The following is a 121896-nucleotide window of genomic DNA, read 5'->3' as shown; positions in this document are numbered from 1 at the left end:
ACAGTAAACACTCGCTTTGTCGAATTCGTTTGGACCTCGGGAAATACTTCGAGATAACGATAATTCGATATAACAAAAATACAAATAATGTCTTACTAAACCAAACACATTCGAAAATAAGATCCACATAACCGGAACATCGAGATTCAAGAGTTCGACATAATGAGTTTCGACTGTTGAAATATTCTTTCTGATATATGTACATGGTCTTAGTTCATTATTTAACCTTTTTTATTTGATATACAAATATAATCAACAAAATTACACCGATAGTAAAAATACATTTTACTTTCACTGCACTCTTGGTGGAACAACTTTAAATGAAACGGAAGTTAACCGACAGTACTTTATGAGGTTACGCATTTGGTTGTACTAATTTTGTATTGTTTGATACATTCACTACATTTTGGGTGAAACACCTTAAACGGTAACGAGAGTTAACCGTCCGTTCTTGAGGTTTCGCCATACAAGCATTTAGTTGTACTTTCTTCGACTTATTTGATACAATCACTGTGTTTTTGGCGGGAAACCTTAACATGTAACGTTGACGTTAAACTGTCTCAGTCAAACACGTAGGAGTTAATGCCAGCTTTATAATATCGAGCTATTATTAAAATACACATACAGTAAACACTCGCTTTGTCGAATTCGGACCTCGGGAAAAACTTCGAGATAACGACCATTCGATTTAACGAAAATACAAATCATGTCTTACTAAACCAAACACATTCGAAAATAAGATCCACATAACCAGAACATCGAGATTCAAGAGTTCGACATAACGAGTTTCGACTGTTGATGTATTCTTTCTGATATATGTTCATGGTCTTAGTTCATTAGTTAACCTTTTTTATTTGATATACAAATATAATCAACAGAAATACACCGATAGTAAAAATACATTTTACTTCCGATTCGATTCAAATATCAATACGGGTTGGAGTCCGATTTTGAAACAATAATAATAACAACATAAAACTCATTAACTGCATTACATATGTTATTTATTTCGCCTTTTGTACAACAATAATACATTTTTAATATCGAACGTTTAACTCTCTTATTAAATCCATTCTGTCATTAATAACTTCCTTGACAAATAGTTTCTTTAATGTCATATTTTCTTAATATTGGATGTCAGCGTTTGCGGCATTTTTGCAGGGCTCGGACAAAACTGACACCCTGTATCACATATACAATATTCGGCGCTTCCTTAAGCTGTCATTCCTTCAAATATTGCATATAATGTACATGCCAATACAACAAAGCAAATATATACAAGAGTCGAAGACATCTATAATGTAGTTTTGTTATATAATGAGTTATATCAGAAACGTTGTTTTCTTCACTAGCTTGATATGAAGGTTGCACTCAACACGGTTATTGTGGAAGCAATCACTATATATCAACTATTACATTTCACAGTAATAGTCTGTAAAATATGTAACCGTTTCAGTCGCACTCCTTCACTATAAATAGCCTGTTAGTCTCCTGATATGCCAGTTGGCTGCATTATTTCTAGGAATATTTTAAACGGATTGGATGTAATAATCTAACGCTTCGAGCGGATCGCCTTCCATCTCCGAGCAGTGCCCCAGCAAGTTGGCAGCCGTCTCAGGATGATGCATTTTCCTTAATTTGTCTTGATTTATTAAACAGTTTTTTAAATTGTTGTGTGCTAGTAACTGTCTAGTACGAAGACGCAGTTTCCTGTTCGTGAGATACTGTAGGTAGAAGAGGAATGGTTGAGAGTCTACTGCGGCAAAATCCATCCAGGATCTTTCCTTCCTATTTCTATGTTGAGCATCGTCATTCACAGCCCTGTTCATTTCATACAAAAGAAATGGTGGCACGCAGAAAACTTCTGAATCTGTAAACGTCACGCAAAGGGTAACTTTACGTATTACTGTATCATAGTTCCAATCATCTGTTGTACTTCCAATGAGAAGATCGTCGGTTTTATATAATCCCCTTCCACACTGACATAGGGCATGCACATTATCGCCGTATCTACGTTCAACGTCATTCAGCACGTCTGCCGCTCTATGTGGATCTCCCCTGCAGTAAAACATTGACGCCAGTTTCAGTCTAATGGACGCCACGTCGGTGTCAAGAGAACGTTTATAGAGATGAAATATTTCTGGTGTGAGTTGAAGTTCATGTTTTATGTAAAAAGACGAAGCAATGGATGCAAATAAAGAGTAAATGTGCGGTTTAAACAGTGCATGTGCCTGTCGCTCATAGCGAGATAATCTATAGATAATAATACCATCCTCATGTATATAAAATGCAGTTAATAATCGTCGATACGTTGCAGGATCCGTCAATTCCTTTTCGAACAGTAGAATAAACACACCAACTTTTCTTATTAAATCGTATGTTAAAACAGTATTTATTGTCTTGAAAATTGTTGATCGAGGTTCAAACATTCCAGTTGTAGGGTTTTGGATCCTTTGTCCTATGCCATCAATCTTCAAGTCGTGTAGTATCGTTAAATTGCTTTCCAAAAACTCTTTTATATTTTCGAGTAATACCAGTTGGTAGCGGCGAGTGATTTTTCCGTCGAAAAGGTTCGATTCAGGAATGATATAGTGTGGCAAATAACCCCTTATCAAGAACATTTTCAGTGTTTGCAAACAATAACCTATACATTCGATTAGCCGATCTTCTCTCCACTCCGCTGGCGATACTCTCTCCAGTGTAAAGAACATAACAGTCTTGCAGTGAAACGAAGTTAATTTACTTTTATGACTTAAATAGTGTTCCATAATGTGTTTCTTGATCATTTTCAAGACGACGTAGCATTTTAACTGCACTATTGTAAAGTTAAAAACAAGAATGCGTTCGATTTGGCTCGGTGAAATTCGCCACTCAATATTATTGTTCAAACTCTCGAAATGTCCATCAGGAATAAGAAAACAAGAGCATTCACTTGCAGCTTGCATCATTTCCGGTGTTGGCCAATGTCCACGTCTGGGTCGGTGAAACCATCGGTAAACTTCTGGTGGGACAAATTTACATTTGTAAGCTGGAACAATGTCAAACATTTCACTGAAACTAACTGAAGGACCACAACATATAAGGTCATCTCCAAAATGTTGTTTGGCATTTTTTATCCACATTTTATTACTTATAAACACCCGTCGATCTACATGCGGTATGCAATTTATCAGTTTCTGTCCGATATATCTGTAAGGTTCGGGAGATTCTGGCTTGATAAATTGAAGCCAATAGTGTTGTGGCGGAGTTGTCTCCTCTTTCACCATCAGGAGGTTCTGTCTCCCTGCCCCAGTCTGCCCAGTCTGACATGATGTTGGTGCTATGTTTGCATACAAGCAAATCAATGTCTGAATTCATCCCCGGGGTTGTAGATCCCTCTGACTGGCTACCGAAATGAAAATACGTAATATTTGTACCATCTAATATGTCATATAGACACCCTACCGCCTCTCTCAGCAGGAATGTTTCTCGCCTTTTCTTAACAACCCGGCGGTTAACGCCAATGTCGTCCAGAGCTCGTGACAGACGAAAGGACATCCAGGCGTTATGGTCAGATTCCCCGTCCATCTAAAACACACAATTGGAAATAAGATGCCTTTACTAAAAATGATTTGTAAATGAACATAATTATTAGTCAAATGTTCGTACAATGATATGGTGTTAGTTTTACGCACGGTTGTATACGGTATGGTGTCAGTAGTATGTACACTTACGTAGATTCCCCAGAAGAAAATACACTGTATGCCTACTAGAGCAATTACTTTTCTAAAGCGCTAAATAGTATTTTCTAAGGTAATAAAATAGAGTCGAACTCGGTATGTCGAACTTTGTTATCTCGATGTTCTGGATGTGTCGAACTTATTTTCGAATATGTTTGATTGATTAAGACCTGTTTTGTATTTCGGTTTTATCGGACATTGTTTGCTGAAATATTACCCGTGGTCCAAACAACTTCGACATAACGAGTTTCGACTGTAGCGGTGAAGGATGTTGCTATTATACGAGTAACTTGGCTAAATACCAATCGTTATGCGCGAGTTATTGCCTTATTTCACAAGGGTAAATTCCTATACGCTATACGCGAAGTAAAATGAATATAAATTAATTGTGAAGATAATTATTTTCATGTACACAGGACAACACAAACATCTAACATGCGACTTACCGTTAATGTTCTGATCCAATCACAACTCAAGTGCACAGACAATGAGAATTAAATATTAAGATTCAACAGTTTATATCTCAAAATAAGAGAACATACCTATTACTTCGGAGAAATTAATGAATGCAAATTAAAGATCTTATTTCCGTAATAAGCGAAATAAAGGGTTTACACAATTAGCTGACGTACATATTTTCCTAGAAGCGTCCTTTACATAAGAGCTTCAGAGAAAAACGGCAGTGAATCAGAAACAATACTTTAAACAGTTACGAAACAATGTAAACATTTCCGGCCACAAGTGATAAAGTGATACACTTAACTAGCTGTTGTACTCTATGACGGCTCCCGTCAATGATCGCTCGAAATTGAAACAGAAATGGCTACAGTCTTATCTAGCTTATGACACAAAGTGTGTACTTTCTCCGATGACTTTTAAAGAGATTAGACACCAGCAGCCAATTTTATAAACAATGGTAAATAATTACCTCGGTATGTAAAACCACCGGTAAATTCCGTGGTAATATTACCATGGCGGTAAATACGTTGTATAAAAGAAATTACCAAGGCGGTAAATTTACCAGAGTAAATTTTACAAAAATATCCCATAATGCAATAGAGTGACGTCATTTTCCCCGCACAGCTGTCAGTTTGGAGGTATCTTTTTTATATAAAAATAATCTAAAAGGCAGTTTTAATGGCAAAATTCATTTAATCGGTCCAACAAGTTACATGATAAATATTCAACAAAACAGAACAAAGTATTTATAAGCTACTCCCGTGGCTGATCAATAAAATACATGCAACACTTGAAGGGGTAGGTTTATTCTGAATTCAGGGGTGTTTCTCTTTACTTCATACAAAACGGTCAACGAATACCGCAGGAAAATGCGAACATTATTGAAATGATATGCAATTCATAATGACACAATATATATCTGAATAATTTAAAAACAGAAATTAAACGACAATAAATTATACTTGCTTACACAAAAAACAAAAAAGAAATTGAATGAAATTTAATGGCATCATCCGTTTTTCTCACGCTGACACCTTAGGAATTTATAGTCAGTTTCAACTTGTCAAAGAAATGATGCACTGAGTTTCTTAGAATTGATTCTCATCAAAGTGATCAATAATTCATATATCTTTCAACTAATATGTACCATTGTTTCAGTATTCCCTGTATTTGTCAATTAAAGCTGGGGGTCCATTGTAATATTTTAAACTGAATTATTGCTGAAGTTGAGAATATATGTAAGCAAACACCACTGATTCTTTTTGTGTCAATACAGACACATATTATAAGTGTACTTGATTTTTTCTATATCCTCTATGTGAAATGTCATTTCTTGAAGAATTCCATTTATTAAATGGTGCATCCAACCATTTTGCAAATTCATACGATTATTAAACTACATGCGACATTTATATACCATATCAGTTATGTTTATTATTAATGACCAAATGATCTTGAATCTTTTTCTTTGATCTTGTTTGTTACATATATATATATTTTTATAATTATATTCCTACCCCTAATTAGGCTTGCAGTATCCTCAACTTGGCACTAAAAGTGCAATCATGTATAATTAACATAATGAATTTTGTTTTAGTGTCTGCTTATTTATTTCATCATTGTTTCTGTTTAAAATAGAATGAAACATGATCTCTTCAGTTATTGTCAGCACTATTTAATAATATTTTTAACTATTTAAAAACTAAGCTGTCCCATTGTTGATGTCAAATTTAAGTGTTAGAAGTACTTACTGATATAGTCACCATATTTCCATTTTACAGGAGCATAAAGTCAATATCCAAGGAGTGTAACATTTATTTTCTATTTTCATTAAACAATAAATGGTCTTAAATTCAAAATCAAAGTCAATTCTTATGTAATAACCAATAACCAGAATCAGCAATGTCAAACAGCATGAAATACACTAGCGGCCCCATGAAGTTCATTTTGTGATGTTTTCTTGACGGCATATTTGTCATATAACCTCCACTGGCAGCAATCTAAAGTTAATTAAAATTATTTTGTAATCATTAAAATTATATGTTGTAGGTGAAAATCAGCTTCATATCTTAAATTGATGATTAATGAATTTTGGGCGGTGATATGGAAATATGCTGGGGGTGGGTGAGGGCATTCCCAAGAGGCCAATGTTTCTATAAATTTGAAAGGTAAGTTAACAAGAGCGTTGGTAAGAGATGATGGCTTCCACAATAAACAAACCAGTTATTAATATTTTGCTTTCACTCAAATGACAGTAAACTGTCAATTTACAGAAGAAAAAAAATCTTATTATTACCTCACTGCTCTTGGTGTCTTCATCATGTGCCTGTTATATGTTCTAACATCACACTGGTTCTGCTGGCTTTCGCTGATGAAAAGCCTAAATTGATTATTTATATTCATAATCACAATTATGAAATGGTTGGGTACAATTGAACGTAAACGTGTAAAACAAAGAACTATATATGTAACAGTATAATTTATATACATTTTATCAAACTCAAAAAATCAAATTTGGGTATGTTCTCATACCACAGCTGTTGTTTTTATCAAATAAACAGTAAACTTTTATATTATCAAGGCACTCTACAGTATTTAGTTAGCAATCACTCCATTGTGTGCCTCTATATAAAAGAAAACTGTAGAAATAGACTATAGACTGAGGTATTTTTCATAGAAAATGACGTCATAGCTGTCATTTATTGTTCAATGTTTACAGGCGGTTCAATTTGATTGTAAATATTAATGTGCAAAATACTCAAAATATGTGCAAAGTGGGATACATTTCAACAAAGTAAGGTCGAGACCTGCAATCAAGTGTTGGTTTCCAACTTTTGCATTGAACTATGAAAGATTTTGAAAATATATTAACGCGAAACAAGGTAAATACATTCTTAAACTTCAGATTTCTTTTGTCACTGTTTTTGTACATGAAATTTGTCCGTGGGAATATTTTTAATGCATTAATTTGTTCACACAGTGATAATTGGCGATTTCTTACCTCTGTATTCCTGTCTTCTATTGATATGGATGTAATGGAACAGTTTTTTATTCACGAAGTTTCAATTTGTCTTTAAAATCGACAAAATGAGTTGTGAATCGAGCGTTTGATTATGTCGGGTCGGCCATCTTGATCAATTTACCCACCTCTTGGAGGAGGGCTTAAAGCGAATGAACGGCTTTTGACCTGGTACGATTTGTTAGTATAGTCATGTAATTGTAAGACAAATTAACATTATTATTATTATTACTATACAATGAATGAATGAATGAATGAATGAATGAATGAATGAATGAATGAATGAATGAATGAATGAATGAATGAATGAATGAATGAATGAATGAATGAATGAATGAATGAATGAATGAATGAATGAATGAATGAATGAATGAATGAATGAATGAATGAATGAATGAATGAATGAATGAATGAATGAATGAATGAATGAATGAATGAATGAATGAATGAATGAATGAATGAATGAATGAATGAATGAATGAATGAATGAATGAATGAATGAAAGAAAGAAAGAAAAAATGAATGAATGAATGAATGAATGAATGAATGAATGAATGAATGAATGAATGAATGAATGAATGAATGAATGAATGAATGAATGAATGAATGAATGAATAAATGAATGAAAGAATGAATGAATGAATGAACGAATGAATGAATGAATGAATGAATGAATGAATGAATGAATGAATGAATGAATGAATGAATGAATGAATGAATGAATTGATGTGCAAACATATACTAATGAATGAATGAAAAAATGTGCAAGCATATACTATCTTTAGATATGTGAGTGAATGAATGAATGAATGAATGAATGAATGAATGAATGAATGAATGAATGAATGAATGAATGAATGAATGAATGAATGAATGAATGAATGAATGAATGAATGAATGAATGAATGAATGAATGAATGAATGAATGAATGAATGAATGAATGAATGAATGAATGAATGAATGAATGAATGAATGAACGAATGAACGAATGAATGAGAGCTTAGATATTTAGTTTGTAGCAATGACTTGTGATCCTCTACGAGGTTTGTTTATATTTTGCCGCTTGGCTCAAAACTGGTCACATCCATGAGGTCACTAGTTTTCTAGACTCATATAGAAAAATATTCTTGTCCAAAACCTTTAGGTTTAGAGTTTAATAAAAAAATAATTCATTACATTGACTAATGGTCCTGTTCCAAGTTTGCTTATTTTATTTTATGGGGTTATAACTGACCACATCATCAGGGACATTTGTTCAACAAAGTCCAATATATTGAAAATATAGAAAAAGATCTTTCTTAATTTTGATAGGCGTACATCGTAGATATTTGTAATGTAGCTATTGGTATGACTAGTGGTCTTGTATAAACAAGAATTGAGCAATATTCTTGTTCAAAATCTTGAGGTCGAGGGCTTAAATATATTGTGTTAGTAGTAGTGTTTGAAAATCTGACCCCATTTGCTATCGATAATCGAATCGAATTGGACCAAGCATTTCGATTTACTATCGGACAATAATCGAAAATGCATAATATAAGAAAGGCATACATTGTTTATACATAGTATCATCATCATTATCAATTAAATGGTTAAACTTGGAATCAGAACGGGTGATGCTATAGTCATGCTTTTTGCGCTAGTCTTTAATAACTTAACGAAAATACATTACAATACAACATATAATTAATAATTGCACATCAATTTCAAAATGATGCTCACCGCGTCAAGTAAGTTATTTTAGCATTTTATCCATGTAAAAGCATATTAAACATTTGTGAACTAGCCTAACATTCAAAAACCTGTTATATTGAACATTTCTTTAGAATATCTTAATTTCATAAAACTTTCACAAAAAAGTAGATTAGTTAATTACAAACAATACCAAAAACGGTTTCAAAAACAGAAAGCATCGAGCCAGGATCCCCGGTATTTGCAGGTGAGACCAGCCCCACTCCACTTTAGAGACAGGTTATTAAAGAAGGTTTTATGAAATATATAAACAATTAAAAACAATTTGTAATTTTGGGAGGGTTTGAAAGTTTTTATGCACAAGTGTTTACATTCACCACATTTCATTCGGAGCTCCTCGGCCGTTTTTTATCGCAAACAAGCTCGGATGTATGCCGGTTCATCAGTAGAAGTAGTCCGTAAATTTTTGAATTATATCATTAATTGAATGTAGTGTTTTAGCTTGTATTTATTTATCTAAGTTTAAATTGATAATTGCCAATAAAGTGTATACTTGCAAACATAATTAAGATTTCCAAGAGTAAAGTTATTAAGTTAAACTGCTAATTTAAATTACTACGCAATCTATGAAGTATATAAACCGTCCATATACATCCGAGGTTGTTTCGATAAAAATGGCCGAGAGCTTCCGAATGACCGCATTTGTGTAAGAGAGTGACATCCCTTTTTAACACGAATTCAACGAGAATTTACCGGTAATAAAAATTTACATTTATTCGAATTTTGCCACAAGGCAAAAAAATACGTAGTTACCGGAAGTAACAATAGCGACATCTATTTTAAACAATCACTATCGATTGTCGCCGACATAGCAATGTCAGCGACGATTTATCGATTTAACTCGATAATCGATTCATCACTAGTTAGTAGCATATACTAATGGTACTTGCTTCTATTGAGCCTAAATGCTCAAAATCTGACCGCGACCTAGAGGTCACTTGTTTTACATTGACATAAATAGGAAAATAAATTGCAAACATCTTCTTGGCCAAAACCTTTAAGTTGAAACGCAGATACTTGGTTTAAAGCAATGACCTTTGGTCCTCTACCGAGTTTGCTTCTATTGTACCCATGGGGTCATTACTGAGTACAAAATGATCAGGGAGCTTTTGCCATAGGTGGGTTGCCTGGGATCCTTTTTCCATTGTCAACAATTGGTTTGTTCACACTATTTGGGTCACAGACTGTAGACCAATGCTTCTGAAAATTGATTAAAATATTGTTTTAAATTTTCAAAAAAGCCTTGTTTACGAATAATGTTTTTATTGTATCGATTCTTTCATTTCTTTGTGATACATGTTCAGAATTATTGTCTTGATGAACTTCAATGAAGTTCAATAAGGGTCATCTTCGGTCAAAAACTGAGTGACAAGGTCAAAACTAAGAAAAACCCTTCTTGAGTATTTGAGGCTTCTTAATTTATTAAGTAACTTGTACCTGTAGCAACTTATTTGCACATACGTTTAATTCAGCCAAATTGGCAACGACTCCGTTGAGCAATACAGGGCCATTATGACTCCCTTGTTTATGATTTTCTGATGGTTTAACATTTAACAAACTATCAACTGTCAGTCGAGCTTCTACAAACAAATATTTTTAAAGATGACTTTATTTGACTCATTTTTTTGTAACAAATAATATTGATTAATTGTATTTGGGATTTTTATGGTGTATATTTTAACGAACTGTGTAGTGAAAGTGTAGACACAAAGAGAAAGTTCTTAATTAAAACAATCAGAAGCATTTTTTGTAATAAATGAATTGTCACGAGACTGTTAGTTTTTGTTAAGTACTCAACGGGTTGTTTAACAACTTTTGTGCTCATGTCCACTTCCTGTTAGGGATGACCTTGCACTCAAAGGTCAATGTTTAAGAAGGTTACCGATGCAAACTCTGTCCACAAATTTGCTTTGCGGCAAATAGTGTCAGTGAGTGTATCCTTCGTTAACAAATCCTGTATCATTTGCAGACCTGGCATGATAGCCCTTATGGATTAAACGTTTAATTTTGTGGTTGAGCTTTAATATTTCTAATCGGTCCATTTGTTTCACAGACTTTGTCAAAGCAGTTTGAAAACAATGTCACTTGTATAGCACCCAATATTCACTAATGAACCCCAGCATGTAAAACTTCTATGTGTATTGCTATAAGTGATGATTAGCACACATTTCAATTAGTTGAAGTTTATACATGGCAGCGCGGTGCCAGTGGGTGATAATATTCCTTGCTAGCCAATAAAGGCCCTAGATATGTCTTGTTAAGTACTGTTGAGTCACCTTAGTTGTATGAGGCTTTTCTTATTATAGGATGAAATTTGGACTTCATATTTGTATGTCTAAGCATTTGGTGATTCTATTTTTACACTACAGTATGATACTGCTCATTGAAAATGAAACTGGAAGAGTATTAAGTAATGCAGTTTGCAGTTTCAAAGGAAATGCACGGACAAAAACATGCAATTTGAGTTGATATTAAACTATTGAAAATACTTGTTCAGACCAGTCAAAAGAGAATGAAGCCTTGGCTGCCATGTTAGCGCAATGTTAAGCGGACTAGATTCTCACTAAGGGCACCAAAGTTAAACTCCCAGTGTTGGCGCATGTAAGTGTCATAATTTGAACTGACCAATGTTGAGCAATATACATTTTTATCTTAAAGGGACTGTACAACAGATTGTCACCAAAAAAGGTTTTTTTCTGTATCTCAGGACAATTATTGAATAAAATGTTTTACTCGTTGTTATCATAATTGTAAAAAAGAATACCAAAATTAAAAAAAAAGAATTGTGTCGAAGACCAGGTTCAAAGCAGTGTCGCCATAAAAGCAATCCAGCGTTGTTTCCACTGAGCTACGAAGGCTTACTCTAAACGGGTGATACAATTAAGCTATACACCTAACTCGGTAATATCACGTGATTTCATCGACTAGCCAATCACGCATATGGAATGAATTCTACAAGGCAGACATACCCAGTAATCTTTTTTGATGGAAAAATACGAAAACTCTGCCAAAAATAAATTAATTGTAAACTATGTGGTGATTCAGTTAGTAAGTTTCAATGCATTGTACACATCGATTCCAAGATTATGTCAGTTTTCGACAATTTTCTTTTATTTTTTCGCTATTTCATCATACGGAGTACAGTCCCTTTAACGTTTGACATTTAGAAATTCAAGTACAATCAAGGTAATTTTGTCTGCATCTAGTAAAATCCATAATTTGTTGGAGGATTTTTTCAAGTGCAAGTGCAAAATAAACTTAATAAAAACATGTTAAACATATATGAATTAAATCAGGTTTAACTTGTGTCATGATAAGTGTCTGTTTATTGGTTATTTCTTATCACTGAATGATAGTGTCTTTCAACAATGTCAAGTTCTCATGCTGATATGGAGGTCAAATGTTGTCACAAGTACAAAATCAATGAGAATAATATGTTTTTTATTGTATATTTCCGTATTCATTCCATTTATAATCCTATACAACTACCAATGGGCATCTACATATGTATTTATATTTTGGTACATTACCGGTGGTATCAGACGAAATATATTGCACTTTTCCTTGGCAACCAATGCTCAGTGATTGGCTTTCCAAATAGTTAGTTTCAAATGTTTGGCAATCATTTATTGTAGTCTAAGTGAAATTGTATTAAATTATTATGTTATCAGTAAAAGAGTTAAATAACGAATAGCAGAATTTACTCTAAAAATGAATTTTGTTATAAATAATTTAAATGCTGTTGCCTTGGCAAACATCTCACAATTGAAATAAATGTCACATTAATCATCGTGTTAAATAAGGTATAGGTATATAATGCGAATAAAATCCGGATTTTAATCATCATAGAAATTCTGACAAATCTGGTTTTGCATGCCACAAACATTTCAAGTCCTATCCCTTCATGAACAACAGTATGTGCATCCCAATAAAATCTAGGCAAGGAAATTAAAATATGATGCAAAAATATCTTGATATATGCATTTGTCACTTATCCATTTTTATGCATTTTTGATCAGAATGTTTGTCTTCGTGGAATATGGGTCACGTTTGTTTACACCAATATGGTCACTTGGTAAAATTTTGAGAATAACAACACTTTTCCCCAGGTTGTTATTTTGTAAGGCCTTCAAATTTAAAAACGTAAATTAATTTAATTTGGTTAGAATGTTTGCCCTTCTAAAATCAAACTTAATCATATTATGAAGTGTTGGTATTTAGGTGGTCTTTCCAACCGGCATTTCATAAAAGTTAAAGAGATGGGTCATTCAGCATGCTCTGTGTTCAGTTCTACCTTTTTATGCCACCAAAATCTTACATGTTTAAGCACTTTAGTGCCGCAAACAGCGGTATCATACTTGCCATCGAACTGATGTAAGTAAAGGAAAACCTTTAAATGGTGCGCCTGATGATACAAATTGTTAAACATAATTGACATTGATATGGTTATGGGTGAAATGTTTCGCATGATAGACCATTCAGTTATGTACTTTATTTATTAAAAGTTAGCTAATTTTAGTATCATGATAAAGTTATGGCCTCTTTCCAAAGGGGGCATATAAAATAACAAATGTTTGTCAGTCTGTCGGTATATTAAGTCACGTTTTCACAACTTAAAAATGGTTTGATAAATCTTGTATTTTGTATCAGATGACATGGCTAACATGTTTGGCCTAGAACGATGAAACATCACTTACTGCTTTCACTTAATTCGTCTGTAGATGGCCCACATCTCTTTTGCATCAGTAGGGCAAACTTGAACCACAATTTGACACAGCACCATAACTCATTGGGTGTATATTGCTCCTGACCACTAGGAACTAGTTTTAAAGGTGATCCTATATCAAATAACTTCAAACCATGTTGTTTTGTGAACAACTCAGTCGACAGTGGGCGGGGATAGTATTCACCACATGACTGTATCGAAAATTTCATGCTCAGAAACAACAGTTCAGTTTCCAAAAAAATCAGAGGTTTGTTCCTGAGGTGACCCTTTATCATATTCCTTTAACCACGTTGATTCGTTAAGAACTTTGCAGTCGTTTTTTAACTATATGACTTTAACCACAACTACATAATAATCTGCTCAGAAACCGGTTGCCAAATTACAAATTCCTTCGTGTTATGATGGTTCGTAATAAAACATGGTCACCATTTGGCGGGTCTAGTTGTTTTCGCGGTGAACGCGGTGTGCCCTGGGCTTTGCACGTCCAACTATACTATATCTGCATATATGCAGCATTCTATAATAAGTACCTGAGTGGCATTGGCCTATGAGGTACGGATAAGTGTTTTGCAAGCTACACGTCTTCTTTATAAACCGAACTCATTAGCCAAATTATGTAAAAATCCCTCCGTGCAAGTTATAGCCCAGACTCGAATAAATTTACTCTGTCTATATGCATATATGCAGCTGCCTCGAACCTCAAAAGTTACCACCATGACACGTAACAGCCTTAATGGACAGATTTTAATTACAAACAAATAAGGTCAAAACGAGACATTTTGTTTAAAAGAAGGTAATGAAGTTATTGGATGCGTTTTGCTTTAATTATATGCCACTCAAAACGTCCCTTTATCAGTTATCACTCTAATTTATCAGTGAATATTAGCCCAATGACCTATTTCCACCAATTATCTGTATAGCAAAATTGTTCTCAACCACTCTTTTAGTCTTAAAAAAGCACTTTCATATCCTGCAACATTTAAAGACTACTGCTAAATGTTAACCCTTTTGTAAACGTTTATCTTGTGTTTAAAAGACAATAATAAGCATTTCTTATCTCTTCTATACTTGGAACAATGTTTAAATTGCAACATTGCTTTTATTTGAATGTTTTATTTAAATTAGTTGAGAAATTGTTTTTAGGGGCTTATGATTATCAGCAAAATGTTGAACAGGTGGCTATTAAGAAATAATCAGCGATTTATTCTAAAGTCAGACATCAACAGACAGACAGACAGACAGACAGACAGACAGACAGTTTATTATTATCAACATAAGAATCATAGCTTTGGAATAATGCGAAAGATTGTAATATGTGTTCGCTGTGATAATTATTCAAGCTAGGAGCTCCGCTACTTGCACCTAGCTATTTACAAATTATCGTCGCAGGCTGAAAATAAATAGAAGATTCAATATAAATTAAAAAGAAAATAAATGGCATATTTGTGGGTTTTGATAATTCTTCGATTTATATAAATATGGCTAAAACTAATGAGGAACTTAACTAAGGCAATGAAAACAGTAGACTGTATACTTGTATCAAAATCATTCAAATGAAAACAAACGTTCTTTATAGATGAAAACACTTTAAATTCGAAGTCTGACAATAAGTATATGGCTTTTATAGTCTGTAATGTTTAAATGACTTTTGACACGATTCTAACGAAACACATATATAAAGCATTGTCATGGTTGTTTATGTACGTACGATATCCGATGGAGAGAAACGTGTTCAGTGAATTGCTGAACTTCAGACCAAGCTTGTTCCACATTTCGTCCACGATACACTACATGGGTGGATTGTCCAGTTTGTCCACGGGAAAGTTTACTTCAAGGAACCAGCGCCCGTAACAAATTCCGTCCCTGATGTTGTTCCTAAAACATAATTTCATAACGTTTACATAACTTGACGAGTAATGGGTAAGCGATCAAATCAAGTCCATAAACATACCGGGTAATTGTTCTCGAAACTAAAAGGTATACGATTAGAGGGAATAATATATTAACTTTTACCGGCTATAAAACTGTTCACTAAACTAGACGGTATATAAGGAAACGAAGATAGCCATTCAAATCTTACATCATACCAATTCACGTTACTAAGGTGTCGGTAGCAAATCAATTCGTAAAACATACTGGCTAACTGTTCACTAAACTGGACGATATATAGGTAGGCAAAGGTAGCAAATCAAATCCTAAAGCATACCGGCTAATGGAGGTCACAGGCATCACAAACTCAAAAAAATGTACATAGGCTACCAAACTTTTAAGTGTTATAGTTCTTGAAAAGTAACTTACCTGACAATAAAAATAATTGTAAAGACTTCAATGATGGTTCATTTTCAACTCCGATAATTACATGTACATAACAAATAAAACCGTTGAAATTTGAAAGAAACGTCAAACTATGTACTGCACAACGTTGATATGCTAGACTATTGTCGAATGCTTTGGAGAACAGATGTTATGGTGCTCAGAACCGGTATCAAAAATGGCCACTTTAAGAGACATTGATGATTTATCAGCTGACCTGACCTAGCAGTACCATGAAAAACACATTCTGTTTGACGTGGTTGCAATAAAAAATCTGCCTGGATCCGCACCTTCCACGGCATCCGAAGAAGAGGCCATAGTCTTCTGGGTGATTGTCATCATCCAGTATCGCCATTCGGACACGCCCTGTGGTTCTGTCACTGGGGGTCCTTGAAAGAGAAAAAGAAATTGAAATTGAATACAAATGTAATGTATAAGATTTCGACAATCACTGGTTGAGAACTGGTTCGACGACCTTTCCCAATACCGTTAGAACATCGGCAACAAATTGACAGTATGTTGCTATTTATATTCAACAAAATCATGAAAACAGAACTTTTGGACCAATTTCAGGCATTCGCAAAAGCGACCAGTCACCGTTCTTAAAAACCCTGAAATGATCGAAAGCTACAAAGTGGATAGTACGTTGGTTGATCGACAACTAACAACCGAAACAATTTGGCCAGCTGTATCTGTCGAGATCATGGCTATTGTGCTTTCCGTAAGTCAGCGATATTTGTTGTTACTTATTCCGCTTTCAACCAAGGTTCCCATGGAATCCGTACAAACGCAATGCTGCGGTGCTTATTGCAGTGGAGCTAACTTCTAACTTCTTTGAATGGATAACGAATAAAACGACTGAGATTTGCGCATAGTTTAAAGAAAGAAAGGAAGGCGGTTAAATGAAAATGGAAAATCAAGAAAAATATCCGGTTTAAAATATTATCTCGGAATCACTGGGTTTTATTTTATGCTGTGCAGTATTCTCTTGTTTTCTGTTATTTTGTCGAAGTCATTCACAAGAAATAAGTAAGCATTGTTATGAACGTTTTACATACGCAACAACGTAATGCATGTAATGTTTTAATGAAGTAGCTTATTTCTTACGTAAACAAAGTCAACATCTAGAACCTCTTGAGCAGCAATACGAGACGTCATGAGCTTGAGCTTAAAAGTGGCTTGATGGCAAACTTCTTTAGAGGGAAGTTTTTAATTGATATATAAATAATTGTTAGTTCACAAAGAATGTCAAATAAAAACCAAAAATGTTTAAAAAAATATTGCATCAAAAACGTAGGATACTAGATTAATAACGAAACGTGACATTGACATTGAGAAGCAAGTAAAAGACAGACTTCTTCGGAAGGAAGATCTCTTTTGATCTTTAAATATTTTTAAGTTCATAATGACCATAAACTTTCTGAAAAAAATAAATCGCAGCGAAAATATAAATACCGGTCAAGGGCGCTCAACGAATTTGCGAAAGAGGGGACATAACTAAGGGGCGCAACCCATTGGCATACGCCTCTCCCTTAGGACCGTAAGTGGCATAAACTGTTTGCATGGGGATTTAGGATTACTCCTCAAGAAAGAATTAACACTTTGTAGTCAGAAAAGGTGCATTATGAGCATTTTTTATTACTTTATTTTCCTATATTGATATAAAAGTACAATAAGATTGTGTAAGAGGGGGCACGCCCCGGCTGCGCCTCCACCCCTCTTAATCCGCTTTTGCCAGTCGGCAGTAAGGAAACTGTATCCGGTAAAGCCTAACAATGGCACTGTAACGCGCAGTTTACCTCGATATGATGAAAAATGACATCAACGAAGACACATAGCTACTTCAGATTACATTAATATATTTAAACCTTAGACAATAGCACTGTCACGCGCAGTTTACCTCGATATGCTAAAAAAATGACATGAAAGAAGACACATAGCTACTTCAGATTACATTAAGATATTTAAACTTAAGACAATAGCTCTATAAAGGTCGTTTTAAGAAATTTTAAACAGCTACCTGCTGTCGAGCAATTCGTCTTCCTATTTTTTGTTTCTTCTATATCAACATTCAATTAAACCCTTGTAATTAAGAAAATTCCCTCAAAGATTTTTGATTCTGATTTATCGATTTATATAAACACTATCAAATCCTTAATCTTCTGAATAAATGTTTTATTGAAGTGTCAAGAAATAATAGATTCAACCTATGACAAAGACCTTATGATGGTCGTTTATAGAAGTTAAAAACAGCTAGCTCTTGTTAAGCAATCGCCTTCCTTTTTTACTTCTACGTAAATTTAAAATAAAACCCTGTAATAAAGACCATGCACACAAACAATGTGAATCCTGATATAAAGTAAGTATTGTATTAGTGTTAAAGCTAGCTTACTTGATCTGTCTGTTTCACTGTCCTTAAGGCGTTTTTATTACGTTTAAAGTTTCCGAGGTAAATTGGTATAAAGTCATTAATTGCCTACGACATAAGTTTTTATAGAGTATAGATTTAAGAAAGGATATCATAACATTAATGCAATAAATAAAGGCTATGTTGGATCAGAATTGGTCACAGATCTCATTTGCGAAAAATGGAAACTAATTGTTCAAGCTGTATAGTCAAATGTGTCACAATTCCTGTGAAAACTCGATTTTCTTATTAATAAACCGTTGAACATATTGGTTCTAAGATTGTAATCTTTGGAAAAGCACTACCCTAGCCGAACTTAAACCGTTTACTATATAATTGATAACGAGCTCATAGCCAACAATCTTCAATCTCCAGCAGGACCTTACTAAAGAAATGTAGATGCTATCCTATTGAGGCTAACCGTTATCCATTATGGCTTTATCTTGACTGCTAAACCGACCTCTGGGGAACATTTCCTTGGTGATCACACTGCAGTTTGCCCCTTCTACTGGCGAAATCCTGTTAAAGAACAAACACACAACATTCATTGGCTGGAAATATATAAGGATACTCATGTTCTCTTTTAATTACCTCATGCTGTATTGGTATCAATCAAGGATTTATAAGAAGTGAAAAAGCTTGTTCTCCTGAAGCTTCAAATTTTGATACCCAATGCAATATTTGTATCAGTTGCTGACTTTTAAACACTCATTTTATATAGTATATATGTACTGTGTTGTTTGTGGAGTTTTGAGCTGTTGTATCAGGATTGTGATTGTTTGTTTTTGTTGTCTATGTCTTTGGCATTGACCCTGTGTAATCAAAAGGTTTTTTTGTTTAATCTTTCGACTTCTGTACTTGTTTTTGTAGTTTTTTTATCTAAATGTTTATAAAATGTAATAAAGCGTGTTTTCTTGAAGCTTAAAATCTTTGATTACCCCATGCAGTATTCGTATCAATTGCTGATTTTTAAGATGTCAAGAATGATTGACCATTACTATATTTAACATGAATTATAGTTCTCACCTGAATTAGGACATGAACGGACCTATGCAAATGTTCAACACCTTAGGTGCTTCATTGTCATATAAATGTCAGTCCATTATTATTTATCCTTTTTTCTATACTAAACATTACAGACTTACACAGTGGGTAGTGTATCGATATGGAGATCGAAACGTAGTATTCACGAATATACAGGAGCAGAAACACTCATTTTCGAGCAAAACATCAATACTTTTAAATATATTCATTACTTTCTTTTTGAAAGACATGACGAGCACGGAACGCGGGATGATTATTTCTTTTAATCGGTGCCTTTTTTTTTGAGAATAGATTTGTTAAGTCATAAAAGTCGAGAAAGGTGATATCAACAAATGGAAGGAGTACAATTTACGAACCGCACACCAGGAAACTCATTTGACGTAAAGTTCCAAATGACAAATATCACTTCATCATTTATAGAAAAATCGTTTAAAGGTTTTAATTATAAGTTATCCGTGCAAAACATAATTGTTCATTAAAGAATATCTTTGTAAGTCCATCTTTTCTTCACGAATTTGAAAGCACCTGCTCCATCTTAATTTTAAATACTGCTCGATTCTACGTCGTAGGTATGTAATTGACAGTTCTAGTTTGATTGACTGCTATAAAATGTGCAACATTTTCATTATAATAACCCCTAGCTAAAGCGATATTCTATGTTGAAGATAGATTAAGACATATACAATGGCCACACAAGACCAAAACATAAATAACCACAGAGCAATGTGTACCTGAATTTAGAACCATAAGTGAACTCCTCGTTACCAACGTCGGTAATAGAGTATTGGTAACGGTAGGTGAGAAAGATGTTATGTGAACTGTAACCCGTGGCGTCGATGCGCCACATGGCCTCCAGTAGCTTGCCGGACATCTGTATGAGAAACATACGCCGTTATGAACACATGTATTGATGAAAGCTTCCCTAAGTTCTGCTTGCGTTCGCTCACGTAAGCTGTCTGTTCAATCGAAACATCTCGGCCATTATCCAACAGATACGAACTCGGAACTATTACGGGTATCTAAAAATAGTCCATCATGGAAATGCCCATTTTGAAAACGTGTTGTATGTGTTTTTGACCGTCAAAATACATACTTACTATTTTAGAAAAGAGAAGTGTATAGACATAAAACCGGTACAAAAATGTTTTATTCAGGTTTCTCCAGACACAAATATTTTTCCAAATTCATTGTTCATGTTATCGAATGTGTCTACTTAGCGTATTGATAATTGATTTAATCGCCGACAGCGTCATCACAATTTCGTATATCTGTAACTTTTTATGAGATATATCCCTTAGCTTGTCGGGGATAAGTTATTACACTTGCTAAGTGTGTTTATATGTCTGTTGCATCGCAGCTCATACAAAGCAAATGGTGAAACAAATCGCAAAGTCAGCAGCAAACACCTTTTAGCTAGCCATTACTGAACAGTTTCTAGGGGACCTTAAAAATTCAAGATGATGCAATAATAGGCTTATTATTGCCAGTAAGTTACTTCAGGAAGTAGTTTAACATTACGAATGATCCATCCGATTTATACAGTACATCTAAAGTTAAACTATTTAAGTTTTAGTTTGAATGAGACTTTTATTGACGCCAACCATTGTGGCGAATTCAACATTGTCAACGCTCGGGCTACATTTGACTTTTAAATGTACTAATATATTTGCAAAATACAACACACACGGGTCGGTCGACCAAGGTTCCGCGCAGAATGCGCAGAAGTCTTGTTACTTTTCGAAATAACTAAACATTTCCTACCGTGTTACGGAACACTCAAAGACTCAAGGTGTCCCGGCTCCGGGGGACTCGCCGGCACCCCAAAGGTGCGTCTTGCGGGCTGCATAGGGCGGGGTTGATCTTCTGACCGCGACCCTGTAACTACGGTTATAGATTTCAAGTATTGCAAGGAAAAGTTAGTACTACAAAATAACTAATTTATTACAATGAAAGGTGTTAATATATGAAACGACAATTATATTTAATGTTTTGAAAGTATGCACCATGCATTATGTCGACGCATCTTAAGTCCCTGATACCAGTATTTAGGAAAGCTCTTGGACAGGTACGACCGTGACAATGAAGCTTCTGTCGTTGTAAGATTAACAAGTTCTAAATAAATGATTTATTAATTATATATTTACACCTCATCTTCCATTTCTCAAAAGAACTGCCTTTCGGCAATCGCGAATATTTGCCGATAATGAAACATTTTCGGATATGGTCCGATCGCAAATCATCGCATAACAATATACATGTGAAATGAAAGTTGTTCAACTTTTTATTATTTGTTTTGAATCAGCAGGCTCCGAAAAACTAATTTATTCCCGCGATATTGTGACGTCATTTGATCAAACTGTTTCCGGTTACGTTCGGGTCGTTCTATTTACAGAACGGGTGAGGAAGTATTACATTTAGGTTTCCTAAATAAAATTATGTAATTTTTAACAACTCTTGAATAAAAAATGAACTATTGGTGAATTGCATGACTGATGTCATTATTGGGGTAAGAACGCAGTTGGACTTGGTAAAAATGTGGAGTCCAAAAGACATCAATCCCGCAATTTATTTGATAAAAAATAAAAAATTATACGTAAATGCAACTTAACACACCAATAAGGAAGAGTTTATTTTCAAGTTTAAAGTAAATCAGGGATGTGTTTAGAGTTGAAAGGAAACAAACACACAGTATGTGTTTTTACAAGTTTATGGTAAGCAACCAATAAGGATGTGTTTTTACAACTTTAAAGTAAACAACCAATCAGGATGTGTTTTTACAAGTTTAAGGTAAACAACCAATAAGGATGTACTTTTTACAAGTATAAGGTAAACAACCAATAAGGATGTATTTTTACAAGTTTAAGGTAAATAACCAATAAGGATGTGTTTTTACAAGTTTAAAGTAAACAACCAGTGTGTGTGTTTACACAAAGTAAGGTAAACAACCAATCAGTGTTTGTGTTTACAAGTATTAGGTAAACAACCAATAAGGATGTGTTTTTACAAGTTTAAAGTAAACAACCAATAAGGATGTGTTTTTACAAGTTTAAAGTAAACAACCAATCAGTGTGTGTGTTTACAAAAATAAGGTAAACAACCAATCAGTGTGTGTGTTTACAAGTATAAGGTAAACTACCAATCGGGGTGTGGTTTTTTTAAGTTTAAAAGACACAAACAATCAGTGTGTATTTTTACATGTTTAAGTTAAACAACCAATCAGTGTGTGTGTTTACAAGTATAAGGTAAACAACCAATAAGGATGTGTTTTTACAAGTTTAAAGTAAACAACCAATCAGTGTGTGTTTTTACATGTTTAAGTTAAACAACCAATCAGGGTGTGCTTTTTAAGATTAAAGTGAACAATCCATCTGTGTGTGATTTTACAAGTTTACGGTAAACAACCAATCAGTGTCCGTGTTTTAAGCTTAAAGGAAACAAACAATCAGTGTGTGTTTTTATAAGTTTAAGGCAAACAACCCATCAGTGTGTTTACACGATTAAAGTAAACAACCAATCAGTTTGTGTTTTTAAAATTTTGAGGTAAAGAACCAATCTGGGTGTGTTTTTTAAGTCTAAAAGAAACAAACAATCACTGTGTGTTTTTACAAGTTTAAGGTTAACAACCAATCAGTGTGTGTTTTTAAGCTTAAGGGAAACAAACACTCAGGATGTGTTCTTACAAGTTTAAACTAAACAACTACACAATGTCTGTGTTTTAGCTTAAAGGAAACAAACAATCAGTGTTTGTTTTTAAGCATAAAGAAAACAAACACTCAGAGTGTGTGTTTTAAGCATAAAGAAAACAAGCACACTCAGTGTGTGTGTGTTTTAAGCTTATAGGAAACAAGCACCCAGGGTGTGTGTTTTAAGCATAAAGAAAACAGGCACTCAGGGTTTGTGTTTTAAGCTTATAAGAATAGGCCTTCTAGATAAGTTTACACCGATTTGTTTTCACCCAATTCGAACGAAAGCTGACAACTTATAAAATCAGACTCGAGTGCGTTACCTGGGTAGAAACCAGTGTTTGTGTCGCTGTCGAGAGGTCATGAGAAGGTACCCTTGTTGGGGATCGAACCCACAACATCTTGACACCTATACCACTAGACAACTATCACTGGTCTCTTCTTGTGCGTTACATGAATAAATATATTCTTATCGTTTCTACCATCGTCGTGCCTTTAAGGCAATGCGTCAAGGACGGGACCAGGCTAAATGTAACATTTAAACGGCTTTGCCATTCACCAAGCGAGGGACAAGATCTACAATCATTGAGCATTGAAGGATAATAAAGGTTAAAGCCACCAATTGCTGAAAAATAAACATCGGGTTTCTAAATGTGTCTGTGATAAAACCAAGGTCAAAATAATCAATACATACCTGATTCCTTATTTACTTCCGATGTACTGTGGCATTTAATTTAAGATACAAGTTAGAAAATAAATTATTTGTTTAATCCTGTACCAAACACGAACCTTTGCATGCCTTGACTCGGTTTCAGAAAGAAATCCCAACCAAAATTTTAACACCAGTAGCTTCAAAGTTGACATTCTTACTTACATTAAGGCATTAGTTAACTTTAGAAAGATCAGATATTAGTAAGTAAATCTTAAATATCGCCTGAAATATCGATGAAAAGAATAGCCTCGGGAAAATATAAATTGATGATGAGATGTAACATGTGTTCTTGATGTATAAGTAATTATCATTACATAAACATTTCAGACATACCGCAGGCGTCACGTATTTCCCTCAAACAACAAGGAATACAACCACAACAACAACAACCGCAACAACAACACCAACAATAACAACACCAACAATAACAACAACTACATCAGCAACAAAATCAGCAACAACACCAACAACAAGAACAACAACAACAACAACAACAACAATCCATACGAGTATAATGGCAATTTTGTATGGCAATAACTAAAAAGATCAGTTCACTGAAGATGCTCAAGAAGTTTTTCAATAAAAACGGATTTCCAGCGCATATAGATCACAAAGGAAAAGTTGTAAGGTTGGAACAAACTTGGTAGAAAGTAGAGAGCTGGGCGAAGTGACATTGAGAGCAGGTTTTTACCTTTTTCTCAAGATAAATAAAGAACTAAAAATATTTTACCTAACTTTGGCTACATTTATGAAGTTATATCTATATCAATGCAAGTAAAATATAGTTTGTACAAGCGCGCTCGCACGTTCAGTCTATTATATTTGTCTGAATGTAACGGCATTCTCCTTATAATTATCCACTTTTGTATTGTAAACAAACTTACTTAAACCGACCATCTTCTTTAAACTACTTAGGTTGATGTTGTTTATTAAGACTTAGTTCCACAGTTTACGACGAAATGTAAACATTGCCACATTGAAAATACTTGTGTAAGATACAAAAATAGTTAATTAAAGTCAGGTTTGTGACATCAAGAAACATTAGCTTAATAAGCTATTTACCGACATGAAGAACACACATATATATCATTACAAAACATAACAATGAACTGGTGACCTGGAAAACGAAAGAAGCATATAGCTATAGATTAGTTTCACCCAGTAAATTTATATTTAACTGACCGTTCCAAGGCGGTTCCTAACAATCCTTCATACATACAAATACTTGTTTTATATAGTATATATGCTCTGTGTTGTTTGTGGAGTTTTGTGCTGTTGTTCCATGTTTCTTGTTTATGATTTTTTTGTTTTGTGTTCTATGTCTTTGGCGTTTACCCAGTGCCATTAAACCGGGTTTATGTTTAAACCTTTTGCTACTGATCTTGTTTTTGTATTTTTTCACATTCTTCAGTCAAACAAGTCTTTAGATTGGAATTATTTATTGCAAAAGCCATTTCTATTGATTCAGACAATTACAATGGCGGACTTATACACATTGACGTTTCAAAAATGAAATGTTGACATCATTTCAATCTGTTAAAACATGTCGTTAAGAGACATGTATATCGTTTTTATTGTATTAACTTTCGAATGCAAAGGAGGAACGAAATTCTTCTACTTCCTTTTTGCTTCATGAATTAGCAATTTCAAGAACACATCTGCATAAGTGACTAAAATTAGTAATAAGATTAATTAAAACAACGAAAAGAATGAAACTAAGTGAAATATGCCGATAGCTATAGAATATTTGTAATTTTCTATTTTTATTTTGACGTCGACTTCATAAGTAAAGATATCCCAGTTGTCACGGCAACACAATAATAACATAATTTTAGGAAAGATACAAACCACTGGTACGTAAACATTGTCTATGCATCCAAAAGGAAGGTGAATGCACAAAAAACTAAGGGGAATAACTGCTGTATAGCATCACTTGTAAAAAGTGTAGTTATCGCCCTGCAACTGTTTTTAAATCATAGGGATATCACTAGGATGTAGTGTTCGGGAAATAACTGGTCTATTATTTCGCCATATGTAATATTATTGTAGTTACCGCCCCTCAGCTGAGTTATAATGCCAACTGGGATAAAAGTTGTGCAGTTGTATTATAAACGCTTATTATATAGGCAGCTTTGTTTGACGTCGAACAAATCTCTTAACATAAAGGATTCAGTGAACAAACAAACATGTACATATGACACAAATTCAGGGCAAGGAAAAGTATATGTTTAGATGCTTTCTTTCTCTGTATGATGTTGCGGTATTTAGGGGTTTCAACCAGGTTAAAGGTCTTATGATGGCACGTTTTTCAACGATTATCAGTAATGTAAAACAAACTAATCCTTTATAAATTATACCAAGTTCGACCAGGGTTGGTTATCATTACATACTTACGAAATAATTTGGTATTCGTTGCGAAAAAGAATGTTCCCGGCATAACATTATATAACCTTCTATAGAAAATAACAAAATTAGTGCAACTACAATGCTTTTAATATTGAAGTCTCAGAGAAGCACTTGGGAAACTGATAAATATGTACAGCATGAACTTGCAACATGAGCAAAGTATGTGTAAATAACTAAATGCTTCACAGAAAATAGAATTTACAGACGTGGTCGACTGGAAAAGGAAAAACTAAAAAAAACCTCTTTTTGGGGAAAACCCGTTTGTCATAGCAATTAACAGGATTTGTCGTATGCTACTAGATGTAGAGCCTCATCACCCGTAAGCTCCTTAACAACAATGTATAGAAATGATATAAATGTAAATTATTAATGTTATCGTGCGAAATCGAGTTGCACAGGTGTATATATTATCGCTATGTTTTTCGTAGATAAGTGAAAACACAGTTGATAATTCATGTGACGAAATTACATGATATAGAAAACTTTAGCAGACCATAATTATTTTCTTGTAGAATAAAACAATTATTTGAATCGATGTGAACGTATCGGTTCTCCAAAGCTGATTGCATTTGTAGTCTTATGCGTACGAATCATTCGTGCTTATAAACGCCATCTGGGTGGTAATTCATTATAAACAAAGGAAATTCTTCAAGACATGAAGGTGACATGATTTCAACGCTGATTGGGCTGAATTTGAGGTGTAGAGAATACGTTCGTTCACCTCTAGGTGCATTTTACCCCATTGTGAATGTTTTTGGACATTTATATTTGCACCATATCTTACAAACTGATCAGTTTATGTTATGTATTTTTAACTGACACTGAAATTCATTTTTTTCTTTTATTTCTCTTCAAAATTCAACAATGAGGTGTGACTTAATTATGAGTAACAAAACCTGTACAATAACCAAACCAATGATAGAATTAAAACTTCATCACATGTTACTCACATGAATATTACATATTAATCACAAAATATCTGTTACATTAGCCATCAGATACATTCTCTTGTACATAGTAACAATGGTATTTTCTTAGAAGCAAAGTATACAAAAAAAATCAGCGTCTAAGAAGTTCAATACTAAAATAAAACGAAAAAAATCATACCTTACAGTCATGTTCAAAATCACACTAAGGTATATACTTAAAGTATAGAAGTAATAATGTATGTTGACAACTTAGTAAAAGAACAAAAACTGATTATGTAAAAATGTCCTCTAATATGGCACAACGAGTTTAACAGATCCATTGATTTATCAGAACACATTATCATATGTGACATAATCTGCTAAGGTGAGTATTGGTGAGACATTGATGTAAGTATTATTAAACGAAAAGCAAATTTTAAGCAAGAGATATGATAACATAACAAACGTATAATTATGCATAATATTAAATACAGTAACAGTTTTGATAACATATAAGAATAGCTATGCTTGACTGCTAATGAGGCATGAAATCTCGAAAAATGAAATTTGTGTTATTGAAGTTAAAAAACCCACACCTAAACCAAGAGATAGAATTACAGAACAAAAGTTAAGTTATGCATAAAATTAAATTAAGAACTTTACAAAAATATGTAAAAAAAAAGCCATTATTGCCTGCTTGCGGGGCATAATAACCTCGCAAAATACAAACTTACTCTCCGTTTAATCTTCTATTTTTGAATCTAAATTATTTTGATCGTTCAATGAATGCATACAGCCATCAAATTGACATAAGTATATTTGACAAATACTTCATGGAAGAACATCCGTACATAATTCACTATGAACTAAATAACACGTTCAAACTACAAAAACAAAAATCATTTCCTAATCAAAGACTTAGTTATAATTTCATCACATGTTACCCACAAAAATAATTTATCTACAAAATGTCTGTTAAATTTAACATCAAGTACATTATATTGTACATATTTAAAAAGATATTTTCTAAAAATCAAAGTATGCAGAATATATTTCAGCGCCTAAGAAATTCAATACTAAAATAGAAAAAAAATGCTCATTAAATACTGTCATACCTCATAGTCATGTTCTAAATCGTACTAAGGTATGTAAATGAAGTGTAGAAGTAATATTATATGTTGGCAACTTAGTAAAACACCAAAATGGTTCATAAAAAAGTCATCTTATATGGCTCAACGAGTTAAACAGATTCATTGAATAATCACAGCACATGTCATTAGCATATGTTACATATTCTGCGAAGATGAAAAATAATGAGACAAACATGTTAGTATTATTTATCAAAAAGAAAATTCTAATCAAGAGATATGATAACATACCAAGCGTATTATTATGCATGAAATTAAATTATAATACCTTTTCGAAACATGAAAAAGAAGCTATGATGCTTATGAGGCATGATATCTCGCAATATGAACTTTGTGTTATTGACTTTAATACAAAAACTTTAACCAAGAGATAGAATTACAGAATAAAAGAATAGAAGTTTAGTTATAAAAATATTAAATGAAGAACCTTTTAGAAAAATTGTAAAAGTAGCCATTATTTTGCCTGCTTATGAGGCATGAAAACTTCGCAAAATAAAAACGTCACTTTTTTCTCCTCATGGCCTTTTTTCGCTGACAACGTCACATTTGTTTTCTTTTATTTTTCTATTTTTGAATCTATATTATTTTGAGCGTTCAATGAATGCATACAACCATCAAATTGAAATTAGTTCATTTGCCAAATACTTCATGGAAGTGCACTCGTACATAATTCAATATTAACTAAATAACACGTTCGAATCACACACAAAAAAATTGTTTCCAAACCAAAGACTTAATTATAATTTAATCATATGTAGCTCACATGAATAATAACTATTTACTACAAAACATGTGTTAAATTTAACATGAAATACATTTTCTTGTACATAGTAACTATGATTTATTCTAAAAAGCAAAGTATACCAAAATATTATTTCAGCGTCTTAAAAATCCAATACTAAAATAGAAAAAAGTATGTCCATTAAATACTGTCATACCTAACAGTAATGTTCAAAATCATACTAAGGAATGCACATGAAGTGTAGCAGTACGATTGTTTTTCGTCAAGTTAGTATATTAATTTGGGCTTTCAATGAATGTATACAACCATCATGGAAGGGCACTCGAAAACAATTCATTATAAACTTATTAGAAATATATCAAAAGCAAGTCAAAATCTGTATCCTTGCGTAACGGCCGATTTTGACTTATGATGCTCAAACATCATGAATACAATACCTCCTTTCATAATTAATTCATTAAGATACAATACTTACTTCCATAATTAATTCTTATTTTTTTCTAAAAAGACATAATAATGAGACATGTCTAATTTTAATCCAAATGACATGGCTTTTGAAGACATTATTTTTTGAACACATCATCCACAACATGAGCAACAAGGCGAAAGAAAAATAGAACTCGATTGTTTCTATCAATTTTGAAACATTTGCAATATACGATATTAGTTAAGCAGAGCTGCTTTAGGGTAAGCGCTCTTTTAATTACAAAGGGTAAGATAAAATCGCAACAATGCGACAAAACTATGCTTACATTTTTGCAGCCAAAACAATTTCATACAAAAGTGATATTTCTATATAAGATTCATAACTAAAGATCCTTTATTCCTCAAATTATTCAGCTGACATCTTTTTTCATATAATCAACAGTGGCTCTGGCCTTAGACTTCAACCCGCCCCAAATGCAAAACATAGGTACATTCTCATATCAAATTCTATCAGACCAGATTTTGCTCGCAATATATCATTCAAAGTTACTTTACTGAGGCACACACAGTTTAAATCCATAAGGATGTCCGCAAACGATATCTTTATCCTGAATATATCCCTCAGTCATTGACATCAGCCTACATGTTATTTAATATAAATGGGTTTAAAACACTGCATCGCTTGGAACGTTTTGTGGATATAAAATTACATTGTATAGTTACTTTACACTGTTGAAAATATCTTAGTTACAGATTCGTCCCCTATGGTACTTTATGAAACGGCTCCAGGTGTTGAAATGAATTGTTGATATAAAATGATACGATTTTGTTACTATTCTTAAGAAGATTTAACAATACAAAGTATATTTATTCGAACGCAAAACCTTTTACTGTTTACAGTGCTAAAGGTTTTTAAACTATTTTTGTTCAATTATTGTTCCTAGTTTTTGTTTGTTCGCCCTCAACGCAGCTTCACACAGCCTGAAAGAAATAAAAACAACTTCTTAACGCTTTTGCTCATACCGAAGTAAGTGCATATGTGTTCCAAATTAAAACCAAAACATATAAGACAATGCCAAATATACCAGCGTCTTTGCTTTGAGTAGGACAACGCATTTCAGTGCAATGCTTACACGATTTCCTTACATGTAAAACAATGGACACCACCGGGACAAATCAGAAGTCTTAAATTTTAAGTGAAACTCGTATTTTAAATCAATACGTTAACAAGTATGCCAAACATAAATTTTGAGTGATTACCCTTTAACTACTTACTAAGTCATGCATTTATAGAAGCTATTCATTACTGATACCAAGAAGAAAATCGTTCATTCCATAGCTGAAAACGCACAATGTATCAAATGACTGATGGGTCCTTAAATATTTAGAGTGGTTAGCTATCGTATCATAAGGTCGATGTATCATTCATAAAAACATTGGGTTTGATATCTATTCATCCTTTTAATTGTGGTAATGCTTATTTTGGAGTAAGAGTATATTTTTAACCATGATCCTGTTTTAACCTATCGAGAAATTGGAAGTCGTCATTTAATTGTTAGTGTGGAAATTCATTGAAATGAAACGTTTAAATTAGAAGACATAACCATACTAAGGCATATACACTTCTTTGGTGGAGTATTTTTCGGTAGCACAAAACTGTTAAGTATGAACCTTGAAAATCAGGCCCCAATATCATGCTTAACTCAAGTCAAATCTCAATCTAAACTCATTATATGCTATACATGCATTGTATGATTTAAAACCTTGCATGCTTTTTATGCTTTTTGAAAACGCTTTTTTTCATAGAAATTGTAGTTTAAGAGATTTTGTCAATAAGTCGAAGAAAACCCTATTCTAGAGTAAAACGTTTTTGGATGATTTGGGGTAAATTGAGTTTAGACTGTTAACTATCAATGGTGAACTGTCGATGACAGCCTTTAACTGGCTTTATAAGATTGAATATGCAAATTTAAGTTTTAATTCATATGTCCGTAAAACAAACTTGTATTGATACAATGCGTGTTTGTGTTTTAGTTTTTGTATACAAATATTCCGACACCCCATTAAGAACATACGTTCACTGAGATACTTGTTAAACACAATACAGGCACTCGTGAAACTAAGTTCACAAGTAATATACTGGACTGAATATGTTTTTTATCAATATTCATGAAATGCATTTTTTAAAGTTTATCAGTGTAAATGTGTTGTGGATATGTATTGTAAGCGAAGAAAAAGTCGGCTTTCGTTTCCCTTAACAGTGAAATGGCGTAGAAAAGAGTTCATGTGGCTGTACCAAACGAATTGACCGTCAACATATATTCATGGTCCAAAGGCCTAGATGTATCCGGTAAGCATTTTAACAAAAAAAAGACATGAGAATCTTACTCGATTCAGTTCCAAATTACAATCGCAGAGTTTGTCAAGGACATCAGTTTCTTGAATTTGTCGGAACGTTTTTCCGCATAAAAAGCACTCGACGGCATCATGGTAACGATCAGAACCTGAAACAGGAAAATAATTTGAATATCTACACATCGGGCATAGATTCTGGCAGTCATTGTGTTATAAATTGGTGCTTTTTTGAACATAATTTAATGGTCAAGTGTGGTTTGTAGATAAAAAGATATTGAATCAGTCAAAGGTCACCAAATGAAAATGATCCTATGTGAGACAAATAAGGTTAACAATGTCCTAGATGAATGTCAGTGGTACATGTTTGATCTTCGGCAAACTAATATTGTGAACCGAATACTTCACGCATCTAAACTGTCATCAATATAAACGATCTCGTTGCAGAACTTAAATCTTATAGCATGTCTTAGATATTGTGACCATTAACATTGTATCAAAGTGTTGCATTAATTTAACAATAACGAAAAAGGTATCAATTAATTTGTAAAACATCGTAAGATATTGGATACCTCTGAAAATGAAGTTGGCTTGTGCCATTTCCGCGGAAGTAGGTTTCTGGTGTGGCCAGCTCCTGGCATGGCCTTCGAAAGATTTCAGCCGCTTTTTATACGCTTTATACTTTGGGTGTTTTATATTGACTTGAAATCTGTTTCGCGGTTGACTATTGTACTCGCCGGTTGCGCCGCCTGATACCTCCAGATTTTGGTCCTGACTTGGACAATGTTTCCTCTTCGGCTGCAAGAGTCGACTTTGTTCTACGCCAGTAAAACTTGTAGCTGGCGCGTTCCTATTAAAAGTCTCGTTGTAATCGCGACTGTTTGGTGGATAAGCAACTGCATCTGCATGTCTTTCCCGTCGGTACTCATTTGCCGACGTACTTATAGCAAGAGCTTCGAATTTTGAACTAATTGGGGATCCAAACGGACTACTCTCCAGCTCGGCATGACCCTCTCGAATATCCGGCTGATATGCATTACCGTTTTCATTCACCAATAGTCCATTTGAGGCTAAACTGTTTTCCGTATCAAAAGAGACTACGTGCCTTTCTGTAGGTCGTTCGAATTCCGTTAATGACGTTACAAATGCGTGTCGCCCTCCCATAGTCTCTTCCTGACGATTATACGGAATACTTGGCACATTATCTGCTTCGATAATAGACAGATGACCATGAGCTGTTTGATTGTTGTCCGACATTGTCTGAAATAATAACTAGTTGTATAGGCATGCAATCTTTAAATATACATATAGATTAAGCAGGTTCGTGTAAGACTGGCCGGTCAGTTTAAATGTAAGTCAAGCATGGGCGTTTCGCTCTCGAAAACTGCCAACCCTTTGAATAATACACACTTCTTAAATCAAACGCCCTTGGCTTCTTTTATTTTCATATTTCATTTTTGCGTTTGTTTAATTTAAATTTTGACTTCATCTTCAATTATTATTGCAACATTTCCTGTTCAGAGGAGTACACATACAAGTGTACATTTTTTATAGATAATATCATACTTCCTGGTCCATTCAGGACGCAATTTTGAATACAAAATATTGCGCAAGGTTATCTTTCCAATTATTGACTTAGAGGGTCCACGCTAACAAATTAAGCAAAACAATTTTTACACAACTCCATTCAGGGTTCGGCTATGCAAAACAAATATGAGTAATTAGTCTGACTTTAAAGCTGCACTCTCACATATTGATGATTTTGACAACTTTGATTTTATGTCTTGGAACAAGACAACTTTTACGAGAATCCATGGAAACCATTTAAGACTGCTGCCAAAAAACAGATCGCAGATGTTTATATCACATTTTAAAAATCGATGTTTTATGCATATTTCTTACACCGTTTGTAACGGTTTTTGCCTTAAAAATTAATTAAATAAATTGGAAAACGTACCAATATTCCGTTTGCTATATTCTTTTTACATGTATGCTTTTTATAAATGAAATTTATTTACATTGAATAATGAAAAGTGAGTTAAGACCATGAGAAATGACTACACAACTTTCACTTGGCATATGTATAATCATTCTGCTACTGAGCTTGTTTCTATAGTTTTTCGCATAAATATTCAGAACTATATTTGTAACTTTAAATATCTTTAAATGCCACGAACAGACTATTTACAGCTCTGTTAGTTTATTGCATTATTTTGATTGCTTTTGGGTTTATGATGTATTTGTCTTAATTAATGTAATTAGATTATTATGACATAATGACAATGTTTCGAATTGTTATAATAGTCCTAACTTTGTTAAAGCTTAATATCATGAAGATGAAAGAACAAATAGGTAAACTTGTTTACTTCAAATAAAAAGCAGACTTATTCTGACAAATTTTAACGACTTTCAGTCAGCTCCAGTTCTGTCAAACAATTCAATATACTTAATTACTGTATTGTTTGTAAAGAGCGAATTAAAATTAAGGTGTGGTAGAAAGTTTATGGATTTTGATGCCAACATTTTTAATATGTGCAAAATAGCAGTTAGGAAACTAAATATAATTCAGAGACTGAGTTACTTTTTGATAATCAATCTGTCTTATCATCTTTAGATTTTTTTATCAGATCCTATTTTAAAGATGGACTCTTACCCCTATTGGTAATTGGTTATGATATACCAAAATGAAGGAATAAATGCCGAAAACAGAGGTGCTTATGAAGGATACCGAGTTTAATTTGAAAGAAAGGTGCAGAAAACACGTTATTTCTACCTATAAGACTACAGATGATCTCAGTTAATCTTTCATCAATCACCAATCATTTAATATTTTTGCGTTTTCAGCCATTAAATACACGGCTACAATCTCTTTATCAGTAATTGATATTTTTCATAAGTACATCATTCAGTATAAAGTTATAGAGGATATTTGTTTATTTCAGTGTAAGATCGTATTTTATTTCACGAGTGTCATAGAAAAACATATTTTCACGAGTGGCGAAGCCACGAGTGAAAATGTAGTTTTTTATGATCACGAGTGAAATTAAATACGATTTTACACTGAAATAAACAAATTTTCTGTTTCTTTTATGCTTATTTTCGGAGTTTTATTTGTTTTGTTTTTATTTATTTCTGAATTACCGCCTTTTTTGAAAAGGGTGGGCTTTACGCCGCTACCCGTGGGGCGCCCCTCATGCATAATTATAGCTGTCAACTTTTCTACTTTCGGTTTGCTGAGAAATAGTTCTCTGCTATTCATTCTTATTGCTTAATATTCGCTCGTTTTTTATTGCAAAGCTTTATGAATAGTAAACATTAAGTATTATTAGTGCACTAATGTTCCAAAAAATAATGAAAACACTTTTTATTTTAACCAAATTACTACGCCGCTATTTATAGAATGAAAATTTGGAAGGTCAAATGTGTTAGCAAAACAACTGTGGATACTCATTGGATTTTAACCATTCTTCTTAGTTTAAGACTGCATATACGCGTGTTTTTAAAGTAAGTTAATATTCAGTCATCTTACTGTCAGAGACCAGTCTGTTTCGCTTTATAATGTTTGTTTTCCGGAAGAGTAAATGCCACGCTAGTTTGTTGACACATTTTGAGATGTGGGTGGGGTAAAAAATATCGGATCTATCTGTAAATTGTTGTGTGAATTCTCCAGGAAGCTCATCTTACGTACTACAACGGTTAACAGTTCAAAATACATTTGAACGATGCTATAAAATTTTATTTATGTTCGAACAGTTGTTTTTGTCTGTAATTTGTTTGAAATGAAAGCAAATGTTCGAACATTCAGCTTCAAAGATCAGTAAAATGTTTGATAAACGGGATAACCGGTAATAAACGGTAAGTTGTTAATTTCCAATTATATATTTAATTAAATTTATAAAATATTTCTTTATTTTTTAAAACATTTTTTGACATAATTTACTGAAGTCCAGTGTTCTGTTTGACCAAGGCAAGTACATGTAACAACAAAGGATTTTAAAAGTAGTTCTGAAAATTGATATTTTCACTCCTTATTTTGCAGTGAAAATATCAAATTGATATTTTCACTGTTGTTATTTCACTGTTAAAACCCCATATTTCATCGTAAAGCATGAAAGAAAAAGGTTTATCACTCAAAATATATGTTTGTTATACATGTGTATGTATTGGTTTTGAATTAAAGTGTCACTTAAACTATTGTCCTATAGTTTTTACTTTTTGTGGCAAGACCAACAAAGACAAAATTGAAAACATTCATTTCAGAGCTTAAAAAATTGCTTTCAATGATTACACGTCAATTTATAAATATTTGTTTAAAATGATTCAATTTCTAACATAACATTTGAGCAAAAATGAATCGCTCTTGAAAACAAATGTATGTACGGTAAGGTTTCTCAACCCGTTTCGCTTTTTAAGACATGTAATTTTAATCTCAGATATAAAAATGTAGTGTAGATGCGCCATCGGTTAGTAAATATCAATATTGGAAACATTCTTTTCGCTATGAGGCCACCCAGGTATGGAACGGCCTCTCAAAGAAGGTGCTGTTAAAAATACCTTGAATTTAGAAGGCTGATCCGCACCGGACCAGTTCCATTTTAAAGATGCTCAATGTGCTTATAAGCAATTGTTACTGCAAAAAGAGAAATATTTGTTGTCTTTCTGAATATCATTAACATTTTTCTTAACGGAAAAGAAATTTTGTTTTCAATGGGGTGATTTATATGAACTGGATAAGATTTGGGTTTTGAAAAACAAGAAACGTTTTTAGCGGGCTTTTTTAAATATTCATTATCAAAATTTGATTCCATGGGTCAATTTTTGTTTTTATTTGTTTCAAATTTCTGAATGCAAAACATCTATCGACAACATTTAACTTCTTGAGGGGCTTTTTTCGTAAAGTTTACGATTTGGTGTATTCAAAACAGTGGTAGGTGCTGATATTTCCAGGACAGTGGTTTTGCAGAGATTTGGACGGTTGCCTGTGGGTAGGGATTGACACAATCATAGAATCAATCATGTAACTCTTCTTGCTAATGTCAGCAAAATAAATAAGTATTTCCAATTGCATGATAAACTGAGTACCTCATCTAAGCAATTATTTTCAAAGATCTTTTCTAGTAAGCTGAAAAAAGTAATATACCATGGTCTTATTCACATGTACATCATGTCAACTGTTGGGACCGTGCGTGACTGGCCGTACAAAAAGGAAAACTAGTGGATGCTATCATTAAATACAGTGCTTTAGATCATTTTACTTTAAGTTACTGTCTGCATGAATGTAAACGGCTTTTGTAAATACTCTTCCAATGTGTAACTTTTTTTAAACTGTATGCTTTTATTTCCAAATCATCAATTCGTTATTATATAGTGTTATGTTATGTATTTTTGCTATTCATGTCTGAAAAAATCCCATTGAGCTTTTTTTTTAGCATATACCCGACTTTAAATAAAGACTATAAGTATCTTCCATGGCCGATAGTGTAAGATAGGTTCATTCCGACCCGAGCGTAGTTTTTTTTTGCGGAAACGAGGTTTACCGAGCAAAACACACTGCGCGAGGGTCGGGATAAACCTATCTTACACGAGCGGCTATGGTAGATGCTTTTTCTCCCACATCAGTTAAACAAAATTGAATAGATATGCATTTTTTTTGCTGGAACTCTTTTGTGCTTAGTGAAAATAATTGCGTATGGATATGCGATAATTCGTGGTTGTCATGGATATGCGCGCAGTGATTCAGATTATGTTAATAGTCAAATCGATCTTTAAATAGTTCTAAGGAGAGTGAAGCATTATTTCTTAAAAGGTGCGTGAAAACTGTTTTATGGTGACATTTGAAGCGAGAAATAGTTAATTCGCGTTCTAAATATTGCCACAAGACAAGGTTTCCATGATGCTACAAACAACAGACTTCAACAAGGGAGGTAATTACAATGTGGCGACCATTAAAAAGGAGTTCCATACGGGCATGTTCTCTTCCCCCGTGGGCAAGATAAGAATTTCTAGCATGGTTAAATTATTGGATCTACTTATCTGAGGTGGGAGAATATTGTATCTAGTAATCTGCATTTATTATAATTTCGATGAATTTAACGAGAGGGACTTTCTGCGGTGCAGGAGTCAAAGCGTTACTGATAGGACCATATTTCTGCTGAATAAAATTTGAATTCAAGTAGATCCTGAGAAATATATTCCTATCTTAGTTCTATGTGGGACGCTTACAACTGACATATGCAATGACAAAACAATAGGAAATTCTTTTTATCTACCAAACCAACTATTGAAAAAAGAGAAAAGTGTAAATTACGACTCAAATAAACATACTCATATGAGCATTTATGGGCTATTACTATATACTCATATATATATAGTTTTGTTCCCTGACCAGGTGTGTTTAAATATCGTAAAACACAGGTGTGCCATAACATTATCTGAAATAGTTATCTTTATAGTTATGAGTGTGTTACATTTAAAATCTGATTAAAATTAGTATATTAGTATCAACTACAAAAAGGAAGGAATCAAACATAGTGCTTATAGTCGCTTAAAATAAACATAACAATAAAACCATTTCTAGGCTATGATCGTTTTATAAAACATTTCTGTATCGTTTATTTTGTCCCATGATTTATACGTTAGTGGGTAAATAGGTGACCCAATATGTGATATACGGGCAATGGAAAACATGCCCGTTTATCCCTAATCGGGTCACCATCTAAACCCGTAACGTATATACCACTTTGACATAACCTATAAGGATCTTTTTAATTATGTCACATGTTGCAAACGAATCATTTCGCGTCAAAAATGGTTTCATTGTATTTATTCCAGAATGGGTGAGCACTTGTTTACAAAGAGGACAGTCATGAGTAGGAATGAATAATAAGTATCTATGGAGATATACGTAGAACAAGTATGCATGAAGTACTAAATAACTTAAGAATGAAGAACACTTTTGAGCATGTATTTTTCATCTAATGACAATAAGAGAACATGCTGCAAGTTATATATATACCATTATATTCCTAGTTCTTGAAATGTAATAAGGTATTAAGAAATGACGTATTGATTTTGGCACAGAATCAAACTTAATTTAGTTGTAAACCTTCCAATTTTATTCAATTGACTGAATTATTCAGTTACTGTATTATATTCAAGCCCTTTAAATTTGAAACTTCGATATTGAAGTAAATCTGGTTTTTAAATAAGCCAAATGTCGGCAGAACCGTGCTTACAATTGTATTACTGTCACCATGTTAAAGTTATGTTAAATAAACGTGACATTGATAATTCTAACCTGACACCTAATTCTGCGCCTGCCCTTTTAAACTTAATACTTTAAGCTTTAAGTGAATCAGCGGAATACAAAAGCGGTAAAAAGTAGAGAAATTAATAACAAATATCCAATAACTACCGTTCGGACACTGTTTGAGAGCCACTGAGTCGTCCACAGTCAAAACCCTTTACCCGGATGACAGCTGCAAGTAGATAAGTTACAATTGTCGCAATTGCCAACTAATACGACTGTAGTTGATTACAAAAGCGATTTAAATCACTAGGCACGCGTAGCTTGCTAGACATTGAGACAGTCATTCGAAATATTGTTAGAGATGGTAGCGTTATCAGACGAAAACATGTTACGCTATCCCCATGTATCTAAATAAAAGAAATAAAGCCGAAACACTTGTCAAGAATCTTGTAATACTGCAGATCAAAATTGTCTCTATGGAACTTCAAGTTGAGTAAAGATTTAAAAGTTAACAATGATGATGTTTGCACCAATTTCACTTTAAAAAACGTTATGAAGGATCGGTCTGTATTGCAAAAGGATCTTGTTTAACCCTGCCATATGTTATAAATTAATTACTGACACCCCTTCGAACTAACAAAGCCCTTTAAAACTGTACTCACATGTTTGTTTACCAAATATTAGTAGATTTATACAACCAACAATATTATGTTACTTTTTGCGTAGGTTTTGACTCAATTCATTTTTGCCCCAAATAATTCTTCCTTTTGGTTTCATTTTAATTATGTCTTCATCTTTATTTGAAAATTTCCTGTTCAGAGGATTGCACGTATAATTGTACATTTATCATTGCAGATAAAATCATGATTCCTGGTCCACATTGGATGCAGTTTTGAATTGAAAGGGTAACAAAAGGATGTATTCAGATACTGCCTTTAGAGGTTCTACGCTAACAAAAATGCAAAGTCATTATTATACACCTCCATTCAGGGTTCGGCTATGTAAAACAAATATGAGTTATTATTCTGACTTTAATACTGTTAATGAGAAGTGTTTATACAATTAAATACTTGATTTACTTCATTGTCTGATCAAAAATATTTTTTAATCTGTTCTCTTACTTAAAAACTCTAAAAATTTCTTTCCTTTAACAACTATTTCTCTATCGTACAATAGATTAATTAAGAAATGAGGTTTAAATGAGTACATTTTATTTCAAGGAAAAAAGTCCATGAAGCAAACTTTTTCAATCTCAATATACCTTTCAATTCCCATCCAAAGATTAGATAATTCCTGATCTGTATTATGTTCAAATTATGTATATTTTTATCTTTTAAACAAAAGTCAATTATGTTATATTTAATTAGCCAATGTTATTCGTAAAAAAACACTGTTCACATGTCATACTATCAACTCGCAACAGTATTTTATAGGACCCGCCGGAAAATGGGATTGGCTCGAATATAATTGAATACCAAAAAAATCAAATTCATCTTCTAAATCCAATAAGCATATAATCTGTCAGTTAGTAGTTCCATCGCAGGCCAACATTTACAAACGCAGTTATATTTCAGAAAACCGCAAAATTATAGCAGGTTAGAACTGCAGATTGTCCTGTCTTTATCGTTTTTACTGAAAATAAGTTTTTGAAGCTCTTGTTACTCTTATTCATATATTCTTCCAGAAGCTAAATAATAACAAGCGCCAGTCCAAGATGTTAGAAGGACTCCGACAGGAGCAATTTGAAGGTATGTTATAAGTCAAGTAGAATAATTACTTTAATTTGAGCAATGCAATAATAGATAGTGGTCACAGATCACACATATTTTCTCTGTCATGTTTATATTTTTAAATGTATCTATCTATATACATTTAAAAACAATAGATTTACTATTGGTAAATATTTACATAGGGGAAATGCCTATTAGCAAACCTACATTTCCACCTATTAGATAATTTTCCCGTTAACATCTATTCCGAGTAAGAGCAATGCCATTACCATTGTGTTGAAATTAAGTAAATATGTATAGCAACCTCTAAACTTTACACATAAAATTGATGTATCTCTGGAAACTATCCGTTATAGAGTAAGTTGTTTATAAAGGTACAAGCACATATTCCCATCAATCAATTCTAACTAAATTGGTCATGTTTTGAAGTGTTCAAACAAAATTTGTTTGTCAATAAAAGCAAAAAATGCATCACTGATCAGAAATACGGTTCTTAAATGTGTACAATTTAAATTTTATTAACTTCCATTCGAAAGTAATGATTAAAAGTAAATACATTTGCTTAAACACATCAAGCAAATTGAGGCAAATTTGGGATTATGGTCAACAGAGTAACGGTTCTAAATTTGGATAATAATAATTCCAAGGGGAAATACATTCGACATTATCTAGGTAAGAATTATGTTACTTGTCATAAATAGTGTATTTTAAGGTGATCAAATATGAGGTTTGAAGTTATTATATTCGAGTTCAAGTAATTAAAAAAAGACAAATAAAATCTGGACATATGTTTTGCGGGGTCCTAATTGTTAAAGATATGAAAATAAAACAGCTCGTTAATTGAGTTTGTGTTGCGTTTGTCAGATTTACATGTTAAAGATATTATTAGTCCATGCTAAAAATTGATATCCAGACTTTGGTTATGTAAACGACTGCCTAAATATTTTCCAAAACTACTGTAAAGTGCGCTTTAAAATGTAACGCAATTTAAACGTCAAACATATCAATTCATGAGAAAAGTACAATGGACCAGTCAGCATTTTACCATTAGTAAAATAAGTACATGTAAATTCATAAGCCTTATAGGTCGCTATCGAGTATGATTCATTGTAAGAAAGATAGCAGAATAAATCGGACCCATTGCTTTCATGATTTCGCCGGGATAGGCAAGATACGTGAACAAAATATATATCAAGCATGGTTTCCATGAACCTGTTTTGGGTTTTGATTTGCTGGCAGATGCGAGGGCTCCGGGCGAAAGTATACTTGGTCAGTTAGTAAGGTAAGAGTGAAAATACATCAATGGATGTTTTGTGTTTGTTAAATAAATCGAAAAACCTACCAATATTAAGTTAGTTATATTTTGTTACTTTATCTGTTAGTGTATTGCATTATTTTGTGTATATGATGTATTTGTCTAGATTATTATGTTTGGGTTATTTCCGTTAACCGTTTCTTTACGTACAATTGCGTTTCGTTGAGATCCATTATGTTTTGTAATATTGAATTGGATTGACTTGAGTGTTTGATGGATTGGAATAAATGTGGACGAGTTTATTAAAAACGAGTTCCGGTCTATTTATGTGAGAAGGTTTAGTGATTTGAAAGCGCGATAACCATTAATGTCCAATTTATATGAACGGGTCATAAGCAACTTATAGATGTCAAAATACCCTGTTAAGGCTAGTTGAAGACTGGTTAAATGAAAGTGCAGTTTTAATGGACATCTTAAAACATTTGACTGTCTGCCCAATGATCCCATCTTAGACAAGATTAATGCATATATTTTCTTAGTTCCAAAACGTACGCTAATGCATAGCTATCATATAAATAGTAAATAATGGGTCAAACGTAAAAAGAAAACCAGTGAATGAGACTCCGTCTTTGACCAACATTAGGGCCTTCAATCTTCATCATATTTCTCAATGACATTTTTTACATTATCAATATTATTGTTTGTGAAGAACATATTAAAATTAAGGTGTTGTGGTAGAAAGTTTATGAAATTTTGATGCCAAAATTTCTAATATGTGCAAAATAGCAGTGAAGCAACTGCACATACTTCAAAGACTGAGCTACTTTTTGATAATATATATCATTATCTTTACATGTTTTATCAGATCCAATTCTGTGGCACTCACTGTGCAAGATGAAGATTGAAAAAAAAGAAACGACTTTAGCGGGCATTTTTAAATATGCATTACCAAAATTAAATTTCAAGGGTCAATGTTTAGTTTTGTTTGTTTCAATTTTCTATATCAAACACATCAATCGAAAATTTATCTACTTGAGGGTTTCTTTCGGAAAGTTTAAAAAAAAACTTTTTGGTATATTTAATTAACATTTTGAAACAACTGTTAGTGCTGCTATTATCAGAACTGTAGCCTTGCAGAGATTTAGAAGGTTGCCTCTGGGTAGGGATTGACCCAGTGTAACTTTTCCAGTTAATGTCAGCAAAATATATAAGCATTTTAAAATAAACATGATAAACTAAGAACCTCATCTAGGCAATTCTTTCCAAAGATATTTCCTAGTAATAACATGTTTCTACACATTACTATACCATGCTGTTATTCCCATGTACATCATGCTATTTTTTCCTCAATTTACATTCCTGTAAGAACTTAACATTATACATTAGAATGTCAACTGAAAGTGAAACTAGTTGATGCTATCATTGAATACAGTGCTCTAGATCATTTTACTTTCTGTACCTGTCTGCATGAATGTAAACGGCTTTTGTAAAATCTTTTCCAATGTGTGGCCTTTTTTATACTGAATGCTTTTATTTCCAAGTCATCAATTCGTTGTTATATAGTGTTATGTTATGTAATGTTATGTTATGCTATGTATTTTTGCTATTCATGTCTGAAATAATCCAATTGAGCTTACCCGACTTTAAATAAAGATTCTTGTATCAAGTAATTTGAATTTATCATAATTTCGATTAATTTAACGAAAGAGATTTGTGCGGTGCATTGTCGAAGCGTAACTGATATGACCATGTTTCTGCTGAATAAACTTTGAATTCAATTGAATCCTGAGAAATATTTTCCTATCTTAGTTCTACGTGGGACGCTTACAACCGACATGTGCAATGACAAAACAAAAGGAAATCCTATCTATCAAACCAACTATTGAATAAAGTGTGTAAATTATCACTCAAAATAAACATACTCATATGAGCATTTCTGCGTTATTACTATATGTATAGTTCATCGTTTAGTTCCCTATCTGGTGTGTTCAAATATCGTAATGCACCAGTCAACTGTTACCACGCCCGCCTCCTGGCCCGGGGTGAACCGGGGATAGCGGGGGAAATGAGCCGTGTTTTTACCCTTCAGGTTGCCCCGCCTTGCCGAGTGAATGCGTTGGTTTTGTTTTCGCCCAGAAAATAGGACTGGGCCTTACCTAGGTGTCCCGGGGTGCGGGGGCATTTGGTGGGCATTTTCCCAGCAGTTTGGCCCCGCAAAGAGATTTAACGCGGGATTGGCTGGACCGAAAGTCAAAGTCCACGCTATTCCCCGGACCTGGCGGGGGCGTGGTTACAATTGACTGGTGCATAAAACACAGGTGTGCCATAGCATTATCTGAAACAGTTCTCTTTATAGTTATGAAGAGTGTGTTACAATTGAAATCATGTCATGATAAGATTGCTATTTAATTTACGCTGATCTGAAGATGACTGATTTACTCAAATGGACTGTATTTGTATGCCAGTATTTGCAGCTGTGTTTTTAAAAGACATAGACAATTCGGCATGCACAAAAGAGCTACTTGAAGATGTCCCCCACCACAAACCACAAAATACAGCTGATATTTCATCCAACATGCACGCTTAAGTGAAGGGCCATGAACTATGATATCAAAGAAACAAAACTTGGCTTTGATTAACAATAATATTTTTCTAATGATAATAATATTCTAGGATATTACAATTTTGATCAAAGTTGGGTTGCCCTCATATGGATGTCCGCTCACAGTATAAATACATATATTTAATGCATCTGAAATCTGCCTTTGTTTTACTTTTGGGGGATTGTGTGACGCTCGTTTGGTATATGTTATGTCTAAGGTATCAATTAGGATTTGGCTTACGGGAATGTCGCTGTAGTTTCTGTCACTTTAAGCATATTTATTCAATTTAATTTTATTAACCAATATAAGTGAAAACTGTACAAAACAAATAATATAAAATGTGTCTAAATGGATTAAATGACAACCAAATTAAAGTTTAACTGTTCATTTTACCTCGATTGTGTCGTTTTATTTAAGTAATTGCAACATAGCCCTTACTGAGACCCATTATTTAAATGATTCTGATAATTAAAACTTCCTTGTCCGCTTTTGAACTTCAACTTTATCTAACCTAGATTGCTTAGTTTAAACTCTTGATTTTCATCAACAATTAGTTTTAAGTTTAATCATCAATCAGTAAACCAAATAAAACATGCTCAATGTGTTGTGTTCAAATTATTAGTATTTTGTACATGGAAATAAAAGTAAATTACCTGATTTTTATTAAATAAATCCAAATAAATCAGTTCACTGTCCTGCACAAATCTTTAAAAGTGACTGGTCATACCAATTAGTTTGTGACGAACTACATTCCGATACCAATTAACATGTTGAACAAACCGCTTCGTCGACACTGTCACTGAGATATGAATTATTCAAAAACGAGATTTTTGTTTGTTTTAACTAGTTTATATATTTAAAACGCAGATAAGAACTATTATAATACCTACTGATTGAAAAAATGAAATGAAGGCTAATCAAATAGTTTTTAGTCTTGATATTATTCATTTGAATTTTTAAAGTCCTTGATCAAAGTTCAAATCGTAATATTTCTTTATCATATAATTACCAAATGATATAGATGTGTGTTCTATCATATTGTTTGTATTAATGGTGTGATGTAGATATGATTTATATGTCCACGCAAAGGCAGTTCTTACATTTGACGGCGGACGTAGCGCATTAAGGTCGGGAGCTTACGCCACATTTCTAAGGAACCTCAAAAATATGCCGGGTACGCCCCCCATCCCCTGAAACCGCTAGTGAGCCGTGTAATTCGAGAAAATGAGAGTCTACTAGAAACTTGCACATTGCGTTTCTAAACAGTATGATCTCTAAAGGTTTTAGTTACTGGTCTTTCAGTTTCCCTGTCGTTTCCATTATTAGTGTTCATATGTGTATTCAGATCGTTGATAAATAAAGAAATGTATATGTAGTGTGTCTTAATTGGTTTAAAAGAAACCATGTTATCTGCAAATTATTACATGTGCTTTCTTATCTCTCTAGTTGCCCGTGAAAAATTTGACTTTGTAGCAGGTGCATCATATTATATATGAACAGCCTACACAATCACCTACTAGTCATATTTTAAGTTTGATATTGATCAAAGAAATAGCCAATACAAAAGAGCGTTCCATGGTAATGTAGTTTATTTATCATTTGTGTCTAAATACTTAATGTTATGTGTTTTTTAATTATTGTACCAAACCATATTACATATTATTTGCTTTGCTGTGTTGCTGTTGATTTGTTGTTTTGTTTAAATTGTGCCTTTCACATAAATATCGTACAATAAAACACTCTTTTGAGCACTTACATAGTTTTATGTTTTGCCAAATATAAGACGTGAAGAGCGTTGAAGATTATTATTATAAGAGTAATAGTCATGAATTTGTAATTTATAGTTTAATTTCCTGGTTCATTTAAGTCAATAATATTAATTAGTTAATATATGAAATAAATGTAATCTGTGATCAAGCTGTAAAAATATCTTTTCGATTTATGTTCCGTATTAAAACAACAATGGACGTAAGATATATATATATACTGAGTGTGTTATAAAAAGTTTTCATAATTAAAGTTCCAGCATAAGTTAAAGGCTCCATGATATATGGCTTATCAACTAGTACATTTAGGTCAGTAGATATATAATTGAGATTTGACTGTAATTAAGCAATGATAAAGACAAATTTAACTTCCCTAATGAATCACAAACCATTACACTCTTTAGCAACTAGTAATGTACGGTTGACAAAACAGTTCATCACAATTCACGCTAATTTCTTATTACTCTCCGTTTATTGGGGGGGGGGGAGCTACTGATCGTTTGAAAAACCGTCCAATGTAAACGCTTTATATCCAAAGACAGAACAATGGGTACACGAGGAGATTCGGTGGTTATGTGGTGTACTTAAACAACCTGACTTTTGATGTAATAAAAGTTTTCAAATTCCTGGAAAAAAAATCCTGTTTATGATAATATATCATGACGATTTCATTTCCTTCATATACTTTCTACAATGTTGCATGTATTATGTGAATGTTCAGTTCACTTCCATAAACAAGGAACTGAACGTGAAAGAAGATTTGTCATCTAAACTTATTATTGAGGAAAACGTTTGATTTTGTTAGCCTAATTTTTTAGTGGTGTAGACTTATTTATTTGAAAACATATCCAAATGACTTCTTTGAACATTTTTTGACCTTTTGTAAATCCTAGTTGATAGATAATTCATTTATTGCAATTTCAAAATGCAAACAAAACAGACAGTAAATCTAAATTTCCCACGCAAAATGTAATTACGACGTCTGCATATCACATGACTTTCAGGATGTGTAAAATTCTATGTAGCTTTATATACTAATGATTTGCATTTTTAAATGACTTCTTTGGTTTAAATAGTTTTTCCGGCTATGGACCAGAAACACTTATATTAACATTATTTTACTCTATGGCATTGAAATTGCAGACTAAAAAATACAGTTGTAGCATAAAAATTATTTCGGTTAAGTGGGGTATGAACTAAACCATTCAACTAATCACGCTACAAAAAGCTGTTGGCGCTAATTAATATAAATAGTGTGGTATTCAAAAACAATACATGGTAACCTTTTTGCTGCCTAGATTTATCTAGCATAATCTTAACAGTGGTATCAATAATTGTTATGCTATTGCAAATATTTAATTAAGTTTCTTGGCATATATTTTAACTTGTTCGTTCATTTAAAATTCCTGAGTTACCTTTAACAGTAACCTTTATTAATGCAATAGGTACAACGGTTACTTACAAAAATCGTTTTGCTTTATTTCAAGGACAGAAATCCTAGATTAAAACTCAAGTCGCAAATGTTGCAGTATACCTTTCATTTTATATAACAGACTGAATAACTGCTAAGCTGTTTTTAATCTCAAATTATTTCTATTTTGCAAATATAAACAATTGTCAATTACCTGATATTTAAATAAGTCAAAATAATACTTCCATTCACTGTTCTGTACAAGCCTTTCAATCACCACAAAGTAGTCTTAAGTGGGTTGATACGACCAAGTGATCTATTTGCTATCAACCCGAAATTGTTCATTAACGTGAACACGTCATAGGTTCGAATAAGACTTAAAATACCTTTCTGGGAACCCAAAGCATTTTCGTATTGTAATATGTACTTTTCCGAATAGTTTTTCAAACCTTCTTTCAATAGTCCATTCTAAATTTATATCATTTTTTCTCAAAAGAGTTTTTATTAAAACGTATCAGAAAACTGTTTTTGTTTCATTGTATTATTCAAAGTGTCATCAGCCTTATGTGACATCACTCTAAAAACAACTGCAAACTAGCTTATATATAGAGAGAGTTCACAATTGGGATGGATGAGCTAATGAACAGTGCACAATCAAGAAGCAAAGTATAAACATATATACGTTTGCGCCCAATAATTTGTTGCTGCTGTTTGACGACACCATGTGAATAAGTCAGATATGTTGACAACAAGCCTATGCTTAATGGCTGTAAGGTAATAACAAGGAGGAGACGGCAATGCCGTGACATTGATTAAATATTAAAGTTGTTTGGACACATGAATATGACTGGAAAGTCGCGCAAATATTCCATAGCAATCTGAATATTTTTTATCTTTGTTTTTTTTATAATAACGTGCATTGCCGTCGGTTTTGTGTGTTTTTATGTTTGAAATGTGCCGTTCTCATTTAAATATTACAATAAAACACTTTTGAGCACTAAGATAATTTCATATTTTCCCAAATAAAAGAACTGAAGAGAGTTGAAGATACACCCAAATAAACGCTAAGTATACATGTAGAATTGAATGTTACAACGCAACCGTGCGACCAAAAGCGTTTGGTATTTTGGTTTTACAATCAATACATATCTATTATGCAATGAAATGTATGCGTACGTTTTCTGATGATTGACCAACTTATAAATTATAGTCATGATTTTGTAATGTATAGTTTAACTTCCTGGTTCTTTTAAATCTATACTATTTTTTAACCTTTTTGTTCATTTTCAACTTCTTTCTTCTTTTAACACTTGTGTCTATATTCGTATGTAATGTTATTAAGTATTTAGAAATGACCTCAATTTCAGCATTTAGACTAGATTTTCACTAAGCTGTTATTTGTTATATCTAATAAAATATTAGCCTTTATAAATGGATTCTTTAATTAATAGTAAAGTGGCCACAGTTCCCAAGTTAAAAAGGCACCAAAATATCGCTAATATTAAAGAAATCAGCGATTTCCTAAATTACGTCATGTTTATTTTCATGTATGTAGCTAAATTACGACAATATAACTCTTAGATCATTTTATTTACGTCCAAGCTCGATCACGATCTTTATTCAAACAGCGCGGATAGAGGAAATGGACCTGCTTGAATAGCTTTGAATTTCAACATGATACGCGAACACACTCGAGATATAAATGTCTCGTGCATAATAAATAACCTGTCAGAAAATCACAATTTATAAAGGAGTAGAAATATTTATAGTCATGGGTACTAAGCGTATTTTGTTTTTCATTATTTTTTCTGCTTTTAGTTTTCATCCTTATTGCGTTCATAACTTACTTTCACAAAGTCCTATTCTAAATCCCTACCGTTTATTCAGAAGGCCAAACTATCTTTAAAATGCATTTTTATTGTTTTTGTAAGAAAACTAGTGGTAAATGTGGTGTTGTAGACAGGAAATTCTATTTATGCTTAATTTTGACCATAGGAACTCTTCAATACTGCAGCAAAACCGGTTTCATATTGTTTCGTGATTGGTGTGATTTATACACCCTTGAAGCCCTTTTAACAGGCACACTGATGAATATTACAACTTTTATATATTTAAAAAAATAACTTGAGACTTATAAAAATATTGTGCTGATAGTAAAAGGCCTTGCAGATTATATCATAACCCAATATGTGGTTTACTGGGGTTATTTATATTTTGACCTTTAATTAAAAATATCAATATCTAAAGAAAAATAAAGTTTATAACTAGGACTAGAATTATGTCCAAATATTACGTACTTGGCTGAGTTTATTGCCATTTTATAACATCAGAACCTTACATTTGGTAGGCCAAAGCAAATTACCAAACCACAAAGCCACTCTAAACTACATTGCTACCACTTATGGCATTAACACATATCAATGATGATTTTATTCGTTCTTCAATTTACATGTTCTTATACGATGTATATAAGTCCTGATTTGTTCCCTGTGCCTATAGTCTGGATCATGGTTAAATTTAAGACCGGCTTGTCTTGACCGTGAAGTTGCTATTTTTTTTATTGACCCTTTGATTAAAGTGACACTCTTATTAAAAATCAATACTTTCCCATGTATGACAAACATACATTTTGTGTAATAAACCTTTAACTACTTACTGAATAATGTATTTATGGAAAATATGAATAACTGGTAACAAGATTGTAATCGACGTGTATTTAATAGCTGAAAACGCATAAATATTTAATGATTGGTGATTGCCAAAATATTTACTGTAGTCTACTTTCGGTTCATGTGTTGAAGTACCTTGTTCTTTGCACCTTTCACTCATATTAGACTCGGTATCCTTCATACGAACCATTGTTTTCGACATGTATTCATTCTTTTTAATATATTAAAACAATTATATGTATTGTGGTAAATCTTACTTGGGAGTAAGAGTACATATTTAAGAAACGTTATAGAATTTTTTGATTATGGTACATCATAAAGTTTAGTTGATCGATTTGATTTAAGACCCGGTTTGTATAGTGTTTAACATAGAACCACGATTGCGACGCGAGTACCTACAGACGACAAAATACAACGGGTTAAACAAATTCTATAACGACTTTTGTACGTATACATTTCGAAATATTGTTATGTATATATGATATAGTAGGTTGCATTCAAGTAGTTAGATGTTATCTCTTTTTACCTCTAATTAAATCCAACCATTTCAATTTTACAGAAAGTTTGATTATAAACAATACGACCAGCGTGACCCCTCCTATCATGTATATGTGTTATCTTATGAAAGAGAGAAGCAGTACCCTGCAACGCCCAATCAATTCCTGTGTGCTTATTCTGAATCGACTTATTTTCATAAATGAACCCTCATTGAGGTGAGCATAGTGTCTTTGGCGAAAATTAGTTAACCTGCAAGCGAGATTAAAGACATAAAGACATTGTTAACCCATATATAATTAAGCCTTGGCGGGAGGGTGGTGGTTAAGTTATGCAACTGAATTTTCATAAATGTGAGACATTTTCGATCGAACTTGTCACACACATGTGAGAAATTTGTACGAATATGCGATTTTGTGGGAAAAAACGGTTCAACATACCCCTTTCTAACTATAATTGTATGGCATGTATACCTTAATTGAAATGGTTTTATTAAATATCTTATAAAGAAATGGATTTACTTCCTGGTCCTGTTATATAGTTTAACTTTTGGATAACAAGTTCATTTAATGATTTGCCTGTTGTTTTTCCATCAGCCATTGTTTTATTTTTCATTCATGCAAAAGGGTTTTCATTATTGTATGTATATTGTTCTAAGAAATTAAACAAAGGTACGCCAACCTATACGAAACGTTTCATACGCAATCATTAGATTATTCTTGGATAATAAATGATTTAAATAATGTTTTAAAATTTTGTACTTTGAAATAAAAGTAAATTACCTGATATTTAAGTACTCCAAACACAAAAAAACAGTTACAATCAATGATCTGCACACTTCTGTCAACCACCCGTCGCTGTCAACACTATTATGAAAAGTGCGTGACAGTAATCTATTTGATCTCAATCCAAATAGTGTGAGTACCTGATAACGTTATCGGGTCGAATAGGGTTTATATACCTAAATTAGCCATTTTTGAAAATATTTATCACTATCAGTAGCATCTTCACATGTGAGGTATATTAGAATTGCTTGTATTTTAACGATGCAATCACGGATTGGTGAAAAATTCACGGCGCACACAGCGTTGCATCATTCTACAAAATCCGTCAAGTTGAAATACAAGCAAATCTAAAATACTTCACACGTGTAAAAGCACAAAATGGCATAGTATTTTACAAACTAAGAAATATGATCATACCCATTTTGTCAAAAAGGTTATTTAGAGGTTAACGCTATTTCCTTGTTTGTTTGCATCGGTTTTTACCCGTGAAGTCACGCGTTCTTCATCATGTACACAGCTATAAAGTACACGAGTCAAGGCTTAATTACAATGACTAGATTACTGATATCATAACTTAAATAAATAGCAAAGTCATTATAAACTCGAAACATCTGTTAAGTGTTTATTGTATGTACATATGTAATTAGCATCTTTGTTTTGGTTGTTTTAAGTAATTACCTAAATGAAACACGGTTCATAAACGTAAAGTTTGTTAAGCTTTAACATTTCCCGAATTATTTGTCCTTTTGATCTAAATATGCTTATGGTTCAATTTGATATTTTTTCAGAGTTAAAAGGTATACCCACGCCCATTGGCTGCATGACAAAATGAATATGCGTTTGAAGTGACCGCAATTCCATTTCCATCTTTATTGTAGCAGAGTTAAAGAGATAGCGTGAGATACCAGGAGATATCGGTGCATTAACCAATTTTTTTAACAGACCGCTTGGTTCTTTAATGTGCCCGGAGTAAAGTACCGATACACGGGAAACAATCACCTTGAAATGTACCCCAACATTCTCATACCTTTCTTCTGATACCAAGCCCCATGCAAGGGGTCTACTACCTACTAGTATCATAGTTAAAAATATATTTCGATATTATGCGGTCGGGGATTAAACCTAGCTCTTTCCATATCCGAAACGGATGCTCTATAACTTGCATGCGGTAGGGTTTCGAGTCTGCCTTAGTTTTTGTAATATATCCGAGGTCAAGATTTATAACCGCGATATTTTGATATGTCGTTCATGTTTTTGGAGGCGTTGTATCTCTTCATTCATGTTTGTTTGACCTCGTTTCGTGTATGACGTGTTCACGCAGTTTTCTATTCATTTATTAATCTACCTTTTGAATAAACGATGTATCAATGTGACAAAGTACTCATATTGCATGGTCTGAGCTATTATCTTTCTTGTACTTGTTAGTCGTCTGGCGTTTGGCATTATGCCATTATTAAATAATGTACATTACCCAGTAACGTTTTTGCCTTGTGACCTTGTCCACTTACTTGTGAAATTACATCATTCTATGTAAATATGTTACAGCATTTGATTATCATAAAAGTAATAGTTTTATCGTTTTATCTTTATGCTTTATTCATAATAATTTATGTTCCGTAAAGAATGTTGTGAATAATTATTAGATCCGGCTTATTTTAAAATTCTATAAATAGCACCACGCCATTGAGGCAATACTATGGTGAAAAGTTTGCATTATCATGACAGCAGTATGAGCCAACAGAATAAAACAATCTTGGGTACGGTTTACATTAATATTTCGAGCATAGTCCGTGGAGTTATTGCAAAAAGGTTTCAAAACCTTTTATACATGTATCTCAATGTCGCTGTCACCTTCTTGCATTAACGCAAGGAATTACGTTTATCTAAAAATAATGTCCGCTCTCTCAAGCTTTAGTGCATGTGTAGTCTGTGACGTCATGTATCTCTAGTTTAGTGCCTGCTAGACAAGAATCATTGTGCCTCCAAGCGGTGAATTCTGAAATGTGTTTGGCTACTGTGTACCTTTAGTTCCCATTGGTTGTCACCATATATTTATTCAGTTCGTTGATACAAAAATATTCCTCAAAGATGTATGCAGTGACACCAAGCATCCACCACCAACCACCCACTTTAAATTTGCACTTTTACTCCAAAATAAGATTTACCACAATCAATAATATTGTTTTAATATTCCAAAAAGGATAAATAAATGTCAAAAACATTGGTTCTCATAAAGGATACCGGGTATAATTTGAAAGATGAGCATAAAACACTATATTTCTACCGTATGAGAGTTAATCTTTTAGCACTCACCAGTCATTTAATATTTTTGCACTTCCTGTTGTTAAATTCATGGTTACACTCTTGTTATCAGTAATTAATATTTTCCATCAATGCATTATTTAGTAAGTAGTTTTATATTTATCAGTCAAAATTGATGTTTATTGATGTTTGGTATACATGTGTATGTATTGATTTTGTATAAGAGTATCACTTTAGTTGCATTCATCTTCAGTTGCCCGTGGTATGTTAGAAATGTGATAAAATTTCCTCATGTTGTATTTCGAGATTAGATTCAAAAATGAAATAACAGAGCATTGAGAGAACCATATTACATTTCACTAATAATCATCTATATACAGACAGATATGTATGTACTATTTGCGACATTACCAGTATTTTCAACATGTCTGTGTTATAAAAGATATATATGTATATATCAAACATATCATATCTTAAGTGAATTGTTTTTAAATGTCTTGATATAATTCAAACATAATATTGATTGCTCTGAGAAGCACAGATTTAAACTCTTATTTATTTGCATATTGATCCAAATAAAATATTGGTTATTATGTGCCCCTATTCAATTAATCTTATATACAATGAAATATTAGGCAACTATTTATGTAAGAAGCATTAAATATCAGATGATTATTCATTTTAAACTCAAGTTTTTTCCTTCCACAACTGTATTTATATGTAAGTTTATAAATTACTTAGAACTGACTTCTTGTTTAATTTACTTCCAGAAAAGGTAACACAATCAAATCTTCAACATTTATTTAAGTTTTATCATTATACTGGATAGTATCTGATCTGTTTTGTATATAAATCATGTTCATTTTTTTTATATTTTATTAAAAGTCAATTGTGTGATTTAAATAGCGGACACCATTTAAATGTGCATTTGTATAAAACTATTGTTATGATAATGTATTTATAGTGTTCTCCTTTTGCGATCTTGTGTTTTAAAATTATCACATTCCATAAAACCATTTTAGATTCTATTAAACCATGTTAATCGAGTCCTAGTATATTGACATCATCAGGATTCGTCATATGAGCTTCACATTTACTAACCGTTTTGAACTGTCGGTAAGCATAAGATCATTGGGTTTAGCCAGGTGTAAAGAAATGCGCCTCCAAATTGCCTTCGTATATAACTTCCATTCATATTCAGAGAAATGAACTTATGATAAAGGATGACTTTAAGGTGTTACTTAAATTAACACAACATAATTTTATGTGTATGTAGGATTCTGTTGATGACATACAAAACGTTCTATGTCAATAAACATATCACAGTGTGATTGTACTTCACTATTGATTTCATGCTGACATAAATATTCCTCCATACATTGAAGTCAAGTTAGATAGCATGGATTTTAAATATGTATATTAGTCATTGCCAAAACAAACCCACATGTTTTTGAAACTTAAGTGTAAATGTGGCACCTAAGATTTTAACTGTTTACTAAAATACAAATCCAGCTGAAAAAAACTGGTAGTGTTGCAAATAGTATTTCTGTGTTATCTTATATTATTTTCATATGTTGATGATATTTATTTTCAGATAGATGTGCATAATTATGTCGATGATGAAAGCAATGATAAGGAATCTAACTTATATAGACATGGAAATATTTCAAAAATGTCCCTAAACACAACAGTTCCAGCAAGAAGTGTATAAAAAGAATTGTTAGGATATATAAATATATATATGATAGCATTTAGACAAAAGTATTGAATTTGCAATTTTCAAATGCTTAGCAATATCGGAGAATTTAAAAAGGAAATGTTCATGTTGTTTAACTTCATCAGCTGTTTTAAGATATCGTGCCAATCGCCTTTTTTTCTAGGCAAACCCAGAGACATCATTGTGAATATGGCAGGTGATTACCTGACCTTTGTAAAGCCACAGGTAAAAGAATATTAAATGGAAGAATACATTAAGAGAAAGATATTAGCAAAAATAAATGTATTAATTCACAGGTTAGTAATACAATATATAAATCGTATATGTATAAGTGATTGTTTTAATTATGTGCAAACGTGTTATGTCAAATCACGGTGTGGTTGACTTTGTACTTCAATTTTGATCTGATACTGACATAAATATACCTTCAAACACTGTAATCAAGTAAGAATTATGGTTTTAAGAATGAATGGAATGTATGTAGAACCAGCATGTAAATTGAAAATGTGGCATAAGCGCTTTTAACTGATTGTGATCTTACACGTACAGCTGAAAACACTGGTGCTGTAGACAAAAGAGTGATATTATTGATGATATGTATGTTTCATTATTCATGAAAAAATCATGATTATGGCTCAAGTTAAAATTAAAAAGCGTTTCTTTGATGATAAATGCATAATCGTGGAAATAATTGTCATTAGTATAAGGATCATTCGGGTGTCTTCAATTTCCAGTACGTTCGTTCTCTAGCCTTATTAGTACGTATGTAGTCTGTCCGTCTTTGTTTATGATTTTGTGTGTCTCTTGTTTAGACTCTGTTAGACTCTGAACAGTGCATCATGTTAAGCGTTGGGCACTTGGCTGGTCCCTGATGTTTCTTTAGTTTCCAAAATTTTATTCCGTCAAATGGTACAAAAATAAATACACAATGTACATATTATAAATACTGCGTCTTAATGAACTGAAATACGCGCATCTTATAGAGTATCCTCTGTATTAATTTACTGTTTAGTTCTTCAAAAATGAATGATGCAGTGAAAAGGTGCATTCACTTGCAGTTTTTGCGATTATCTCTAGATATATTTATGCATAATGGATTTGTACCGATGTTGTTTTATATGTCACATGCTGTAGAGAAAATCCCCCCGACCTAATAAATCTTTATATCATATATAATATGAATACTCGCACTATTTCTTCTTGATATATTTCGCGTTCCATACTTTGAAAAGAAATACAGAACATTGAGAGTGCCATAGTATAATTATTTAACTGATAGAGCCATCTATCAAGATAGCAACATATCATATTTTCAGTCATTATTATTTGTTAGTGTCTCAACATAATTAAAACACAATATAGACCGATCTGAGAAGCACGGATATAAACACTTAGTTATTGGGATAGTGAACCAAATAGTATAACTGTTCTTATATGCCCCTATTACTTTCATACTAGAAACAATTATAGAAATCCTTTTTATTCAATAGCTGTTATGTAATTCTATTTACATGATTTATTTCCTTGTCTTTTAAAACAAATGCACTTTGTTTTAACAGGTCACATTTTAAACTCATGTTTATTCCTATTAAACTTATGTATTTTTCCTATGTCTTTTTCATAAAAAGGAAAACATAATACGTGTACTATATTATATTTCTTCCACATATTTATTTATATATAATTTTCTAAGAAAATGATTTACTTCTTTCAAATTCCCAATCTATTTTTTTTGAGACGCCATTACACTGTACATTACTGCTGCAAATCATTTCTAATCAATTAACAGTATATACATGCATATGCATTTTTTTGGTTCAATCAATTTTATTCCTACCAATACATACTAGGACCTTTTTATATTTCTGCCTCCATGCTTAGGGATCTAGTTTTAAAAAATAACATGATTATTCATTAAACCTATCATAAATTTTAGGCATATGAATTAACACATGTGTAAAATTATCAATGTTTGGCTCTTTAATACCAATAAAGTGTCAAAAATTAAAGAGATATCACTTAAACTATTATTTTTAAATGTAAATGTATACCATCTACCATTCATGATCTAACCACACGTATTGAGTTTAACTGGTGTAAAACAGCGTTAAGCCACGCTTAACGTTTAACTGGTTAATAGGTTTATACATTTAGGTAGTAAACAATTCAATACATGACCATAAACTTGATGAAAATGAATTTATGTATCTCGTTTAGATACTATTTGAGTTGCAATCATTCCAAATTGTAAGATAATTTGTCATTATTATGATAGTCAAACTTATATACATAGTATCCGAGGTTCTTTATTGTGTGATCAAATTACATTTTCATTAATATATACTAGAACGTATTATTACAATCATGAGCTTTAACTGTTTCGTGAAATATCATTTGTATTTTTAATATTTAAATAAATTTCATTACCTTCTTTTTCCTTTCCTCCAGTTGCCGTTCACTGTTGTTATGACACGAGGAGATGGAGTAAACTGAAAACGATATGCGCATGCGTTTAGACTCGTAGTGAAATGTTTAAGCGAATTGGGTATATGATATATCAAATGTACAGATCATTGTCAGAAACACAGATCATCTGCCAATATTTTAATATTCATCTGTGTGTGGGTATTTTGAGTATCGAACAAATTCCCAGCCAGTCAGTCAAGACAATGTCTTGTCACCTATTCAGTGGCAATCATTTAGCAGATGATCGAAGTTTCTTGTTACAAACACATTTTTGACTTAATGAAAGTTATTTTTAGAGATGATAACTTATATTCTGCTATTAAATACAGGGTTACAATCTTGTTATTAGTAATTGATATTTTCCATAAATAGATTATTTAGTAAGTAGTTAAATTGTCATCAGTTAAAATTGATAAAGTGTCACTTTAGTTGCATTCATCTCAAGTTGACCGAGGTGTGTTAGAAATGTGATAAAATGTCCTCATGTCGTATTTCGAGTTTAGGTTCAACGAAGAAATAACAGAACATTGAGAGTACCATAGTACATTTCACTTGCAATATTCTATATATAGATTGATATGCATATACTATTTGCTACATTACCGGTATTTTTCAACATTTCTGTGATATAAAAGATATATAATTATGTATATATCAAACATATCATATCTTAAGTGAATTGTTTTTTAATGTCGTGATATGATTAAAACACACTATTGATTGCTCTGAGAAGCACAGATGTAAACTCTTATTTATTTGCATATTGATCCAAATAAATTTTGGTTATTATGTGCCCCTATCAATTTATCTATTATAAAATCAAATATTAGTAATCATTTGAAAATTATTGATTTTGTTTTTTTATAAGTAGTTGTTATGCAGTTTATATACACGATTAACTTCCTTGACCTTTTAAATTGTTGACCTTTGTTTAAACTAGTCTTAAGTTTAAACTCAACAATATTTTTTGTATTTGTATATTCCTATGTAATTTTATGAATTATTTAGAAATGGCCTTATTTATTATTTGAATTTTTGTTTACTTTAGATCCAGAAAATGTAACATAATCAAATATTCAACATTTCTATAAAGTTCAGTCATTATACTGGATAATATCTGATCTGTTCTGTGTTTAAACTATGTTCATTATTATATTTTTTGTTTATCTGATTAAAAGTCATTTTTTTTTATTTAATAATTTAATTTTAGTCCTAATTTAAATAACTTCCACCATTTCAATGTACATTAGAATGAGCTATCTTAATGATTCAGTTTTTTAAAGTTCCTTCCTCATGTGGTCTCGTGTTTTAAAATGATCACATTCCCTAAATCCATTTTAAGACTATTAATCCATGTAAACCAAGTCACATTGTATTGATATTGTCGGTCTTCGTCATAAGAGCTTTACATCAACTACCTTAATTGAACTGTCAGTTAACCCTGTCCCTCATGGTGGGACTTTAATCAAATGGACAACCAGTGCAGAGCCAGTTGAGCAAGAACATCTCTCCTACAGTCTTTTCAGGATCTACACTGTTGGCATGAAATTCATATGGTAGTTTTTAATCAAAAAGCAAACGGTGTAGATCCTGAAAAGACTGTATGACATCTGTTTTTGCTGAACTGGGTATACACTGGTTGCAACTTGGAATAAAAGGCGTATCCATGGAGTAAAGGGTTAAAAGTATAAGTTCACTGGGTTCACCCAGTTTTAGAGAAATGCACCTCCAACTTGCCCAACTTCCATTCATATTTAGAAAAATGAACTTCTTAAAATTAAAGATGACTTTATAGTGTTACTGAAATTAATACTATTTATTAAGTTATGTGTAGGAGTGTTGTAATGACGTGTACAAAGTTCTATGTCAATTAACATATCACAGTGTGATTGTACTTCACTATCGATTTCATGCTGGCATAAATATTCCTCCATACATTGAAAGTCAAGTTAGAGAGCAAGGACTTTAAGTATGTATTGTAGTCATTGCAAAAAAAAACATATTTTTTTAAAGGGACGTGTTCATGTTGCACACCAGATTTTAACTGTTTATGAAACTTCAAATACAGCTAAAAGTACTGGTAATGTTGCAAATAGTATTTCTGTGTTATCTTATATTATTTTCATATGTTTTTTTATATTTATTTATTTACTCTTTTTTTGGAAAAAACGTTCATAATTATGTCTATGATGAATGCAAAGGTATATGGTACCTAACTTATATTGACATTTAAATACTTCTAAAAATGTCGCTGAACGCAATAGTTCTAGCAAGAAGTGTATAAAAATAAATAGTTAGGATGTATTATATATATAGCATTTAGGCAAAAAGGATTCAATTTTCAAATGCTATATCGGAGAATTTAAAATGGAACAGTGCATGTTGTTAAACTTCATCAGCTATTTTAAGATAACGTGCCAAATGCCTTTTTTCCAAACAAATCCAGGAACAACATTGTGAACATGACAGGGGTGTACCTGACCTTTGTAAAGCCACGGGTAAAATAATATTAAATGGAAGAACACATTAAGAGAAGGATACAAGTAGATATAAGTGTATAAATTCACGGGTTAGTAGTACAATAAATTGTTCTTATGTGTATTAGTGATTGTTTTAATTATGTGCAAATGTTTTATGTCAAATCACGATGTGGTTGACTTTGTATTTCAATCTTGATTTGATACTGGCATAAATATACCTTCCAACAGTGTAGTCAAGTAAGATGATAATGATTTTAAGCATGGATGGAATTGATATAAAACCGGCATGTAAATATTGATAAATACGTTTATTGAAAATGCGGCATAGACTCTTTTAACTGGTTGTGGTCTTAAACGTACAGCTGAAAGTACTGGTGATGTTGACAATAGAGATATGTGATATTATTGATGATATGTATGTTTCATTTTTTAAGAAAAACCTTCAAGATCATTTCTGAAAGTCAAAATGTACAAAAATGTGTTCTTTGATGATAAAAGCATCATCGTGGAAAAATGTCATTAGTATAAGGATCATTCGGATGTCTACCATTACCAGTACGTCCGTTCGCTAGCTTTATTAGTACGTGTGTAGTCTGATTGTCTTTGTTTACGACTTTGTGTGTCTCTTGTTTGGTCTCTGTTGAACCCTAAGCAGTGCATCGTGTCAAGCGTTGGCCACTTGGTTGATTCTTGTGTTTCTGTTAGTTTCCAAATTGTTATTCAGTCAAATCATACAAAAATAAATACCAGTACACAATGTATTTTTTTATCTATTATCTAAAAACGCGCGTTGTTACTGAGTACACGAGATAATATCTTTTGTATTAGTTTACTGTTCTTTACTCATTCTTCAAGAATGTATAATGTATGATGCAGTGAAATAGTGCATGCACTTGCAGTTTTTGCGACCATCTCTAGTAACCCGTATATATGCATGTTGAACTTGTACCGCTTTTGCTCTGTATGTCACATGTTGTAGAGGAAATCACCTCTTCCCCACCCCGCTCTTATAAACGTTTATATCATATATTATATGAATACTCACACTATGTCCTCTTGATATATTTCGCGTTTAATACTTTGAAAAGAAATACAGAGAATTGAGGGTGCCAAAGTAAATTATGTAACTTATATGGTAATCTATCTAGATAGCAACATATCATTGTTTCTGTGATTATTTGTTTGTAAATGTCTCGACAAAATTAACACGAAATATAGACCGACCTGGGAAGCACTGATATAAACACTTTGTTTTTTGGAGTTTTGGGGATACAGAACCAAATAGAATAATAGTTCTTATATGTCCCTATTAAGTTCATCTAGGAATCAATCAAATACTAGAAACAATTATAACAAGAGCGCCGCGCAGTAGGTGCCAAGTGTCCCCTACCGGTTTAAAGCCTTGTGAAGAGGATGCGCGTGTCTCAGAAGAATCTCCATACCCGTTAAACCTACCAGATCACCCATGTCTACTTTTGACATATTTGACATACGTGCATAATCTCCATATTGCCCTCTTTCCACATACTAAGTTTCATTAACTTGAGTTATCGCAGGACCGAGATTGTTGTGGACGGAAGGACGGACGGACATTTTTAATCAATAGCCATTATGTAATTCTATATACATGATTAACTTCCTTGATCTTTAAAACACATGAGTTTTGTTTTAACAGGTCGCATTTTTAAATCATGTTTATTCCTATGTATTTTATGAAATATAAAATAATGGTCTTTATTCATTGATTCGAGCAACTGTTCACTCTATTTCATAAAACGGTTAAACAAAATACGTAAACATTATATTTCCTGCACAAATTTATTTATCTATATTTACAACTTCCATTCCTTAAATAATATTCTCAAAACATAATTTACTTTTTTCAAATTTCCCTATCTATTTATGTTGTGCGAAGTCATAACACTACAAACATTACTGCTGCAATTCAGTTTTTAATAAATAAAGTATATTCATGTATACGAATTACCTAGTCATATCCATACAAGGACTTTGTATTTTTGTATTTTTCTGCCAAGCGATCAAGTTTAAACTATTCATTAAACCTATCATAAATAAATGTTGGCATACGAATAAACACATATGTATATCAATTGACTCATTAATACCATTAAAGTATTTAGAAATTAAAGAGGTTTCACTTAAACTATTGATTTTAAATGTATAACATTTACCATTCATAATCTAACCACACGTATTGAGTTTAACTAGTGTAAAACAGCGTTAAGCCACTCTTGACGTTCAACTAGTAAATAGGCTTATACAACTAGGAAGTAATAACATTTATATACATGGCCATAAACATTTTAGTCTATCAAAACAGATGTGATCATTTAAGTTTTTTTATTGGTTATGAAAGGCAAAATTATAAATTTATAAGGAACTGTCAGAGGCCTTTTACTATCCGTTCAAAAAATATCATTTGTATTAATGTTGAAATAAATGTAATTACCTTTCCCGTCCTTTTCTCCAGTTGCCGTCTGCATTCACCACTGATAAGACATCAGTGGGCAGAGTAATCTGAAAACGATATATGCGCATGCGTAGCGAATATGGCATAAAAGGTAAAATGTACGAATCACCGTAATAAACCCAGATGGTCTGCTGATGTTTTAAAAATCATCTGTGTGTGTGTTCTTTTCCCTATGAGTCGTACAAATCAGTCGGCCATTAAAGTGTCTGGCCAGTTATTGAGTGGCAAGTATTTAGCAAATAATCGTCCTTTCTTGTTACAATCACATTTTTGACTTAATGGAACTTAATTATTTTAGAGATGAAAACTTATATACTTAAAGATATTTATAACCAATGGTGGATAAATCTTATCACTACTGTATATAGAAAGCGGCCATATTGCTTTACCTATTTTATTGACATAAATGATATATTAAACATATGAAATACTCGAACCATGACAATCATTCTACATGGCTTATGTTAATAATTTATGTTCGTTTTGTTTCTTTAAACTTAAATGAATTTTATGGAGGTAAAGTTGAATTCATGACTTAAAAGAATCTTATCCCATACTTCTCTCCGAAATATGCCGTAACTGCCATGGTTATGATTAATAATCCATTCGAAATTGTACACAAACAGTTGTTATCCAAGTGTATGACAAGACTAATCATGGCGGACTTATCTTTAATTTACTTCCTGTTCTGTGAAATCATGGCCTAGTTTAGTAAATTATCAATAAAAGGTGTTTAAATATTTCAATTGCAATACAACCTTACCTTTGTTGAGGTATATGCATATATATGTATTCATACTGTTATATACTATATATGACATATATCTACATTATATATGCATTGTATATACAAGTTTCTCAGCGTTTGAAAGTATATAAAGTCATAGTTTGATTAAACCGCAATATGAGTTACATGTAACAATCAAAACGTATTGGTTGATTTGAAAAAAAAAAAAAACTCACAGAACGATATAAGGGGGATGAATCCACTAGTAAATCATTTTTTAATTCAGATTCGTTACAATGAGTAGGTATCAAATATCCCCAACGTTTGACGCATGCACTAAAAGGCGCACACTATAACTTCAAAACAATATTTAAATGCATTTCATGGTCAAACATTATGATTTTCATGATTTTAACAAAAACTGTTTTGCATCATCTAAAGTGTGCGCAGCTTCTTCATCATCAGTGTCTGCTACTATACTGGTAACATCAGCATTTTTTATGCCGTCGAGGACGTCAATAGTAAAATAAGAAGGTAAGTAGAACTCGCCTGTTCTTGATTCAAGTCAAATACTGATAAAAGGGGGACAATTGTACATGTCGTACCCCCATGTTTGAGAGAGTTGTTCCTCGTCTGTAAGTCAATGACTGTACTAACTATTCAATAACTGTTAGTTATCACGGCCTTCAACCCGGTTAAACATTCGGCACGGAATGAGCCTGACAGTGATCAGGGAAACACTGATAGACAATGTCAATTTGCTTGTTAAGTTACGCTCAAACAACGTTCGTACAACGTTCGTACAACGTTCAACGCTTCAACGTACTAGTTTCAACGGTTATATGAAATAAACAATGATATTAGCAATGAACCTAATGGTAATAATGGTTTACTATAGAAATTAAGCTTTAACACAAAAAGGTATAAAACACTCATTATATATAAAATGAACTTTACGTCGTCACAAAAATAAAGAAAATGTTATGAAAGTTTCAAAGCAAGCAAGTATGTTGTTTTCATTACTTTTACAGAAAAATGATTAAAAAAACAATAGAAACACTTTACACATAGATATAACATAATATATGAGTCAAGAATAACATAAAATACAAAACCATGACATCCTAAACAATGCCATCTATATTCCAAAAAAAGAAACGACAATAACAATATAAACGGTCAGTCAGCGATCTTTTTAGGCACTGATAGCAGAATGGAAATTTCGACTGATGTCGCCAAAAATATTCAGGTAGTGGCTCATTACCCTGCTAGCAGTAAATATTGCTAAATAAACACTACACTGAAAAACAAAACAAACAATGCTGCTATCAAACTGGGTCACAGACCACCTAGTCTCCTAACACCGCCCCTCAATGAGACTTCCACAGAAGATCATTTGGAAAAATCAAACATCAATTCAAGGCATTTTCCAAAGGAATCTAATAAAAAACAAAATCGAAAAAAATAAGAAAAGTATTTACACCCAAAATTTCTAACGCCTTACGGTAATTGTTTATTACCATACTCGCTTTAATGTATCGATCTATGAAATACACTGTTACAGTAAACATACCTTGGAAATAGGTCTGAGTAATTGCTCGGTCGTTCAGAAACTTCTCGACTTCGGTTGCTAATGTCAACAAAGATTGATCACCAAGGAATTGCTCACGAACTACTGATTTTTTCGCATTTTCACGGATCGTACTAACCTTTCCCAACCTTCACCAATGTGACTTGCATATGGAGGATTATAGTGACATGCAATCTCTTGCTGATGGAGATGCATCGAAGGCTGAATTTGATTCCATTGTTTAACTGATTCCCGCAGCTCTCCTTTTCCCGCGGTAAGACTTGTCAGGTTATCACTCAAGATCTTTTCCGGTCGTCCCCGACGACTTACAAACCGCTGTAATGCACATATGAAAGAGCCAGTGCCAAGCCTGTGGGCAATTTTTCTATATGCACTTACCTGTTTGTCAAGTAAGTGAATAAGCAACCATACCTTTTGATAGGTTTCCTACCAAACTTTAAATACATTGTACAATCTGTTGCATTTCGGGACGTTGCTGCCGGCGTTTACAGTCGATGAATTTGCTAAGAACTGACCACTGTTCGCTGACCGTGCACTATCCAATAATTTTGTCTGGTAAGTTACAAAATATAATGAGCATGGGCGTTCAATTCATGATATTTCCGAATAAAACTTCTACTTACACGGTGACCGCTTGGCGAAATAATAGGGTGCTTGACGTCAGTACTTACGTCAGCATTTTCTAGACGCCCGCCGACTCTCAGTTGACCATCTGTGTACACTGGGCTTAATTTACAATCGAACTAGACTTTGAAACACGACCGTTATCTACGACATTTCTGATATCCTTATCATACTTGAAGTAGTATGAGGACAGCCTTTGTTGCTCTTCGAATCTCACAGTCAAATCTCTACTATTCGCCGCAAACCCAATATTCTTCTCTCCCAACAAATACTTACTTACAAGACATGTCTTGAATCTAAGTAACCGGTCTAAAGCACGAAGTAATTTATGCCAGTATTTAACGAACAAATCATCTAAACCTGGAACGGCCTTACCTTGTTCCGCTTGCATACTAAGCACCGTCTGAAATTCCGAGCCATCATCGTCCAGAATTACTAGACTTGCAATCTCCGAGTTTGAGTTACCAGCAGTAAATCATGCATAAACACTACAATGAAAATAACACCAATGTCGCTATCAAACTGGGTCAAAGATCACCTAGTCTCCTAACAATGAGGTAAGTCCGTTCTATAGGTATATAGCTACTTTTTCACAGACATTCACCATTTTGTACCCGGCTTCAATGCTGAAACAGTAACGCTCAGAAGCAAGTGTAAACGGAAGCGACGCAACCACAATATTACAACGCGAATCAATGTATTTGAATTTTAACATATTTTTTGTGGAGAAATAATCAAGCTGATTTTTTTTCTTAATGTTCAAAATGAAATGTTATTAATTTATTCGCTGTTTCTATTAAGAACAAAGGGATCTGATCGGAACAGTGTATGAATACACAACATCGTTTAACATTTTCAATCGTAACTACTCGGCCATCTCCGGCAAGCTACGTTGAAGGTAAAATGTTCACTTTAGAACATTCGAACATAATTGGTTTGTTATTCATTCATTTAACACGTTGATTTGTGCATGCTATGTTATAGCAATATCTATTATCAAAATGTGTCACTTGACATTGTACTTGATGGGGAATTGATATTGAAAATACTGTTTATTTCTCGGTTAGGAGTAATCCTACTTATGGTCATTCTGTGGGAGTATATTATTTATATCGCAATCTTAGAAGCTAACAGAACATGTCATCCAACCAATCGTCTAAGCCTGAAGTGAGTTTCATCATTTGCCATTTAATTAAGTTTAATTAAGCTACTTAATTGTATTTAGACAAACTATTGCTGGCGCCCCCTTTTTCACCCCATCTGGTCATGTGACCTCAGATGGGGTTTCTGGGAGGCAAATCCTCGCTCCATGCTAGTCATTACATGTGCGATTATCAGACTGGACGCTTGCCATATGTTTAAATTAAATGTTGAAATGTTTTATTTTAATGTGTGATATAAAGAAACAAGTGTTGTGGTAGGACATATATATATATATGAACGTTGAAAAAGAGCGATATAGAAGAAGCCACCTTCCATTTAATTTTGATGAATGGGTAGCTACCCAAAACCTGTCGCGTAAGGTGTCGCTGACGCTGAGACAGGAAGAGTTGGTTATGAAGGAAGCCTTGAGACTACTTGTTGAAAGTGACCTAAAACAAATTGGGATTCCATTAGGAGCAGAGAATAATCAAGCAGGACGTGAAAAGGTGGAACGGTGGCAGTACTTGCCCAACTGTGTCAGTGAACACAGAAGCGGCCGGATTTGACTGTACCAGGGACATTTTTACAGGGGCAGGTAAGACACTTGATGTCCTTCTTAAATCTGATAAGTGCTACATGTCCTTCTCCTCCTAATGGAAACGGACAATTCATGGATCCCCGTGCAATTCTTACAATAAAATCAATAACGAAGAAGGCAACGCATGTTACGCAGTTTCTGTCCGAAAAGACAAAGCGCCGACGTCAAACCCGTCGCAATATTCAGAGGTTGATAATGATCTATCAGCCACAAACGAAAAAAAAATGCGCGCGCGTTGTGAAGATGAAATTCAAACCGAACTTTCAAACGGACATTACAAAATATTACACGAAAACCACTTATTATATCTTCGCTACGTGCTATTCCTAAAACAGAGTCATCAAAAGTCAGACTTATTCACGATTGTAGAAGACCAACGGGTTCTGCTGTTAATGATTTTGCAATGACTAACCACTTCAAATATCAAACTCTGGAAGATGCCTTGGATTTAATAACACCTGATTGTTTCATGGCAAAGTTGGACTTAGCAAATGCCTATCTGAGTGTGAAAATACATCAATCAAATTTCAAAGCAATAGATTTTCAGTGGAGATTTAGTGTTCGTAAGGATCACACCTTCATGGTAGACAAACGTCTTAGTTTCGGTGCGGCGCAATTCCCGAAATCTTCAATCGCATTACGCAATCTGTAAGGATAATGATGGCACGTAAAGGCTAAAATTCAATAATCAGTTACCTGGACGACTTTCTAGTAACTGCTCAATCATATGAAGAATGCAAGATGACCTTACAGGAACGTTAACTGCGTGAACTTGGATTTCAGATCAACTACAACAAACTTGAAGGTCCCCCAAAAGAAGATGCTTTTTCTTTGTGTAAATTTAGACTCCACTTCTATGACAGTTAGCATTCCAAATCAAAAGTTAGATGAGTTGCGTTCATCTTTGCGGTCATTTAATAATCAGAAAAAAGTTTCAAAGCGGAATATTCAGAGCATGATGGGAAAATTGAATTGGGTTCCACAATGTGTATACGGTTGGCGCTTTCATATGCGTCACCTTATAAATCGTTGCAACACCCTCAAAATTCCATGGCACAGAATTCGAGTTACGTGGAACATGAAACAAGACATTTTGTGGTGGTTGGAATTTATGCAATATTTTTACGGAACTATGCCTATTATTGACTACTATACGAGTCTATACGTATTAGATCGGCTACCGCCGTAACGATTGCGTGCAAAAAGGCAGCTGGTGGATTCTTCAATGGCGATTTTGTTAATACAACCTGGACCCCAACAATTGCAAAAATTACCTATTAACTATCTGGAAGTATTGAGTTTGGAACCTGCGGCTCACTATTGGGCCCCAGCTTGGGCAAACAAGAAAGTGTACATACATTGTGACAATATGACTGCGTGTGCTATTATGAACAGGAGTTCATGTAAAGACCCCACAGTGATGAATTCTCTCCGTCGTGTTTTTTGGCTCTCGGCCATTTTTAATTTCCGTCTTCATGCTGTTTATTATGCCGGGTAGTACAACGTTCTAAGTGACAGTGTCAGTAGGCTTCATGAATATAATGGAGTATCAAGACTTTTGAGGTTTATGTCTAACTGCGGCTCTTCATAATAAAGGGTGCCGGACTTGAATCTGAGCTTGACAGGGATGTCGCTTTTACACCGGTAATGCATATGCACAGAATACCAAACGCGCCTACACCACTCATATGAAATCATATTGATCATTCTACAATGAAATGGGATATTGTCCGGTTCCAGCATCTTCTTCAACCATATACCGCTATGCAGCTTTTCTAGCCAAAAGCTTAAAATTCAACTCAATCAAACTATATTTAAATATAATAAGACTCTTTCACCAAGAATGTAATATACCAAACCTCCTGATATCTGACTTGTGTGTTCTTCGTGGAATTCGCCGCCAGCTTGGTTACAACATAGATCGATAACAACCCATCACACCTGCCATGCTAAATCAGATCATCACTTGATGCCACAGTTTGGGCAGCTTGTCTGACAATGTTTTATGGACTATTACGCCTAAGTAATGTGCTGTCCATCGCGGGTGTCAAGTTTAACCCAGACCTACATCTTCGTCGAAAGAACATTATACTTTTTCCTTAGGGAGTGATTTTACACATTCGATGGTCTAAAACCATTCAGTTCAAGTCCAGGACACTGGACGTGCCATTTCCACAAATGCAGGAGAATGTACTTTGTCCAATACAGTTCACATTGCCTTACTGTAAAATGATCTCGACCGCTTACCAAGACGGACCGGCCTTCGTCTTCAAAGTTCAAGCTGTCCTAAAACCTCTGACCAGTAGGGTGTTTCTAAGCAAGATGAGACACTGCCTTCAGCGAATGGGTACCAACGCCATTGAAATTGCAACCTATAGTTTTCGACGGGGTGGTGCAACTTATGGGTACCGCATTGGTCTTTCTGCGAATGCCATAAAGATGCTTGGTGATTGGAAATCTTCGTGCTAGCAGGAATATAAACGGTCAATTTTTAACATGTACACTAAAAAATGCATGTTTCTAGGAAATCACAAAACAGTATCTACACCGCAGTAAATATAGTATGTGTGTGTGTGTGTGTGTGCGTGTGCGCGTGTGCGCTTGTGCGCGAGAGTGTGTGCGTACGTGCGTGCGTGCGTGCGTGCGTGCGTGCATGGAGGGTAGGACGGGGATAAGTGGGGGAAATACGCCTTATATACTAATCATGTATTTTGATTTTGCATGGTTTCCTTCGATTAGTTTTATTTTTAGAGTTCCCCCTTCTTTAAGTATGCTTCAATTTATTCTGTCATACTTTCCTTTCCACAGAAACACGTATACGACCGGTATAGTGTCACTACTTACACTCTTTAAAACATTCAATTTCCCCTTGACGGTTGAAAACACATACAGCACGTTCTAAATAGTGGCGCCGCCATGATGGACTTTTTTCAAGACCCGTATTATTTTCGAGGTAAAGGGCAAATCATACCTTATTTATTTTAATTTGGCACATGACAGTAATTCGAACCATGGTCTCAGACCATTGGCTACCTTCCATATTTATAGGTTTTAGGGCTGAATTGTTTTTGTTTTCAAAAAAGGGCTTAACATGCTGGATCTGCTTGATCTACTTTTTATTGTTTACATTTTCACCGCATTGTTTATCCTCGTACACCGGATATTGTCATTTTACAGAATAGACAGTGGTTACGTTCAACCAATTTTATTTTTTCTTAGGAGATACGTTACTTTTTTCAAACGTTGTTTAATGTATAGTGCATATGCGGAGCTTTTTCCCCATAGTTGGTGCTGGGGAGGTTCGTGAAGTAAAATCACAGTGTTATCTTGGATGCAAATGGACTACAGAATGTATAGGAAATTTATTTAGTAGTCTGTGACCTTCATATCTGTTGGATAATGGCCGAGGTATTTCGGTCGGAACAAGTTGATCAAGAACGAACTCACCGAACAATTTCAAGAGGTGAAGAGAGTTAATTAGTGTGTTATTCAGATGATTCACTACAGTGAGTAGTCTCCCTTACCAAGCTTTTTTGGTATACAATGCATCTCGTTCACGGTCAGCGGTAACTATGTATTTGTTACCAGTATTACAAGCGGGTAAAGGGGAGGGACGCGCATGCCTGGCGACACCCATCCCCATACCCTAAATACATTTGTCCTAGTGAACAATTAATGTTAATATGGTAGGTATTAGGGATGCAAACGAATGGCCAAGGTGATCTTCCACTAGATATAAATGATACATAAAAACACCGAAAAGGCACCATTCAAGGCAGAACTTAACTCCATAGTTACCCATGACATGTTTACAGCTTATTTGAGGTCGAATGGGGGGGGGGGGCTACGAGGGCCCTAGGGATCTGCTGATGCGTTTCATTTTATTCTTTTATCAACAATACTGTGTCATCGTATGGTATGTCAAGCAGATAAGTATAAGGGAGACTATCAAATATGCCGTTACAAATGTTTTATCGCAGTTGTTCCTCGTCCATTGCATTTAATACAAATGCAGACATCGTACACTTCATTGTTATTTGAACATCAGTCTGTACTTGTTATGTTTAAATGATTTGCATCTCTGATGATTTAAGTTTCATGGGCGGACCCAGGATTCGATGTTAGAGGGGGAGTAACCCAGGGACTGACCTTTTGACCTGCGCCCCTCCCTCAAAACCGAATGATTTGTGTTTAAAGTTTTGGGAGCTGGGTATGTGGGTACTACCCCCAGAAAATTTTAACAATTGCAAGTCCGAAATCGTGTATTTTGGGCTTATCTTATCAGTTATTTTTCTCTTGTATTTGAATAAAAAGTAAACTTGGAGGGGGGGGGGGGGCGCCGGGTGCGCCCCGGGATCCACTAGTGAGTTTAACGACGGTTTAAAACGGTTCTTTCTAACCATCATGACGTCGTTGATATAAATATTCAAAGTGGAATATCGTATGCACAATACAAAAACTGTGAAAACATTATTACTGTATGTGTGTTTTAGTCAGCACACAATAGTCAATAAAGCATTTCATGACTTCAATTTATATCAATTACGGTACAATTTATGAGTATTCTCCTTTTCAGGAGAATCAAAGTGAAACGCCTTTATGATGCATGGTTTTTATGGAGCTGCAAAATCTGACGCCCTTTAGTCATGGGCCACTGAAGTGCTTAAAGAAAAATCGCATTGTAATGAGACATTTGACGTTGTAAAATATGTTTTAGAAATGGTTTCATATAAAACCAACATGTACTTACAGAAGTATGATTAAGCATTTACGCTCGCTTTTTTACTTGGGAAGAACACTCGTATTGTATTTCTATAACTAGTGTCGGCGTCTGAGCTGAATCATCGTCGTCGTTGTCATGTCCGTTGGCGTCGTGCGATACCTTTCATATGGGCCATAAATTGGAGCCTCATAAGTGACTAGAAATGACAGTCGGAACAAATGAACACGATATCTCTGCTTGTCCAGACAATAGGGCTTGGCATTCTTTTGCTCCTTGAAAAAAACTCGGTGTACTTGTCCTCGACATTTAAAATTAACTTTATATTATCGAATGTCGAGCTATATGATGCCGCCCAGTTCGACATTGCAGCTGGACATTGCAAATTCCCAATATTATATCGAATGTCGAGCTAGGATTCCGTCCAGCTAGACATTGCAGCTCGACATTGAAAATTCTCTATATTACATTCCAGCTCGACATTGAAAATTCACTTTATATTATCGAATGTCGGGCTATAGGTTGCCGTCCGGCGTGACATTGAAGGTCAACATTGCAAATTCCCAATATTATATCGAATGTCGAGCTAGGACTCCGTCCAGCTCGAAATTCCAGTACGACATTGTTCTTTTCCATATAGTTTCGAAAGCCGATTGCCATTGCCGATGGCTGAGCCAACTTTCCACACCATATCCTAGGCAAAGTCTACTGAGTGTGCGAATGCAATGTAAATCTTACTTGACAATAGAAATCAAACGAGTTTGTATATATAATTAGGTGAATATGTTGAAATAAAAAGGTACATACATTTTAGACCAGTACACAAAAGACCATTGCAGTAACATAGCATTAAAATGATCACCTGCTGTTTCATAGTACTAGCGAAGACTTAATAACTGTTGGTTTCGAATACTACTACTAATAATAACAGGCAGTTGAGCGATTTGGTTCGAAGATTACAGACTTATCGGCGGTACTGGACATCTTGAGTTTACCATTGTGAGTTTCTTGAAAGTGAAAGAACGCCTCAAAAGGAACTACCGGTAATTATTTCTTTCGTTGTTATTTGAAATATAATTAGTCGTTAATAGACGGAAATTAAGCAGATTTATTGACGACCATCTCGTTATCACGTTACCGTTTTCAATCATGAGAGATCATAAAGATGTTCTTTTCAGGTGATAAACATCTATAACCGCACTAACTATACACGTTGAACAAATGAATCAGCCTATATGATCTTCCAGTTCTTTTGAAGATCGGTAAAACGAGCCTCGCTTTCGTGACGATATGTCACATGATCTCTTGAGAATTGTCACGTGATTCGTTAATTAATAACTAACCTTTTTGTACGTTCACATCTTGTGATCTGTATAAATTGTTGAATCAAATGAAGAGCAAATATAGTTGTCAGAAGTTATTTGAGCTCATGTTTGATCGATTGACTATATCAAAAACTTATTAAATTTTGTTTTTAATAAACTCGGTTATGAATGACAGCTGATCAAGATAAAATGGTATCGTTAAATATGTATTTTATTGACCAAATAAGAACGACAGTTTGAGTAGAAGGTATATATTACTGAGTCACCAAGGTGTTTTGGCCACATGGAACGTATGGTTGAATGTGTTGCTTTCTGTTGATGATTTACTTAAAGTGACACTCTTATTTAAACTCAATACATACACATGTATAACAAACATGAATTTTGACTGATAAGATAAACCTTTAACTACTTACTAAATAATGCATTTATTGATAAAATAAATTACTGATAACAATATTGTAACCGTGTATTTAATAGCAGAAAGCGCAAAAATACTAAATGTTTGGTGAATGCTAAAAGATTTACTGTGGTCTACAATAGTCTCATATTAGGTAGATATACAGTGTTTTATGCTCATTTATTTCAATAAAACTCGGTATCCTTCATAAGAACCATTGTATTCGATATGTGTTCACCTTTTTTGAAATATTAAAACAATATTTTTAATTATGGTAAACTGATTTTTGAGTAAGAGTGCATCTTGAAATTGTGGGTGATATTTTATGCCGTTACCCGTTATAAAAAGAGCACTTTTGTGCACGTTCACTGAAAACGGGCCCTCGACAAAATTCATGCAACGTCGTGAAACTGTTTTCCAATTTCTTTATTTCCTGAGATAACATCAGAACATTTATGAGGTCGGTGTTTATAGCTGGTTATCTGAGCTTGTATCTTGTCTCCTGCACAGGTGCAGAAGTGTTCACAACCGGGTGGCCCGTCCTAACATTGGCATGGTGACATTACAGTGTGTTCAATTGTAGAAGAATGCTTACTTCTGGCAAGAACTGAAGACATTTTACATTTTCTTACGCCGTAATTTGATAGACATAATTATCATTATTTTCATTATCATTTGCATGCATAGCCGCAGCAGCTGTATCATCATCATCATCATCATCATCATCATCGTCGTCGTCGTCGTCGTCGTCGTCGTCGACGCATCATGACATGTTATTCAGTGGAAGTACCTAACCGTTTCGCCTGATGATATCTCTTCAGTGAAAGCAGTTTTCTCATTCAAAGTTCTTGTAATTTACTAAAGGTACATAACCTTTTTTTGTGTTGTTGTTTCTACCTGATCAATGGTACACGTGGGAGTTTCTCATACTTGGTCTAGACTTTGTGGTTTTTGTATTTTACTAAAAGTTCATGGAATTGTGTCTGATGATGGTTCATTGGAAAAAATAGTTATGACTAAAGTAATTGCACCATAACGAACATAACTATTTCGAATTTCGAGTGCTGTTGGTTCTTTATGTACTCTATGATGGCTAATTACTGACTTTATTCTAGCGCTCGCCACAAATCGGAAGGAGCCAGTAAATACCCCGAATGAACATAATGGCATATTAAAAATAAAAAAAATGAATTGAAAAATGTAACCAGACTGTCTCCATTTCAACGAAGAAAAGATGAACGCATCGTAACAGACACATCCATAATAATTTTCGTTTAAAATTGACTTCATTTCCTCAAATGTGATGAAAATATCATTATTAATACGTTCGTACTTTTTACCATTATTTCGTCTGTCTTATGGCTTGATTCATAGATTTCATCACGCGTAAAACACATAGGGAAGTCTTGACACGAAAGATCTAACTTTTGGACTCGAGGCGCCCTTGCGATATGCACATTACAAATTGTAAAGTCTATTATTCATTTGTAGCCATTGCCTCTCAATAAGTGCCCCCATATCAGCGAAAATCTCAAACGGAGCGATTTATTAAGAAATAATTTGTGGTTTAAATCGGCATTATGTCATGGAGTTTTTATTGAAAAGCGACAAAATAAAAGACGTTTTTATGTAAATATCGTGCAAATAACCATTTAAAGAAATGAATAATGACCTAACGGGGCGGGATATTTCGGGGTCATTTGCATGATACGCTAATGTTAAATGGTAAGCGTTAAATAAATCAATCATGACTTTGGCAGTAGTAGAAATTATTGATGTGGACGCCTTTAAACACCCTAGTTGGGAGGGCTCTTGGAATGTCTAAAATGCCATTATAAATTTACATTTCCATTTAAACAAAAGGGTTATATTTTTCACCGTTTGATCTCTGTTACTATTGTTTTTATAGTATTTGTTTAACATTAAAGTGACTAGACACCAGATGATACAATTGTCAAAAACTTACATCAATATGACATCGTTTTTACTGGTGTATCACATTGCTTTCGACAAATGCATGATGCACCATCTTTCAAATTTTTGGCGCATTTTCCAATTCGAATTTTACTGGGGTTATCTACCACGTAAATCCACGAAAATTTAAAATAGCGTCGGTATGTTTATCTGTTCTTAAATACAGATATGATTTAAACTGGGAAACCAATATGCGCTAGTTTGAAACGGGGAGACTCAGATGAGACAGCAACATGCTGTTTGTGTTTTTTTTAGCTGTGTGAAGTTAGCTAAACATACGACATTGGACATTGGACATTCAAAATCGAATGTTGTGCTGGCACGACATTGGACATTGGACATTCAAAATCGAATGTTGTGCTGGCACGACATTGGACATTGGACATTCAAAAGTGAAAGTCGTGCTAGCACGACATTGGACATTGGACATTCAAAAACGATTGTCGTGCCGGCACGACATTGGACATTGAACATTCATAATCGAATGTTGTGCTGGCACGACATTGGACATTGGACTTTCAAAAGTGAAAGTCGTGCTAGCACGACATTGGACATTGGACATTCAAAATCGAATGTTGTGCTGGCACGACATTGGACATTGGACATTCAAAAACGATTGTCGTGCTAGCACGACATTGGACATTGGACATTCAAAATCGAATGTTGTGCTGGCACGACATTGGACATTGGACATTTAAAAGTGAAAGTCGTGCTAGCACGACATTGGACATTGGACATTCAAAATCGAATGTTGTGCTGGCACGACATTGGACATTGGACATTCAAACGTGAAAGTCGTGCTAGCACGACATTGGACATTGGACATTCAAAATCGAATGTTGTGCTGGCACGACATTGGACATTGGACATTCAAAATCGAATGTTGTGCCAGCACGACATTGGACATTGGACATTCAAAAGTGAAAGTCGTGCTGGCACGACATTGGACATTGGACATTCAAAAGTGAAAGTCGTGCTAGCACGACATTGGACATTGGACATTCAAAATCGAATGTTGTGCTGGCACGACATTGGACATTGGACATTCAAAAGTGAATGTCGTGCTAGCACGACTTTCACTTTTGAATGTCCAATGTCCAATGTCGTGCCAGCACAACATTCGATTTTGAATGTCCAATGTCCAATGTCGTGCTAGCACGACTTTCACTTTTGAATGTCCAATGTCCAATGTCGTGCCAGCACAACATTCGATTTTGAATGTCCAATGTCCAATGTCGTATGTTTAGCTAACTTCACACAGCTGGTTTTTTTTCTTTTAATCATCTAAAATGATGTATTATCGGCCGCATACACGCTGGAATTGACAGTTCTTGACTTGTATTGAGGAAATACTGTATTTGTCGATTTTGGGACCATCTGGTGTCTAGTCCCTTGAAAGAAAATCCCAACTAAACGTTTAAGATGTAAGGTCTGTGCTTTAGTGTGCTCATCGTTCAGTCTATGGAACAAGTTTTATTTCACGTGTTTGTACCTTCACACCGCTCGAATCTGTGGATTAAAGCCTAGTCCTGGAGTCTCCGGTAGGACTTAAAACCAGGATCGCTTGGTAGGAGTCCTGCACCCGAATTAATAAGGCCTAAAAAAATATGTCCGTTTCGGGTAACCCGACCCTACCTATAAAAATGCGCCGACCCTAACAATTTTTTTTCCGTTTCTGAGTAAAACAAATATTCGTTAGCTAATAGAGAGTTACGAAGGGCGGATAAATTCAGATTTTAATCAGAATTATTGTTAATATGTTAAAACAAAGTCAGGCAATGACAGTAATGTAGGAAAGACTGCCATGTGCAAGAAAACACTCTGAACTTATGACAGATTTTGAAAAAAAAAAAATAATAATAATAATAATAATTCCCTACCTACCCTACCTAGAAATTTGTGGAAGGTTACCCTAAACAAACAATTGATTTTTTTTTTGGCCTAACTATAAACTCGCACGTAGGGTTACTGCAGATGATTTGCAGTTGCCAGCTCTTATGCGTTTGGAACTTCGAAATTTGATATTCAACAACAACAATAACAACAACAGCAGCAACAATAGACGCAAAAAGAACAACAGCCATAACAGCAACAACAACAATTATTTGTAATGGATTCTAGCAAACCCTTTGTTGCACATTTATTATGTTGAAGCATATTAAAACCGGTTTCGTCAAAAGTAAAACCTATCAAAATGTACCTTGCACTAAAAACAAGTATAGTAAGAAGTGTACAAAGGGACAAGTGAAAACGGCTTCAAGACAGTTTGAATAACTAAGGTGATTTCGTAAAGAGAAAATACCACAACAATAACACAAACAGATATTCTTGAGTTTATGTGTCTTTTATGCTAAACACTATAAATCTTACACACAGCGTACTTTAAAAGGTTGCCAGGATCACAGAATTCTTTACATGCATTCATATCAATAACGAAGACGAGCTAAGAGTACAGATAATACAAGCTATATTAATATTGAGAACCGCGCCGGATTAATGATACTTCGCCGTCTTACCCCTGTTTCTTTGACTTGGCGAGCCTTTGGGTATAGTAATGGTAAAGAAACTAATGAAAGAAAGTACTTGAAGTGTCGCCAAGTGATCGGCGTCTTTCATATACCGCCAAGTCGCGTGGAAAACGTGATGTCAATGAGAGTTGTTCGGCGGAAGTGAGGTGGAAAATCGGAGATTGGCTCTCAGCCGAATACATTTGATTTGGATGGAAATATGTCCTTGCACTGTTTGTATTTGTCAAGTGGTCACTTTTCAAAACTTGATGGCTGTTTGGGGGCAGATTATGCCAAAACAACTTACAAAAGCGTTGTATAAATACATGTATTATCACAAGAACTTCCAAAATGTTTGTAACATCGTAATTCTTTAGCAACAAGTTATTTTCCAAAAGTGGTTCCATCAAATAACCGATTATTTTTCTTTCATGAAATAAATGACCGTTGATTTCATTGCACCTAGTCACCACCACCACCAAAATGCCACCCCATCAACACCACCACCACCATCATCATCATCATCATCGTCGTCGTCGTCGTCGTCATCACCAACATCATCATAAATATTATTATCATCAACTTTACCATCACCGACCCGGCCGAGAGTTTGTCTACCAAACATGTTGCTACGTCAAAACAAAGTTACAGTGTTTGTACCAATACAGTCGAACGTAATGATAAGCAGTTGCAAAATAAGCAGTTATAGAAAGTTTTAAGACATTGTCCACGGAAGCCTTGGACGCATCTATCATACTGTAAGGTCAACTTCCAAAATATTTTGTCGGAATAGATGATCATTGTTTTTAAGTTCATTTGAATGAAGCTGATATTTCATTTCCAGTGAGCCTAACCATATAAAATGTCCAAACTTAATCCACGAAGGGACAAATTGCAATTAGTCTTTAATATATAGGCAGATGGGCTTCTGATATTAGGGGTTGCTTTAAGCACCTCATAGACAGACAAAATAAAATGTCTGTGAGTTAGAATATTGCAAGCCCCTGGGAGACCAAGATCTGCTCTGGGTCATGGAGAAGCTTCCAATTTCTGACCAATGGCTAAATATCCTAATTGGGTAGGATTGGGCCAAGGGCTTTTCATCAATTTTAAGAAATCAAGCATGGTGATTGAATTTGCTGAGATTTGCTAATATCCAAAGGGAAGACGGACATCTTCGGTAATCAAACGTTAAATGTCGCTTTAAACAATCACTCGAGCGGCCTCTAATGGAAAATAAATTATAAAGTTATTGCAAAAGAATCCCTTGGACAATTAAAGGTCGCTTTGGGTAATGTCGTTACCATTTTATTGTAAAATGTCTTAGTTTACAACCAATGGGCCGATTGTTTAGAACTTTAATAAAGTTAACAACATTGTTAACGGCATCATTGTTAACTTTAAAGGGGAAGTATTTTATTATGCGCTGCTATATTTAAAAAAAAAACAGGCATAGCTTTTATTTGTTTAATCATATTGTATTGCTTTTTTGTAAACATAATTATTTTGCATACAATTTACACATACACTTACAATCAAATAAAACAAAAAGAACAAATGGGTTGGGCTACAAGTTATTACATTATTAGTTTCAGCCCTTCCCAGGCGTCAATATAGCGTCAATGAAGAGTATTAAAGACATGGAGGCTAACAACGACCCTGTTAACAACTTTGTAAACTTGAAAAAAGTTCTGAACAATCGGTCTATTTCGGTCATACACACATTGTGCTGGTATAATTTGGTACACAGCAAAAGCTTTCGTTTTAATCATTTTCTTTACATGTGCGTTTCAGCTGAATAGGACAGGTAACTCGTTTGCATGACCTATATATAAATAAAATATCTTAATACACCTTAACGAAAAATACAAGTGATGAAAGTATAAGATAATGATTGGGGCGCATTCAATAAATTCCTTCTCGCTAATTTTGACCTGTCAAAAGATATATTGAAATAGTTGAAATATGTTTTAATTTGTTGTCAAAAACTTGTCAACATGGCTGTCAAAAGTAACACCATGATGAAAATAAAACATCACCTTTTCATAACAAGAATATCGGACAATCTGGCCAGCTGATGGTACATCAAAATTAGATTCCCACTGACCTTATCTGCTGATATAAGCAGGTAAAACCAACATCCCCGGGACTGGAAACTATCGGGTCGGTAGTTTTCATGTGACAGATTGTTGTGTTACGTTACCGATGAATTTACGTAACCTCCGTTACCGCAGGGCGGGTTTTTAAATTTTGTTTTTATTTCATTATGGAGAAAGTGGTCAGATGTTAAGGCCAGTGATAGTGGACAAAAAGAAGACTTGTGTACCATCTGATACGGGAAGATTAAACAAACATGCGATGTGGCGATTTGAGGCTGTTTTCTTGACCAGTAAAGCACCATCTTTTTGAATTGCGGGTCTATCATGAATTAATTCGACTAAACATTTTGTTCATTTATAAAAATAAATACTGTCTCGGTTATAATCTCAATTTCAGCAATTGCAAATCACGACAATCAAATGGAGCATTCGGAACTCCTCGGCCATTTTCCATCGAAAATAACCTCGGATGTTTTTGGACATTTTTACAATGTCAGAAATCTATACACTTTAACTGCGCTGCAACTAGATCGCGTAGTTATTTCAATTCAGCAGTTAAATTAAATGACTTTACTCCTGGGAATCTTAAAATCTTTTTTTTTAATTAGTTATGCAAAAATACACTTCAATGGCAATTAATTTAATTTTAGAAATACAAAATAGTGAAAATGCCCGGAAAACACTACAATTGATTAAAACTACTATTCAAAATTTGACGATCTACTTTTACTGTTGTATCGGCATACATACGAGGTTATTGGAAATGGAGATTATAACCGAGACAAAACGGTACTGTTTGTTCGCATTTAAAGGTTAAAGACGCGGAAACGTCTGTACTAGGAATTTATCAAAGTTAAACTTTTACATGTTTTCGAATTTAAACATTTTTTCTGTAAGGAAACAGAGAACCACTGTTAGTTCTTGATCGAGGACGAACAAAAATCTATGCAAATCGATATTAATCAATTAATAGCACGGCCATTGTTTGAAGAGCTGTTTTATTAGAAATAGGAGACATAATTGCCAAGTTCTTTATGAGGAGAGAGGTCCGGTGTTATAACTTGAAACTAGGAACCCCGAGGGGCCCGGGGCCAAGCAATTTCGCAAATATCTCACTTATTTAACGTTTTATGTTCAAAGAGAACCACATCTAATAATTCCCGTCTGTCCGAGACAAGAGGCTATTTATCTTTATTAAATTTCGTGGCGTTTGGGAGTGTCCTTGTGGAGACAGTGGATGGTTTCCGAGCCTTTGGTCCTTGGGGTATATTGTGCTATTTAGAGGCATGATTGTCTTAGTTACGCATGTTGGAAACTTATTCCATCACTGCCGGAAGGTTTGTATTGTATTTTATTACATTTTCAGGTTAATGATACGACAATTCCTACGTTCTTTAACGATGCACTCTTACTCACAAAAAAGATTTACCACCATTAATAATAGTGTGTAATATTCCAAATAGAATGTATAAATGTCGAAAACAATGTTTCTTATGAAGGAAACTGAGTTTAATTTGAAAGAAATGAGCATAGAACACGGTATTTCTACCGCACGAGACTATAGTAGATCACAGTAAATCTTTTAGCATTCACCAATCATTTAATTTTTTTGCGCTTTCTACTATTATATACACGGTTACAAGCTTGTTATCAGTAATTAATATTTTCCATAAATGCATTATTTAGTGAGTGGTTAAAGGTTTATCAGTCAAAATTGATGCTTGTTATACATGTGTTTGTATTGTTTTTGAATAAGAGTGTCACTTTAAATGCTAAAGTGTTGAGACAGGAAGTTGAGTATGTTTAAAATTGTCAATCAATATATGTACCTTGGCCTTTTGCTGAATGAGAACCTAGATTTAAACATTATGGCTAAATGTGTTGCTCAAAGTGCGAGCAGAGCACTAGGTTTATTGATAGCAAAATTCAAATCAGTTGGTGGTGTCCCATACAATGTGTTCAAGAAACTATATGATAGTATTGTTTGGCCGGTAATAGCATACGGTTGCTCCATATGGGGCACTAGATCATATACATGTATTGAAGCTGTCCAAACTAGAGCTATGCGCTTCTTTCTGGGTGTTGGCAAATAAAATGAAACATGATAGAGTTAATTATAAAGTATTTAATTATTGTTGTAATAAAAGAAATGGTAATGTTAGAAATTGGCAGTATATATACATCAAGAAAATGATAGAACTTAATTTAAATAATCTGTCATTTTCGTGTACACATATGTCTTCTAAATCATATTGCAATAAGATTTTTGAGCAATGTATGGATATTTTTATAAATGATTGAATTCATAATATACACTGTATTTATGGTTCTTCTGGAGTTGGTAGAAACAAACTCAGATCTTACAGACTTTTTAAATTACAATATGAAGTTGAAAATTATGTAACAAGTTTTATCCCATTTAAACACAGAGCAGCATTTGCAAAGTTCAGATGTGGTGTTGCCCCTCTCAGATTGGAGACAGGCAGATACGAAAATATTCCAGAAGAATCTCGAATATGCCCTATTTGTAATATCGCTGTTTAAACGGAACAGCATGTGTTGTTCCAATGCCATGTATACCAGACCTTAAGACAATAATTATTTTCCGCAGCAAATCTATTAGACAGTACATTTAGTTTAAAAACTGATGATAATAAGTTATTGTTTATATTCTCCAACAAGGATATAGTGAAAGTAACTGCCAAAACCTGTTTTAATATTCTAAATCTTAGATCTAATATTTTGTATATGTGAACATAGGACTGATGATAGAGAGTTCTTTTTTATTTTCATCTTTCAACCTGAAGATGTATTGTTTTATCTCATTGGTATAACTTTTATTTATTTATTACCATGAACAACTATCGGGCTGCATATAATAGAACAAATAACTATTTTCAGCCTTATGTTCACATATTCACCACTTTACTGATGTTATACATTTGTATATAGTGTAAAAGAACGTAGCTTTATTTTATGTAAAAGAAAGATAATAGTCTCTTATAACTCCTATGTGAGTGGCAATACTTTTTATTACCGTTTTTACATTAGAAATGTATTATATATGTATTGACGAGACTGAAATAAACTATGAAATATATATGTTCAAATAAATATGCTGGTCTGTTTTTTCCTCTCTCTACTTCACTCCAACTAAAATCTTCTATCAACAGCGTGGCAAAATGAGCAACGATAATTGCAGACGGCAGTTAAAAGATCGAATTAATGTGTAGGATGTGCAATTGGCGGTTGTCTGCACGCGCTAATGAAGCGAGCATGACGTTTGTCGTCATTGTCGTCTGCAGACAGGTGCGTGGTCCTGACGATGCGCTGCAAAGCAACGGAGCTACGTGAAAAGGGTGACAGTAAAAAGACTGACTTATTTATAAATGTTAGGACAAGTGTGATCTTATGGCCATACAAACGAGTTTAAGCCCCCAGAGGGCTCGTGTTCCAGTTTATTTGTATTTTACTGAGTTTTTTCAAATGCGGTAATCCAATCATTAATGGGTAAAACTAGTTTAATGCAAGTGTCGTCTGTTTGTGGTGTTTGTTTTTATGAATGTGGTGTTCATAAGCTTCTGTATCTAGTCCATTGTCGTTTAGACTATTGCCTAGTGGCTCAAAATAGGTCTACGGGTTTATATTTGAATTTTCGACCACTGGGCTTGTCCCTGTATTTTTCTTTGTTTTATTGACGAGTATAAGTTGACAGACATTGCATTCTAATAAGTATTGAAGTATAATCGTGTTATTCAATACATGTTTAAGTAATTACGTATCTTAAGGTCAAGAAATAGCGCATTAGAACAAGTGCGATGCTTTGTAAATGCAAAAAAATCAGCTTGTTATAGAACAAAATCCATTTCGTAAAAGTTTAAAGTAATAAACTTATATTGAAGTCAAGGGATTTTGATGTCCCCGGCATTATTATTAATGAACTATCCTGTCTTTTTTATAAACGCAATAAAAATGTCCAATTACATTAATATTCCAATTTTCAATTTCAGATATGTCATCTGTTACGTTCAAATTTTGATTGATGCTAATTTTACCGTATGATTTTATCAACAAGGCGTGACGGACTGATAACGATTTGCTGGAATCTTCAAAGATCACACTCCGATGATGATAATCAATCATGTAATTATCAAGAATAATCAACATGGAAAGAATAATAATTCGGCCTTACGCGGGAACTGTTTGATGGTGGTTTTTTTTTGTTATTTACTGACACAATTTGTACTTCAAACGATGGGAATCATGATTTGATTTCGGTCTTTTTAATTTTCTGTTTCATTTTTTCCTGTTTAACCTTGCAAAACGTATATTCATATTTCTGTCGAACTTTTCGGAATAAAATGAGCAGATATCGTACATGTTCCTTTTTAACCTCCTTTCATTGTAATAATGTTTAAAAACCTGTTTTGAGTCGTTGCTTGCACAAAAAGTTTATCCTGATAATTTAACATTTATGCTTGTTCGCATATGCATTTTTTCTCTCTTTCTTTTGATATAAACATATTCTTTACAAATGCACATTCTGTCATAGTGAGTTATCTTTCTGCTTGCAAATGCATATCTGATCATATCATTAGTATAATTTCACATGCATTTATCATGACATATACTTTTCTTTTCGTTGATTTTGTTAATGCATGCATTTATATATTTATATGTTAATTAATATATGTATCTCGATCAGAGAAAATAAAGAGTATATAAATTGAAAATGATCGTCATGCTTTTTCTGTTTTCTAACTTCTTTATGCCAATTTTATTGACGTTGTTTTATAGGTTGAAACATTCACACGGAGTTTTATCAAGGCGAGTGTTTCATGTCGGTACTTATTAATTATTGAACAAAGTTATCGGGACATTAACTTTGTATTAAATTCAGAAAATGACAAGTGCCATTTCTGCCATGATTGACTTTAATATCAATAAATGACTCCATGGTCGAAAGGAAACAGTTTATCAGCGAAATGAAGTTTTGCAAAAGTGTATACTTATTATGTATATCACTTTTGAGAGCCCTGCATTTGCGACACAGATGGCGCGCGTTCCCTTAAACCTGCCTAAGTAATCTTTTAATCTCAATAATAAATAAAACATGTTAAGAATGCATCGGAATAGATTTAACTAATATTAGCTAATTATTTCTTTGGCCATGAACACTTCAAAAAACCATGTAAAGACGCTTTATTTATCGGTTTTGATGGAAGGCGCGCACGTCGTAAGCGGCCCTGACCCACAATCGTGAAACCCTCAATCCACCCCATAGCAATCGGCATTTGACTCATTGCAAGCATGGTCCCACTACGACATACGAGTTTATATATTAAGTTTAAATTTATTTATATTTTCAACGATTTCGAAACAAGTTACAACAACATTGTATTAATCACAACCTCGGCACAACCTCGGCACAACCTCGGAAATGTATGCCGGTACATCAGTAGAAGTAGTTTGTAAAACAATTGATATTAGTATTAATTAATTGTCGTATTTTAACGTCTATTTTGTATTATTTAGTCCAAATTGATTGCCATTTAGGTATGTAAATGCATAAATAAATATGGTTCTCAAGAGTAAGGTCATTAAGTATAACTGCGAAATTAAATAAAGCGTGTACATGATGTATATTGAAATAATTGTTATGTTAATTAAACATGATTTGTATAGAATAATTATATTCAAAACATCATTGTAATTGTAATCAAAGTTGTTTTCGATGGAAATGGGCCGAGGTTCTCCGAATGTGATTTTACTGTGGCACATAATTTCAGAATTGTGAAAAACAAAAGAGTTTTATCCTTTTCCGTATGAGCGTCTTTCGGATAATTACTTGTAATGTGCTTTGCAGAGATAGGCTCATTTAACTGAGGCATCAGACGACATTTTAACTTAATTACTGGGACAAATGATGTAGATAATGATGATATGTTCGCACACTCACGCATGTACTAAATGTAATTGCTGCCATTTTGTCACCAATTTTCGCGCCTCTACCAAAATCCTCTCAGAGAGCGCCAAAGAAGATTTGTCACACCGACAGAATGCATTACGTGGCGGGAAATTTCATCTGCTAGCGGATACAATTTACTGGAAAATCTGTGAAGGTTTCATCTTATTAACATTATCTGCATGCGTTTTCTGTCTTGATTATTTCATGTCAGAAAAAGAAATTGCAGAAAATACTGAGTGTGCCGGAGGCAAATTGTACTCAAACAATCTGCTCCGACAGAATGCCAAGTTTTAGACTCTGCATGTTACCCAAAGATATGTTGGCAAGTAAATTTATATCTGCATCGAGAATGTATGTGTTGGTAGTATATAATGATAGTGCACATATGCAGATAAAAAGATATTATTTTGTTTCTTCTTTCAAAGGGATCTCGGTACTAATTAAGGACCTAATCTAATTGACAAGCAAGTGATATTATGGCAACGTATTTACATGCCACTGACCGCTGTTATTCTCTGAAAACGTTGGCAGTTTGGGGTCTCTGTTGCGTATTCGTGACGGTCTAGCGGAAAGACGTTTGAATCGTAACCCAGGGGTCGCCGGCTCGATCCCCTGTCTCAGCCTTAAAACAGTAACGGTTTCCAGGGAGGGACGCTACACGGGGGCCCTATGTGATAACCAGTGATAAACTGTACACTGATACACGTTGAAGAACCAGGTCAGTCCTTACTGAAATTTGGAGATGGGCTTTATGTAAGACTACTGGGCTTGCTCCAGTAGTTTTCAGTGTTTATTTACTTTTAAAAGGAGTGACCGCAACGATACACTATGTATCGAAAAAAACAATATGTTTATGCTACCGATCGACATTGATAACTTGTAAAAAGATGGTGAATGATAAGCCTATAACTTGGGCCCCATGTGACAGCGATATGCTGTAAACTGGTACACGCTGAAGAGCCAATATTAGCCCTAACCGGTTGTGTACTATTCCCGGCCACGAAACTTGACTGATACTTTAGCTTGGACCGACGCCCGAGGATGGGCTAGTGGTGTCGTACGCTCAATAAACGAACATCCCCTCTGCAACAACAGTCTGGGACTTTTTTTATATTAACCAATTTTGCTTATCATGTGACGTTTTCGGGAAGGGCCCGCAACTGGTATTTGAAAAGTTCGGGACCCAATCCCTTCGCATGTTTTTTTTATACGTACATGTTAATGAATATATCAAAACTTCGCTCACTGGCATCACTGCAATGCAAATTGTGGCCATTAGTCTGTATAAGCTCACTGTTATACATTTTGATAGGGCCAATAATGTACCTAGTGGTGATTAGAGTATCCGTTCGTTGTGTCTTGTTGGCAAGTACTGTATCATCGTCTGTTATTCGTCTGTTTAACGTGGTTTTAGTGAAATTTAAAATAACACTGTGTTTATCTAATCTATTAAACTAATTATTAAACTAAAACTCGAGTACTCGGACGATCGATCTAGTACTCGGGTACTCGTTGTCATCCCAAGTACACAAACAACGTTACAATGCACTGTTTCTGTTTCTCTGTTGTTTTCTTTTTTCTTTTTTTTTCCCATTTATTTTCACATAGAGTAGTAATAACACATTATCTTCATCTTTATATAATATAACCTTCTATGCAATTTCTATCAGTATGGTTAAGCTCACACACACACACGCACACACACACACACACCACACACACACGCACACACACGCACGCACGCACTCACGCACACACACGCACACACACGCACACACACACACACACACACACTCACACGACAGTGATGTCCCCTACACTTAGATATGCATACAAGTAAAAACTACAATAGGGATTTAATATTTGTTAAATAATTCAACAAATACATACATTACGAAAAGAAAAAAAAGAAAAAAAAGAATCGTTATGGCTATTTGTGTCTTTTACTGATTATGTTAGTTTCATTATTTCCCACTTTTTATTGTGGGCTTCGTACTTATCGTTTTTTAAAGCAATTTGCTCTTCTATTTTAATCCTTAATTTAAGATACATCATATATGCATTAAAAGATAGATGTCTATTATTGCACTTGGTTGAGTTTATATAAAATTTCATTAAAACAATAAGGAAGTTGCAAACATTACTATATTTGTTTTTACATACTATTCCCAATAAAGCCTCACGTTTATTGATAACGATGTTAATTGTTGTTGAGGCAATAAAATTGTTTAATTTGTTCCACAACTGTTGTGTTTCATAGCACTCCCAATATAGATGTTCTATGGATTCGACACCTGAATGGCAAAATGAGCATAATGTACAATCGACAAGTTTGTACTTAAAAAGTAATGTATTTGTTGGTATTATTCTCAAAAGGAACTTGTAATAAAAACTACGTAAGGTGGTGTCTATTGTTGATTTGTATATATTACTATAGATATGTTTCCATTCCATATGTTCATTTTCGCTTGCTAAAGTTTCTGTCCATTTTAGTTCTGAAGTTGGTGTTAATGTTGTTTGAAGTAATATTAAGTAAAGAAAATTGTTTGATTGCTTTGATTGTACAACTTTTTCTTTGAATGATGTGTTGTTAGTGTGGCTAATTCCATCTGTTGTTTTCTTTATTATAAATTGTATACATGTATTTTCATGCTTAAATTGAATTACAGTCGAACACCGTCGAACACCGTTGGCTCGAACTCGCTTGCCTCGAATACCTCGTTGGCTCGAGCTGAATGTAAAGGCCGGATTTCTATATTCTGAAGGTAAGCATTCCCGCTTGGCTCGAATTTTCCGAGGCTCGAGGTATTTTCTGGGAGTTCGAGCCAACGGGGTTCGACTTTAAATAAGAAGCGAATAAAGATTATATAAAATCGCTGATACATTTTTTTATAAATATTGCATACATAGTTATCTGACTTTGGGACTACCACAAATTGTCTTAGATTATAATTATGTTTGTGTTTGACCCTGCCAGTACAAATAATTGCGGCGTGTCTATTTTGTTTATCAATAGGCTCACTATTCAGGGTAACATCTTAATTTCAAAATTGCCCTTTTAATGCATTTAAAATTCATATGTTTTCACCCTACCACCGTGTCTATTTGCATTTCAGATTTTGTGTCAGCAATGTTAAATACATCTTATGAAAAGATTCTATCGTGTCACCGATTTCGGATAGGTGTCATATTTCGGATTATCGCAACACTTCATTTGCAGTGGGGTCCAAAGTGGCAAATTTCACAGTATAACAAATCTATTTTGTAAATGTTACTCGCTCGGGAAAACGTTTAATTCGCATTGATCAAACAGAAGCCGTTTGTTTAACCATGGATTTCAATAGTTTGGAGGACATGTTCTTACGAACTGCGCTCTCAACATATTATAGCAAACAATAAATATCCGCTTGTAATAATGTTAAAAGTATGAAGATTTTGTGACTTCTAACGTGGATCCGTGTTTGCAAACCATTAGGGAGATAACAGAACAAATTGACACACGCGTAATGAGGATACTTCTCGGACAAAAGATACGTTTTGTCAGCAAAACATGATAGTTTTCACCTGGTAGGCTGCGAAGTTGTTTCATAACCCCCCGACAAGGGTCTGTGATAACATCTGCTCGTGGAAGGAGGGTGTAACTTGATCCCAACCCTCTCTTGCGTACAGATATGTGAATTTTAAATCATGCAAGAACGGACGGATGTATGAGGCTGACTCTTCACTTTGGTACGAAGTATTTAGGGTCTTTTTACGTAGGCACTTAAGTTTGTAATACGCGCTACTCATAATCTGTAATTTGGTGTATTCGTTGCGTATCTCCCAATATCATGTGTTTCGCTGGGCACGTGTAGAAAATGATGGAGTGATCGACGCCAGAGGAGGAGTAGGGGAGGAGGGATGGAATGTTCGCATTCAGGTCTGAATGTGCACGGGACTATAGAGCCCAGGACTATTTCTTATGGAAACGTTTATCGTATATTCAAGGGAGTGTTTCTGTAGTTGTTTTGCATTGAGCTCTTGAACAAATACACCGTTTTAACTCAGAGAGAAACTCTGAATGACTAGCAATGTCCATTAATTACAACACAAAAAGGGCAATTTATATTTTATACAAGTTAAAAAAAATCCTTCAATTCCCCTCGGCCATCACATGCAGAACTCCCGCCCGCTGTTTCCCGTCATCTGCACGTTGTTCGTGTGCACTGCAAACAAGGCGCCACGTACTTCACTTTGCCCCAACTGCACGTGCCCATATTGACAATGATGCCCTCACCCGTGCACCTCTGTAATGATTGCGCCCTCGGGAAAATATTCGGTGTCTGATAGACGCTTTCTGCTTCATATCCTGGATTAAGGCGATGCGTTTGTTATTTAAAGCGGCACTCTCACAGATTGACAGTGTTGACACTTTTTGTCTTAGTATCAGCTTATTTTTGCATCAATGCCTTCACTTCATTCATATGAGTTAACTAAAAATAGAACTGATCTCAATTGTTTGGAGAACTTCTGAACATTTCATTTCTCTGAAAGCGTTAATTACACTTTTAGCCCTAATCCCAAGTCTAAATTTTCGAACGTTAATATAAAAATTGCGATCTGCTCTTTTGTCATCAGTCCTTTTTCACTGGATTCCAGACATTTCCAGCAAAATTGTCTCATTCCGAGACAAAAAATAAAAAGTTATCAAAACAATCAATAGGTTAGAGTGCAGCTTTAAATTCAGGATTCAAGATTCAAATTAATGTAATTTGTAATTACTATAAAATGCTGTTCCAACTGAGTGTCAACGTCTTTACGTGTGCTTCCTGTATTGCCGACGGGGATTTCGAAAGACAAAGCTGTCTGGTGTGAGTTGACTTTAGTCCCAAATTTGAAATAATCTGAAACTTATAAAGTTAATATTGTTACTCTTTATGTTGAAACAAAAATAAAATCATCGTTACATCATGGTGACTAAGAAACCCCAAACAAAAGAATGTATTGAGACGATGTTATTATATACGTGGATATAGCTATAAAGTAATGGTTGAAGGTTGAAGACTTCCAAAATTAAATTGTCCAATGCAATGCAGTCACAATACCATTTATTGTTTAAGTACATACTTACAACCTTTGTTGTAGTTGTTATCGACATACTATTGTGTAAACTTTATACTCAGTGGGCCAGCCACTGTTTATATCTACCGGCTCACCTGATTTAAATCAATAACGGCTGACTGCTGATTTACTGAAATAAATATGATGTTTATTCCAAATTTGATGCCTTCTCATTAGACAAAATATTATGTTGACCACTAAAATTTGAAATGTGTATTTCAGTGTTGAAAAAAATGAAATCATCGTTTAATAATGATGACTAAGATATTTTGAACAAAATAGTTCATTGAGACAAGTTTTATATACGTGGCTTTTTCCATTAAATCATTGTACAGTTGACTCCATTGCGCCTTGACACTTTCGTCTCTCAGAAGAAAACTTACTAATTGATTTTAAGACGCATTTATGACTTGCGTGAAAAATTACACCAGCGAAAATGGAAATTTGATCAACTCCTTGGGACAAAACATTTAATTTTGCCGTTTCGATTTTCAGTGTTTCTGAAAATATCAATAAACAAAAGTAGTACCCGCGGAGTGATAAATGTTACAAGTCACAAAGTAGTTTCCGTTGAACAAGTTTTAATTGATTTAAACAAGACACGAGATGCCATATTTCGTACTTACGCCACATAGTTTGTATCTGACACTTTAATGTGGTAATTGCTGAAAAATCTTAGTCTATTTCATCAAATTATTTGGTTAATTTTTGGGATGTGGTTTAAATATGAAGTGATTTATCAAGTATAATTTGAAAGAAAACTATCAATCAGTGTTGGTTAACAAAACGTTTACTTTAAAAGTTAATAAACCAGGCTCGAGTGGGCTGAGACGGTACAATGTATCAAAAGTGTGGTTACTATTCAAAACTTATTTTTTGTGGTGAGTAAATATGCTGCACGTTTAATAAAACAAATTCATTTTTTTCGTAATCTCAAATTAAACCATTGTTGCACCCTCCATTCGTGAATTGTTACTCATACATACGTTTAAAGAAACAAGGGGCGTAGTTGTGATGATCTGCTCGGTTTTAGTTGAGATGTTCCGCCCATAAAATGGTTAACAAGTAATAGTTAGTGTGTACTTTTGGTTTTCTAAGCGTTTAAGTCGCTAGTTACTGTCGACGTATCGTTTAGATGATCAAACATGTATACTAACTTTCTTAGTGTTTAGCGCGAAATGCCTATCGAATGTCTTTATACTAGCAAGGACGTATGCGCGAACTTTAATCTAAATAACTCAAACTTGATCAAACAAATAAATGTCTAAATGGAAATTCGGCTGTTATTTCAGTAATTTAATTGAATTTGGCGGTTTTATTATGGACTTTGGTTGATAGAGCTCTACTAAATGATAAAATGTGAATCTCTCGGGTGATCTGAGCATGAACACTAAATTAGAAAAGGTTGAATTCAGAAACCAGACAAGAAAAGGAGATTCAGCGGCATTCGGAGCATCTCGACCATTTTCCATCGAAAACAACCTCGGATGTATGTGGAAGGTTTACATTCTCAGAAATCTTAACATTTAACTGCGCTGCAAGTAGATTGCGTATTTATTTGTGTTAAACTTAATAACTTTACACTTGGGAATCTAAATTATTTATGCAATAATACACTACTTCACTGGCAATTAATTAAAATTTGGAAATAAAAAAATACACGTTAAAACACTACAATTAATTAGTACTATTATTTGAATTTTAACCAATTCTTTTTTCTGATGTACCGGCATACATCCTAGGTTGTTTTCGGTGGAAAATGGCAGAGGTGTTCCGAATGATCCAGCGAATGCCGCTGAAGAACGTGGACCCGGGATATTTAGTAGCTAATTAAATATGTTTGATAAATGCATTTAAAAAAAATCGAGATAGTCCATCAAAAATGTTTATTACCGTTGCCGGGCAAATTATCAACAACATGTCAAATATTTTCTGACAAATCTGCCACCCGTGTTTTAAATGAAATACATACATTTCCTAGCTAAGGTGCCAGTTGCCGTAATCTCTGAAAATCTTTATTGACACGAAAACACCTTATGCATCTTTTGTCTAAATAGTCTGTATTGAATTGATAAAGTCTCCTTTGTAATTATAAAATTTCTAATTTTTGATAAAAATCTCATTCAATAGAATTAAATATGTTTTTAAAGCCGAGGATAAATACAGTACATGTAAAAGTATTTTGACCAGTATACAGTTGTTATTTCACGCCCATGTGACAAAGATTTCTTTAAGTTCTCGCCCAGGGCGTGTATTGCAATCATCTGTCGTTCTTCTGTCAAAAGATTCTCATCATTACTAATTATGCGTTGAAATTGAATTTTAACTGCGTATCAGACTTCACATCAGGTAGCCGATGATGACATTAGATGTTCGTGAAGAAAACAGAATAGCCTCCATTTGGCATACCTCGGACACAATCGTTGACACGCGCTGTGACGCCTGCAACCATGCAACATCTCGTGATGCATGAAGCAGACGGTTACGTCCATCGATTGAAAGCAACCTCTTTAACGCTGCAGTCTTACAGATGAACCGTTTGACAGTGCTTTTTTTGGTCTTGAAATGAGCCAATGTTTGCATAAATCTCTCTGAAATATGAAAACTTGTGATCTGATGTTTTGTAAGCAGTCTTATATCACTGGTTTCCAGACATTTGCACAACAATTGGCTCATTCCAAGACAAAAAAAATCAACCTGTGAGAGTCCAGCTTTAAGATTGAAGAGAAAAGTTATTGTTATGTTCATTGTAATGTTCAATTAAGCAAATAACCATTCGCTAAATTAGTAGAACCAGTACCATATTATTCGTCAGCACAATTGATTGAACAGAACAGCAAGTGTTTTCGACTTATACAAGTGTACATCATCGAAGGACATATAGTTGTATATAAACATATCACGTATCTAAACTTAAATATATAATATAATATAAAATAATGTAATGGAGAAAAATGTTTATGTAAATTGAAAACACGATGAAAATTATGTTAAAATTGGCAGTATTGATACAATTGTTTGTGTAAGTTGTCATAAACTGTGAAGGCTTTAACAGTACTGTTTTCTTCAGTAATACTCTTTTATTTCCTCTTTCATTTTAACACTCAACGCCATATTTCGAATTTCGTCATTGGTGAGCTTATCTACTAGGTTAATGTTTAAAAAGTTAAAATGACTTATTTTTACTTTAGTGGTCAGCATTTTCTTTTGTCCAATGAGAAGGCAGTAATTCTAAAGTTTTCCAATACATTTATTTCAGTTAATCAGCAGTCAGTCGTTATTGATTTAAAGCAAGTAAAGCGAAATATTTAAACAGTGACTGACCTATTCAGTAGGTAGTTTACACAAGAAAATGTAGACCACTAAAAATTTAAAGATTGTTTGTATGCTCTTTCACAAAAGAATAAATGGTTATGCAAGTGCGAGGCATCAAACCATTTATTGACCTTTTTAGAAGGTAGTTTACGCAAGAAAATGTAGACCACTAAAAAGTGAAACATTGTAAGTATGTTCTTTCACAAAATAAATGGTTATGCAAGTACGACGCATATTAAACCATTTGTTTTGTAAGTACATACTAAACAACCTTTCACCATTACAAAGTGGCACCATCGGACTCAAGTTTAGCAATTTGCATGGATTACTTCACAGATTTAAAGAATTTACACAGCCACATCTTGAGACTATGGTTTTGCAAACACTTTCTCTTTGCCAATAAAACAAGTTGTTTATGTATAAACACAGAGCGCGATCAAGTGCTTGCAAAATAGTACTGTTCTGTTTGCCAATTAACCGAAAGAGAAACCACCTGTTAATGCTAGAGCCAAAATATTTGCACAAATTAATGTGAAATGGTGTGTATTTCAACTAACAAAATGAGATGATAAAATCTTTAAGAGCCTATTTAGTACAACGGTTGACGTTTTCGATGCAAAAAGCGGTAGCATTAAAAGTTTCAGAACGTGTAAGAGGCCTTCTCAAAATATTAAATAAACAGATAGATTGAATCATTTTAGAATTCTAAATTGTTCCCATTGCTATTGTTTCTCGACTGTTCATAGCTTTAAAAAGTTGTCTTATATAGGACCCAGTTTTACTACTGGTGTGATTTTGCATACAGTCAAACCCCGTTGGCTCGAGCTCCCAGGGACCGACGATATAATACCTCGAGCCTCGAAAAATTCGAGCCAAACGGGAATGCTTACCTTCAGTATAAAGAAATCGGCACTTTACATCCAGTTTGAGCCAACGAGGTATTCGACCCAACCGAGTTCGAGCAAACGGGGTTCGATTGTATAATGCTTATTATATTTGTAATGAATGTTGATATGTAATACTTTATTATGCTCACATTTCGAATTTCATATTTTGATACTCTGACAGTATGTATTCAAACACTTTGGTTGGCCTCTTAAAGCTGCACTCTCAAAGATTTACCGCTTTGACAACTTTTTTTCTCTTAGAATGAGCCCATTTCTGCGTAAATATCTGCAAACTAGTGATTTAAGACTGCTGACAAAAGATAAGATCGCAGATTTTCAAATTCTCGTTCGAAATTAATGTTTTATGAATAAAAGCGTTACTAACGGTTTAAGAAAAATGATTAAAACACCACTTTTTGAACTTAAATACGAAAGTCTGCGATCTGATTTTGTTAGCAGTAAAATATCACTGGTGTCCATGCACTATCGCATAAATGGGCTCGTTCGAAGATAAAAAAATAAAAAAGAAGTTGTCAAAAAGTTCAATCTGTGAGAGCGCAGCTTTTATCGCCTACCAGTTTAAAGTAATTAGAACACACACACGTACAAAAGGTATACTGTATGAAATAAAGACACAAGAAACAATGACGAATCATCTCTTTTCTTGAGACACCTAAAGTAAAAAGTCACTATTCTATTACAGGCAATTTTGTAACAAAACATCGTCGCAATCAACGTACAAGTCGAGTGATCAAAGCGAGGACTTTCTGTCAGCGACTGTTGGTAAACATGAGAAACCCAGATGATCTGATGGCACTCAACAATCATAAACAGGGGGAAAGGTGTAAATGAAAACTAATTATTGCCCTCTTTCAGGGTGTATCAATGGAACAAAAGATGGGAAGTGTGGAACCTGTTATTACATTAGGGGACTCAGGAGAGAGATTTGGAAATGGAGACTAGATTTTGAAAGTCTGATGAAAAGTTTGTGAAAGTTATATTGTCATTGTTTGGACAATAGATGTTTTATGTCATTCTGTGAGAAAGCAAATGAAATTGGGGGTTTATAGGGGCAGTCATATCGATGGGATAAGATCGTCCACATACAGTCAAAAATCGCTATTTCGAAGTCGGTGGGCCCTCGGGAAAAACAACGAGATAACGAATATTCGATATAAAAGAAATACAAAACATGTCTCACCTAAACCAACACGTTCGACATAAAAAAAAAAAAATCGACATATCAGAGTTCGACATAGCGAGTATCGATTGTAGTATGATACCTGCTACTAAATATATTTGTTACTCAGTGATGATCGTTGTCGCATTAAAGCACACATAACTACTAATGTAATTCTTGTTTACTTCAATGTTATATGAATACCATAAGTCGCTTGACGAATTTCAGAAGTATCACAATAATATCCCGATGGGAGTAGCTCATCTTTAACGTTGCTTCTGTTCATCCTCACCTTATTTTATCACATAAATGATACTCATATATTTATATTTCATATACCGTATAACATAGACATTCACCATGTTTGTGTTTATACACGTGGTTAGGAAGACAGTGTACATCGTATCTATTCTATTTTATTCTCTTCGATTCCATTCCGTTCTGTTCTGTTCTATTATGTTTTGTTCGGTTCTGCTCTACTCTGTTCTATTATGTTATGTTCTGTTCTGTTTTATTATGTTTTGTTCTGTTCTGTTCTACTCTGTCCTATTATGTTATGTTCTGTTCTACTCTGTTCTATTATGTCATGTTATGTTCTGTTCTGTTATATTATGTTCTGTTCTGTTCATGTATCATTCCTGTACTGAAATATGTCGGTAAATAACTATACATAGCGAATGTTTTTAATGTAATATGATATCCGAAAATAGACAAATATTGATTTGACTTGGCTTGAATGAAAATGTAGTTGGTATTAAAGCATACGTAGTCTACAAAACCAGCCAAATCCAGGCCCCGTATTACCTAAATGATTGACTCTCAGTTCAAGTTGAGACTCAGAATCAGAAAAGCAAAATCTTCATTTTGTTGTAAAAAGCTATTTTAGGAGCACAGATGCTAGTCTAACAGTTGAAGTACATAAATAATATGTTCTACAATCAAATTGACATCTTTTGTTAAATGTGTTATATTAAAGATATTTTGAAACAAATAAGGATTCATTTTTCTGAGTCTGGGGCCATGATTACGAACAGTCTCAAGTCAGACTCAGACTCAGGCTCAGAAAAGCTTTTTTATAAAAGAACAAAATATAGTTATTCCATTTCTTTACCAAAAAATGTATGTTATTAATAGTAAAAAAAACATTCAAATATTAATATAATTCAGCAAACTTTACCATCAATACTCTGGTAGAATGAAAATTACAATGAAATGAAGTTTTGCCATATTGTTTCTTGAGTCTGAACTGAGACTTGAGACTATTCATAATCACGGACGCAGGGTCCCAAACTGAGACTCAAGACGTTAGTAAGGCCTAAAAAAATGTTTGGTTAGGGTTACATCCTTTTCAAAAATAGGTAGGGTAGGTAGGCTTTTTTTTTTTTTTTTTTTTTTTTTATTAGGCTTTATATAAGAATGTCATTTTCATCATTGGAGAATGGTGTTAAAGTTATCGTCTATATAAGCAATTAAAGTTTTAAACTACATATTGAAAAGCAAAAAAAAAAGCAAATATATATATATATATATATATATATATATATATATATATATATATATATATTTATTTTTTTAGTTTTTCATTTATTTTTTTTCAAACTGACTTTAAAAACGTTAGGGTCGGCGCCTATTCCGTAGGTAGGGTCGGGTAACCCGAACCAAATGGTTTTTTTAGGCCTAAATACTGACCAAGAGTGCCACTTAATAATGCAGACGTGTCTCCCAGGAAAATGTAGTTTGTTAATACGATATTATAACGTAGCCTATAAAATTATTAAATTGATATAACAATTTGTGTTCAAAGAGCATCATCAGCTTTGAAATTTTGTTAGACATGACAAACATGTAACCTGGCAATAAATACGGATCTAAGTTTAATTATTAATTACATTGTGTACTTATTCTATATTTATTTCCAAGATTAGCGCTTTGCTGGCGGCATTTTACGACATTAGCCAAAATATTTTCTCATTTCATCTCGCAAATACATTACCAAGAACGTACTTTGTGTTTTTAGAAAGGCATGTCAATACGTTCCGGGCTAATATAAAACACATCTACATCTTAGTTCATTAGTTGAAATATGTAGCAGTTTTCTGCTAGCAATTTCTGGAATGTCGTCAAAAAGCGAGGCGGTGCCACAAACATCTTATAATCATGAGAACAGTGGAGTTACAAGAGCCTGCGGTTTCGGATGGGATTTCAGCACCGAAATATTAATGTCAGAGCATTATTTTAATTGGGACAATTTATTTGGCGTAGATTTCTTAGCATATTCTCGGTTCCCACGGTTTCATTTGCGTTCAATCTTTCAATTAGACTAATTTACTTTATGGAAAACAAATCATAATTAATTCACTCCTAAAAACTGGACCTTCCTACTTTTGACGCCCAAGTTTTTGTACTCATTTTAATCAGTGTGTTACCAATTGAATAAGAAAAAATCTACAACCAAACCAGGCTTTTTTTGTAAAAAAATACCGAATCTTTAGCGTGTAAAGTTTCAATTTTAACCCTGTTAAAACTGCCTCATTGTTTGTAGTTTCGTTTATTTCATTCAAACAGGGCCCAACAAACAGTCCCTCCAAGCTTAATCCAAGAAAATTGCAAATTAATACGAAGTAAATTGTTTCTAGGGAGTCTAACGTCACGCGTAATGTTTAAGTAATCGGTTTAGGTTTTTGATTCGTGCAAAATCAAGCGCGAACCGTTTTTGATCACGTGGAGGTCGCGTGCAGAGATCCGCGAAAAATAATTCCAGGCCATTGATTGGATAATAGCAGCAATTTGAAAAGTTTTAAACTGTCTTAAATCAGGGAGGCAACGGAAATTGCGGAGATTACAGCTCTCACAGACCGAGCACTGATGACAGTAATCCTGCGAGTGGAGATGACGTCTGCAGGGCTGATAAACTCTACCGTGACAGTAATGCCACACCATACATGGCCTGAAGACAGCGCAAGGGCAGGAATTAAGGTGGCATCGGATGAATTAACACGGTTTGTCATTTTTGAGAGAATAACGTCAATCTGGTTCATTAGCCGAAACAAAAAAAAATCTGAAACACATTGATACGAGACCGTCATAATAGCTTAATCCACGTTTAAATACCATGGAAACTAGACGAATGACCAACAAAGATAAAGGGAAAAGAGCTTTATTCTAATAAACTAACTTACAACTCTGATATGTCGAACTCTGTTACCTCGATGTTCTTTCTTATATCACTGGTTTCCTAACATTAACGCAAAACATGGCTCATTGAAAGACCAAAAATAAAACAAAGTTGTCAAAACGATCACTCTGTGAGCGTGCATCTGTAATTCGCAAGAAAATTTCGTAACAAGACATTACTCGCGTTTGAGGCTAACACTGTCAGGTGGTCTTTAAACAAAACAAAAAAGAGCTCGTGCCGAGATGACTGTCATTGAAAAATGATACACATCAAATATAAACATCAGTGTTAGATGTAATCTCGTTAATGTATATTTTGTAATACTTTGATAATTTCTACGAACATTACCTCATACAGGAATGGTAAAGTTCACACACTTGTTCTCTGTGTGTTGAGGGTACGGCACTTGAAAAAAATCACTTGTAACATGTTTTGTACGTTTGAATAAGACCTACACTTACCGTTATCAAGAGGTTGTTATCTAAAATTACTCAAGAAATGTATTTTCCGGAACGATTCTTGTATGAATATAGAAGCACGAAACAAAATTAATGGTCGTTATATTAAAATAATTGAATGTACTGATAGGGTAAGAGAAATTTGCTAACATTCAAAACTCACCATGAGGGAGACGTTGGGACCTCGGGAATAATTCGAGATAACGAACATTCGATATAACCGAAACACATTTTTTATAACTAAGCCGAAAATAAAAGAATTAAGTTCGAAATAACCAGAACATCGAGGTAACAGAGTTCGACATAGCGAGTACATCAACTGTATTTTGACATGGGTTATCGCGGTTTATCATATTTACGTTCGAAAATAGATGTTTTATTGCTTAAAGCGTAACTAATGCTTTAAGAAAATTGAAATGTTCGACAGTTTTTCTAATATGAATAAACTGAAGGCTTTTCCCAAGGTCGACTCTGAGACATAAATAAATGAAAATTGTGGAACTCTGTAAACGTTTACGTAAGAACAAAGAAGGTAAAGGACATGTAATAAACAAGACAAGGGAGTCTTAACTGTGAATGCATGAAGCTTCTTGTGACCGGGCACGATGCGATTTCTTTCTATGACGATGATGACATGTCAACGTCAATGTTGATGAAAATGATGTTGATGATGATGATGATTGTGATGATGATAATGATGATGATGATGATGATGATGATGATGATGTGATGATGATGATGATGATGATGATGATGATGATGATGATGATGATGATGATGATGATGATGATGATGATGATGATGATGATGATGATGATGATGATGATGATAATGATGATGATGATGATTGGTGATGTTTCAACACTTTGGTTGACACCATAGTGCGTTCCCACAATGATCTCTCGCCTAGAGTGTATTCTAGTGAGAATGATTTTACAGAATTGCAGAGAAACAACTCAATTACAGTTATTTCGACAGCAGCGTGACGTCTTAACAATTAAGACACTCTGAAGGAACAGTTTAGGCTTCTCGTGTTCCACGATGAAATAGCCAGCCCGCTAAGCTCCTGACAAGCTGCTTTATTCCCCAGCAAAAACATGTGAGGATAATCGTAAACATTTCAATTTGCATTACGTAATTTCCATGTGCTGAAATCATACTCCGTGGCATTACAAGTATGTGCCTAAACGTTTTTTTCGAAGGAAATCGTATAAAACTACTTTGACACAAGCATTTATATTGTTTCCGTCCTGTTAACACGTCACATGTTCAGAAAGTACAAAGCATGCGCAAAAAAGTCGCAGACATCCTTGAGAGAGAAAACAAAAACGTTTGACAAAAGGGAACAACTGGAACAGACATGTGATTTTAATAAAAATAATTATCCGAACGAACATTCGCCCATATTTCACAGAAGGGTCTAGTGGCGGCATCTATTTCTGACCGCTGATATCTTATCATGTCAATTATGTGCAAACGAGATGATATATGGGTCTGAACTGGCTACTTGATTGAGGTAGCAAAGTGGTGCCGCTTTGTAGCGTACATTTTGTCAAAGATCTAAGAACAGTAAAAACTCGCTACTTCGAAGTCGTTAGGACCTCGGGATATTATTCGAGATAACGAACATTCGATGTAACCGAAATTTATTACTTAATTACTTAAACCATTACATTCGATCTTTTCAGAACAGAACATCGAGATAACAGAGTTCAAAATAACGAGATTTGGTTTTAGTATTGCAACGAACCTTTATATCAAGAGACCATGATTCTAGTTTATAGTTACCCTATATGGTGTCTAGGGGAATCCATTTTGACATGCCTTAGCGTTGAAATCAATATAAACGTTACTCTTGAGCACCGATCCTTTTTTTGTCGCGGTTTAAAGCATGTCGCGACATAAGCTCTTTAGGTTCGGAGTCTTTTTTATTAATATATTCACCTTTTTTACTTTATACTCAACCAGTCAGGTGGTTTGCAGTTCAAAAACTGGATTACCAAATCAAAATAAATAATTCCGGCAATAACACATTGTTTTAATGTTATTATTGCAGAATGAATAAATTGATATAATTATTAAAGTTAAAGTACTGTCTTACAGGTATACATGTCAACCTCGTTGGTACATTGTAGTGTGCGATGCAATACTAGAATATGTCAAATGTTGCGAAAAACTAACAGTACCGGTACCTGTGCGTAGGGACTTCATTTTGTGCATTACGTCATACATGTATGTGTGCATTGTATATCATTGGATAGGCATGTACAATAGCATTTGGAAAATGCTGTTTGCGAGTATCAGCAAGCTTTTAGGTACAACTTTTTGTTGCCAAATTAGAAAATGTCAAATGTTGCGTAACACTACTCGTGCGGGTATGTGAACGTGTGGACTTCTTTTTGCGCACTACGTCATACAGGTGTATGTACATCGTAACCATAAGAACGGCATATACAATAGCACGAGGAAAGTTATTTTTGCGAGAATCAGAGAGCTTAGAAGTATAGCTTTTTAGTAATATTTGAAAATGACTTTAATGCAACCTTTGCATGAACTGCAGCTCATTTACCCGCACATGCAAGTAGTGTTGTTTCCATACCACTCTTATGTCTTAGTGCGATGCAACCACATCTCAATGGGGTTCGGATACCGGGAATTCGGATACAAAGTCACATGCTCCCCTTTCATATAAATCAACTGTCTAAAGTACCGCGGTAGACTCACACAGTAATGGAAATGAACGTTGTACAAAGATAACATTTTGTCAATAACTGGTTATTATATTTTTGAAAATGTAAATGAATCTGACCCTGAAACGTGTTTCAGCACCTCTAAAAATATCACCAAGTTCAGTACAGACAGTTTGAACCTCATTAAAACAATGACGAATACGTTATGCTAGGCCTGGCACAGAAGCCATAAGTCACACCGACCACCTATAGGCGTGAGGCTTCTTCAGTTTCACGCTGACCTCAGAAACCAGGGTCAGTGTTGGTCATTTAATGTACCAAATAGATGTTAAACTCGGTAATTGAATCGTACTAGACATAACCCATTCATTACTTGACGAACTATTAACTCCAACGATGTATATGCCAAAAACAACGCCATCCTAAAACCTGGATCCAATTTCGAGCATGCCAAAGGGTTTATGTTAATCAGCTAGGGGGCAGCTGGCAGAGGTAGTAAATGTTTCGTCCTGCTAGAAGCAATGTTTGACGATTATACAAGAACAATGAGATAATCCTGCTTATTAGACTACTTTCATGCGCTGTTGTCTTCCCAAAAACAAACATTTGACAGTTTTACAAGAAATGTTACAGACTTGTGTCATAAAACATCATTATTTCATAATCCTGCCTATTAGACTACCATCATGTAGACAATTTTATCTACTCTGCCGTTTTCCCCAGCAGCCGATTCCAGTTTCCTTTGACATCGCGTTATTGGTGTCGGCAACCGCGGAGATATGAAAAATGGCGTGTACGTTCCTTTCATTAAGCCATTATGTCAACATGATTATACTAAAAACACGGAGGAAAACAACAGGATTGCTGGAATCCACCTGCCTGGAACTGTTAACGTTCTTGTAGATACGGCGGATAATCGCCAGACAAAAGAAATTGGTGATTGAAGAGCACAAACATTGTTATCTGTAGTAATATACTGGTGCATTGTACCTCAACAAACATTATTACAGGAAAGCAGATAATTATCATTATTATTATTATTATTATAATTATAATTATTATTAATATTATTTATTTATTTATTTATTTATTTATTTATTTATTTATTTATTTATTTATTTATTTATTTATTTATTTATTTATTTATTTATTTATTTATTTATTTATTTATTCATTCATTCATTCATTCATTCATTCATTTATTTATTTATTTATCTATCTATTTATTATTATTATTAGTCGTAGTAGTAGTAGTAGTAGTAGTAGTAGTAGTAGTAGTAGTAGTAGTAGTAGTAGTAGTAGTAGTAGTAGTAGTAGGTAGTAGTAGTAGTTGTAGTAGTAGTAGTAGTAGTAGTAGTAGTAGTAGTAGTAGTAGTAGTAGCAGTAGCAGTAGTAGTATAGTAGTAGTAGAAGTAGTAGTAGTAGTAGTAGTAGTAGTAGTAGTAGTAGTAGTAGTAGTAGTAGTAGTAGTAGTAGTAGTAGTAGTAGTATTAGTATTAGTAGTAGTAGTAGTAGTAGTAGTAGTAGTAGTAGTAGTAGTAGTAGTAGTATTTTATTTATTAGAATATTATTGCATATACAGTAAAACTGCAGTGGTTCAAACAAGCGGTCGTTCGAGGACTGGCGTTCCCTCGATGATGGAGCTTGGTCCCGAACACTTTTCCTTCTATGTTCATATAAAATATACCTAAGCTGCATCGAAGCCTAATTATGTCGAGGGGTCGAGCAATATATTCGGTCCCAAGTGCACAAATCATGCACAAAACTTTATGGCTCCCTCGAGGTTATAATTTCACACTCAACCATGCATTCATTGTCGTTTGCATGCTGGCTTTTGTTGTGTGTGTTTTTGTTCTTGTTGTATATGCCAATTTTCGTCTGTTACTGGTTTCTTTGGTATCTGTTCTAGGCCCAACGTTTATATTTAAAGATAATACGTTTCACATTATCACATTTAGTATACGACAGCCTTTGAACATATGCGCAATTTTAACAACGCAATACATAACCGGTGCCGAAGTAAACAATCGGTTTGACGACTTCAAACTTAAAATACATTTTAAGACAGTTCATAAGGGACTAAAATGGAAACTCGGGTCGTTCAAAACATCAGACCCGGCTTCCTCGACCGATCGCAGTTTTACTTTAGTTTATATTTTCATAAAAAACAGATGCAAAAATACGTATATTGAAGATGAGGTCATATTCCTAAACCACTCCCTGTTATACGAGAGTTCTCGTGCCAGATGTACGGCTATTTCATCTCATTTCTTCCACTCTGTGCTATCACCAAGAAATGTCAAATTCCATATTTTCCCGAAATAATCACAGAGAAACGGCGATAAGTCACGAAGGTTATTAGCGCTTTATGTGCGTTTGATTAATAACTTATTTCGACAAACAAGTAACAACTCTTCGGCTGTATTTTATTGTTTCGGTCATGTATGATTGTACATACAGATGTGGAATCATTCGTGGAATCATACATATGATGGAAGCCCTTTTAATTGATCTCTTGTAGCATATGCGTTAATAATACAACTTGAATAGTATACGACTTGACCAGTCTAGTCCATTCACAGACATTGGTTTAACCAGTCGCTATGTCGAAGTCGTTTGAATCTCCGAAAATAATCGAAATGCAAAACATGTCAAAATAAACCATTAATAATCGAAAAAAGTTCGAAATGACCGGAACATCGAGATAACAGAGTTTGGCAAAGCGAATTTCGACTCTATGATAACTTCAAAGAACACTTACAGTAACAAGAAGACAGATAAACACAACGTTATACTGATAGTTGATATTAAAAAAGCATAACACCGCAAGAAAAAGTGCTACTAGCAATTAAAGTTGACACTCACAGAATTGCAGAATTGAGAAGTAATATAAATGGGGTTTTTTCTAAGTCACTCTTCTCTTATTCACAGAACGTATGTAAGTACAATGTTTCGTTTAATTGCGTTAGGCTAGGCTATTGTGCAGTTACAAAGACATGGCCAAAACAGTCTTCACCATGATTACGGTAATGTTTTTCTTTATTATTACTTATTTATTCTGGTGTTTACACACACTGCATTATTTGGTGCCATTTTGCATATTCAATAAATTATCAAAGGTCGATTTCCCTTGAAGTACTTTTGGAACTGGGCAGTGATATACATTCATCACAGGAGCAATGACTCCTATGTCGTTGTAAGGCTGCATAAAAGTATGTGATGTCAATGTAATTAGTCTATTCAAACCATTTATTGCCATGGAAATGTCTCGACTCTGTATAAAAGAAAGTCTGTCTAGGCACGAAGCCATGTGTAGGAAAGTCAATTTGTCTGGGACAGACAAAATTAGTGCGATAGCTGCCAATGCATTCTTGGAACACATTACGCTGAGTTCAACAGCAGCAACAGCATTGTTACACAATTTAGGGCAACCAGAAATGTCTCGACACACGTGTGACAGGCAGTAGGATTTCTCTACAAAATAGACCTGTTTCACAGTATCGATAGCGTTACTATTTTTAGACCAGACTGACCCAGTTGAAATGAAAACGAGGCTGTGCGTGTCCAAAGACGTAATTCAACATGGGGATGCGAATAGAACATTGTTTTTGGAAAACAAGCACAACACCACATTGAAGTAGAAAAGGTCGCAATACGAAAATATGGCTACACGACTATACCCCTTAAAGCTGCACTCTCACAGATTGAACGTTTTGGGAACTTTTTTTTTATTTTTGTCTTGGAACGAGCCAATTACTGCGAAAATCCATGGAAACCAGTTATATACGACTGCTCACAAAAATTCAGATCGCAGATTTTTATTTTTCAATTCAAAAAATGATGTTTTATGCAGTTACTAACGGTTTAAACCATTAAACATTAATTTTCGAACGGAAATATGATAATCTACGATCTGATTTTTTGTCAGCAACCTTATATCATTGGTTTGCAAATATTTATGCAAGAATTTGCTCTTTCCAAAATAAAAATATTGTAAAAAATGGTATAACTGTGAGAGTGCAGCTTCTAAGTATCACGTTGATCAAGTGTTATGTCGACTTATTTCAAATCTTAACTGCACTTTCTGTTTCAAAATGCTTTTAGGAGTTGTTATAGTTCAGAAATTGTATTCAAATATAATTTACAATGATCTATCCATGAACTATCCATTCCCGCGTTTATAAATTTAGAATTAAACGAATTCTCCGCACATTTTCAATGAGGAATTGTCCGAATTTCATTGCAAGTACGACGATGATATCAGATAGATCAAATGCTTGATAAAAGAGATAACAAACATTTCATTTAATTATTGAACATAAAGATAGGACGGTGATAACTGTCGGACACTAAAACCATATCGTTATGGCCCTATCGTCTTGTTATGGCCATGTTATGGGCGTTCGATATTGTTGGCATTCAAGCTAAACTTCTATTTTATTGAACCCACCGTTTGTGACATGCTTAAGATATATATGTAGTAAAAGAAAACCGAGAAATCGATGTCAGTATACTTCTTTGCTTATACTGTCAGCTACCATACTTAAGTATAGATACTAAACCTTGGGAACAAAACGCTGTTTAAAGCCGCACTTTCACCGATTGACCGTTTTGACATATATTTTTTTTTGTCTTCGAAAGAGCCCATTTATGCCAAGTCTTGTTACCTATGATACAATACTGCTGACAAAAGATCAGATCGCAGTGTTTTATATCTACGTTCGAAAATTGATGTGTTGTGGCTAAAAGCATTGCTAACGCTTTAAGAAAAATGAAAAATTTCGGTTGTTTTCCAAACAAGTGAGATCTTTTATATCGTGAGCTAATTGAAGGCATTGGTCCCAAAATAAGCTTATTCTGAGACAAAACTAAAAAATGGACAAAACTTTCAATCTGTGAGAGTGCAGCTTTAACATAATAATGTGAATGCAGCAATGAAGACATGGCCATTTGACCGGCCATCCGGTATCAAAGAGGCTCTGGATATCAAACTAATGTGAAAATATGTCGTCTAATGGATCATTTCAAAATATACTGAATATCATGGGTTTTTTCATACATTTATTCTGCCCTAAACCATCAGAAAAGGATGAAGAGCAATACTGGTGTCCATTTGTCCGGCCATCTGGTATCAAAGAGGCTCTGGATTTCAAACTAATGTGAAAATATGGCTGCTAAAGGATCATTACAAAATATAAACTGCAGATCATAGTTTTTCGATACATTTATTCTGCCATAAACCATACAAAAAGGCTGAAGAGCAGTCACCAACAACCGTCCAACAAATCCCGTTGTCCATATAAAGGACTAGATATGATTGGTTATCTGGTAGCAAACAGGCTCTGGAGTTCAATCTAATGTGAAAATACGGCTTCTAAAGTATCATTACAAAATATAAACTGAAATTCATAGTTTTTTTATACATTTATTCTGCCATAAACCATACGAAAGGACTGAAGAGCAGACACCAACAACCGTCCAACAAATCCTGTAGTCCACATAAAGGACTAGATATTGGTTACTAATATCTGGTAGCAAACAGGCTCTGGATTTCAATCTAATGTGAAAATATGGCTTCTAAAGTATCATTACAAAATATAAACTGAAATTCATAGTTTTTTTATACATTTATTCTGACATAAACCATACGAAAGGACTGAAGAGCAGACACCAACAACCGTCCAACAAATCCTGTAGTCCACATAAAGGACTAGATATTGGTTACTAATATCTGGTAGCAAACAGGCTCTGGATTTCAATCTAATGTGAAAATATGGCTTCTAAAGTATCATTACAAAATATCACGGACCTGAAAATATACACTAAAATTCATAGTTTTTCGATACATTTATTCTGCCATAAACCATACGAAAGGGCTGAAGAGCAGACACCAACAACCGTCCAACAAATCCTGTATTCCGCATAAAGGACTAGATATGAAAGCCATAAACGACAACACCCTAGCCCGTGTTTGTCCCCGTGTAATCCGTGACTCTACTGACCGCAATAAATTCCAATTATTTTACAATAAATCTGAAACTCGTCGGCTACTGTGATGACAATTACCAAGCTCATAACCTGGTCCGCAAACATTGTAAGGACTTCATCGCCATGTTTTATCCCCCACCAGCCTCATATGATCAGTTTAATGTGTGAACATGTTAAAAGTCAACCTCTATAACATTTGACTTTATTTGACAGGTGAATCTTTAGGGCCCTTGATTACCAGGGGCTCCCTTTTCAAAGGCGAACGCTGGATGCTGAATGAGGCTGAAGATTAAGGGGTCATAACAATACCAAGTTCCGCTTGACCTGGCACTTCGTGGCGACTGTAATGGCACCATGTGAACCATCACTTATTTGCCGGGCTCCTTTCAATTTCGTACTTTGCGTAACTTAAGGTGAATTTGAAATTGTCAGCCATGTAATCGAGCCCTGTCATCGATGATATCGCAGAGAATGGAGAGGACTGGAGCGCACATGAGGAGCAAGTTCGTTTGCACTCGGAATTCCTCGGTCATTTTCTATTGAAAACAACCTCGGATGTATATGAACGGTTTACAATGTCAGAATTCTTTACACTTTAACTATGCTGCAAGTAGATTGCGTAGTAATTTCATTTTAGCAGTTAATCTTAATGTCTTGACTCTTGGAAATCTTAATTATAGTAGCAATAGTGCACTTCACTGGCAATGAATTAAAACTTAGGTATACAATTACACGTTTAAACACTTCATTTAATTAATGATAATATTCAAAATTTTACGAAGTACTTCTACTGATGTACCGGCATACACCCGAGGTTGTTTTTGATAGAAAATGGCCGAGGAGTTCCGAATTGTTCGTTTGGTCAGATGTGTGTTTGTGGTTTGGTTTTTGGCATCCAGCGCAACCTGTCAAATACCTTAGTCGGAAGACATGAATATAACAATTTATAAATGAAATAAAGAAAGAAGGCAGCAAGCAGTTTTAAACAAACATATATACATGTTAAGACATGAATGTATGCATGAGGGTACCAATACATGTACAGTAAAACTGCGGTCGCTCAAGGAGACATAGGCCCGAGCGAAAACCTCGAGTGATTCGATGTTTCGACCGACCCCAGTTTCCATATTCCGATAACATAAATTTCTAGTCTTTGACTTAAGTGCTGATGGCACAACGCTCTTCAACGAAACATTAGATCTACAAGAAAAACAAAGTATTCATTGACCTTCAATTAATCACAACACAATCCAGTTTGAAGTGACACCAGCCTGAGACCATCCCGAAGGTAACGGCGTTTGAAAAACACTGAAATTCCATCTGTCGCTAAAACCCGAGGGTGATAAATTGACGACTAAAACATGAAAATCGGAATAAAAGAGTGCTCAAGATAGCAAGCACAGTGTGAAAATAGACACACACGGAATGTGTTTTAGTGAAAGTGGTCCAGCAACCGATTATTCACTACCCACGTTCCTGTTAGCGGAGTGATACACTACCTTTATGAAATGCGCACTTGCGTTATCAAATGAATCTGGCTACTCCATTTAGATTTAATGGTCTTCAAATACATTAAGCCATTTGTGTGTGTGCATTTGAACTGAATTTCGTTCTTATATTTTACATCCAAAGCCTTGAATTTACATTAGTTAATTTCAGAATAATCTTTATATAGTTTTTAACACAGACACATTGAAATGCAAATATTTGACCATCGTGTATGTCTTGTCTAAAAAGTATTTTCTTCCATCTTGGAGTTGCTAAACAACTCATATGACGTACACCAACTCATCTTAGTATCAAGCCATTAGATGCATTTACAAGTTAATGTCCTCGGCAATTATCAAAAAGAGAGAATAGACTAATAAACATCACTTCAAAGAGAACTGTTTCCATGGCAACGAGAACTGGGAGTAATCTTTTCTGACATTTGCTGACCATCAAAAGACCTTTGCCTTGGACGTTTTTATGAAATAAATCCATAATTACCCCTGCTTTTGATTTTTTTATGAAATAAAACCATAATTACCCCACCCATCTAACACCCTTTATACTTAACATATGATATACTGCTTCCACATGCAAACCTATTTGTTTGATGTGTCCATCATTAGTTGCTGACAAACAACTTGATCTTCTCTTTCGTCTTGATCATGCCAAGATAATTATCGTATAAAATGTATTTGAATTAATTGATATTCAGTCGAAGCCTGTTGGCTCGGTCTCGCTTGGCTCGAATTCCTCGTTGGCTCGAAATGTTTGTAAAGGACTGATTTCTATAAATTATATTGAAGGCAAGCATTCCCGGTTGGCTCGAACTTTCCAAGGCTCGAGGTATTTTCACCGGTCAATGGGAGTTCGAGCCAACGGGGTTCGACCTTAAAATGTATTGGATGTGAATTGATAAATCAGGAGTCACATTTTACTTTTAAATAAAACACAATATGTACTAGCTGTTATTAGCTTTGTTTGGACTTCCTTAGATTATAATGCAAATACCTTCTAAAGACTATACGTTTTGGGATTTAATGGTTTCAATAACAATGGTTGTCAAATTGTAATGTTTATATACACCGTGAGACTTCTGTTTGCATGTAGGAAGCCGGGGGAAATACGTGAAGAATCATTATTGGAAATGACACAATGTTTGCTTTTATCATACACTTGCCAGCTAAGAATGCCCCCGTCGGTTTTAATCATCATCGCAGAAAACAAACAGGCGCTTTCTGCGTCCGAAATATGTCTGGCATCCGAATATAAGCTGCCGTTGGCTACAATGCGCATGTCAGAGCCTTCCCTGTGGTGCATTCTGGGAATTCCAGTCATGTGTTTTATTATGACAAAGGCGTTTCAGCTCCGTTACATTCATTTGATGAAAGAGTATGGCATTATGAGAAAAATATGACAGCATATTTTTGGGTTTGTTTTGTGGAACCTGTAGCAGGTCAACTTGGTGGGTTACATTTGGTAAATTCATTACGGCATATATCCCTCTTGTTATTCGTCTGAAGTTCGCTGTAGCTCATTGTGTTGGTTAGGCCAAGGAAATGATTTCGTTAGGGCTACATCCTATTCAAAGTAGCTCATTGTGTTGGTTAGGCCAAATAAATAATTTGGTTAGGGTTACATCCTATTCAAAACCATGTAGGGTAGGTAGGCTTTTTCTAATAGGCGTTAAAACAAAAAGCTTTGGTTTAGGTACAGAAAATATAATATAATGTATTGGCCTAAATAAATGTTTTGTTTTTAATTTACAGCTACGTGGCCACAAAATTCCCAGTTGAACCAGAACCAGAATATTGTTAATATTAATTTATTTGTATCTTCATCATATGCATTATTTTTTTGGATCATCAAAGTGAAATAAGTTATACAGGCAAATGCATAAGGTTAGATAACAAATTGGGTATCAACCTATAGTGTGAGCCTTTATGGTTAAAACTGATAACTTTTGAGTTTGCTGACTATGTTATTGAACTAATTTTGCTATACTGTTCGCATTGCAGTTTTAATAATTTAAGTTCTATAACCATAAAACATACCACAAACTTTATAGAGTCTAGCAACCACTTGTTGTGTGCATAATGCGGGCGCCCTTTTCCCAAGCTAATGAAGGACCACGGGGCGGTTTAAAGGCCGTACCCACTGATTTACAAGCCCATTTGGCGCTCGTAAATCCACTCAACAGCTTCATAAGCTGTAATCAGCCCGATAAACATTTTGTTGCCCTTTCCCATCGTCTTATATATGGCCATGATGTTTTAATATTCATATGCTACCAATGAACTGAACACAGTAATTTGATCCAATTTCAGATAGCCTTGTTTTCGGCTAATAGCCCAAACAGAAGCGATATCGCTTTTCAGGAAATTGTTTGTAAAATTTAACTGTTGCCATAGTAAATTGAAAAGTCATCCAGTATTTAGACGCTCGTTAAGGGCACGAACGTTGTCGGAGGCGGAAGAGAAAGATCGACTTTAAGAGTCATTACTCTGACCTTATTGACCCTTTCCGGTTCGCGACTGAGACGCTTGTTTTCGTGTTTGACGCATAGGTAGGGGGTAATGTATGTTAAATACTTACTATGATTATGTATACAGTCCAACCTCATTGGTTCGAACTCACAGGATCTTCTCCTCCGACATGTTGTATAATGTTCATATGCCAAATTATGGAGCCTGATGTGTTTAGAATTAACTCCGAAACTCTTAAAGTTTCAACTTATTTAATTTACTCTGATTGTGAAGCAACAGTATATGTAGTATAACTCTCACTGCACGATGTACCGCGAGAAAGTGGTCTTGTGCTGTGGAGGGGACCGGAGTAACCGGAGGAAACCCACTTGTCCGGCTTTGTGACCACAATGCAAACTCACATGCGCCCAGGCATGAAACCCTATGAAACCCTTATTCATCGTGAACTGGATGATTTGTATAGTTGGTCATGACACAGCAAGCTCCTTTCACCAACATTTTTTATAGAAAATAAAATTCTGCCTAATTTCAAACTGAGCCAATTTTTGATGAAAATATTACCATTGAGAGTACATATGGTGAAGTCAGTGATGAAAATGTAAATGTGGTTAATGCCTTTGCAATAACATTAAATTTGACTTTTTCAATATGTGCAGTTATATGTAACAGTATTGAAAATCACCTGAAATCAAGATACCATAACACATTTGGAGATAAATGACTCTCATTTCTTCCTTTACGCCAGTTGATCCGCCATACAATTTGATTGACTGTCAGCCAGAATATTTTGTAAGGGAATATATTGATTTTCAATCCTTTTTATATCCTCACATTCTGTGCAAGGGTTTTCATTATTCAGCGTTCTTTGAAGATTGACGCGGAAATTGTAATAGAAGCGAATTAGTTTTTCTGGGTCGTTAGTGAAACATAAGAAATAATTATGATGGTGTTACATGGAAAGAACGACAGAAGTTTGCGACGAAGTCTGTTTCATAGGCTGAAATCTCCCGGGGACTAGTTTGCGTGAGATTTTCAAGAATGTTTTTGTCAGGATAATTTCGTAAATTGGAGAATTTAGTTTGACGTTTTCATTATCTTACACATAAAAGTACAATGTCATAAAATGTTTTATAATTGTTGCTTATTTTAAACGTATATAAAGGGCGATAATGAATACCCTTGACCTATCACCTCCCTGCTTTATATAAGCAGACTTAGAGCATGAACATATAAGTATTATGAAGAACAATATAACATTTAGAATATGACATATAGTCGTTCAATAGCGTTGTAAGTGTGATGTTTTAATCGTTGTTTCTAGTGTTACAAGTATCAATTGTATCGAACGCTTTTCAATAATTAATGAATGATTTATTAGAACTGTACTGTAGCAAAACTAGTAAGGTTATTAAAACTGTTTTATTTGACTACCTGCGGAAGTACCGTGTGAGTTTTTCCTTCAACTAGTATTTCTAGTAAGTCTATCAACATTTAATGTAGTTAGCTTATTTGTTTTTATGAAATATGATCAGTTTCGGCCATAATTTGTCTTGTAAACATGTATACGTGGAATATAAGGATACATATGTTTCCAGTTGACAACGTCTTTAATAAAGGTAATTTAATAAATTGTATGATGGTTTTCTTTCCATGACATTTTCTGTCATAATTTGGTTAATCGCATCAATTTGCTTTCAAATTAGCTTTCATTTAACAGGTGATATTCTATCAAAGACCTAATAATTGCAGAATTAATATTGAACTTGCGTTAAGAACATCAGTAAACAATATTTGTATGCGAGTTATTATAGCGATTCTGCTAATATGTGTGCATAAATCATCATTTTGTCCGTGTAATCATTGAGCCTTAGAGTGCTATTTCCTGGTTTTAGTAGCTATTCAAAACCTCAATCCGATTAGTATTCATCTGAAAGTTCACTGTAAGAAGTCACCGATACGGCTACCTTTGATCTTAATTAAACAATACTATCATACTGATTGCAGTGTGAGTTGAAATCAATCATAAATTCATTCTTATCAAACCTATGTGCGGAATTATTTGTATCTGAAATACCGACTCCTTTAGTGGATATCGTAGGGGTTGGTCACTTGAATGCGTGTTGCGATGCTTTTCTGAAGACTTTCTCTATGAAAGGAAAGATATCCTATCGTATCTTGTGGGTGCGGATATAGAAGAAATCTGGTTTGATTTACGCTTTAATCAAATACGGTGAACGAGAGTTGTTTAGATAAGGCTTTAATGCTACTGTATGGTGATTTTCTCACCTAGTTGAAATAAGGCAAAAAGATAATACTGCCAGACAAGTCAGACAAGGTTTGTGTTATCTTCTTGTACGTTTTGTAGAAAATATGTGCCCCGAGTTGGCCCGACAAAAAGTTGGAAAATACACGATATAGAACCTATAGTCTTCGTACAGTCGTGCCTCGTTGGCTCGAACTCCCAGGGACGGAGAAAATACCTCGAGCCTCGAAAGTTTCGAGCCAAGCGGGAATGCTTACCTTCAGAGTATAGAAATCGGTCCTTTACATCCACTTCGATCCAACGAGAAATTCGGGCAAAGCGAGTTCGAGCCAACGGTGTTCAAGTTTATATAAACACAAAATGCATTGATGACGAATTCAAAGCTGAATCTGCACGACAAAGGTTCAGACATGGTAATAGAAATGTGTCCTACATCTTCACAGATGTTAGTTTCAAATGACTTTAAATGTGCTTACTCACTGTGATTGTTTATTGCCGAGGAAAACATAAACTCTCTTTGAATATTGAAAAAGATTGGTTGAAATTGAATATTTACTGTGTGTTTATTACGTTTCAGCAAAATTGGTGCAATATTTATGATCACGTGTGTGAACGCTGTATTGTGAGAGAAAAAAATCTAAGTTGGTTTTGATTGCTACCTAACCAATAAAGTTGACAATGACGCAATGATTGGTTTTGATATTAAAGTATCTCTGGTTGAAAATAAAATATTAACAGCTGATTTTTATCGCCAATGGGACACCATAAAACAGTTTCGACAGCCAAATGAATAACATGACAAGGATATGATTTATATACAGTTTCTGGATAATAAACCACCTAGTTTGTTGAAATATATAGCACATGTATGTGGCCTTTTTGTAGGTGTTTTATGTGGAAGGCATCATTTGACAATAAAAACAGAATTTCTTTCACTTTCAAAAGACTTATTGTAGGTGTAATGAACTGTCGCATATTTCTTATAACGGTGAGATGTTAGTAGCGAAGGGACTTACGTCAGCATGCAGTGACGTGTACACAAGAACAAAAAATACCTTTAATATCATGCACTAAAATGACCGGGGGTATACCGGGGATGGCCGGGGAAATGGGCCGTGTTTTTACATTCCAGGTGGCCCCGAGCGGGGACATGGGCCTTACTTAGGGTCTCTGGTGTGCGGGTGCATATGGCGGGGATTTTAACATCAGTTCGTCCCCGCAGGACGGGGATTTTACCCGGGCTTGGCTGGACCGAAAGACAAAGTCACGGCTATTCCCCGGACCTGGGGGGGGCGTGGTTACAATTGACTGGCGCATTATAACTAGTCAATACGAGTGTGTACCTAAGCAAACACGATATCTTAACAAATGTAAAAGTATGTACAGTTGAACCTCGTTGGCTCGAACTCCCAGGGACCGGCGAAAATACCTCGAGCCTCGAAATTCGAGCCAAGCAGGAATCCTCACCTTTAATGTAAAAATCGGTCCTGTACATTCACTTCGAGCCAACAAGGAACTCGAGCCAAGCGATTTCGAGCCAACGGTGTATGTATTTTATAAATTATAGGAAATTCCATTAACAACTATATATTCTAATTAGTTCTTAATATCTTCATTGTCCAATGTTGGCGAGTTTAGAGATTCGTATGAGAAAGCTTGTTGTACACTTTGACAAGGAACAAGGAAATTCGTGTGTTTGAACAGTGTTTAAATATAGCCACATCTTTCATCGGACGAATTTATAGAAAACATGACTAACATGTATACGTTTGAAACCACGTATGCAATCTACATCACCATACCTATTTAATTTTTGCTCGATTTGTAGAAAGCTTTCAGCTTATTTTAAACACTCTCTAGTCCGCTTCCTGTGTCAAACTCACCAGTACCTAGTGGCCTTATGTGAGGCAACAAGAACGGTCCCTGCGACCGGGGATCGAGCCGGGGACCTCTTGGTCGAGATGCCTCTACATTGATATACGAACCATATGTTAAAGTAGTGGTTTATTATTGCTTAGCTACGCCATTTAGACGACATAAGCAGGGCGCAGCCCGACTACCAAATTAATTGTTAAGTGAAGCAAAAAAAAGACCTTTCTTGATGTTGGCGCGAATGTCTATGCATGCGCGAACTGCTGAATAACCCACTTGATAAACTAGAACCAATAAATGACTATATGGCGGTCGTGGTCGCCGTATGCAATCTTAGTGACTATAACAGAATCTGTCCGGCGATGACATGAGAGTAAACACTCAGACAGTGCAGAAGCACCGGGCTACAGTTTCGTAAAAAGATCAGCGTCCGGAAATTAAGCTCCGTCGTTTATACCATAAATCTTAAACATCGAAATCTAATATACAATGCAGTATGCAGATCGTATTTTATTTCGTACATTCATTATTCTGGTAACATACACAATTCGGATGCCCTCTGTTAACTTCGATAATATTCAATTAAGGAAGCAACTGTTCCGATCTGCTTGCTTTAATTACAGTCGAATATTGACATCTGACATTAACTGCAGCCATTTGCACGCCATTTTCACGTTTGAAATGTAATTTGGATCGTTACTTACTTTCAGTATAGGACGTAAACTGTGATTTTATTACATGCAGTACGCCAAATTGATGGTTATTATGTAAAAAAAACATTGATTACTTCAAAGTACACATAAAATTTCATTTTCCCCCTAAAACCACCTGTATTAACTGCAAACGAAAATGAAGTGAGTAATTTTCTTCCGCCGTTTCAGCTTATTATATGATAAATGACGGTTTTAAAATCCTTCTTTAAAAACCATATTGCCATTGATTTTGTAACAAAAAACATGATCCATTTAAATGCGTGGCTTTTGAAGGCGTTTCGCGTGGCATCTTTTTAAAGCTGCACTCTCACAGATCAAACGTTTTGACAAATGTTTTTTTATATTTTTTGTCTTGGAACGTGCCAAATTTTGCGACAATCCATGGAAACCAGTTATATAAGACTGCTGACAAAAAATTAGATCGCAGATTTTTATATTTAAGTTTAAAGATTGATGTTTTAAGCATTTTTCTTAAACCGAACGGTTTAAGCTATAAAACATTAATTTTCGAACTGAAATATGTAAATCTACGACCTGAGTTTTTGTCAGCAATCTTATATCATTGGTTTGCAGATATTTACGCAAACATTTGCCCTTTCCAAGACAAAAAATAAAAAAAGTCGTAAAAATGGTAAATCTGTGAGAGTGCAGCTTTAAATTCGATCACAGAAATACAAATTATAGCAATACACAAAATATACTGTGCTAAACTGTAAGAAACTGGTAGACATTATTTGAAATTAGTCTGACACAAACGTGTTTAACAAATAGCCCCGTCCCTCCAAAGTGACTTTAATATTTGTCACACTGTACGTTTTTCAGCAAGGACTATTTGACAGGCAGTGTAAGGTTAATGTTTGTCCGGGACAAATAGTGTTCTTGTAGATTTGTCTATCTCGTTGTAAACACCCGTGAACTATGCGTATCCTTGACCATAACTGGCATAACTATAAAATATGGTAGGTCATAATTGAAGTCACCAACCATAGATTATAATACTTATATACCATCAATGCTCCATTGTCAGCGAATGTTGTTTAAACAATCAACGAAAATATTACTCGGTAATGCTTATGATTTATAAATGAGGGTGACAAATACCCCCACCCCCAACCCACCCATTCTCCCTGAGAACCGAGAATGCCTTCGAAATCGTTCGTAGCAATTTATAATCAGCTTTTGTGAGAGTCTGCGTACCATCTAATGTCAAATTCTGGGTTTGTGCGTACCGCTTACCACTCTCTGGAGTCCCGCGTACCGCGTACATAAAAGTTGGATTCTAGCCTCATATATATATATATATATATATATATATATATATATATATATATATATCATAACGAACCAATAACATGGTTTGAACTAGAACTAGCATTTTGTGTTTTACATGCGAATGAGTCTAAAGATAATTTATCCATCATTAATACAAAACAAATGCTACTGGTAATGTTTCAATGTAAAGTTACAGAATTTTAGGTTTGAATATATTTTTTTAACTTTCCATCGAGAGATATGTGTTTATATTGAAATGATATTGTTTAAAAAACAAATTAATAATATTGCTATTTAATGATATATTTGTTTTCTTTTATTACCTCCCTTTAATGGATCATATAAATATGGTGGGGTTTTTATGGTGTTATTCAAACATGAAATTCATGCAAAAACAGAATAAAAGTAAACTAATATATAATCTCTTTATTTATATCTAAAATGCACTAACACATATGTGCATCATATATGCTAGGGCCTACCTTAAACTTAACCGACTAAACCCTAGCATAAGGTTTTAATTTCAAAGACAAGCAGCAATGTTTTATACCAGTTATTTTCTTCAAATTATGACAGTTCTGTCGCTTCTCATTAACCGAAATGTAAACTGTACCATGAAAACAAGAAACAAGACATCAAAAAAAAATTCACAATAAATGAAACTACAAATAGCCCATAAATATTTTAAACAAGCTTAATAATAAAGTTGTAAGGCTGTAAAACTGTCAACGTTTTCTTGTTACGTAACGTCGCAGTTAACGTAGCGCTAACGTGACGGGCGTGCAAGATGATGGAACGTTATTGCCGCTAACGTAGACATGTGGCTTGCGCCTTGCGTTGACAAGAACGTGCGGAGCAGTAACGTTAAAACTTGGGTGCTACATTTTTGTCGATTGTTTAAACAGCTTTTCGTTTCCTTGAAAAGGTTTTCTTTAAATCCATTTTATACTCAAGACAGGTGTATTTTTGCTTTTAGACCATCATTACAAAGCACTTGCAGACATGGCCTGCCGTTAATGTAACGTAAGCAATAATAATTTTATTATCACACGTTTCGAGTAAGATTGATAAACTTCGGTCGTATCGTTAACGTGAAAAGTAGTCTTCCCAGACTCAAATGTCGTTAGGAGCTGAGGGTCTTTTTCATTTCAAATTTCAAATATGCATAAAAACAAACATTCTCATATGTAACATTTTGGTTTTATTTATTAAAGTGACACTCTTATTCAAAATCAGCACATACACATGTATAGCAAACATAGATTTACCTATACCCTTTTAACTACTTACTAGTAATAAAAAAATATAATAATAAAACTCGGTATCCTTCTTAAGAACCTTTGTTGTCGACATTTATTCATCCGTTTTGGTATATGAAAACATTTGTATTAATTGTGGTAAATTTTATTTGGGAGTAAGAGTGCATCAATATTTCGTCTTTTTTTATTACAGATCACAACGTGTGTTGTCAGCCCGTGTGTTCATGGGCTGTTTTATGGCCTTGTTAGGTAATGTAATCATTGTCATGGCCTTGTTTTGATGGGTTTATGATCCTAGTACCTTTGTTTTCACGATACTTTTGACAATAAGTTTTTAATAATTGAAATAGATGGATGTTTCATACATACCTTTATGGCATGGGAGTTGGACCAATTCATCTTGCAGTTAATGAATACCGAACGCTGGGCCAATATTCACTAACGTGTTGAGTCTGATATGAAGACTCAGAATATCTGAGATTGAGGCTAAGACTGTTTAAAATGGATACTCAGACTGTCTGAGATTGAGACTAAGACGGTCTGAGATTGAGACTTACACTGTCTGAGTTTGAGACTAAGACTGTCTGAGTTGAGACTAAGACTGTCAGAGTTGATACTAAGATTGTCTGAGTAGAGACTAAGACCGTTTAAGTTGAGACTCAGACTGCCTGCGATTGACACTGTCTGAGATTGAGACTAACACTGTCTGAGTTGAGACTCAGACTGCCTGCGATTGAGACTGTCTTAGTTTGAGACTAAGACTGTCTTATATTGAGACTAAAACTGTCTGAGATTGAGACTCATACTGTTTAAGATTGAGACTCAGGAATAGAATTTGTAATTCAACAAAAAATCATCAATATCACTGCTATTGAAGAAAC

At 34.2% G+C, this 121896-nt stretch overlaps 1 protein-coding gene, 1 long non-coding RNA gene and 1 pseudogene across 4 annotated transcripts; all 3 read right to left on the bottom strand.

The window, feature by feature from the left end:
• Window positions 1–993: 993 nt before the first annotated feature.
• On the bottom strand, window positions 994–4317 carry LOC128228167 (uncharacterized; annotated as a pseudogene).
• An 11958-nt stretch (window positions 4318–16275) lies between these two features.
• On the bottom strand, window positions 16276–20281 carry LOC128227178 (uncharacterized). Its single transcript, XR_008259773.1, has 3 exons — window positions 20169–20281; window positions 18815–18912; window positions 16276–16375 (listed from the first exon to the last, which is right to left on the bottom strand). It is a non-coding gene; the product is annotated as an uncharacterized LOC128227178 (long non-coding RNA).
• A 6784-nt stretch (window positions 20282–27065) lies between these two features.
• Window positions 27066–63855, bottom strand: LOC128226519 (uncharacterized). Of its 3 annotated transcripts, none has more exons than XM_052936434.1 (6): window positions 63751–63855; window positions 63173–63240; window positions 58184–58245; window positions 32387–33074; window positions 31851–31966; window positions 27066–30443 (listed from the first exon to the last, which is right to left on the bottom strand). In XM_052936434.1, the coding sequence occupies exons 2-6, from the start codon at window positions 63204–63206 to the stop codon at window positions 30435–30437; spliced, it is 909 nt and encodes a 302-aa protein (XP_052792394.1). In that variant the 5' UTR covers window positions 63207–63240; window positions 63751–63855; the 3' UTR covers window positions 27066–30434. The 3 variants fall into 3 exon arrangements, with proteins under 3 accessions (XP_052792394.1, XP_052792395.1, XP_052792396.1); XM_052936435.1 differs by lacking the exon at window positions 63751–63855 and adding an exon at window positions 39229–39292; XM_052936436.1 differs by lacking the exons at window positions 58184–58245; window positions 63173–63240; window positions 63751–63855 and adding exons at window positions 39229–39292; window positions 51775–51828.
• Between the last annotated feature and the right edge of the window lie 58041 nt (window positions 63856–121896).

This window comes from Mya arenaria, chromosome 3 (genome assembly GCF_026914265.1).
Source record: "Mya arenaria isolate MELC-2E11 chromosome 3, ASM2691426v1".
Taxonomy (NCBI): Eukaryota; Metazoa; Mollusca; class Bivalvia; order Myida; family Myidae; genus Mya; species Mya arenaria.
The sequence above is the reverse complement of the archived record's forward strand: the minus strand, read 5'-3'. Positions and strand labels throughout refer to the sequence as shown.

What these genes read in the sequence shown, in the direction of transcription:
- LOC128226519 (XM_052936434.1), bottom strand. Translation starts at nt 63,206, where the DNA reads ATGCAGACGGCAACTGGAGAAAAGGACGGGAAAG. An exon ending in TGGAGGAAAGGAAAAAGAAG is followed by an intron (nt 33,075 to 58,183) that starts GTAATGAAATTT and finishes TTATTATTTCAG; the next exon opens with ACAATGTCGGACAACAATCA. An exon ending in AGCCAACTTCATTTTCAGAG is followed by an intron (nt 31,967 to 32,386) that starts GTATCCAATATC and finishes TTCCTGTTTCAG; the next exon opens with GTTCTGATCGTTACCATGAT.